This window comes from Loxodonta africana, chromosome 16 (assembly GCF_030014295.1).
Source record: "Loxodonta africana isolate mLoxAfr1 chromosome 16, mLoxAfr1.hap2, whole genome shotgun sequence".
Lineage (NCBI taxonomy): Eukaryota > Metazoa > Chordata > Mammalia > Proboscidea > Elephantidae > Loxodonta > Loxodonta africana.
In genome coordinates this window covers 39,613,595-39,757,773 of record NC_087357.1, presented here as the reverse complement: position 1 = coordinate 39,757,773, position 144,179 = coordinate 39,613,595, and the positions used below count along the sequence as shown (strand labels likewise).

Genomic DNA, 144,179 nt, shown 5'->3' with positions numbered 1-144,179 from the left:
AACGATAAGTTTCTCCAGCTCTTTAAAGAATGCCGTTGGTATCCGGATAGGTATTGCATTGTATTTGTAAATCGCTTTGGGTGGAATTGTCAGTTTCACAATGTTGTGTCTACGTATCCATGAGCTTGGTATGTTTTCCATTTATGTAGGTCTCTTTTGGTTTCTTGCATTAGTGTTTTGTAGTTTTCTTTGTATAGGTCTTTTACATTCCTGTTTAGATTTATTCCCAAGTATTGTATTTTTTTAGGGGCTATTTTTTTTTTTAAATTATAAATGGGATTGTTTTCCTGATTTTCTTTTCATCATTCTATTTATTAGTGTATAGAAATCCAACCTATTTTGTATTTTTATCTTGTATCCTGCAACTCTGCTGAATCTTTCTGTTAGTCCCAGTAGTTTTCTGGTGGAGTCTTTTGGGTATTCTATGTATAGTATCGTATCATCTGTAAATAGGGAGAGTTTAATTTCTTCATTACCAACTTGGTGTTGCCCTTTATTTCTTTTTCTTGCCTTATTCCTCTAGCTAGGACTTCCAGCACAACGTTAAGTAGGAGTGGGGTTAAAGGGCATCCTTCTGTTTTTCCTGTTCTCAAGGGGAATGTTTTCAGCCTCTCTCTATTTAGAATGATGTTGGCCATTGGTTTTGCATAGATGCCTTTTATTATGTTGAGAAATTTCCCCTCTACACCTATTTTATTGAGAGTTTTTTTCAGGAATGGTGTTGGACTTTACCAAATGCCTTGTCTGCATCAATTTGAGATGATCACACGATTCTTACCTTTTATTTATGCGGTGGATTACATTGATGATTTTCTAATGTTGAACCACCCTTACAAACCTGGTCTGACTCCTACTTGGTCCTGGTGTGTTACTCTTTTTGTATGATGCTGAATTCTATTGGCTAGAATTTTGTTGAGAATTTTTCCATCTATATTCATGAGAGATCTTGATCTGTAATTTTCTTTTATTGTGGTGTCTTTGCCTGGTTTGGGTATCAGGGTTATGCTGGCTTCATAGAATGAATTCGGAAGTATCGTGTCCTTTTCTATATTCTGCGATAGTTTGAGTACTATTTGCATAAGCTCTTCTCTGAATGTTTGGTAGAATTCTCCACTGAAGCCATCTGGGCCAGGGCTTTTACTCTTGTTGAGAGTTTTTTTCTTTTTTTTTAATTTCCTTTTCTTCTCTTGTTATGGATCTGTTCAGATTTTCAACATCATTTTGTGTTAGTTTGGGTAGGTAGTGTGTCTCTAGAAATTTATCCATTTCCTCTGGTTTTCAAATTTGTTGGAGTACAGTGTTTTACAATACTCAGTTATGATCCTTTTTATTTCAGCTGGGTCTGTTGTAATCTCCACTTTACATTTTTTATTTGGGTTATTTGCATCCTCTTCTGTTTTTCTGTCAATTTGGCCAGTTGTTTGTGGGCCTTCTTGATCCTTTCAAAGAACCAGCTTTTGGAGGCGAGGCCAAGATGGCAGAATAGACAGGCACTTCCAGCCAGGCCTCTTACAACAAACACCCAAAAAAACAAGTGAAACAAGTATATTTATGACAAGCTAGGAGCCCTGAACATCAAAGGCAAGGTTAGAAAATGAACCGAGGGGCAGGGGGAGGAAGAGACAATTCAGGGGCAGAGATGAGTTACTGGGCCTGAATCTCCAGGAGCCCTCAGGTACCATTCCCAGGAACAGCTGTGGCGGGCTGGTATCGGTGTTCAGCTGCAGTTCCCTCAGGGAGAAATAGCCAGCCACACAGCCTACTTACACCTCCAGAACCAGAGAAGAAGAGCACTATCGACAAAAACTAAGTACTTGCATATATTTTACCACACACACCCACCCCCAAGTTGGCTTCAGTGGCTGATTTCCTTGGGCCTGAGATAGGCCCTGTTGAGTGCCTAGAGCCATTCTCCTGGCCTTGCAGAAGGAATGAATTTGCAATTGGGGGAAAAGGTACTTTGCTAGCTCCACTAACTGAGGGAGTTTAGGACTGAAGCAGCTCCTGTCCAGGCATAAACTGTCAATAGACTTTGAATACCTTTCCCCTCTGCATGAACTCGTGTGGGTGTATTTCCGGAGAATAGGCCCTTGTTGGCAGAGTACAACTGTTTCAGCTGTGTGGTGGAGAGGTGGGTGTTTGATGTTTGGCATTCCTTTGCCTATTAAACAGGCTCCTCACCTACCCACATCAGGGGCCTAAGGCCTGGTGGCTCCACTTAGGTCACCCAGCTACCTGCAATAGGTGTCCAAGAATAACTGGTACCGCCCAGTCTTTACAACCAAAAATATCGGGTGCTCATGGCCCATCCGCAGAATCCACCCACCTGTATGCTTTAGGGAACAGGAACACGCTTTCCTCAGAGATATTTGTGGGACAATTTTCAGCCCCCTGCCTTGATCAGAGCATGACACCCAGCTACAACCAGATACTGGTACTTACACCAATCACCCCTGCACCTCTAAGACCGTGGGATATAGCCTGTACCACACACTTGCTGATCAGCTGCCTGGACACCTGAGCTGAATTCATGCAAGAAAAGTGAATGGACTCTGAGATTGATATACCTGATAACAGTTCTAGCCATCTGGGGAGAGGATGTGAGAGCTCCAAAGGCAAAAATAATCAGGCTAGCTCAATCGAGGAACATATTTGGGCAAATTAAAGCAAAACAAAGCAAGAAGCTACAACACAGTAAGCAAACATAAAATAAACTAGTACAATAACTTACAGATGGCTCAGAGACAACAGTCAATATCATGTCAAATAAAGAGACAGACCATGATCACCTCAACAAAACGAAGATTCGAGGAATCTTCTAGGTGAAATTGCCTACCTGGAATTACCAAAGGCAGAATATAAAAGATTAATGTACAGAACCCTTCAAGACATCAGGCAGTGCACAGAACAAGACAAGGAACACACAGATAAAGCAGTTGAAGAAATTACAAACATTATTCAGGAACATTGTGAAAAATAAAATAAGCTGGAAACATCCATGGATAGACAGCAATCACAAGTTCCAAATATTAATGACAAAATTACAGACGTAGACAACTCAATAGAAAGTCAGAGGAGCAGAATTGAGCAAGGAGAAGTCATAATTTCTGCACTTGAAGATAAAGCACTTGGCACCAATATATTTGAAGAAAAATCAGATAAAAGAATTTAAAAAATGAAGAATACTTAAGAATCATGTGGGACTCTACCAAGAGAAATAACCTATGAGTGATCTGAGTACCAGGACAGGGAGGGACAACAGAAAATACAGAGAGAATTGTTGAAGATTTGTTGGCAGAAAACTTCCCTGATATCGTGAAAGATGAGAAGATATCTATTCAAGACACTCATCAAATTCCACATAAGGTAGATGTTAAAAGTCACGAAGACACATTATAATCACACTTGCCAAAACCAGAGGTAAAGAGAGAATTTTAAGAACAGGTAGGGATAAATGAAAATTCACCTGCAAAGGAGAGCCAATAAGAAATAATCTTGAACTACTCGGCAGAAACCATGCAGACAAGAAGGCAATGGGATGACGTATACAAAACATTGAAGGAAAAAAATTGCCAGCCAAGAATCATATATCCAGCAAAACTGTCTCTCATATATGAAGGTGAAATTAGGATATTTCCAGATAAATAGATGTTTAGGGAATTTGTAAAAACCAACCAAAACTACAAGAAATACTAAAGGGATTTATTTGGTTAGAAAATCAGTAATAACAGATATCAACCCGAGACTAGAACACTGGACAGAGAAATCAGAATTCAACCCAAATTGCTAAAATAAATCAACATAAAAAATTCTCAAAAAGGGAAACAGGGTTGTTAACATGTAAAAGAAGACAACATTAAAACAATAAAGAGGGACTAAGAAATGTAGTCATAGATCTTTCATATGTAGAGGAAGACAAGGTGATACAAAGAAATAAAAGTAAGCTTTAAATTTAGAAAAAAAGGGGTAAACAATAAGGTAACCACAAAGGAGACAAACTACCCTACACATCAAAATAAAATGCAAGAAAGAAATAGAGACTCACCGGAAACAAAATCAACAACGAATATGAGGAAAGGACGATATATAAAGAGAATCTACGCACATAAAATTAAGTGGAAAAAAGAAACCTTCAACAAAACAAAAAAAGACATCAAAATAGTAGCACTAAATTCAGACCTATCCACAATTGCTCTGAATGTAAATGGACTAAATGCACCAATAAAGAGACAGAGAGTGGTAGAATGGGTTAAAAAACATGATCCGTCTATCTGCTGCCTACAAGAGATACACCTTAGACTTAGAGACACAAGCAAACTAAAACTCAAAGGACAGAACAAAAATATATCAAGGAAACAACAATCGAAAAGGAGCAGGAGTGACAATATTAATTTCTCACGAAATAGACTTTAAAGTTAAATCCATCATAAAGGATAGGGATGGACACTGTATAATGATTAAAGGGACAATATACCAAGAGGATATAACCATCTTAAATATTTATGCACCCAATGACAGAACTGCAAGGTACATAAAACAAACTCTATCAGCATTGAAAAGTGAGATAGACAGCTCCACAACAATAGCAGAAGACTCCAACATACCACTTTTGGTGAAGGACAGGACATCCAGAAAGAAGCTCAATAAAGACATGGAAGATCTAAACGCCACCATCAACCAGCTTGACCTCATAGACATATACAGAACACTCTACCCAACAGCAGCCAAGTTTACTTTCTTTTCCAACGCACATGGAACATTCTGTATAATAGGCCACATCATAAGTCTTAAGCAAGCCTTAGCAGAATCCAAAACATTGAGATATTACAAGGCATCTTCTCTGCCCATAAGTCCATAAAAGTAGAAATCAATAAAAGAAAAAGCAGGCAAACGAAAATCAAACACTTGGAAACTGAACAATACCCTGCTCAAAAAAGACTGCATACTTGAGACTAGGTGGGCATCTCCTGTCTGGAAGGGAGATTAGAAGAATGGAGGGAGGGAGCCGTTTGTCTCATTGGGGAAGAGCAATTGGGAGTATGTAGCAAGGTGTGTATGTAAGTTTTTTTGTGTGTGTGAGTGACTGCCCTGATTTGTAAACTTTTACTTAAAGCACAATAAAAATTAAAAAAAAAAAAAAAAGAACCAACTTTTGGTTTTGATGATTCTTTCTTTTGTTTTTCTATTCTCTATTTCATTAATTTCTGCTCTGATTTTTATTATTTCCTTTCTTCTGCTGGCTGTGGGCTTCTTTTGCTGTTCTCCTTCTATTTGCTCAAGTTGTGTAGCTAAAGTTTTGATTTGGTCCCTTTTTTTTGATGTGTGCATCTATTGCTATAAATTGACTTCCGTTGACTTCCTTTGCAGTGCCCCAAAGGTTTTGGTATTATGTATTTTCATTCTTGTTTGAATGTGGGAATTTTTTGGTTCCATCTCTGATTTCTTCTATTACCCAGTGGTTTTTAAGCTGAGTGTTATTCAGTTTCCATGCAACTGATTTTTTTTCCTTTGCTCTTCCTATTGTTAATTTCTACTTTGATGGTGTCGTGGTCAGAGAAGACACTTTGTATTATTTCAGTGTTTTGCATTTTGTTGAGGGTTGTTCTGTGGCCTAAGAGATGGTCTATTCTGGAGAACGTTCCGTGTGCGTCGGAAAAGAATGTGTACTTTGCAGTTCTTGGGAGAATTGTTCTACATATGCCTATCAGGTCAGATTGGCTGATTTTGCCTTTTAGCTCTTCTGTATCTTTGTTCAGTTTCTTTCTAGATGTTCTGTCTTTTACCAAGAGTGGTGTGTTCACGTCAACTATTTTTATTGTGGAACCGTCAATTTCTCTTTTCAGTGCAGTTAGAGTTTGTTTTATGTATTTTGGAGTCCTGTCATTGGGTGTGTAGTTGTTTATTATGGTTAAGTCTTCATTATGGATCATCCCTTTAATCATTATATAGTACCCTTCTTTGTCTTTTATGGTGGATTTTGATTCAAAGTCTATATTATCTGAGATTAGTATTGCCACTCCTCTTTTTTGGTAGCTGTTTGCTTGATTTTTTTTTTTTCTATCGTTTGATTTTTAACAAATTCAGGTCTTTGTTTCTAAGACGTGTCTCTTTTAGATAGCGTATTGATAGATTCTATTTTTTTACCCATTCTATCACTCTCTGTCTCTATGGTTGCATTTAGGCTATTTACATTTAGTGTAATTATTGACAGGTGTGAGTTTATTGTTGTCATTTTGTAGTGCTTTTTTTTTGTGTGTGGTGCTTATGTTTTCTTTGTTCCTCTTATGCTCCTGGGCTCAATTCCTTTCGTATGTGGATTTCTTTTTCATTTTTGTTTTTATTGAGACTTTATGTTTTTCTTCTTTATTTTGATGAATAAGCTTGTTAACTTTCTTTGTGGTTACCTTGAAATTATCTTCTGTCATGGATTGAATTGTGTCCCCCAAAATATGTATCAATTTGGTTAAGCCATGATTCCCAGTGTTGTGGTTGTCTTCATTTTTGTGATTGTAATTTTGTGATAAAGAGGATTAGGGTGGGATTATAACACCACCCTTACTCAGGCCACCTCCCTGATCCAATGTAAAGGGAGTTTCCTTGGGATGTGGCCTGCACCACATTTCATCTGTCAAGAGATTAAAGGAAAGGGAAGCAAGCAGAGAGTTAGGGACCTCATACCACCAAGAAAGCTGTGCCAGGAGCAGAGCGTGTCCTCTGGACCTGGGGTCCCTGCATCTGAGAAGCTCCTCAACCTGGGGGAGATTGAGGACAATGACCTTCCTGCAGAGCCAACAGAGAGAGAAAGCCTTCCCTTGTAGCTGACTCCCTGAATTTGGACTTCTAGCCTGTTGGACTGTGAGAGAGTATTATTCTTTTTGTTAAAGCCATCCACTTGTGGTATTTCTATTATAACACAGCCTAGATGACCAACACATCTTCCTAGTTTGAACCAGTCTGTTATTTCTTGGTATCCCCTTGCTTCCTGTCTGTAAGAAAGTTCTAGAGCTACACCATTTATTCCCTCTTTTATTGTTCTGAAGTTGTTGTCATTTACAGATTAACCTCTCTGGTTCCGCTACATTTCTTTTGGTTTTGGATAGTCCTTATGAGTTCATCTCCTAGTTGCTATCTGGCTGGTACAATCTTTCATCCTAGATTCAGGCTGTGGTCTGATGCTGTTTGTTCTCCAGCCAAAGGACTCCCTTTAATAATTCTTGTAAGTTTGGTTTGGTTTTTACTTATTCCTTTTTTTTCTGTTTATCTGGAAATGCCGTAATTTCACCATCGTACTTGAATGAGAGTTTTGAAGGATATATTATTCTTGATTGGCAATTTTTTTCTTTTAAGATTTTATATATGTTTATCCATTGCCTTCTTCCTGTGCGGTTTCTGCCAAATAATCACAGCTTAGTCTTATTGTTTCTCCTCTGTATGTGACTTTTTGTTTTTCTTGAGCTGCCTTCAAGATTTGTTCTTTGTCTTTGATTTTAGCCAATGTGATTGTGCTATGCTTTGGTGATTTACTTTTTGGGGGTCTACCCTATATGGAGTTCATTGAACTTTTTGGGTGGTCAGCTTTTCATCTTTCATGTTAGGGAAGTTTTCTGTCAGCAATTCTTCATTGATTCTCCCCAGCTCTGGAACTCTGATCACTTGCAAATTTTTGCTTTTTGATCATATCCCACATAATTCTCAGGGTTTCTTCATTTTTCTCCATTCTTTTTTCTGATTTTTCCTCGAACTGAGTCGAATCCAAGTGTTTGTCTTCAATTTCACTGATCCTGTCTTCCATCATTTCAAACCTGTTCCTCAGGCCTTCTGTGACACTGTCCATTTCTCAAATCTTGTTTATTTTTTGGATTTCTAATTCTTGCTTTTGTATGATTTCTAGTTGTGAATTTATGTTGGCATTCTGTTCCTGTATTATTTTCCCAGATTCTTCCATTTTTTGTCTTAATTTTTCACAAATTTGCCTGCCTTTTCCACAAATTTGTCTAGTTTTTCCTCATTTTTGTCCACTTTTTGCTTCAACTCTTGGAGAGCTTTGAATATTGGAGATTTGAATTCCCTGTCAGGTAGTTCTAGTGCCTTTTCTTCTATTGCATAGTCATCTGGTGTTTTATTTTCAAAGCCTACTGGTACCTTCTTGTCTTTTTTTTTTTTTTTAATGTTTTGATATTGTCTGCTGTCTTCAGGACATCAAGTAGCTATTTTCTTTGTTTATTGGTTGTAGATCTGTTTGTTTCATCCTGCTTTTTTGTTTTATTTGGTTATGTCTGAGCCAGTCAGCTATGCATTCTTAGTTATTTGCTCATCAGTGGTCACAATATTTTTTACTTCCTTGTCCAATGGGCAGGTCCGGTAGCTCAGCTATGGTGCAGCAGGGCAGGTCCAGCTGAAAGGGAGGGGCTAGGATGGGTTGTTTGTGGCATATACTAGGGCTGACAGGGTGGGTCCCCTATCAGTGCTGAGCAGTTTTTGGTAGGCTGCACCTGTGCTGCTCGGGAGTGTGATGTTCAGTGCATGGGGAAGGTAGGCAGGAAGGAAGATAGGGAGTTTTGATCTGTGGAACTAATATGGGTATGTGAAGGAGGAGAGAGCAGAGAGAGAAACAGTAGCAAAAACAAAGAAACAAAAAAGAGTGCTAAGGGAGCTAGCCATTGGAGTGGAGAGATGAGGACCCATGAAATTGAGAAAAGAAAATGAAAAAAAAAGTACAAGGGATTAAAAAGTAACTACATAAAAAATTTGAAAAGAAAGAAAAGCCTCCAGAGGTCCCACCGGTGCAGCTGCAAAGACCAGGGAGTGGTTCCCAGGCTGTCCAGTGTAGCCTGGTTAGACGGCATATAGATATCACACAGTGCCAGGTATTTACAAGACAGGAAGAGAAAGTAAGTATAGAGAGACAAGAACTGAGAAATAAAGACAGAAATGAAAAAAGAGAAAGAGAAAAAAAAGAAAAGAAGAAATGGCCCCAGGGATCCCACCAACTGAGGAAGTGACTCCCAAGGCATGCAGTGCAGCCAGGCTATAAGGGGCTCCCAAGCCAGGAAAGAAACGGAAAACAAACAAACAAATAGAACAGAACAAAGGAAAACCAAACAAAACCCAGGGATCTCATCAGCGACGTGTCTCAGGCCATAGGAGTGGCTCCCCAGTTGAGTGGTGCTTCACAGCCTTTCAAGAAGACTCAAAGGTGGCACACAAAGCCAAGTGTTCGAGAAAAAGGCAGGAGATGGTGGGAAGCAGGGAAGAAACCAAAAGAAATGGAAAAAAACAACAGCAACAAACAAGTGGCACTCAGGTAGCTGACCAGCGTGGGCGAGGTGAACCTAAGCAGCCTGGGTGGAAGCAGTTGCCTCCCAGCCAAGAGACTGTGGGCTGGTGGGAAGCAGAGGAGGCTGAGGGGTGGGGAAGAAGGGTGGGGTTAGGAAAGCATATATCACTGGTTACTGGGTGCTTTGTGTCCTGCTGGAGACCTCTTGAATCTGCTTTCCTGTAAACCCAGTCTATCAATCTCTGAACCCCAGTCTACCAATCTCTGATGTGGGTGGGGTGAATACAAGCAGTGTAGACGTTGCACTTCCTGGCTGGCAGATCCACCACTGCCAGCCAGGAAGCAAGGTAGTAGAGCAGCGGGGAGAGGATGGAAGGAGGGAAAGCATGTATCACTGGTTACCAGGTGCTCTGTATCCTGCTGGGAGCTCCATGAAGCTGCTTTCCCGTGCTTCTTGTCTGCCAATCTCCAACAGAAGTCCAAGATGGTGGATCCATGCTGCGTTACCTGATAGGGAACCTCTGCACATCTCTCTTCACTCTCTGTCTCTGACAGTTTCTTATTCCGTTCGGTGCTTGGCTTAGTTTTTTATCACTTTATTTGACACTTTGGGTTCCAGGAGCAACATAAGCCTCTGTTTTCTTAGTTTTTCAGGTCTTTGCTGTGGAGGGACCGTGCAGTGCTTCCGTTTACGGTACCATGTTGGCTGGAAGTCTCTCAGATCTGTTTTTAAGAAAGCCATATGAAGACATTTCAAGTATTCCTGACTTTTTAAGGTCAGGAGAGACTTTGATTTTAAACGATAATCTGCGTATGAAATGTATGAAAACTGAAGTGAAGAAATAGAAAAGTAGCAGTTGGGGAAAAACACCAGCATCCAAATTGGTGATAAGAAGAGAGAATTTAGAACGTTTGAAATCCAGGAATTTAGTCTTTCAAATGCTATTGGAGGCCACTTTCACAAGATCATTAACTACAAATACATCCTTGTTAATTATGTTGTCTTTCGGGCTGAAGACATCACTGTCCTCTTAATGTTGTCAGGAGTTATCCAGGTAGTGTGGTTCAATTGAAATAATTGCTCAGTGGAACATGTATGCCTTCCATGTACTCATAAAAACTCATTGCTGTCAAGTCGGTTTCAACTCAGAGCAACTGTATAGGACAGAACAGAACTGCCTCGTAAGGGTTCCATGCCTGTAAGCTTTAAGGAAGCAGACTGCTACATCTTTCTTCTGGGGAGCATCTGGTGAGTTGAAACCTCTGACTTTTGGGGTAGTAGATGAGCACTTTAACCACTGTACCACCAGCGATCCTCCCAGGCATTTATTCAGTTCTAAAACTCCATCTTCACTTTTGAAATAGGGCTATCACTGTGGTGTGGTAGCTTGATTTCATGACATTGTCTTTTAGAGCTAAGATTTGAATTTATCCTTTCCCTGTGAAGGTTACATCTATTTAGACTTAATGGGATTATTCATTACAACAAGGCTCCAATATCTACTTGTTACCAATGGTAGATATTGAAGACAGTTTGTCTTAAAGTATTACACCTTGCAGTTAATTTAGTTACTAGGGCACCACTTCTGTCTCACTTTTGGATTTTCAAGTTGTTGTTAAATCATCTGATGATTATTTGTTCGTATCCAGTAGCTTGGGTTAAGGTGTCCCTAGCATGGTTTATTAAGAATTATGCTTATTAGTGTTATTAATTATTCAAGAAATATCTATGATTTGTTTACCTAAATGTGACAAAGCTGCCATAGCATGAGTATTAAAATTCTGTTATTACTTCTGAAAACCTTTCATGTAACTGTTAGATAACTAATCTGGAATTGCGATAGTAAAGTTTTTAACAGGTCTCTTATGAGACTTCTAAAATTGTAAGGGTTTTCTTAGTTTTAAGGACTTTCTCATTGACATAACATCTAAAGTTGAAGCATAAGATTCAGCCAGATGGTCAGAGCATGTAAGTACTCATCTATTTGCCAGGAAGAACTGATTAAAAACTAAGGTATAAGATACAATAACTCATTAGTAACAGCAGTGGAGAAGAATTCTTTTGAAGTGGAAGGTGTTGGAAATTCAGTGCCAGACAGTGCACCCAGCAGAATTGTAATATTTGAAAGAAGCAGAGGAATCCATGGCATTCATTTGGGATCCTCTGCAATGAACTACACTGCTAAGACAAAAATGCTGAGAGCCGTAAATGTAAGTAATATGGTTTCAAAAAGACAGTGTAGCTTAATTTTTTTTTTTTTTTTTTTTGTTACACATAAAAAGAATCAGATAGGAATTAGACAAGTGTCCTTAATCTGTAGGAGTTTAGATTTCCCTGTAGTCACCCAGAATATCTTTCCAGTGGCTCTGGCAATAATTTCCCCTTTCCTAAATGAGGTATTGGATTTTATAATGAGTTTACCAGAAACATTATCATGTTGTTTATTATTTATGGTATTAATTATTTTAATAGCATTAGAGAGATTAATCATCATATCTATGGGGTGTTAATAGTTTCTCTATTGTTAAAAGATTTAGCTGTTGTCCATTACTGTTTAGACCATCCTGTAAGTTTCTGATTATTGGCAAGGAGTTTCAATTTCTGTTTAAATAAACCATCTTATCCGTTTAAAATTCAAGATACTGTAAGGTTATACGGTAAAGGAAAGCTTCATGAGATTTCTTTACTTTTCAGACCATTTTTTGCACTTTATGTCCAGTGAAATGTGTGCCTTTATCTGATTCTATAATGCGAGGTATGCCAAAACAAGAGATCCATATTTCTAATGCTTTTATGGTGGAGAGTTAGTTACAAGTTTTACGAGGATGAGGTAATTCTAAACTAGACCATGTGCCTACCATGTTGCATGAATAATTTCTTATTTTTAGAGGTAGGCAAAGGACCAATGTAGTCTTATTTGAATAACTTGAAAGGGTCTGTTAAGCTTTATATTGTTAGTGTATCCCTTAGGGTGTCTGCATGTATTAAACGTCTTATAAGGTATATAATATGTAAGTATATATTGTACAGTTTTCTGTGTTATGGATAGATTTTGTTGAAGTGCATAATTTTTAGTAGTATGAAATCTTTACGTTCATGTCATTCCTGAGCTCATTTATTCATATTTTCTAAAAGTATTGATAGAGATCTATCTGATTGCCAACTATCATTAAAGTTTCTTTTTGGCTTAATCTTAGATATTCTCTGACTAATTTTCCATACGTCCTGGTTCATAAAAACAAACAAACAAACCAATTGTTGTTGAGTCAATTTTGATTCAGAGTGACCCTACAGGGCAGAGTAGAACTGCTGCCATAGAGTTTCCAGAAAGTGCCCAATGGATTCGAATCCCTTGGTTAGCAGCTCTAGCACTTAACCAGTATGCCCCTAGGGTTTCCTCCTTGTTCATTAAAAAAAAAAAATAGCGTTATTTTGGTGGATGCATTGAATGTAGTTAGATTATCTACTGAATAATTGGATTGTGTTTCCTTGCTATCATCTGATTGGTTAGAAATGTGTGTAATATAAATTTTATTGTTAGTGTTTATAATGTTTTGCCAAATGTCTTTTCCCAAATGTTTTGGTTTCCAATTTTCTAGCCATTTTGATGTCGTGTTTGCTGGACCAAGTGGCCAAGGCATTAATACCTTCCCACAAATATATCTACAAATATACATAATTCTCTGTCCTTCTGTTAGTGTTTGTCTGATCACTAAGTTCAGAGCCATCATTTTGCATATTGAGCCAATTTACCTACACCTTTCTTGGTTAGATTTATGCCATGCAAGGTTCTCAAGGTCACAACCTTACAGCATACTCCGAATGAGATTATGGTGGCTCAACAATCTATAAACTATGCATTGACGAATACCAGAGGACCAGGACAGTCCCCATTGCTTAACTACTCAGACTTGGATTGGCCTACCTCTCTGAAATTTCAGCAAGCCCACTGGTGGCAATGCTGACATTCCCTTAGTTAATGCATGGGTTCAACCCTCTACCGATGTGTCTCCCTCAGACATATACCATTCCAATTGAGAACTCTGTGGTCAGTTACAAGTTTTTGCCAGGAATATGTTGGACCTACGCCAGGATGAGTCATGGTATGTGGAGCTGGATACTCCTTTTTGAGCTAGTGGCTCTGTGTGTCGTGCCACTTCATTCAAAGCTGATGTAAGCCTTCCATAGGGGAATGTCTGTGTTCTACCCAAGGAAATTGTTAGAACGAAAGTCAACGGGGTTAAATGTAGAGTCTGTAATTTTTTTTTTTAATTGTGCTTAAGTGAAAGTTTACAAATCAAGTCAGTCTCTCATACAAAAATTTATATACACCTTGCTATGCACTCCTAGTTGCTCTCCCCCTAATGAGACAGCATACTCCTTTTCTCCACCCTGTATTCCCTGTGTCCATTCAGCCAGCTTCTGTCCCCCTCTGCCTTTCCATCTCCCCTCCAGACAGGAGCTTCCCACATAGTCTCATGCATCTACTTGAGTCAAGAAGCTCACTTCTCAGCAGCATTATCTTCTGTCTTATGACCAGCCCAGACCGAGTGCCTTCGGGTTGATTCCGACTCATAGCGACCCTATAGTCCAGTGCAATCCCTGTTTGAAGCGTTGGCTTTGAGAATGGTTCCAGTCTTGGCTAACAGAAGGTCTGGGGACCATGACATCTGGGGTCCTTCTAGTCTCAGTCATACCATTATAGAGTCTGTAAGATTTTTAGTCTATAAAGACCGTGTGGCAGATCTTTGTGAATATAAACATTGTAGTTGGAGTTTTAATTCAGAATGTATGGGAGCAAGAGTCTGCTCTGTTTGCACAGCTTCTTTTAAAAGTGTTAGAGAATGTTTCTTTGTAGGCCCTCAAGTCAATGTCTTATTTTTACTAGTTGTTTCATAAATGGGTTTAGGAATTATTCCTAAGTGTAGTATATGTTGACTCCAATATTCCCATAAACCTATAAGTTTGTGCTACTTTTTTGTTGGTGGGGAGTAACATCTGTAACAATTTGCTGATTATAGAATTAGGAACTGAAAACCAAGGAAAAAGTCTCCAAGGCACCTTAGACTCAGTATATGTTGTCTAGGTCAATTTCCTAGCATAAGCAACTTTACTTTCAGTGTCATTGATATACACACAACATTGATTTCCAGCTAAGGCACAGATATACTTGAGAAACTAAAGTATGATCTAAAGCTAAATTGTTTTGTAAAATTATCTCATGTAAATTTTGCTGTTCTCAGGAGATGGTCATTATAAGAGATCCCAACTCTTGTATTGAGTCTTGTTACTCCAAATCAATTCTTTTATAAACCTTTTGGAGCCTAATAATAATTCTTTAAATGTATTACATACCAACAGCAGAAAAAAAGGAAATGGATCCAATAGTTGAGCCTCTAAATAGGGTTTTCTCTGATCAAGTCCCTTCAGCACTGAGGCCAAAGTGATAGACAAGATAATGTTCTTTTAAAGCAAAAAGGGCTTAATGCTGGGGTCTGTAGAAGGAAACTGGAAATCCTGGTGGCAGAGTGGTTAAGTGCTACAGGTGTAAACCAAAAGGTTGGCAGTTTGAATCTACCAGGCACCCCTTGGAAACCCTATGGGGGGTCGACTATGAGTCGGAATTGACTCGAAGGCAATGGGTTTAGTTTTTTGGTTTGTGGAAGGAAACTTAACTTGATACCAAAATTTAGGGTATTGCAAGTGGGGCTGTGTAACCAACTAAGTTTTTAGATACTTGGATCCACAATCAACACCTACGGAAGCTGCAGTCAAGGAATCAAATGACGTATTGCACTGGGCAAAATTACTTTGAAAGACCTCTTTAAAGTGTTAAAGAGCGAAGATGTTACTTTGACGATTAAGATGCTCCTGACCCAAATCGTGCTATCTTCAAACACCTCATATGCATGCTGGACAATGAATAAACGAGATGAAAGAAGAACTGATGCCTTTGAATTACAGCGCTGGCAAAGAATTTTTGAATATACCGTGGACTGCCAGAAGAACAAACAAATCTTTCTTAGAAGGATTACAGCTGGAATGCTCCTCAGAAGTGAGGATGGCAAAATTTTGTCTTACATACTTTGGACATATTTTCAGGAAGGACCAGTCCCTGGCGAAGGACATCTTGCTTGGTAAGGTAGAACCCAGAACCTAGTGCCCAGGTAAAGTAGAGGGTCAGTAAAAAAGAAGAAAACCCTCAAGGATATGAATTGACAAAGCGGCTACAACAATGGGTTCAAACATAACAATGGTTGTGAGGATGGCACAGGACTGGGCAGTAATTTTTTCTGGTGTATGTGAGTTCACTATGAGCCAGAGCTGCCTCTACGGCATCTGACAAGAATATAGCATCATACTTCCCTATATGAAATTCGATTCCACTTTAATTTATGACTTCACAAGATAGCTCAGTTTCCCAAATTCCTTATCTACTTTATCCTGAAATCCTGTAATCTCTTTCTGAGAGCAGAGTAGAGGCTCTTTTAACATATTAGACCTCAGACGGAGTCAGAATCTGGTATTGATCTCAGGGCTGAAAGCCAAAGATTCACACAGAGAAAGGTAGACTGTTAGGAAGAAACCACCAGCAAAGCCCTAAGGCACGTATCTAGATGTGTGAGAGCTTTGGAAAGGCCCTCTGTGGCACCTAGAAGTGTCTCTCTGTGGTGAAGAGCATGTCTTTACTACTGGGTAAGCCATTTTACCGTGCACTTTTACCCCTCATCCAGGCAGGAGCACCGCCTGGGAGAAATTGTAAATACAAGTAGGTCAGGTGTCTCCCCAAGCAAAAAACAAAACAACAAAAGTGAAAAGCAAAACAGCAAAAACAGTTTTCTTTGCGGTTCTTTTATCTGAATCAAGATATACTGGTGTACATTCAGAATTTAGAATCTGAGTCACACTACACCATGCATAGTGCCAGGCAGCTAATAACTGCTTTTCTTTTTCTGGCTTAACAGATTTGTTGAATTTCCTGCTTACTGAAGTTCTAAAGGTTACAAGTGAAAAAAAAAAAAAAAAAAAAACAGGTAAAGAAACAGTAAGAGGACTTTTGGTTGTAAATTCTTTATTACAGTTTACAGTGCTCAACTTCAATGGATCCAGCTGTAGTCCTAGTACTTTATTTCTCAGGTTGGTTTCTCTTTATACTCTGAACACAGTGGATGAAAAAAAGACGTGCCCACCTGGGCCCCCTTCCTTAATTGTTGTAATATATTTCAGGTAAATGCTAAGGATAACAGCGAATCCCTATCTATGGTAAGGCTGCTTTATTCTTGCAACGAGCTTGCAGTAGTTAAGTCAAGTTCTTTACATCTTTAATTAACTTGCGTTATTCAGGCCAAATTTTAAAGGACATAATTTTAAAATAACTTATTGGGTTTTAGAAGTTTTGCATGTCATCTGCAAATAGAGATACTTCTTCCTTACCAATCTGGATGAGCTTTATCTCTTTATCAAGCCTAATTGCTCTGGCTGGGACCTCCAGCACAATGTTAAATAAGAGTGGTGATAAAGGGCATCCTTGTCTGGTTCCCAGTCTCAAGGGGGAATGCTTTCAGACTCTCTCCATTTAGGATGATGTTGGCTGTTGGCTTTGTATAAATGCCCTTTATTCTGTGGAGGAACTTTCCTTCTATTCCTCTTTTGCTGAGAGTTTTTATCATGAATGGGTGTTGAACTTTGTCCAATGCCTTTTCTGCATCAGTTAATAAGATCATGTAGTTCTTGTCTTTTGCTTTATTTATACGATGGATTCCATTAATTGTTTTTCTGCTAATGTTGAACCATCCCTGCATACCTGGTATGAATCCCACTTGGTCGTGGTGAAATTTTTTTTTTTTTTATGTTGTTGAATTCTATTGGCTAGAATTTTGTTGAGGATTTTTGCATTTAAGTTCATGAGGGATATAGGTCTGTAGTTTTCTATTTTGTGGTGTGATTACCTGGTTTAGGTATCAGGGATATGCAGGCTTCATAGAATGAGTTTGAGAGTATTCCATCCTTTCCTATGTTCTGAAATACCGTTAGTAGTAAAAAAAAAAAACTATTATTATTAGTAGTAGTAGTGGTGTTAAATCTTCTCTGAAAGTTTGGTAGAACTCTTGGGGTTTTTTTTGAATTACCTTTTCAATCTCTTCTTTTGTTATGGGTGTATTGAGTTGTTCTACCTCTGTTTCTGATAGTTTAGGTAGGTAGTGTGTTTCCAGAAATTCATCTATTTCTTCTAGGTTTTCACATTTTTTGAAGTACAAATTTTCATAGTAATCTGATATGATTCTTTTAATTTCAGTTGAGTCTGTTGTAATATAGCCCATCTCATTTCTTATTCAGGTTATTTGCTTCCTCTCTTTTTTTTCTTTTGTCAGTTTGGCCAATTTTTTTAGTCAATTTTGTCAGTTTTTTCAAAGAACCAGCTTTTGGTCTTGTTAACTCTTCCAATTGTTTTTCTGTTCTCTATTTCGTTGAATTCTACTCTAATTTTTATTGTTTGCTTTCCTCTGGCGCCTGAGGGTTTCTTTTGTTGCTCTCTTTCTATTTGTTCAAGTTGCAGGGCTAATTCGTTCATTTTGGCCCTTTCTTCTTTTTGTATGTGTGCATTTACTGATATAAATTGACCTCTGAGCACTGCTTTAGCTGTGTCCCAAAGGTTCTGATAGGAAGTGTTTTCATTCTCATTGGATTCTGTGAATTTCTTTATTTCCTCCTTGATGTCTTCTATAACCCAGTCTTTTTTTGAGCAGGGTATTGTTCAGTTTCCAAGTGTTTGATTTCTTTTCCCTGGTTTTTTGGTTATTGATTTCTACATTTATGGCCTTATGGTCAGAGAAGATGCTTTGTAATATTTTGATGTTTTGGATTCTGCTAAGGCTTGCTTTATGACCTAATATGTGGTCTATTCTAGAGAATGTTCCATGTGCATTGGAAAAGAAGGTATCCTTGGCTGCTGTTGGGTGGAGTGTTTTGTATATGGCTATGAGGTCTAGTTGGTTGATTGTGGCATTTACATCTTCCATGTCTTTATTGAGCTTCTTTCTGTATGTTCTGTCCTTCATCAAAAGTGGTGTGTTGAAGTCACCTAGTATTATTGTGGAACTATCTAACTTTTCAATGAGTTCATTTTATGTATCTTGCAGCCCTGTCATTTGGTGCATAAATGTTTAATATGGTTATATCCTCCTGGAATATTGTAACTTTAATCAATATAAACTGTCCTTCCTTATCCTTTGTGGTGGATTTGGGTTAAAACCTATTTTGTCAGAAATTAGTATAGCCACTCTTGATCTTTTTTGTTTATTTGCTTTATATATATTTTTCCAACCTTTGGGTCTTAGTTTGCTTGTGTCTATAAGTCTAAGTTGTGTCTCTTGTAGGCAGCAGATAGACAGATCATGTTTTCTAATCCATTCTGCCACTCTCTGTCTCTTTATTGGTGCATTTAGTCCATTTGCATTCAGCGTAATTATGGATAGGTATGAATTTAGTACTGTCATTTTGATGTTTTTTTATGTGTGTTGTTGACGGTCTCTTTTTCCCACTTAATTTTTGTGCTGAGTAGTTTATCTTTACATATTGTCTTTTCCTCATATTCTTTGTTGTTGAATTCATTTTTGCTTACTCTCTCTTTTTTTCTTGTACCTTATTTTGATGTGTAGGATTGCTAATCTCTTTTGTGGTTACCTTGATATTTATCTCTATTTTTCTATGTTTAAAACTAACTTTTATTTCTTTATACTGCCTTGTCTTCCTCTCCATATGAAAGATCTATGACTGCATTTCTTAGTCCCTCTTTTTTGTTTTACTGTTGTCTTCTTTTATGTAATTACATCACTGTTTCCCTGTTTTGAGTGTTTTTTTTTTCTTGATTTATTTTTGTGATTTACCTGTCTGTGTTGACATCTGATTTCGCTGTCCAGTGTTCTAGTCTTGGGTTGATATCTAATATTACTGATTTTCTAGCCAGAGAACTCCCTTAAGTATTTCTTGTAGTTTTGGTTTGGATTTTACAAATTCCCTAAACTTCTGTTTATCTGGAAATGTCCTAATTTCACCTTCATATTCATATTTGACAGTTTTGCTGGATATATGATTCTTGGCTGGCAATTGTTTTCCTTCAATACTTTATATAAATTATCCCATTGCCTTCTTGCCTCCATGGTTTCTGCTGAGTAGTCCAAGCTTATTCTTATTGACTCTCCTTTGTAGGTGACTTTTCATTTATCCCTAGCTACTCTTAAAATTCTCTATTTTTCTTTGGTTTTGGAAGTTTGGTTATAATATATCTTGGTGACTTTCTTTTAAGATTTACCTTATGTGGAGTTTGATGAGCATCTTGCATAGATATCTTCTCATCTTTCACAATATCAGGGAAGTTTTCTGCCAACAAATCTTCAATAATTCCCTCTGTATTTTCTGTTATCCCTCCCTGTTCTTGTACTCCAATCACTTGTAGGTTATTTCTCTTGATAGAGTCCCACATGACTCTTAGGGTTGTTTCGTTTTTTTTTTAATTCTTTTATCTGATTTTTCTTCACATATACTGGTGCCAATTGCTTTATCTTCAATCTCACCGATTCTGCCTTCCACTTGCTCAGTTCTGCTCCTCTGATTTTCTATTGAGTTGTCTAATTCTGTCATTTTATTGTTAATCTTCTGAATTTCTGATTGCTGTGTCTTTATGGATTCTTGCAGCTTATTAAATTTTTCATTATGTTCTTGAAGAACCTTTTTAATTTCTTCAACTGCTTTGTCTGTGTGTTCCTTGGCTTGTTCTGCATATTGGCTGATTTCCTTCCTGATCTCATTCCTGATGTCTTAAAGAGTTCTGTATACTAATCTTTTGAATTGTGAATCCAGTAACTCCATGAAGTCACCTTCATCCAGAAGATCCTTGATTCTTTGTTTTGAGAGCTTGTTGAAGCGATCTTGACTGTTGTCTCTAAGCCATATATAAGCTATTGCATTAGTTTATTTTATGTTTGCTTATCGTATTCTAGCTTCTTTGTTTGTTTTGATATGCCCAAATACGTTGCTTGAGTGAGCTAGCTTGATTCTTTTCACCTTTGAAGCTCTAAGTTTCTGCCATCAGATAGCTAGAGCTATTAGCAGGTATATCAACATAGGAGTCCATTCACTTTTCTTGTATGGGTTCAGGTCGGGTGTTCAGGTAGTTGGTCATCAAGTGCGTGGTATAGGCTCTGTCCTACAATCTTAGAGGGGCAGGCATGATTGGTGTAGGTACTGGTATCTGGTTGCAGCAGGGGATCACTCTCTGAACAAGGCAGGGGGCTGACAACCATCCCCCAAGTGTCTGTGAGGAAAGCGTGTCCCTGTTCCCTAGAGAGCACAGGTGAGTGGGTTCTGCAGATGGACCATGGGCAACCAATAGTTTTGGTTGTAAGGACTGGGAGATACCAGTTCACCTTGGACTGCTGTCACGGGTGGTTGGGTGACCTGAGTGGCACCACCAGTCCTTAGGCCCCTGATGTGGGTAGGTGAGGACCCTGTTTAATAGGCAAAGTGGTGCCAAACATCAAACACCCACCTCTCCACTGCACAGCTGAAACAGTTGCAGTCTGCCACCAAGGGCCTATTTTCCTGAAATAGGCCCACACAGGTCCATGTGGGGGGAAAGATTTTCAAAGTCTGGGGTATGTTTATGCCTGGACAGGAACCACTTCTGCCCTGAGCTCCCTAGGTTAATGGAGCTGGCAGATTATCTTTTCCCTCTATTGTGAATTTATTTCTTCTCCAGGGCCAGGAGAATGGCTCAGGGCATGCAGCAGACCTATCTTAGGCCCAGGGAAATTGACAGCCACTGTAGTCGGCTTGGTGCCTGGGGGTGCAGTAAAATATACACAAGTGCTCGGCTTTTGCGGAGAGCGCAGTTCTTCTCTGGTTCCGGAGGTGTGAGTAGGCTGTGTGGCTGTCTGTTTCTCCCTGAGGAGACCGTGGCCAAACACTACTACCAGCCCACTGCATTCGCTCCCAAGAATGATGCCTGAGGGATCCTGGCAATTCAGGTCTGGCCACTCCTGTCCACGCCTGAACTATCTCTCCCTCCTCCTTCTGCTCAGTCCATTTTCTAACTTTGCCTTTGTTGTTCAGGGATCCTAGCTTGTCATGAATATACTTGTTTCACTTGGTTTTTTTGGTCTTTGTTGTAAGAGGGTTCACCAGAAGCACCTGACTACTCTGCCACCTTAGCCCCACCTTCCCCGAGGGCTTCTTTTGCTGGTCTCTTTCTGTTTGTTCGAGTTGCAGGGTTAACGTTTTGATTTTGGTCTTTTCTTCCTTTTGGATGTGTGCACTTATTGCTATAAACTGACTTGTGAGTACTGCTTTTGCTGTATCCCAGAGTTTCTGAAAAGATGTGTTTTCATTCTAATTTGATTCTGTGAGTTTCTTTATTCCCTCCCTAATTTCTTCTATAACCCAGTTGTTTTTGAGCAAAGTGTTCTTCAGTTTCCACATGTTTGATATTTTTTTCCTTGCTTTTTCCATTATTGATTTCTACTTTTATGGCTTTATGGTCAGAAAAAATGCTTTGTAGTATTTCCATGCTTTGGATTCTGTTAAAGTTTGCTTTATGGCCTAATACAAGGTCCATTCTGGAGAACATTCCATGTGCATTGGAAAAGACAATACACTTGACTGCTGTTGGGTGGAGTGTTCTGTATATATCTATGAGGTCAAGTTTGTTGCTTGTGGCATTTAGACCTTTCATGTCTTTACTGAGCTTCTTTCTGGATGTTCTGTCCTTTAGCGAAAGTGGTGTGTTGAAGTATCCTACTATTATTGTGGAGCTGTCTATCTCTCTTTTCAACACTGTTAAAGTTTGTTTATGTATGTATTCTGGAGCCCTGTCTTTGGGTGCATAAATATTATGGTTATGCCCTCCTGGCGTATCTACCCTTTATTCATTATATAGCGTCCTTCTTTATTCTTTGTGGTGGATTTTACTTTAAAGTCTATTTTGTCAGAAATGAACATCGCCACTCCTGTTCTTTTTTGATTGTTTTTTGCTTGGTATATATATGTTTTGTACTTTTTGAGTTTTTGTTTGTGTCTTTAAGTTTAAGGTGTGTCTCTCATGGGCAGCATATAGATGGATCATGTTGTTTTATCGATTCTGCCACTCTCTGTCTCGTTATTGTTGCACTTAGTCCATTCACATTCAGTGTAATTATTGATAGGTATGAGTTTAGTGCTGTCATTTTAATGTCTTTTCGTGTGTGTGCTGTTGACAGTTTCTTTGTTCCACTTAGTTTTCTGTGCTGAGTCATTTTTCTTTATGTGATTTCTTTTCATCGTTTTCATTGTTGTTGATCTTGTATTTGCTGAGTCTTAATGTTTTTATTTTGATGTTTAGGATTATTAGTTTCCTTTGTGGTCACCTTAATATTTGCCCCTATTTTTCTAAGTTTAAACCATTCTTTTATTTCTTTATATCACCTTGACTTCCTCTATATAAGAATACACTATTTGGTCCCTCTTTTTTGTTTTTATGTTGTCATCTTTTACATGTTGACATCTCTGTTTCCCTATTTTCAGTGTTTTAGCTTTGATTTAGTTTTGTGACTTCCCTATCTAGGGTGATATCTGATTGCTCTATCCTGTTTTCTCCTCTTGGGTTTTTATCTGATGTTATCAGTTTTCTAAGTGCAAGACTCTCTTTAGTATTTCTTGCATTTTTGGTCTGGTTTTTGCAAATTCCCTAAACTTCTGTTTATCTGGAAATGTCCTAGTTTTGCCATCATATTTGAGAGGCAGTTTTACTGGATATATAATGCTTTGCTGGCAATTTTTCCCTTCAAGTCTTTATATATATCCACTTGCCTTCTTGACTACATGGTTTCTGGTGAGTAGTCTGAGCTTAGTCTTACTGACTCTTATTTGTAAATGACTTTTCATTTATCCCTAGTTGCTCTTAAATCCTCTCTTTATCTTTGGTTTTGGCAAGTTTGATTATAATATGTCTTGGCGATTTTCTTTTGGGATCTACCTTGTGTGGGGTTCAATGAGCATCTTGGATAGATACCTTCTCATCTTTCATGATATCAGGGAAGTTTTCTAGCAACAAATCTCCCATGATTCTCTCTGTGTTTTCTGTCATCCCCCTCACTCTGGTACTCCAAACACGTGTAGGTTATTCCTCTTGATAGAGTCCCACATAATTCTTGGGGTTTCTTCATTTTTTTAAATCTTTTATCTGGTTTTTCCTGAAATAAATTGATGTCAAGTGCTTTACCTTCAATTTCACTAATTCTGACTTCCATTGCCTCAATGCTGACTTTCTACTGAGTTGTCTAATTCTGAAATTTTATTGTTAATCTTCTGGATTTCTGTTTGCTGCCTCTGTGGATTCTTGCAGTCTGTTAATTTGTCATTATGCTCTTCAAAAATTTTCTTAAATTCTTTAATGCTTTATCTGCGTGTGCCTTGGCTTGTTCTGGGTTTTGCCTGATCTCCTTCCCGATATCTTGAAGAGTTTGGTATGTTAATCTTTTGTGTCTACCTCCAGTAATTCCAGGAAGATCTCTTCATCCATAAGATTTCTTCATTTTTTGCTTTGGGAGCTTGTTGAAGACATCATGGTCTGCCTCTTTGTGTGATTCAATATTGACTGTTGCCTGTGAGCCGTCAGTAAGTTATTAAATTTATTTATTTTATGTAGCTTCTTCTTTTGTTTTGATATGCCCAAATAGGCTGTTCATGTGAGCTAGATTGATTATTGGCACTTTCGAAGCTCTAATGTCCTGTCACCAGGTGGTTAGATCTGTTACTAGGTATATAAGCCCAAGAGTCTGTTTACTTTCCTTGTATTGATTTAGCTCAGGTGTCCACATAGTCAGTCACCAAGTGTGTGGTGCAGGCTCTCACCTACTGTCTTAGACAGGCAAGGGTGATTGGCAATTAGTGTACGCAGTGTTGCTATATTGGAACCCACTCAACAACAATGGGTTTTAATCATTAACTGAGAGACACTGGAAACAAACTGAACTTCTCTGAATCTGTTTGCTTTTCTGTAGAATAGGCATAAGTAAACCTGCCCATGGTGTTTATGTGAGGATTAGTTGTAGCAACGTGTGGAAGAAGTGTCTGTCCCATGGCCTGGCACATCAGAGATCCCTTTACATGGCAGCTATAAAATCACCATCATGTCTGTGTAAAATTAAAAGTATTTGAAACTGGATATAGTATAATAAAAGCATCAAGAATACGATGACATTATCAATCTGAATAATCCACAGAATATAAATCAAATAGTGATTTTTTTTAATTGGTAATATTTTAATATTTGCACGACCTCTTGCTTTCTTCATGCATGATGTCCTTGATGTCATCCCACAACTCGTCTGGTCTTCGGTCACTAGTGTTCAATGTGTCAAATCTATTCTTCAGATGGTCTCTAAATTCAGGTGGGATATACTGAAGGTCATAGTTTGGCTCTCGTGGACTTGCTCTGATTTTCTTCAGTTTCAGCTTGAACTTGCATATGAGCAATTGATGGTCTGTTCAACAGTTGGCCTCTGGCCTTGTTCCGACTGATGATATTGAGCTTTTCCATCATCTCTATCCACAGATGTAGTCAATTTGACTTCTCTGTGTTCCATCTAGTGAGGTACATGTGTATAAAAAAAAACCCAGTCACAGTTTATGTGGGGGAAAGAAGGTATTTGCAATGAAGAAGTCGTTGGTCTTGCAAAATTCTATCATTCGATCTCCGGCATTGATTCTATCACCAAGGCCATATTTTCCAACTACCGATCCTTCTTCTTTATTTCCAACTTTCACATTCAAATCACCAGTAGTTATAAATGCACCCTGACTGCGTGTTCAATCAATCTCAAACTGCAGCAGCTGATAAAAATCTTCTATTTCTTCATCTTTGGCCCTAGTGGTTGGTGTGTAAATTTGAATAATAGTCATATTAACTGGTCTTCCTTGTAGCCATATGGATATTATCCTATCACTAACAGTGTTGTACTTCAGAATACATCTTGAAACTTTTTTTGGACGATGAATGTAACACCATTCTTCTTCATGTTGTCATTCACAGCATAGTAGACTATATGATTGTCGGATTCAAAATGGCCAATACCAGTCCATTTCAGCTCACTAATGCCTAGGATATCGATGTTTATGTGTTCCATTTCATTTTTGATGATTTCCGATTTTCCTAGATTCATGCTTCCTACATTCCAGGTTCCAATTATTAATGGATGTTTGCAGCTGTTTCTTCTCATTTTGAGTTCTGCCACATCAGCAAATGAAGGTCCCAAAAGGTTTACTGCATTGAAAAGGCAGGAAAGAAAGAAAAGACCAAGGTGGATGTCAGGGGAGACTCTGAAACTCGCTCTCAAATTTCGAGCAGCTAAAGCAAAAGGAAGAATTGATGAAGTAAAAGAACTGACTAGAAGATTTCAAAGGGTGTCTCGAGAAGACAAAGAAAAGTATTATAATGACATGTGCAAAGAGCTGGAGATGGAAAGCCAAGAGGGGATAACACACTCAGCATTTCTCAAACTGAAGGAACTGAAGAAAAAATTCAAGCCTCGAGTGGCAATAGTGAAGGATTCCATGGGGGAAAATATTAACAAAGCAGGAAGCATCAAAACAAGATGGAAGGAATACACAGAGTCACTATACCAAAAAGAATTAGTCAATGTTCAGCCATTTCAAGAGGTGGCATATGATCCAGAACTGATGTTACTGAAGGAAAAATCCAAGCTGCTCTGAAGGCATTGGTGAAAAACAAGGCTCCAGGAATTGATGGAATATCAAGTGAAATGTTTCAACAAACACATACAGCACTGAAGATGCTCAGTCCTCTATGCCAAGAAATATGGAAAACAACTTCCTGGCCAACTGACTGGAAGAGATCCGCACTTATCCCTATTCCCAAGAACGGTGCTCCAACTGAACGGGGAAATTATAGAGCAATATCATTAATATGACGTGCAAGCAAAATTTTGTTGAAGATCATTCAAAAACAGCTTCAGTAGTATATTGACAGGGAACTGCCAGAAATTCAGGTCGGTTTCAGAAGAGGACGTGGAACCAGGGATATCTATGCTGATGTCAGGTGAATCCTGGCTAAAAGCAGAGAGTACCAGAAAGATGTTTACCTGTGTTTTATTGACTATGTAAAGGCATTCGATGCTGTGGATCATAACAAATTACAAATAACAACGCAAAGAATGGGAATTCCAGAACACTTAATTGTGCTCATATGGAGCCTTTACATAGATCAAGAGGCAGTTGTTCAGACAGAACAAGGGGATACTGATTGGGTTAAAGTCGGGAAAGGTGTGCGTCAGGGCTGTATTCTTTCACCATATCTATTCAGTCTGTATGCTGAGCAATCATCCATGTTATGAGATGCGTCACAGATTCATCATTGTTCTTCATGTGTTGCATAATACACCGTTGTGTGTATGTACCTCAGTTTTTTTATCCATTCATCAGTTGATGGGCATCTAGGTTGTTCCCATCTTTTGCTATTGTGAACAGCGCTGCAGTGAACACGCGTGTGCATATGTCTATTCATGTGATGACTTTTATTTCTCTAGGATATATTCCTAGGAGTAGTATTGCTAGACCATATGGGTGGTTTGTCTAGCTTTGTAAGGAAGCGCTATATGATTTTTCAAAGTGATTGTACCATTTTGCATTGCCACCAGCACTGCATAAGATTTCTGATCTCCCTGCAGCCTCTCCAGCATTTGTTATTTTCTGTTTTATTGATTCCTGCCAGTAATGCCAGGGTGAGATGGTATCTCAGTGTGATTTTGATTTGCATTTCTCTGATGGCTAGAGATCATGAGCATTTCCTCATATGTCTGTTGGCCACTTGAATGTCTTCTTTGGTGAGGGGTCCATTCATTTCCTTTGCTCCTTTTTTAATTGGATTATTTGTCTTTTTGTTGTACAGGTGTTGGATTTTCTTGGAGATTTTAGAGATCAAACCTTTGTCGGATTTGTAATAGCCAAAATTTTTTTCCCGATCTGTAGGTTCTCTTTTTACTCTTTTGGTGAAGTCTTTCGATGAGCATAAGTGTTTAATTTTTAGAAGATCCCAGTTATCTAGCTTATCCTCTGGAGCTTGTGTGTAATTGGTTGTGGTTTGTATCCAGTTAATGCCGTCTATTAGGGCCTCTAGCATTGATCTTATTTTTTCTTCTCATAGTTTTTGACTTTATATTTAGGTCTTTGATCCATTTTTCAGTTTAGTTTTTGTATGTGGTGTGAGGTATTGGTCCTGTTTAATTTTTTTTTGCAGATAGACATCCAGTTTTGCCAGCACCATTTGTTGAAAACACTGTGTTTTCCCCATTCGATGGACTCTGGGCCCTTGTCGAAGATCACGTGACCATAGATGGATCGATTTACATTTGGGGTCTCAATTCTGTTCCCTGGTCAATGTATCTGTCTTTGTACCAGTTCCAGGCTGTCTTGACTACTGTAGCTGTATAGTAGGTTCTGAGGTCAGGTAGTGTGAGTCCTCCTACTTTATTTTTCTCCTTCAGTAGTGCTTTATTAATACAAGCTCTCTTCCCTTTCCATATAAAGTTAATGATAATTTTCTATTTCTTTAAAGAATTTTGATGGTATTTGGATCAGTATTGCGTTGTGCTTGTAAATTGCTTTGGGTAGAATTGTCATTTTCACAGTGTTGAGTCTACCTATCCATGAGCATGGTAAGTTTTCCGTTTATGTAGATCTCCTTTGGTTTCTTGCAGAAGTGTTTTGTAGGTTTCTTTATAAAGGTCTTTTACATTCGTATTTAGATTTATTCCCAAAAGTTTTTTTTTTTTTTTTTTTTTAGGGGCTATTATAAATGATATTGTTTTCCTGATTTCCTTTTCATCATTCTCTTTATTGGTGTATAGAAATCCAACTGATTATTGTATGTTGATCTTGTATCCTGCTGCTCTGCTGAATCTTTCTGTTAGTTCTACTAGTTTTTTTGTGGAGACTTTTGGGTTTACTATCATCCACAAATAGGGAAAGTTTAACTTCTTCATTACCAATTTTTATGTCCTTAATTTCTTTTTCTTGCCTTATTGCTATAGCTAGGATTCCAGCACAATGTAAAATAGGAGTGGTGATGAAGGGCATCCTTGTTCTCAAAGGGAATGTTTAAGAATGATGTTGGCTGTTGGCTTTGCGTAGATGCCCATTATTATGTTAAGAATTTTCCCTTCTGTACCTAGTTTATTGAGAGTTTTTTTCAGGAATAGGTGATGAACTTTGTCAAATGCCTTTTCTGCATCGATTGAGATGATCGTGTAATTCTTTTCTTTCCTTTTATTTATGTGGTAGATTATGTGGATTGATTTTCTAATGTTGAACCATCCATGTGTACCTGGTATGGATCCTCCTTGGTCGTGGTGTATTATTTTTTTGATGTGATGCTGAATTCTATTGGCTAGAATTTTGTTGAGAATTTTTGCATCTATATTCCTGAGAGATATTGGTGTGTAATTTTCTTTTCTTGTGGTGTCTTTGCCTGGTTTTGGTATCACGGTTATGCTGGCTTCATAGAATGAATTCAGAAATATCACTTTCTTTTCTATGTTCTGAAATAGTTTGAGTAGTACTGGTGTAAGCTCTTTTCTGAATGTTTGGTAGAATTCTCCAGTGAAGCCGTCTGGGCCACGCCTTTTTTTCCTTCAGAGGTTTTTTTTTTTTTTTTTTAACCTTTTAGTATCTTCACTTTTTATGGGTCTGCTCAGATTTTCAGCATCATTTTGTGTTAGTGTGTCTCTAGAAATTTGTCCATTTCCTCTAAAAAAACAGAACTCTGTTATGATCCTTTTTATTTTCGTTGAGTCTGTTTTAATGTCCCCCATTTCATTTCTTATTTGGGTTATTTGTGTTCTCTCCTGTTTTTCTTCTGCCAGATAGGCCAGTGGTTTGTCGTTTCTGTTGATCTTTTCAAAGAACCAACTTTTGATTTTGTTGATTTTATTATTTTTGTATTTTCTGTTTCATTTATTTCTGCTCTGATCTTTATTATTTCCTTCCTTCTGGTGGCTGCGGGCTTCTTTTGCTGTTCTCTTTCTATTTTTTCAAGTTATGCAGCTAATGTTTTGATTTTGTCCCTTTCTTCTTTTTTGATGCGTGCATCTATTGCTATAAATTGACCTCTGAGGACTTCCTTTGCTGTGTCCCAAAGTTTTGCTATGATGTGCTTTCACTCTTGTTTAATTATAGGAATTTTTTTATTCCATCTTTGATTTCTTCTATTACCCAGTGGTTTTTAAGCAGGGTGTTGTTCAGTTCCCATGTAATTGGTTGTTTTTTGTTTTTTTCCTTACTACTCTTCCTGTTGTTAATTTCTGCTTTGATGGTGTTGTGGTCAGAGAAGATACTTTGTATTATCTCAATGTTTTGGATTTTGTTGAGAATTGCTCTATGGCCTAGGATGTGGTCTATTCTGGAGAACATTCAGTATGCATTGCAAAAGAATGTGTACTTTGCAGGTCTTGGATGGAGTGTTCTATATATATCTATGAAGTCAAGTTGGCTGATTGTGCCCTTTAGCTCTTCTGTATCTTTGTTGAGTTTCTTTCTTTATATTTTGTTCTTTACTGAGAGTGGTGTGTTGATGTCTCCTACTACTATTGTGGAACTGTCAATTTCTCTTTTCAGTGCTGTTAGAGTTTATGTATTTTGGAGTCCTGTCATTGGGTGCTTAGATGTTTATTGTGGTTTAGTCTTCATGATGGATCATCCTTTTAATCATTATGTAGTACCTTACTTTTCCTTTTATGGTGGGTTTTGTTTTAAAGTCTATTTTATATGAGATTAGTGTGCCACTCTTGCTCTTTTTTGGTAGTTATTTGCTTGATATATTTTTTGCATCCTTTGATTTTTAATAAATTTACTTCTTTGTTTCTAAAGCGTGTCTCTTGTAGACAGCATATTGATGGATCCTTTTTTTTTTTTTAATCCATTCTGTCACTCTATCTCTTTATGGGTCCATTTAGGCCATTTACATTGAGTGTAATTATTGACAAGTGTGAGGTTATTGCTGTCATTTTGTAGTATTTTTTTTTTCTTTTGCGGTGCTAACATTTTCTTTGTTCCTTTTACTCTCCTGTGCTGAGTTCCTTTTGTTTGAGGATTTCTTTTTCATTTCTCTTGTTTTTGTAGATTTTGTTTATATTGAGACTTAATGTTTTTCTTCTCTATTTCGATGAGTAGGTTTGTTAACTTTCTTTGTGGTTACCTTGAAATTCACCCTTATCTTCCTAGATTTGAGCCAGTCTCTCATTACTTGGTATCCCCTTGACTTGCTCTCAATTAGAAAGTTCAAAACCTATACCGTTTATTCTGTCTTTTGTTGTCCTGACATTGTTGCCACTTACAGATTTACCTCTCTGGTTCCCTGTTGCAATTCTTTTGGTTTTGGATAGTTCTAGAGAGTTTACTTCCTAGGTTGTTATCTTAATGGTACAATCTTGCGTCCTAGATTCAGGCTGTCCTAGATTCTGATATTGTTGTTCTCAGGTCAAAGGTCTCTTCAATAATTCTTTCACATTTGGTTTGGTTTGTACATATTCCCTTAATTTCTGTTCATCTGAAAAGTCCGAATTTCACCATCATATTAGAATGAAAGTTTTGCGGGATATATTATTCTTGGTTGGCAATTTTTTCCTTTGAAGGTGTCACCCCATTGCCTTCTTGCCTGCGTGGTCTCTGCTGAATAATCAGAGCTTAGACTTATTGTTTCTCCTCTGTATGTGACTTTTGTTTTTCTCGAGCTGCTCTCAGAAAATTGTCTTCGGTTTTACTGAGTGTGATTATGATACGCTTTGCTGTTTTTCTTTTGGAGTTTCTCCTGTATTGGGTTCATCGGGCTTCCTGGATGGTCAGCTTTTTATCATTCATGATTAGGGAAGTTTTCTCTCAGCAATTCTTCAATGACTCTTACTGTGTTTTCTATATTCTCTCCCTGTGCTGGAATTCTGATCACTTGCAAATTTTTGCTTTTGATTATATCCCACATAATTCTCAGGGGTTTCCTCATTTTTCTTTGTTTTTTGTTTTGTCTTGTTTATTTGATTTTTCCTCAGAGTTGTATCCAAGTGTTTATCTTCAATTTCACTGATCCTGTATTCCATCATTTCAAACTGCTCTTCATCCCTTCTATGACACCGTGCATTTCTGAAATCCTGTTGTTTATCTTTTGGATTTCTAATTGTTGTTTTTGTATGATTTCTAGTTGTGAGTTTATTTTGGCCTTCTGGCAGGAGTATTATTTTCCTGAATTCTTCCTTTTTTTTCCTGTATTTTCCAAGAATTTTTCTTTCAGAGGTGGAGCCAAAATGGCGGAATAAACAGAAGCTTCCAGCTAGACCTCTTACAACAAAGACCTGAAAAAAACAACTGAAACAAGTATATTTATGACGACCTAGAAGCCCTGAACATCAAAGGCAAGCTTAGAAAAAGAACTGAGGGCAGGGGGAGGAAGAGACGGTTCAGAAGCAGAGAGGAGTTACCAGATCTGAATCACCGGGAACCCTCAAGCACCATTCCCAGGAGCAGTGGTGGCAAGCTGGTACTAGCATTCAGACACAGTTTCCTCAGGGAGAAGGAGCCAGCCACACAAACTACTCACACCTCCGGAACCAGAGAAGAACAGCGCTCTAGGCAGAAGCTAAGCACTTGCATATATTTTATGACACAACCCTGCCCCTTCTGCCCCCCACTTCCAAGCAGCAGTTCATTTCACTGGGCCTGAGATAGGCCCTGTTGAGTGCCTAGAGCCATCCTCCCAGCCTTCGAGAAGGAATAAATTTGCAATTGGGAGAAAAGATAGTTTTCCAGCTCCACTAACCAGGGAAGCTCAGGACAGAAGTGGCTCCTGTCCAGGTATAAACCATCCATGGACTTTGAGTACCTTTCCCCTCTGCATGGACCTGTGTGGGCCTATTTCAGGAGAATAGGCCATTGTTGGCAGACTCCAACCATTTCAGCAGAGGGTGTTTGATATTTGACATTGCTTTGGTATGATACAGGGCCCTCACACACCCACATCAGGGGCCTAAGGACTGGTGGCTGCACTCAGGCACCCAACTACCAACAACAGGAGTCCAAGGATAACTGGTACCTCCCAGTGCTTACAACAAAAACATTGGATGCCCATGGTCCATCTACAGAACCCACCCACCTGTACACTCTAGGGAACAGGGACATGCTGTCCTCAGAGACACATGGGGGATGATTCTCAGCCCCCCGCCTTGTTCAGAGTGTGACATCCTGGTGCAACAAGATACCGGTACCTACGCCAATCACCCCTGCCCTCTGAGACTGTAGGACAGAGCCTGCACCACACACTTGATGATCAGCTACTTGAACACCTGAGCTGAATTCATACAAGAAAAGTGAACAGACTCCTAGACTGATATATTGATAACAGCTCTAGCAATCTGGGGACAGGACATCAGAGCTCCAAAGGTGAACATAATCAAGCTACCTCGCTTGAGGAAGCCATTTCAGTACATCAAAACAAAACAAAGCAGGAACCTACAACACAGTAAGCAAACATAAACTAATAAAATAACTTATAGATGGCTCGGAGACAACCATTAATATCAAGTCACATGAAGAAACGCCATGATTGCCTCAACAAAATCTCAAAACAAAGATTCAAGGGACCTTCTAGATGAAAGTGCCTTCATGGAATTACCAGAGGCAGAATACAAAAGATTAACATAAAAACCCTTCAAGACATCAGGAAGAAAATGAGGCAATATGCAGAAAAATCCAAGAAACACACAGATAAAGCAATTGAAGAAATTAAAAATATTATTCAGGAACATAATGAAATATTTAATAAGGTGGAAAAATCCAGAGACAGACAGCAATCAGAAATTCAGAAGATTAACAATAAACTTACAGAAGTACACAACTCAATAGAAAGTCAGAAGAGTAGAATTGAGCAAGTGAAAGGCAGAATTTCTGAACTTGAAGATAAAGCACTTCGCACTAATATATTTGAAGAAAATCAGATAAAAGAATTTAAAAAATGAAGAAAACTTAAGAATCATGTGGGACTCTATCAAGAAATATAACCTACGAGTGACGAGTACTGAAACAGGGAGGCATAACAGAAAATACAGAGAGAATTATTGAAGATTTGTTGGCACAAAACTTCCTTCATATTATGAAAAATGAGAAGATACCTATCCAAGACGCTCATCAAATTCCATGTAAGGAAGATTTTAAAAGAAAGTCACCAAGATATGTTATAATCAAACTTGCCAGAACCAAAGATAAAGACAGAATTTTAAGAGCAGCTAGGGATAAATGAAAAGTCACCTACAAAGGACAGTCAATAAGAATAAGCTTGTACTACTGGGCAGAAACCATGCAGGCAAGAAGGCAGTGGGATGACTTATATGAAAAATTGAAGGAAAAAAATTGTCAGCAAAGAATCCCATATCCAGCAAAACTGTGTTTCAAATATGAAGGTGAAATTAGGACATTTCCAGAAAAACAGAAGTTTAGGGAATTTGTAAAAACCAAACCAAAAGTACAAGAAATACTAAAGGGAGTTCTCTGGTTAGAAAATCAATAATATCAGGTATCAACCCAAGACTAGAACACTGGGCAGAGTGATCAGAAGTGAACACAGACAGGGAAATCACAAAAATAAATCAAGATTAAAAAACAAACAAAACAGGGAAACAGCAATGTTATTACACAAAAGAACACAATATTAAAACAATACAGGGAGGCGGGGCCAAGATGGCTGACTAGGTAGATGCGACCTCGGATCCCTCTTGCAACAAAGACTCGGAAAAACGAGTGACTCGATCACATACATGACAATCTACTAACCCTGACCAACAAACACAGATTTAAAGAGTTGACCTGAGTAACAGAGACTGAGAACGAACAACCACGGGGAAGCAGCAACTGTTTTGGGAGCCTGGAGCCAGCGTCCCAGTCAGGAAACCTTGGTGCTGGGCTTTGGACTGGGTGCAGGGGAGCTGAGCATGGCATCCTGTGACGGCACAAACACGGGGAGCAGCCCTACACACCTGAACTGACCTTGGGAGGGGGCCCAGCTGGTCCGCGCGGGCGGCGCGCCGATGCGACTGACAGAAGGAGAAGTCACCAGGAGGCAGCGACTGGTTTTGGAGCAACTGAAAATATTACAGCTTGGTTTAGGCGAACCTTAGTCCTCAAAGTGACATCTTTGCTTTTCAACACTTTAAAGTGGTCTTTTGCAGCACATTTGCTGAATGTAATACATCATTTGATTACTTGTCTGTTGCTTCCATGGACATTGATTATAGATCCAAGTAAAATGAAATCCATCACAACTTTGATATTTTCTTTATTTATCATGATATTGCTTTTTGGTCAGGTTTATTTTTGTTTTCCTTATACTGAGGTTCAGACTGAAGGCTGTAGTCCTTGATCTTCATCAGTAAGTTTTCTTCACTTTCAGCAAGTATGGTTGCATCATCTGCATATCGCAGATTGTTAATGAGCCTCCCTCCAATCTCAATGCTGCATTCTTCTTCATAAAGTCTAGCTTCTCTGATCATTATGAACACAGATACATCTGCCTTATTCATGTTGTACAATATGAAAGAACCATTTCACTTTTGATGAATATACAGATAGTTTATAGTATTCCTTTATTCCAAGCAATGATGAAACTTATTTAGCTGCTCCTCCAATTGTACATGGAGTAGACATCAAGAATTTGAATTCTTCCATTATAAGATATTAAATTTTATATTATACTAGATATTGTCAAATTGTCTTCCAAATAGATGTACTATTTAGTAATTCAGCCACCAGTGTATGCAAGTACTCATCTACACATATCCTCACCAATACAACATTTTTCAGCTTTTGTCTTCATCAATTTGATAGGTGAAAATGGTATGTTACAGGTTAGAAGCTTGACAATATGAAAAACAAGTTATCAGGATTGGAAGAAGATTCATTACCAACCTGCGTTATGCAGGTGACACTACCTTGCTTGCTGAAAGTGAACAGGACTTGAAGCACTTACTGATGAAGATCAAAGACCAAAGCCTTCAGTATGGATTACATCTAAACATAGAGAAAACAAAACTAAGAACAGGACCAATAAGCAGCATCATGAAAAACAGAGAAAATATTGACGTTCTCAAGGATTTCATTTTACTTGGATCCACAGTCAACATCCATGGAAGCAGCAGCCAATAAATCAAATGACATTGGGCAAATCTGCTGCAAAAAGACCTATTTAAAGTCATGAAAAGCAAAGATGTCACCTTGAAGACTAAGGCACACCTGACCCCAAAGATTCCGTCTTGAAGACTAAGGTGCTCCTGACCCAAGCCATGGTGTATTCAATTGCCTCATATGCATGCCAAAGCTGGATGATGAACAAGACCAATGAACTATCAATGCCTTTGAATTGTGGTGTTGGCAAAGAATACTGAATATATCATGGGCTGCCAAAAGAACCACCAAATCTGTCTTGGAAGAAATACGAGCAGAACGATCTTTAGAAGCAATTATTTAGCAGTAGTTAATACTGATAACGAAAACCCTAGTGGCATAGCGGTTAAGTGCTGTGGCTGCTAACCAAATGTGGGCAGTTCGAATATGCCAGGCTCTCCTTGGAAACTCTATGGGTAGTTCTACTCTGTCCTATAGGGTCGCTATAAGTCGGAATCTACTTGACAGCAACAGGTTTGGTTTTTTGTTTTTTGGTTAGTCATACATTGCTAATAATGTTTGAATTTAAACCAACTGAAAATAAATAAAATTAAAACCTTAGTTCCTTAGTTGCATTAGTCATATTTCAGGTACTCAGGAACTGGCTACTGTATTATACAGTACAGATGTAAGACATTTCCATCATTGCAGAAAGTTTTTGGGTAAGGCTGTCTTAAACCAGTTGTCAACAAATCACAGTCCATAGGAAGCCCAAATCCCACCTACTATCTGTTTGTTTTTATTTGTTCGTTTTTAATAATTATATGCCTGAAATTCATATAAGATAAATCAACCATTTTAAAGTGAACAATTCAGTGGCATTTAGTACGTTCACAATGTTGTGCAAACACTACCTCTATCTAATTCCAAAACATTACCTTCACTCCTAAGTAAGCTTCCTACCATTAAGTTTATCCCCATTACCCCTCTCCCAACCCCATATAAATGAATAACATAACATGTGACCTTTTGTGTCTGGCTTCTTAGCAGATGTTTTAGTGGCTAATTGCTGGTTTATAGAAACACATCTGATTTTTGCAGGTTGATCTTGTACTCTTGCTAATTTGATGAATTTGTTTATTAGCTTTTGAAGCTTTTTTTTTGTGAATTATTTGGAATCTCCTGTATATAATCATGTCATCTGGGACTAGATTTAATTTTTGAAACCTTACCAAACTCACAGCCCTACCACCCCAAACAGAATTTTTAGTTCTCTTTATTTATTATAATAGCAATATGTGATGGCTTCAAGTGGGATGGAGTAGCTTGAGCAAGTAGGCACCATGTGTCAGAAGGCCTTGGAAAGCTGCTAACAAAAGATGTGCAAGCCACTGCACTGAAAACAAAGCATTATTGAGAAAAGTAAAGAACGCCCAAATAGATTGGTAGCATATACCATATTCATGAATTGAGAGATTCAACATGTCAATTCTTTCCAATTTGATCTACAAATTTAAAGTCACGCTAATTAAAATCCCAGTGAAATGTTTTGGGAAATTGACTATAACTGATACTAAAATTCATCTGGCCATGTAAACAGGAAGGAGAAACCTAAGCAATCCTAAAGAAGCAGAACAAATTTGTAAGACTTACACTGCCGGATCTCAAGGCCTGCAATAAAGCATGTAGCCCCAAACTGGATACAACACTTGTGATATTTGCACTTTTCTCAACCCGAGTTTGTCGAAGATTGAAATCATACTGTGAATATGGGAACTTTAAAAGAACTTGAAGAAACAAACCTTACCTTGGGGATGAGGCAGTTCCTGAATTTAATGTCACGGGTCACCCTGCGGGGCAGGGACATGGGGAGGAGGTCAGTGTATCTCTGGATCTCGTGCACTACGGCATCCGTGTAGGGCATGCTGCTCCTGTCCTGCATGCAGGGGCTCCGGTTTTGGCCAACCACGTGGTCAATCTCTTCCTGGACTTTAGCTGATAAGACAAAAGTAAGAACTGATGAAAAGGAGAAAACTGACACAATTGCTATAGAAATTCAGCATTACATGAAGCCTTATGAAATTGTCCCGATATCATTATAAATGTAAGTTATATGCCCAGAAGTACACCTAGACGGAGAGAATTGCATACATACTACCACCCGTCTGTCAGTTTGTTGTACTGTGGTGGCTTTTGTGTTGCTATGATGCTGGAAGCTATCCCTCCAGTATTCCAAATATCAGCAAGATTACCCATGGTCTCACCTTCTTTGGAGATGTGCAGAAGCCTGAGATAATTGATCACATCCCCTTCATTCTTGGTCTTCCCTCACATGAGCTTTATCCACCCACTCCACTGGGAACTGGTTGCTTTCTAGGCCTGGTGGCCAGTAGCCTTCCTGAAATTTTCCTGCTGCAACTCTCTTCCCATGGAATCCTGACACCGCACCAGAGCTTTATCATGTTTAGTTCTGCCCACACTGTCCTTTCCTTCTCTCAGTGCCCTTCCCTGTAATGGGTTGAATTGTGTTCCTCAAAAATGTGTGTCAACTTAATGGTCTGACTGAGACTAGAGGAATCCCGGCGGGCATGGTCCCCAAACCTTCTGTTGGCCCAGGACGGGAACCATTCCCGAAGACAACTCATCAGACATGAAAGGGACTGGTCAGTGGGTAGGAGAGAGATGCTGATGAAGAATGAGATATTTGTATCAGGTGGACACTTGAGACTGTGTTGGCATCTCCTGTCTGGAGGGGGGATGGGAGGATAGAGAGAGTTGGAAGCTGGCAAAATTGTCACGAAAGGAGAGACTGGAAGAGCTGACTCATTAGGGGGAGAGCAAGTGGGAGTACGGAGTAAGGTGTATATAAACTGATATGTGACAGTTTGACTTGATTTGTAAACGTCCACTTGAAGCTCAATAAAAGTTAATAAAAAAAGAATGTGTGTCAGCTTGGCTAGGCCATGATATGCGGTATTGTCTGGTTGTCCACCATTTTGTGATCTGATGAGATTATCCCATGTGCTATTGTTCCAAACCTCAATGATGTTAATGGAAACCCTGGTTAAGAGCTATGGCTGTTCACCAAAAGGTTGGCATTTGAATCCACCGGGCAGTTCAATTCTGTCCTACAGCGTCACTGTGAGTCTCAATCCACTCAACAATGGCAATGGGTTTAGTTTTGGTTTATGATGTTAATGAGGCAGTATTAGAGGCAGTTACATTAATGAGGCAGCAGGACTCAATCTACAGCATTAGGCTGTATTTTGAGCCAATCTCTTTTGAGATATAAAAGACAGAAACGAACAGAGAGAATAGGGACTTCATTACCACCAAGTAAGGAGAGCTAGGAGCAGAGCAGGTCCATTGAACTTGGGGCCCCCTAGACTAAGGGGAAGTTTGATAACAAGGACCTTCTTCCAGAGCTGACAGAGAGAGAAAAACTTCCCCTGGAGCTGATGCCCCGAATTCAGACTGCTAGCCTCCTAAACTGTGAGAGAATAAATTTCTGTTTTCTAAAGCCATCCACTTGTGGTATTTCTGCTAAAGCAGCACTAGATAACTAAGAAACTCCCCTATTGAGCAAAGTTCTCCCATTTTTACCTCTTCATCAAATTTAGACAAATTGCACCTGGGGGCACAGAACTTTAAATAATGAGCCTTGTCTAAAAGAAACATGATGGAATACATTAGCTGTGTCTTGCCAACTTCCTTTCTGAATTTTATCTTGCCCGCCATCTGTGGTTTCACCTGTGACCTCTGGGTGCTTTAGCAGAAGCAGAAGTCCGTATCTCAAGGTGGTGCTTGTTGTGTCTGACCCAGCTGCAAGCAGATCATGTAGTGTGTTCAACAAATTTTCAGCACTGTATTCAGAGTGTTGATTATGCTTTTCCTAGGAATGATTTGACAAAATGTTGACAAATTAGTTTGCCAGCATATTTAATGACAATGCATCCAAAACAGCTCAGGTTGTTCTAGAGCTAAGCAAACTTAGAAACTGAAAGTAGAGTTTTCTAAAATAAACTCGTGTATTTATTTATTTTTTTTTATGGCATGGCAGAGGTTGTAGATGAATTGACCTAATCTTTATTTTCTAACCCTTTATCATATACTTGAAAAATAATTTCATTTCACAGCTTCTTTAGCAGTAATATGGGTGAAACAACATATTTCTTGCCAATGAGATATGAGCAAAAGTCCCCTGATACAATTTCTTCTCTTTCCTACTTCTTATTCAAAACCCACATGTGCAGGTGCATGTTGGACAGACATTATCTTGGGACAAGAAGATTGAAGCATGAAGATAAAGGCCTATATATTGAGTTTGGTGAAGGCAAGCACAAGACACTTGACTCCTTGATGCTTCTAGGCTCTTGTACTTGCTTGGACTGCCTAACATGAGACTCCTTGTGAGGTAAATATGAGACAAACCCACTATGTGATTAAGCGTATTGTTAATTTGGTTTAATTGAAGAACAAACACAATCTTAATTGATAAAAAAAAAAAAAAATTTTTTTTCTAAACAAGTGAGGTTGATTTAGGACTAGGAGATGATGATGGGACACTGAACAGTCAATACAAAAAGGAAAGCGTGAAATATTGACTTGAAGGAGTCATCAACATACCTAAAGAAAAACTCTTTTCCTGACTACTACACTAGAGCAGCATTATTTTAATGAAAAAAAAAAAATTTTTTTTTAATGAGGCACCTTAAAATCTCCTGGTGACCTGTGGCATATCTAACATCACACAATTAACCCCATTAAGACTGATTTACTCCTATCAATGGGTGTACATGTTAGGCAAACCAAGTCAACTCCCTTGGTAACATTAATTTCATTGTTTTCTAACTCATCAACACAAAATTGCTCTAAAGCCAAAAAAGGAGCAGAGGATTTATAAACCAATATTACTACTGACATCTGTTCAAGTGAATTTAAAGATTAAGTGGTCGTGTGTGCATAGCCTATGAAAATTAAGATAGATTACACCAAACCTTGTTGAAAGAAATTAAAGAACGCTATATAAGTGGAAATACATTTCATGTTCATCGATCTTAACACTTTTTATTGCTAACATGGCATTACTCCTACACTAGAGTTACAGATTTAAGGAGATCTCCTATCAAAATCAAAATCCAAAATCCTGTCTTCTGCAGACATTGGGAAACTTATCCTAAAATTCATAGGGGAGGGTTATGGCAAAATGGAGGATGACTGCTAAAGGGCATGTGGTATCCTTCAGGTCGATGAAAATGTTCTGAAATTGATGGTAGTTATGGCTACACAACACTGAATAAACTAAAAACCATTGAATTATGTACTTTATATGAGTGAATTTTGTGCCATGGGAATTAGATCTCAATTTAAGTTTAACAAAAAAATTAATCCAGGTTCTTAATACAGGAGTAAGGCCCAGAAAAATAATACTCTTTTTAAATATCACATTGAGGTAATTGATGTTGTTAGTTACCACAGAGTCAGCTTCAACTCATGGCTCCCTTGTAATTGAAATGCCAGAGAGCTCAGAGCCTCCGTAACCTGGGATAACTGCAGATGCTTCAGATGATTAAGGATCCCCTATAAACGCAAGCAAAATACTGGATCTCGTGTAGGTGCATTGGTAAAAATCATTCAGGTGCAACTCATGTGCACACTTCTGAGAAAGTGTCCACACCTTGAATCAGATTCTCAAAATAACTGGACCACAAGAAAGGAGAAAAATCATTGCCCTAGCAGCAGCAAAGGAAACCCTGGTGGCATAGTGGTTAAGTGTTATGGCTGCTAACCAAGAGGTCAGCAGTTCAAATCCACCAGGCGCTCCTTGGAAACTCTACGGGGCAGTTCTACTTTGTCCTGTAGGGTCGCTATGAGTCGGAATCGACTCGACGACAGTGGTGGTGGTTTGGTGGTGAGCAGCAGCAAAGGCTGACAGGGGAAGTTATTTGCTTTTTCTCTCTACCAGTTTCTTTAAATTCCTCCATCTCCTTCACTGCATTTCATCTGGAACACATGATTTGAGTGGTCTGGGTCAAATTCATGGATAATTCTTTGAATATTACTTCCTTCAGTATTTCACTCCCTCCCATTTTGGGCTACTATTTTTCTGCCCAGTGCCAAAAAAAGGTGGCTGAATGGAGTAATGATGGCCTCAAGGGAAGGACTCTCTATCAGAGTTAGCTCTTTTCAGAGTGTTCTGAATTCTACCTCTCCCCATTTCAATGAGAACATTGTAGCTTAGCACGTATCTTTATGGAATCTATATTACTCTTCTTACACAGATTTTCAGCATGTCCTTATCGTTATTAAAATTCAGCAAAAAAATCATTATCTCTTTGCTAAACTTGTCAAATATGACGTCTTGTCTCATGACTACAATTTCCCACACAATCCCCTGTTATTTTTCTCCCACCCTCCCCTCTCTACTAAAACCACACTCTATAGGGTTCTTCCAGCACAAAATCTCAACTAAATTCACAGGCCTTTCCGAATACAACATCCTTCACTTCTCTATTTTATTTGATCCATTTCTTCTAAAACATTGCTTCTTCTTTGACTTCCTGGGCACTGCCTCACTGATTCTCTTCCCAGATCTCTGAGAACACGACATAATGAACAACTTTCATTTTATTTCAGACACCTCTGCATTTCCAAGGTTCACACTTTCATTGAGACCAAGTCTAAATAAATGGAAAATCTCCCAGATGGTCCTTGAGCTCCATTCTTATCATACAGAGTTTTTTTACAGGTACCAGAATGATTTCCTTAATAATTATTTGCATTTCATCCTGGCATGACTCGTAAACTAGCTACCTGATTAGATGAAATCTTTCCATGCCAGCATTTATGTTTACAGTTTCCCTGAAAGACATCAACAGCCAATTCCCTATTTGTCCAAATTCATCTTTGGGAACACTCCATGAAGGCTTTGCTCTTCCAACTCCTTTATCTCTTTGACATCACAAACCTCTCATCCTCTGAATACACCATTCAACCCATCTGTAATGCTCTTTCATGTCCTTCACTGAAAATATTGTAAGATCTGCATCAAACCTCAGGACATGCAGAAAGTTTACCTAGGTCAAGCCTTTCCTTCTCACGGTGGGCAATGATCACTTGCATCTTTGTTTTTTGCCATCGTATTTCCTATATTTTATCTTGTTTGTAATTGATTCCATTTCACTGAGGTGAGCATTCTGCTTCTCTTTAAGTAGATTATTAGTACCTAAAGAACAGGGTCTATGTGCTCTAATTATTTAACAATTTATTTCTTCTATGATGCTTAATGCAGATCTATGCATACCTAGGTACTAAAAGTGCTTGTCAAGAATTTCTTGCCTGACATTTAACCATCCCTAGTAGTTTTTTCTTTTAAGTACAGAACTATGCAATTAACCACAAAATGCAAACGCAATAAAGAACTGAATGGCCTCTGACATCTTACCTGTTCCATTTTGATCAGGAAACAATCAATAAAGTCCCGAGGATTGTTAATGTCCAAGCTTTCTTGGTGTTCTTTCACTTTCTCCAAAATATAACATTTTACATAAGCATCATTCTTAATATATTTCTTATGACTCCCTGGGAAATAATCAGTGAGCAAAGGGAATGCATTACAGACCTACAAGAGAAAAACATCATTTATTAAATATAAATCTTTTAAATAATATATAGGTATGATGTGCGGAAACCTGGTTAAAACTGGAGCTATAAAGATGAATGAAAATGTCTCCATCTGGAGCTGGAGTTTCTTACTTTACACATAATTCTCTATGCTTATAGAAAGATTCCAGGCAGAAAAGTGACCAGATGATCAATGATGATCATCATTTCTGATACTCAGATATTATTCCTATAGTATAAAAGGAATCTTTATATCAATCCTCTCATTTTTTATATCAATACTTTTCTACAAATTTCAGTTACCAATGGCATAAATTACTATGATTCACACTTTACTGATGAGGACAGAGGAGGTTAAAGAAGTCTAAGCAACCTGATTGATATAGACCACAAAGCTACTCATGACTACTATCAAGCTGAAATAGAAATAGAATTGGGGTTTCAGAACTGGGAGGAGATTGAAGATACCGTGAAACCCAACTGAACATTTTGTGGATAGATACCTGTACACCAGAGCAGCTAAGTGAGTTCTCTAAGAGCACACGAGTGTCATCTAGGCAGGGTGCAAGATATGCCAGCTAAACACAGGGTAAAATTGTGATGATTGTTCATGGTTCATACCCTGTAAGCCCCAATCATTTTGTCATCTAGGATCCCAGATGAGGCATAACCAAACTTATCTTAGTAACATCGGTTGTCCTATACATTCTCCCTCTTTGACATGCTAAGTTAGAATATTTCTGCCAAGTTTTCTGATGAATATGTCACCACAAATTGAACGAAGGACAAGCCTTACTGGTAATGGAAGCCTTTCAGCAAGGGCCTTGGATCTCCAATAACTGCTATAGGCATGCTTTTGGGGCAGTAACCATAGTACTTTATGGAAACTGGGCTTTGAGGTTTAGGAGAAAAACCACTGTGTAGGGAGCCAATGGGATTGAAAAGAGCTCTATATTCTGAGATCTCAATTTCTTCTGTGTAAAATAAAGAGGTTGGTTATATTTCCCAGATGTTTACTCCAGGTTGCTAAGCTCTGGCCAGGATTTTTGTGTTCAAACTTTTATTTCACAGCTTGGTCCACTATATAATTTTGCACTTCTCAAAGAAAGGGTATTGGCCTCACCTGAATCCATGGGGAGCACAGAATCTTGATGTTTTCATTTGATTTTTTATCAAATTAAGAAAATTCTGATCATTATAATCAAAATGATTCTGGAAAATAATGGAGCACATCACATTGTAGGGAGCACAACCCGTGATGAAAGTGGGATCGCAGGGCAAGGCTAAAGAATTGGACACGTGAAAAAAATAGCATTAAAATATACATATAAAACTGTCACTGAAGTAACTTTGGAAAGTTTGAAGCAACATGTACCTAGAAATTCCCTTGTCACTTACACAGTCATGCATGCCTACAATCTCTTCAAAGTGAATTGACCCTTCCTTACTCCCTAGTTTAATAATGATGTTCCCAAAACTGCCTTCACTTTCCTTGCATTTTATTTACACCATTCTAAATCAAGATGCCTATAATTTTGGAGGGTAAAAGAAAAAAAAATTTAAGAGACCATTTTCTAAAAAATAATAATAAACCTCTTTAGAGTTCTAAACTGCAAAGATGTCACTTTAATGACTGAGGTCGACCTGATTCAAGCCATGTCTTTTCAATCACCTCAAATGCATGCAAAAGCTGAACAATGACAAAAGAAGACACAAGAATTTATGCATTAAAATTGGGGTGCTGGCAAGCAATGTTGAATATACCGTGGATTGCGAGAAGTATGAACAAATCAGCCTTAGAAGCAATGTAAGCAGAATGCTCCTGTGAGGGAGGAGGATTTGTCTGGCTTAATTTATACATGTCATCAGAAAAGGCCAATCCCTAAATAAAGACATTATGTTTGATAAAATAGAAAACACCCATTGCTGTCAAGTCGATTCCGACTCGTATCAACCCTACAGTAGGTAAGTACAGAACCAGCAAAAATGAGGAAAACCCTCAATGAGATGTACTGACACGCTAGAGAAGGGTTCATTCTATTATACATGAGGTTGCCAACATCAACAACAATAATCTAAATTATGATGGTAGAATCACATCTGTCTGCAAAGTCTGCGAACAATTAAGCATTGATAAGGGAAAGGAGAAAATAGTTAGAGACCTCAACACTTCTTATATATACCGAGTAGTTAAAGGAACCACGTATAGAACTGGCAGAGGGACAGATTAAAGAGAGTATTTACAGGCAAATTTGGGTATTTAAAGGAACAAATGTAAAAAATAAAAAAGCCTTCCTTGCAGTATGAGTAGGTAGGTTAATACCAACAAAGAGAAGTCCTAAGAAGATAGTTTGCCTAATAAAAGTAAAAGGAGAAATTTTCATTTCATACTAAAATGATATGTAGGGCAAAAAAAATGAAGAAAGTTAATTAATAAATGGAATACTTTTCTTTCTTCCTTTCTGTTGGGGAAAAGAGGATTCTTTCCTGCTCTATAAAGTAGTATGCATCATCTCCAATCAGGAGCCTTGGTAGCACAGTGGTTAACTGCTCAGTTCCTAATAGAAAAGTCAGTGGTTTCAATCCACCAGCTGTTTTTCCTCTAGAGAAAAAAAGGTGTGGCAGTCTGCTCGCATAAAGATATAGAGCCTTGCGTTATTCACGATAGCAAAAAGATGGAAACAATCTAAGTACTCATCAACAGATAAATGAAAAAACAAATCACGATACATATACTCAATGGAATACTACCTAACATAAAGAACATGGATGAATCCACAAAACATCTCACAATATGCATGAATCTGTCACAAAAGAACACACACTGCGTGAGATCCCTTTCTAAAAGCTCAAGAAAAGGTTTATACACAGAAAAAAAGAATCTTTGATGGTTACAAGGTAGGAGAGCAATGGAGAGGGGAAATTACAAAGTAGATAGTAGACAAGTGTTAACTCTGGTGAAGGGAAACACAACATACCATACAGGGGAAGTCATCACAACTTGACCAAGTTAAAATCATAGACACTTCCAGGAAACATTCCAAGCACCTTGCGGGACCAATTTACTGGGCCTGAGCATTGGAGATCATAGTCTCAGGGGACGTGTATGTCAATTGGTATAACAGAGTTCATAAAGATAATGTTCCACATCCTACTTTGGTAAGTAGCATCTGGGATCTTAAAAGCTTGTGAGTGGCCATCTGAGATACTTACATTGGTCCCATTCCATCCAGAGCAAAGGAGAATGAAAAAATCCAAAGACACAAGGAATATATTAGTCCAAAGGACTGATGGACCACATGAACCACAGCCTCCCCAAGACTGAGCCAAAGAAGAAGTAGATGGTGCCAGGCTACCACCACAAACTGCCCTGACAGGGATCACAACAGAGGGTCCTGGACAGAGCAGGAGAAAATTATTGAACAAAATCTGAATTCCAAAAAAAGAGAGCAGAGTTACTGGTCTGAAAATGACTGGAAGAACCCTTAAGACTACAGACCCTGGACAGCCTGCTAACTCATAACTGAAGCCATTTCTCAAGTTCACGTTTCAGCCAAAGATTAGACAGGTCTATAAAACAAACAATAACACACTTGAAGAAACTGGTCCTTAGTTCTATCACGCATATGAGACAAAATGGGCAACACCTGCCCAAAAACAAAGAGGGCAGAAAGGAACAGGAAAACTGGACGAGTGGACAAGGAGAACCTGGGATGGAACGTGGAAGAGTGCTGACACATTACAGGGATTGCAACCAATGTCACAAAACAATTTGTGTATAAAATTTTAAACGAGAAACTAATCTGTGCTATAAGCTTTCACCTAAAGGACAGTAAATTTTTTTTTTTTTAAAAGAATTGCTTAAGAAACACATTTGTATATATGTTCTTATTGTTTTTTTATTGTTAGGTGCTGTCAGTTCAGTTCTGACTCATAGCGACCCTATGCACAATAGAAGAAAATATTGCCCGGTCCTGCACTATCCTCACAATTGTTGCTATGCTTGAGCCCCTTGCTGCAGCCACTGTGTCAATCCATCTCCTTGAGGGTCTTCCTCTTTTTCTCTGACCCTCTACTTTACCAAGCATGATGTCCTTCTTCAGGGACTGATCCCTTCTGACAATGTGTCCAAAGTATGTGAGACATAGTCTCACCATCCTTGCTTCTAAGGAGCATTCTGGTTGGATTTCAAGGCAGATTTCTTCGTTCTTTTGGCAGTCCATGTTCTGTTCAATATTCCTCACCAACGCCACAATTCGAAGGCCTTTATATATATATATATGTAAAAATATATTTGTATATATATAAAGAGAGAGAATCTTGGAAACTATATGTGTCTCTATGAATCTGAATCTATATCTATATATATATAAAGAAAGAGAATCTTGGAAACTGAATGTGTCTCTATGAATCTGAATCAACCCTACTCAATGACTTTTTTGGGTTCATCTCCAATCAGACTAAAACAGACAGGTAACATATATCTAAATAACCTACTTTCAAAAAAAAAAAAAATAGCCAGTGAAAACTTATTTTGGTGTGTGTATATACTGTGTGAGGACTGTTACCTGATTGGGGCCCGTGCCCCGAAGGAGTCAAGCCAATGAAATGTACTCCAAGTTAGAAACAGTGAGAATGTTTATTCAGGAGATGTAGACATGACTGGGAGCTCGGCAGCAACAGAAGCTGTCTCTATGGAGTCTCAAAGAGCAATTTTTACATCAGAGTTTATATATCATTTTGGCAAGGGTTACCTAATGTTTTTAAGCACATAGCCCACAGATGGTCCTATACATCACAAAACAACTAGAAGAAACTCTTTATTAAACTAAAGATATGCATATCAGACATCTGGACTCTAATCTGTATGCTGTAACAGGCTGAAAAAAACTTACATAAGGATCTCTCGGCTAGCAGAAATGATCTGCCCAGTCCACTCTGACTGAGATAAGGAGCAAGAAAGGAAGTTTCAGACCAAAAGTGCCAGGCAGCCATCCTAGGTGCCCTCTTGCAGGCTGAAAGCCATTTCTCAAGAGAACAAAGAACAGATGAGAGACCAAGGCCACAGGAGCTGAGAGAGCTCTGCTCCCCTTTGGAAGAGACCAATGCAACCGGTGCAATAAAAAGATGCTTAGAGATTACTCAGAGCATGGTTATGGCATTAGTTATGTCAAGCTCTCAATCACCCATTTTGAGTAGGACAAAACATATTGCAAGGCATTAGCGTCACAGGACATTCAAATTTTGAGATGCCAGTAGGTCTAATTGGAGGGAATGTCAGAACTAAAATTAAGAGCTCTATAATCAAATTAAACTTACTTAAATTACTTCTACTCTCATGATAACATTTGACTTTTGTTAAAGTTTACCATTTGAAAAACAAAGCTCAGTCATGCTAGTTATGTTAAGAGTGGAACAGGCTGCTCAGCCATATCTTGAACAGAACCTGCACATTTTCCTTTCCCTAGCCTGTCCCTGTCTCCTAGTATGATTTTGCATTAGCTCCTCTAAAAGTTAAATGTTAACCTGTGTTTCCCCTAGGACCTTGAAAAACAAGTGATATCAATCCAAGCCTGTCAAATAGGACTATGCTCATCAAGATGGCACCAGTCACCCCCTGGACTGATGAGATAATAGCAGGGAAAGATCAACCTGTTTGAGATGTGCTCACCTAAACCACGCAGAAAGAGAATGAACATTTCACAAGTTCCTAAAACCCTTGTCCCCTTTTCCCTATAAAACCCCAGCAGGGCTGCAGTTTCTCGAGACAGACAGCTTTCGGAGGAGATCATTCCCTTCTGTCTCCATATACCGGTATATACAATAAAGCTCTTGCTACCCACCTCAGCCCTGTCTCAAGAATTGGCTGTTTGCGGCAGGCGGGCGGCTCTAACTCACGAAATCTCAGTAACAAGAGTTTTCCCACAACTGGTGTTAAAAACAGGCTTCATTGAGTTGTTAAAAAACTTAGAGCCTATAGATAGACACATTATTTTAAGTACCTTAAAGAAGTTCCTCAGCAAGCACCTAGGCATTATCTCTTTTCCTCTCAGTTAAATAAAAAAATTGAACCTGTTGTCACGGAGTTGATTCCAACTCATAGCAACCCTATTGGAGAGAGTAGAACAGCCCCATAGAGTATCCAAGGATTGGCTGGTGGATTCAAACTGCCAAACTTTTGGTTAGCAGCCATGAGCTTAACCACTGCACCACCAGGGCTCCGCCTCAGCTAAGGAAGCAGAGTTCATTTGCAATTTCCGAACTAATGGTCAGCTTTGTGTTCAAAGATTCCAATTCGCTATGAGTCGGAATTCACTCAACCTCAACGGTTTGGATTTTGGGTTTTTTTTTTTTAGTTTCAGATGTAGCACTAAACTTTCTGATCACTACACTTTCATGTCAAAATTTTCTATACTTTTCATTTTAGAAATATCGCCTTAGTTAAATTGTATCAGGAGTGAGATATTTGTGTTAGACTAGAAACTAAGGTAAAGAAAGCTTTGCAGTTAAATTGCCACCCTTGAAAATCTCACCTCCTTTCCTGTCATTTGCCTTGATGTGACACTGTTATCTGTACTCACTCTACTTGATACATATCTCTTCATTTTGCCAGAAAGCAGAGCATACCATTACAGCCAAACACAAGCTCTCCCATGCTTCATTCCTTCAATAAATTATAATTGTTTTTAATATTAAATTGGAGTGTTGGTCCAGGGGCTTCACTAAGACATTTACTAGCAACACCATGAAGCAACTCAATGGATTTTACCTCTGCAGCATCCAGGGCAGCAAGAAAATCAGAGCAAAACCTCTTGGGCCTGTCTGCTTTTCATGCCATAACAAGGGTTAAGGCAGGTAAACACCTCTTGGGTCCCAGCCCTGCTCACTTTTCATACAGGCCCTCCAGCATTTATTGAAGGATTTGTTTTTCTCTCCTCTCTGTCTTTTGAACAGAACATAAGTTCCTTTGTTTCAGGTACCTCAGGGTCACTGTTTAAAGACCTCAGAACTTTAAGAGCTGCATTCCCAAACTCTGTGGCAGTCTTTTGTTAAATAAATCAGCGGGGTCTGAGAAGCTGAGAGCTCTGATCCTCTGTTTGAAGAGCTTCCAGAGCTAATGTACACACCCTCTGGAAGTATGGAGAATGCTAATGCCAAGGGCAAGATGGGGTTTTCTCTGAAAACTCCTGCTCATTATATAAATAAGCATTATGGTTCTTCCTCTTGCTTCTTTTTGTCTACTTGGCATGATTCTACTAAGTCCAGTTTGAATGAATAGCCAAATTATGGAATTTTGAACTTGCTTAACTGAATCATTTGTGCAGTAATTAGAAAAGAGGCACTCCAGAATAAAAGAAAAAAAATTGTAATGGGATGTTTTTTCTGCCTAGCAATTGGAAGCCATGAAGTTGCAGAATTCTCTATCTAAACTGACTAAACAGAATAAAGAATTGCAGAATGCGGTTTCTGAATTAACTAAAAAAAATAAAGAATTAGAAAGCCACAGCACTGCTGTATTTAGACTCCTCACAGGAGCTCCTTCTGCCAGCAACCTCTTCTCTACATCCTCCTCTGCTTATTTGTCCATCTAAAAGTACTCTACGTGCACTTCCTTTCTTTTAGAGAGATCGTACTCATGATTCTAAGACAGATGATCTTATTCGTGATGTGAAGATCCCCATAAATTTACTAGACAATTCAGGGTCCTTATTAATGCTTACCGGAAACCCTGGTGGTGTAATGGTTAAGCGCTACCACTGCTAACCAAGATGTCGCCAGTTCAAATCCGCCAGGCGCTCCTTGGAAACTCTATGGGGCAGTTCTACTCTGTCCTATAGGGTCGCTATGAGTTGGAATCGACTCGACGGCACTGGGTTCTGGGTTTATTAATGCTTACCAGCCCAGATTGGCTAATTTATATAAATTAATTCATCTGTGAATTTGTCCTAGGGAAGTAAAATTATGCTGAGAATGTGCAGAATGGAAAAAAAGAAAAAAAGAGAGTTTAGCTTCAGATATAAGTCAATGTCCTTCTCAAAGAAGTTAAAGACTAAGTCAACCAGCTGCATAAATGGAATCCTTAAGGCCTTTCTCCTCCAGAATCACCAGGACGAAAGTTCATTCCTGCACAAAACACAGAGATGAAAGTGTTCATGATTATCGATACGGATTATTTCAGAAGTTCTCAGAACATCCTGGGCTGAACCCATCAGATGAGAAAATGAAAGGAACTTTCAATACAGTGATTTCTGGCCTCAGGTCTGAAATTTCAGAATTAGTCAAGAAGCATCGTTTAGATTGGAAAGCAGCTTCCATTGAGGAATTAACTGCTTTAGTTTATGAGCTTACTTAGACTTTAGGAACAAAGCAAACTGCTCAAACTAACAAATTAAATAAATCAATAGCCCTCCAGTTACAACAGCTAAATGGGTCTACTCAGAAAAAAATGGTTTAAAACCCTCCAGTAGACCTCGAAGTAGTTTCTGAAACTATTATAAAAGCCCTGCTCACTAGAAAAGCAAATGCTTTAAGTTAAAGAATAAACAGAAGGCTTCCACCTCAGCCACACTTCCTTTACCTCATTGAGAACGAAAGGGCTCTCCGGACAGAACGGAGACTTTTTCTATGGTAGCTCTAAACTCTCAAAGACAAGCAACTACATATACTAATGGAGAACCTTGTAAATTTTTATTTCATTAGGGGACTGCTTTATCTGTGATAGATTTCACTTGCCCAAAAAGCCCATCCCAGAGTAAAAAGATTTCAGTTTTAGTGGAAGTTACAAATAAAGAAGAACGTTCTTTCATTCTCTACCTGCACCATTCTGTCTTGGTTCAACGGAAAGTTTTCATCCCCGTCTTACTAAGCCCTGAAACACTTGTTAATTTATTAGGAAGAGATGTTTTATCTAAATGGAATTGCCACTTACAATTTAATGAAAAGGGGGAAATATCGTTAATCTTGCCTGATAATCTAAACTCAGGAATGAATAACATTTGAAAGGAAGAGATTATTCGCCATATGCAAGCCCCTACAATGCCTCTTCAAAATTCTCTTCCAATACATTTTCTCCCCTCTGAACTTATTTCTCAAGTCTCTGAAACTTTGTGGGCCATAAATCACATAAAAACCAAAAAAACCAAACTTGTTGCTGTCAAGTCAATTCCGAGTCATAGCAACCCTACAGGACAGGGTAGAACTGCCCCATAGGGCTTCCATGGAGTAGCTGGTGGACTCGAACTGCTGACCTTTTGGCTAGCAGCCTTCACTCTTAACCACTATGCCACCAGGTTTTCCAATAGACGTTAGTAAAGCTTTATCTGCTAAACCTATTAAAATCCTAGTAGATGTATCTAACCCTTTATTAAGATCCCTCAATACCCACTCAAACAGAAAAAAAAAAAAAAGGAGGAATAACACCTATTATTCAAGAATTTCTTTCTAAAGGCTTATTTGTCACCTACACTAGCCCTTGCAACACCCTTATCCTCCCTGTTAAGAAACCTCACAGAAAGCGTCAGAGATTTGTTCAAGACCTACATGCAATAAACCATTTTGTTATTCCTAATTACCCCATTGTTCCAGTCCATACCTGCTACTTTCTAATGTTCCCTTAGAAGCAGTGTGCTTTACTGTTACAGACCTTTGAGCTCTGGTGACACAATGGTTAAGAGCTACAACTGCTAACCAAAAGGTCAGCAGTTCAAATCCAGCTGATCCTTGGAAACCCTATAAGGCAATTCTACTTGGTCGTATAAGGTCCCTATGAATCAGAATTGACTCAATAGTAATGGGTTTGTGATTAGTGCATTTTTTAACATTCCTCTTGACCCCAAAAGTAGATACCTGTTTCCTTTTTCCTAGGAAAACCAACTGACCTGGAATGCCATGCCCGAGGAATATAGAACCTCCCAGTTATTTTTCTCAAATTTTACACGTAGACTTGTGGCCTTTGCAACTTCCAAGTAAATCTACTCTGTTAAGACAGTATTGGATTGTTAAAACATTTAGCCCTTGGTGGACATGAAGCTTCAAAGGAAACACTGGAATTAGCTCAGCCTTCTGTCAAATACCTAGGTCATTTAATCTGTGCAGAAGGCATTTCCATGGATCCCAAAAGAGGCAATGCTGCTTTTCCCTTGCCTAAGGCAAGGAAACAATTAAGGGGATTTCTAGGTCTTTGTAGTTATTGTCAAGCTTAGATTCCTAATTATTCTTTAATGACACAAACGTTATGTACAGATCTAAAAGCCTCTAAGTCTGATCCATCCTACCTTATCCCCAGAGGTCAAGAGGTGATAACTAAAAAGAAAGCTTTGATTAAAACATCTGCTTTAACGTCTGGGGTCTCAAAAGCTTGTGAGTGGCCATCTAGATACTCCACTAGTCTCACCCCATCTAGAGCAAGGGAGAATGTAGAAAAACAAAGACACAAGGGAAAAATTAGTTCAAAGGACTGATGAACCACAACTATCGTAGCCTCCACCAGACTGAGTCCAGCACAACTAGGTGGTGCCCAGTTACCACCACTGTCTCCTCTGACAAGGATCACAAAGCGGCAGTTATGTTAACGAGGCACAACTCAACCTGCAAGATTGGATTGTGTCTTGAGACAATTTCCTTTGGGATATAAAAGAGAGAAGCCAGCAGAGAGAGAGGGAGTTCATACTACGAAGAAAGCAGTGCCGAGATTAGAGCACGTCCTTTGGACCTGGGTTTCCTGTTTGGAGAAGCTCCTAGTCCAGGGGAAGATTGATGACAAGGACATTCCTCCAAAGCTGACAGAGAAAGCCTTCCCCTGGAACTGATGCCCTGAATTTGGACTTCTAGCCTACTAGACTGTGAGAGAATAAACTTCTGTTTCTTAAAGCCATCCACCTGAGGTACTTCTGTTATAGCAGCACTAGATGACTAAGACAGCAGCAAAAAAGTACAATAATTCATCTTATATTTGGGCTTTGATGTGTTTAGCTGGCTGGTGTGTGCTAGGCCAATGTACTCTAGGAATATTAGGAGTTTCCATGAGCACCCATTCATACAGTGATAACTTACTATGGAAAAGTGATTCAGAATTTATATCCAGAAAGAAGAGACACCTTGTTCTTACAAACAATCCCATAGCTGGTTATTCAGGATAAGGGTAGTCTTTCTTATGTGCTAGTATACCATGGTTCGTAATTGTGCCATTGGAAATGTCCATTCATAATCGATCTGTCACTATGGCCCAAACTGCTGATTGTGTTGCTAATGAAATAACTACACCAAAAGAACCTTTAGAGTCCTTAGTAAAGGTGGTATTGAATTACCGAATTGCATTAGATTTTATCTTAGCTCAACAAGGAATGATTTGTGCTGTCTCTGATATAACTATATTTATAACAACTTTTTTCTACTATCCTTTCCATATTCCCTGATTACCTGGCCTCCATAAGCCCCTACTCTTACTGGTGAACCAAACTGGTATTGTAAGTACATAACCAGTGTAGAATAATCCCCCAAAGTCTTATTATTTTCTTTCCCCAAATGAACTGCACAATGTGATTGCTTATGCTTCAACTTGGCTAGCCAATAGTGTCCAATTGCTTGATCAAACACTGGTCTAGATATAATGAACTATTTGCATGTGATTAAACCCACTGACCTTAAGTATAACAGATGAGCCCCCATAATCTCTGTGGGTCTCATCCAATCAGTTGAAGACCTTGAAATCAAATATGGAGGTTTTTCAAGGGAGTATTCTGCTCCAGAGGATAAACAGACCACTTCTACTGGCTCCTCCATCAGCTGACCTACCAATTTTGAGACACAAGACTGCCATGTTTTCCAGACTCACCTACATATTTTGGACTTGCCAGCCCCACAATCACATGAGTTTATTCCCCAGATATGAATCTCAATCTATCTACACACGTATATTTATATCTGTCATGGACTGAGTTACATTCCCCAAAAGTTGTGTGTATCAGTTTGGCTGGGCCATGATTCCAGTACTGTGTGATTGTCCTCTATTTTGTGATTGTAATTTTATATTAAAGAGGATTAGGGTGGGCTTATAACACCCTTACTAAGGTCACATCACTGATCCAATGTAAATGGAGTTTCCCATGGGAGTGACCTGCATCAGCTTTTATGTTACAAGAAATAAAAGGAAAGGGAAGCAAGCAGAGAGTGGGGGACTTCATACCACCAAGAAAGTAGCACCAGGAGCAGAGCACGTCCTTTGGACCAGGGGCCCCTGTGCCTGGGAAGCTCATCAACCAGAGGAAGACTGATGAGAAGGCTGACAGAGAAAGAAAGCCTTCTCCTGGATTTGATATCCTGAATTTGGACTTTGAGCCTATGTTACTGTGAAGAAATACATTTCTCTTTGTTAAAGCCATTCACTTGTGGTATTTCTGTTAGAGCAGCACTAGACGACTAAGACAATATCTGTTGATCACCTATCTATTGTACTGGGTCTGTTTCTCTAAAAAACACTGACTTTGACACACAGCCACTCTGTTAAAAACTATAGATACTTTTGGAAAAGGCTGGGAGAAATATTAACAGTATAAATTATCAACAGTGTAGTGCAGTCCTACATCAAAATTTAGTATTTAAAAAAAAAATTTTTTTTTTTTTAGTACACCACTTATCTATTTCTCTTTTATGAAGGCTATAATCAACCATAGTTCTCCACTAGTCAGACTATTCTGATTAATGTTTCCACTCCTCTGTCTATTATGGTAACCACACACACACCTTGTCTTTGGTGATTAAGTGCACCCCTTGGGCCCTGTCACCTGGGATACAATTATCCCCATTGCACTTAAAGATTCCCAGTTCAGTGGCAGTACTTCCCTCTGTAAATTCTAACCTACACGGTAGAGCAACCATGGAGCTCTTTAAGTATGCTTGGACTCCTCTCCTATTTATTTCTCAAGCTATGAAAAATATGTCCTCTGAGCTCTTTTGGGATGGAAGGCTAGGTCTAACCCTTTGAGCTATGAAATTGAATCTAGAAGCTCTGCTTAGTAAACCCATATCAATAAATTCACAGTGATTCAACTTTATGTTCCTTCTACCATTACCCAACGTGCTTAACATCCATTCCCACACAAATTCTCTAGATTTCTGTCTGTATAAATTGGAATAATCATGCATCTTTTTGGAGTATTGCAAACTTATGGGTCATACTTTGTACCTTATCTTTTTGGGTCTCATGAAATTTAAGTCTAGTTATAATCCAGAAGACAAGATGGGTGTCTGGGTGGGTTCTGAGAAGAATCAGCAGTGTCTTGCAGAGAAAATACCTGAGGGGAGGCCATTGCAGATTCTCTTGGAAAAGTAAGGTTAATTTACCAAACCTCAGACAGGAGTGTAAGGACTACTTCTACTGGCAAAGCAGCCACATTAGTGGCTTCAGTGTCCCCAGCTTCATCAGAGTCTGCCTACATGTCTCCCTTCTGATTTTCAAAGATCCTATTCCTTTCCAGGAAACCCTGGTGGCGTAGTGGTTAAGTGCTACAGCTGCTAACCAAAGGGTCAGCAGTTCAAATCCACCAGGTGCTCCCTGGAAACTCTATGGGGCAGTTCTACTCTGTCCTGTAGGGTCGCTATGAGCCGGAATCGACTCGATGGCACTGGGTTTGGTTTTGGTTTTTGGTATTCCTTTCCAATCCATTGTCCTATAGGGTCGTGGTTCTAGGAGGTTCCAATCAATAATCTCACTTTAACAGAAGACACCCTGCAAGGTTGGGAAATCAATTTGCATTACAGTTTAGCCACTCACAGTATGAAACTCTGGGTTTTGTTTCCTGAAACCATATGCTTGTGACTATAGGAGAAAACATATTTTTTTTCAGGGAACACATAGAAACTTTTATGTCATTTATAGGGTATGGCTACTGGGAATTTGAAGCCCACAAATAATCCTTTTATTTCTCTATTTCCTTCAAAGCAGTTAAGAGCAACTACCCAATCTCATTATACCCATGAGTTTCATACAAATTTTTTAAAGTATCAAATACATGTTCATCCAGAATCTTGCCTCCTATAAATATTAGGAATATTCAGGGATAATATTTTGCATATCTTGACTGACACATCTGATCATGAAATACTAGTGCTCTTTTTACAACTTGAGGAGTCGCTAGTGATGCAGATACTAACGAAAAGGTTGGCAGTTCTAATCCACCCAGAGGAGCCTCAGAAGAAAGGCCTGGTGATCTACTTCTCAAAATCAACCATAGAAAACACCTATGGAGCACAGTTGTACTCTGACACATGGGGTCACCAGGAGTCAGAAAGAGCTTGATAGCAACAGAAAAAAAATCATTCTTTGCTCTGTTTGAGAGTGATAACAGAAAGAATTCAGTCAGGGAAAGATTAAGCCATGATGATCAATATAAGTATTACAGAAAATGGAGAACAAGAGATAAATTTATTTCATGAAACACAAAAATTCCCCTTAATAGAGTGGATATTCATTAGATCTTGAAGGAATAGGGGATATGGAGAGGAGAGTTCAAGAAAACTAAAGGGAAGGAGTTAACGACGCCCCAGTGCAGGGGATTTGCAAGTACAGGAGGGGAGCAGTATGACAGTATGGCTTTTTCAGACAGGAATGAAGCAGAGCTGATACGAGGGTGGCACAGAGACCAAGCCATTGGTCACTGGGGTGGTGTCAATATGTTTTGGATCAACCAGAGGCTTCAAGGTAAATTTCTGTAAAATGGTGGTCAGGAATAAAAACAGCTCCACGCGGGCCAAGCCTTCTCCCAGACACATTCGTTTTCCTGAAAATAACAAGCAGAGAGGTTAGATACTCCGTGGACGCTATGTTTCTTATCTGGTACTGACAGAATATGCAGTAATTATTTGATGAATAATTATATACACGGGTGGAGGAAAAGCAGGATGGATGGAAGGATAGTTGCATAGACAGATGGACAGAGGTATGAACAAACTTGCTATCTAACTAATCATACATTATGTTAACAAAAACCTTCATTCAAGGAATATTTATTTTGAGCTCTATACCAAGTACTTTTTTAAGTATCCAGAGGTGTAAGAGGAGGGGGCTCATACATCTGTGTTTCCTCTGTACCCCTGGCATAAATTTAGTCAAAGACCATGTTTCCCTCATGTACTTTCAAAAGCACATATCTAAACGTGCTTCTCCCACACTTCACATCTTCAAATGGCTCCCCGAAGCTATCTTAAGGCTTAAGGGTGAAACTGGTTGATTGGCCCTTCAGACTATGTTCCCAGTCTGACTTCCATGACCTTTCCTCCAGTCTTCAACCCCACATGCTTAGCTCTCACCATACTCATCCTTTGTCAATTTCCACCACACCATGCGGTTTCAAGATTTATTTCATGCTTTTTTCTTTCTCTAAGACATACTTCCCTCATACTTTCTTCAACAACTAGGTCAAACGTCACTTTCTCATTAAAATGTGATCCCCTTAAGCAGTAGAATCTTGCTCTCGAATGATTTCCTCAGCATCATATTTATCATAGTCTTGCTTTCATTGAAGCAAAAATCACATTGAATTGTAATTCTGTCACTATTTATTCTTCATTCCTGCTAAAACGTGAGTTGCTTAATGGGAGTGTACAGACCTTTGCCATCTGGGTATTTTCCATGACAGATCCAATGCGGGCATCAAAAGCCAAATAATTAGAGAAGTTTATTTCATGACCAGAAACTCAACTGACACACAGGAGGTGTTGAAATCTCAATATCCAAGAAGGAACCTCACGACTAGAAGAAGATCAGGGTGCTCTGGAATCATTGTAAGGTATGCAGACACATTCTCATGGTTTCCCTGACCCCTCAGTTAATTGGCTGGCAGTTCTAACATATTTGATATAGAGAGAATGTCCTATTCTGTCCTTTTGGTTAATTACATAGGTGAAAATAGCCTGCCCCTCAATTGTACACCAAGAAATTAGATAACCTACATGTAATGCACAAAGTCCTAGAAATACATAAACTTCCTATACTGACTCAACAAGAAATGGAAGACCTCAACAAAACCATAACAAGTGACGAGACTGAATCAGTAATCAAAATCTCCCTAAAAAGAAAACACCCAGACTAGATGGCTTGACTGAGGAATATAGGAAACATTTCTAAGAATTAACTCCACTGCTTCTTAAACTTATCTCAAAAATAGAAGAGGAGGGAACATTTCCGAACTCAGTCTATGAGACTAGGTACTACTTTGATATCAAGCCAGGCAAAGACAACACAAGAAAAGAAATCTATACTGCAAAATTCCTTATGACTATAGATGAAATATCTTAAACAAAATACTAGCAAACTTAATCCAAACACGTATTAAAAGGATTATGCACCACATTCAAGTAAATTTTATCTTAGGAATGCAAGGGTAGCTCTACATTAGAAAATCTATCAATACCTTATAGCACCTTAATAGAACAAAAGATCATCTCAGTTGATGAAGAGAAGGTATTTGATGAAAATCCTACATGCTCTCATGATTAAAAAAACATTCAACAAGGTAGGAATATGAGGGCTATTCCTCAAGTAATAAAGAACATTTAGGAAAAGTCCACATATAACCTCATACGAAATGGACAAAGTCTGAAAACATTCCCTTTAAGATCAGGGACAAAACAAGGATGCCCACTCTCACAGCTCATGTTCAACTTTATACTGGAAGCCCTATCTGGAGCAATTAGGCAAAATAAAGAAAATAAGAGGTAACCAGATCAAGAAATTAGAAGTAAAACTATACCTTTTTGCTGGTGCCATGATCTTATATACAGAAAATCCAAAAGAATCCACAAAAAAGCTACAAAAACTAACAAATTCAGCAATGTGACCGGATAAAAGGTAAACACACAAAAATCAATCAGGCTTCTATATATCATCAATGAATATTCAGAAAAGGAAATTAAGGAAACAAGTCCATTTGCAATACCATCTAAAATAATAAAATATCTTGGAATGAACATAGCCAAAGATGTAAAAGACTTGTACACTGAAAACTATAAATCATTACTGAAAGAAATCAAAGATGACCTAAATAAATATAGGGGCATTCCATTTTCATAGACTGGAAATCTTACTATTGTTAAGATGTCAATATTACTCAAAGCAATACATAAATGCAATGCAATACCCAACAAATGCCAACATTCTTCTTTGCAGAAATGGAAAGCCATTCCTCAAATTTATGTGTAACTATGCAGGGCCCCTGCTAGCCAACACACTCTTAAAAACACAACAAAGTAGGAAGACTCACATTTTCTTATATCAAAGCATATCATAGAGCTAGAGTGGTCAAAAGAGTTGGGTACTGATATAATGATAGATATATTCACTGATGGAATAGAATTAAAAGTTTAGAAAGAAACCCACACATCTGTGATCAAATGAGTTTTTATGACGATGTTAAGTCCATTCCATGCGGAAAAGAAGAGTCCCTCTAATAAACAGTGCAGAGACAACTCTATCCTCCAAATTAAAAAGAAAAAAAAGTGAACTCAAAATATATCAAGAACCAAAATGCAAAAACTAAAACTATAAAACTCTTAACAAGAAAACATATCAGTAATGCTCTGAAATTTAATGTTTAACAATGGGTTCTTAGATATGGCAACAAAAACATGAACAACAAAAGACAACATAAATAAATGGGACTTTATCAAAATTTAAATGTTTATTCATCAAAGAGCTTTATCAACATAGTGAAAGACAACCTACAGACTGGGAAAACATTTTGGGGGACTCTATATCTGGTATGGTTTAATATCCAAAATATATAAAGACCTCCTGAAACAAAAAGACTAACAATGCAAAAAAAAAAAAAAAAAAAAAGACAAATGGACTAACGGCATAAACAGACATTTCATCAAAATGAAATACAAATGGTCAGGAAGCACCTGAAAAGATTCTCATGTCATTTATCATAAGGAAACTACAAATCAAAACCTCAATAAGATATCACTTCACCCCCACTAAGATTACAATAATAAAAAGAAAAAGAAAAGAACAGGTGCTGGCAAGGATGCGGAAAAATTGTGAGTGTAAAATGGTACAGCAACTGTGAAAAATAGTTTGAGGTTCCTAAAAACATTACCACATGTTCTTCTAAAGTAAGAAAGCTAGAGAAGGGGTTGATTGCCTTCTGCTTCCAGATACTTCACTGAGCTACACTCAGTACCACTCCTAGGCATACACCTAAAAGAATTGAAAGCAGAAACATAAACAGATAAATGTACACCAATGTTCACTGCAGCACTGATCATGACAGCCAAAAGGTAGAAACAAACTAAATGACCATTAACAGATGAACAGACAACAAAATGTGCATACAGACAATGGAATATTACTTTGCCATAAAGAGAAATGAAGTCCTCATCCATGCTCCAGCATGGAAGAAACTTGACAACTTTATGCTCACTGAAATTAACCAGTTACAAAAGGGTGGATATTGCATGATTCCACTTACATGAAATATCTAGAATAAGCAAATGTAAAAGAACCAAAGTTTATTAGTAGTTACCAGAGATGGGACTGTTAGTTTGTCATACTGTGGGGGCTTGCTTGTTGCTGTGATGCTGGAAGCTATGCCGCCAGTATTCAGATACCAACAGGGTCACCCATGGAGGACAGGTTTAAGCTGAGCTTCCAGACTAAGACAGACTAAGAAGAAGGATCGGCAGTCTACTTCTGAAAAGAATTAGCCTGTTAAAACCTTATGAATAGCAGCGGAACATTGTCTGATACAGTGTTGGAAGATGAGCCCCCCAGCTTGGAAGGCACTCAAAAGACAGCTGGGGAACACCTGTCTCCTCAAAGTAGAGTCGACCATGATGACATAGATGGAGTAAATCTTTTGAGACCTTCATTTGCTGATGTGGCACGACTCAAATTGAGAAGAAACAGCTGCAAACATCCATTAATAATCAGAAACTGGAATGTACAAAGTGTGAATCTAGGAAATTTGAAAATCATCAAAAATGAAATGGAACACATAAGTGTTAGGCATTGGTGAGCTGAATGGACTGGTATTGGCCATTTTGAACTGGACAATCATATAGTCTACTATGCCAAGAACGACAACTTGAAGAGGAATAGTGTTGCGTTCATCATCAAAGAGAACATTTCAAGATCTATCTGGAAGTACAGCACTGTCAGTGATAGGATAATATCCATATGCCTAGAAGAAGACCAGTTAATATGACTATTTTTCAAGTTTACGCACCAACCACTAGAGCCAAAGATGAAGAAATTGAAGACTTTTATCAGCTTCTGCAGTCTGAAATTGATCGAACGTGCAATCAGGATCCATTGATAATTACTGGTGATTGGAACAGGAGAGTTGGAAACAAAGAAAAAGGATTGGTAGTTGGGAAATATGGCCTTGGTGATAGAAATAATGCTGGAGATTGAATGACAGAATTTTGCAAGACCAATGACTTTTTCATTGCAAATACCCATTTTCACCAACATAAATGGTGACCATACACATGTACCTTGCCAGATGCAACACACAGGAGTCAAATCAACTACATGTGTGGAAAGAGACAAAGGAGAAGCTCAAATCATCAGTCAGAACAAGGCCAGGGGCCGACTGTGGAACAGGCCATCAATTGCTCATATGCAAGTTCAAGATGAAACTGGAGAAAATCAGAGCAAGTCCATGAGAGCCAAAATACAACCTTCAGTATATCCCAGCTGAACTTAGAGACCATCTCGAGAATAGATTTGACACCTTGAACACTAATGAGCAAAGACCAGAGGAGTTGTAGAATGACATCGAGGACACCATACATGAAGAAAGCAAGGGGTCATTGAAAAGACAGGAAAGAAAGAAAAGGCCAGGATGGATGTCAGAAGAGACTCTGAAACTTCCCCTTGAAGGTGGAGCAGCTGAAGCAAAAGGAAGAAAGGAAAAGTAAAAGAACTGAACAGAAGATTTCAAACGGTGAATCAAGAAGACAAAGTAAAGTCTTATAATGACATGTGCAAAAAGCTGGAGATAGAAAATCAAAAGGGAAGAACACACTCGGCATTTCCCAAGCTGAAAGAAGTGAAGAAAAAATTCAAGCCTCAAGTTGCAATAGTAAGGGTTCCATGGGGAAAGCACTAAAGGACGCAGGAAGCATCAAAAGAAGATGGAGGGAATACAGAGTTCTTTACCAAAAAGAATTAGTCGACTTTCAACCATTTCAAGAGGTGGCACATAATCAGGAGTCAATGCTACTGAAGGAAGAAGTCCAAGCTGCTCTGAAAGCATTGGCAAAAAACAAGACTCCAGAAATTGATGGAATATCAATTGAGATGTTTCAACAAACGGATGCAGCACTTGAAGTGCTCACTTGTCTATGCCAAGAAATATGGAAGACAGTTTCCTGGCCAAACGACTGGAAGAGATCCATACTTATGCCTATTACCAAGAAAGTTGATCCAACTGAATGTGGAAATGATAGAACAATATCATTAATATCACACGCAAGCAAAATTTTGCTGAAGATCATTCAAAAATGGCTGCAGCAGTATATTGACAGGGAACTGCTAGAAATTCAGGCTGGGTTCAGACGAGGACATGGAATCAGGGATATCATTGCTGATGTCAGGTGGATCTTGGCTGAAAGCAGAGAATACCAGAAGAATGTTTACTTGTGTTTTATTGACTATACGAATGCATTCGACTGTGTGGATCACAACAAATTACAAATAACAGTGCAAAGAATGGGAATTCCAGAACACTTAATAGTACTCATGAGGAACCTGTACATAGATCAAGAGGCAATTGTCCAGACAGAACAGGGGGGTATTAAGTGGTTTAAAGTCAGGAAAGGCGTGTGTCAGGGTTGTATCCTTTCACCATACCTACTGAATGTGAATGGTGAGCAAACAATCCGAGAAGCTAGACTATATGAAGAACAACGGGGCAACAAGAGTGGAGGAAGATTCATTAACAACCTGCTTTATGCAGGTGATACAACCTTGCTTGCTGAAAGTGAAGAGGACTTGAATCACTTACTGATGAAGATCAAAGATCACACACAGCCTTCAGTATGGATGACATCGCAACATAAAGAAAACAAAAATCCTCACAACTAGACCAATAAGCAACATCATGATAAATGGAGAAAAGATTGAAGTTGTTAAGGATTTCATTTTACTTGGATCCACAATCAACACCCATGGAAGCAGCAGTCAAGAAATCAAAAGACACATTGCATTGGGCAAATCTGCTGCAAAGGACTTCTTTGAAGTGTTGAAAAGATGTCACATTGAAGACTAAGGTGTGCCTGACCCAAGCCATGGTATTTTCAAATGTAGCATGTGCATGTGAAAGTTGGACAATGAATAAGGAAGACAAGAAGAAACTGACGCCTTTGAACTGTGGTGTTGGTGAAGAAGTGGAGAAGGACATCATGCTTGGTAAAGTACAGGGGCAGTGGAAAAGAGGAAAAGCCCCTATGAGGTGGATTGACACAGTGGCTGCAAAAATGGGCTTGAGCATAACAATGATTGTAAGGATGGTGCAGGACTTGGCAGTATTTTGTTCTGTTGTGCATAGGGTCGCTATGAGTCGGAACCGACTCGACGGCACCTAACAACAACAACTAAGGAGCAAAGGAGAAAGAGGCGTTGCTCAGGGTTACTGAGCTTCTGTTAAGGGTGAGAGAACAATTTGGAAATGGATGTCGGGTGACTGTTGTATGCCGTGATAAATGTAATAATGTCACTGGTTGTACATCTAAAAATGTTGAAAAGGGGAAATGTTTTGTCATATGTATACAAATATACATATAAACACTACTACAATTTTTTCAAAAATGCCTTGCCCTCTCTTCTTTCTTTGTTCCCTGCCCCTGTAATGCAGCTCACATTTCATTGCTATTACTAGAATGCTGCTTATTCCATTTTATGCCTTATTGTGAGGTATGTGAGAGCAGGAAGTTGGTGGCTTTCCCAGTTTGTCCCCTGAGCAGCCTGTGGTTCCCTCTCTCACAGCTCTAGTCATATTGGATTATAATGGTTTGTTTACTCATTTGCTTTCTTATCTAGGGAGTAGATGAGGCCCTTGAGTGCACATTCTGTGTTTATGGATATTTGTGTCCCTAGAGGTCAGCTTTGGGGCAGGGGGGAGATGGTGTGAGGGGCTCACAAAGATGCTAGCAATCTAAATGAGTTTCACCCTGTAGGAGATGCTATTGGGTAGCTCAGTGATGTATCTGGAGACAGAATTCAATCAACTCATTCCCTAACTTTCTCACTATGGGAGAACTGGGTCACATCCCCCAAAACTCACTAAAAAAATCTGGCCCAATATTAAGAATTTTTCATGAATAGGAAAGCATATGGCATTGGGAATGGTGCTTGAGATCACATACAAGCAGCAATTCTACTAGCCCCAAATAGGCACCATGCAAGCCTCAACTGATCGTTTACAGGTACCCTGTTCCCTAAATTACAGGTGGATAACCCATCAACCCATTGCCGTTGAGTCGAGTGTCTGGTGGACACAAATTACAGGTGGATACAAATTTCTATTACCTGCTGAGAAAGGCATGAAGTAATCACTCTTCTTAAAGTTGCCACTCTCATCCAGAAAGTGCCCAGGGTCAAACATCTCTGGGTTAGGGAATTCTTTGTTGTCATGGAGCACAGAAGACAGTGCAGTTAATATGGTTGTGCCCTAGAATGAATAGGTATCATTGGACTTAGTTATACAGAAATCATGGAGTTGGTAAAATACTGGACATCACTTAGCCTAATGTCTTTGATCTATAGATGAGGAAACACACATCCAAAGAAACACAGTTACATTTCCACCCAGATAGATAAAGTAGTAAACAAGGATGGTTTTGTTTATATCTCGGGGGGTTTATATCTGTAATAATAATATTACAAAAGTAGCCTCCAACTATAATGGAAGTAATGAATATCTAGGTGACAGACCTTCTGAATGTCTTAGATATTGTATATAAAATTTGTCCATGATTCACTGACTCCTATATATTCCTATCCTCAGAATATTATTGATCAGTTTATAAGGAAGTTGTCATGTATTTCACCTATAATGAATTTTATTCTACATTCTGAAAAAAAAAATGAAACAGAGATAAAGAGTTATGACTGATTATAAATTATTCCATTTATGTCACATTTCATTATATAACATTCTTGAAAAGGCAAAACTGCAGGGACAGACAGACAAAACTGGAGGCGGTGGAGTGGACTGGTTGCAATAACAGCAGGAGGGAAGTTTTTTGGGGAATGGTGATTGAAATGTCTTATATCTCAATTGTGGTGGTGGTTACATAACTGTGAAAACTCAATGAACAGTTTACTTAAAAGGGTGAGTTTTATTAAAAAATAGAATACATCAAGACACAAGAGCACTTGTAGTCAAAACTATGACTTCATTGCATTTAACAAAAGAACCCCATTTAGACTTTCTAGAAACAGCAATTCCCACCAATTAGTTATATGTCCTTCCAGAAATATGCCCTTCCAAAAATATTTTATGCACATCAGGCAGATGAACCTATACGCATTCATGTCACTTCTCAATTTCCTCTTTCCTTTACCCGAATGTCAAGCACTCTTGATTTTTATATTTATTGAATGATTTGAATATTGTCCCATACAAACACATACATTCTATTTGTTGTTAGGTGCTGTCAAGTTGGTTCTGACTCACAGCGAACCTATGTACAATAGAATGAAACACTGCCCCTTCCTGTGACATCCTCACAGTCCTTCCTATGTTTGAGCCCATTGTTGCTGCCATAGTGTCAATCCATCACATGGAGGGTCTTCCTCTTTTTCGCTGACCCGCTACCTTACTGAGTATCGTATCCTTCTCCCGGGACTGATCCCTCCTGATAACATGTTCAAAGTACATGAGATGAAGTGTTGCCATCCTTGCTTCCAAGGAGCAGCACTCTGGCAGTTCATCTTCCAAGACAGATTTGTTCGTTCTTTTGGCAGTCCATGGTATAGTTCAATATTCTTAGCCAACAGCATAATTCAAAGGCGTTGATTCTTCTTCAGTCTTCCTAATTCATTGCCCAACTTTTCCATGCATATGAAGCAGCTGAAAATATCATGGATTGGGTTCCCCAAAAACCTGGCACACCATAGTCCTCAAAGTGACATCTTTGCTTTTCAATACTTTAAAGAGGTCTTTTGCAGCACATTTGCCCAATGTAAAACATCATTTGATTACTTGACTGTTGCTTCCGTGGGCATTGATTGAAGATCCAAGTAAAATGAAATCCATCACAACTTTGACATTTTATTTTTTAATTTATCATGATATTGCTTATTGGTTAAGTTGAATTTTTGCTTTTTTTGTACTGAGGTTCAGGCTGAAGGCTATAGTCTTTGATCTTCACCAGTAAGTGCATCACGATTTCTTTACTTTCAGCAAGTATGATTGTGTCATCTGCATATCACAGGTTGTTAATCAGTCTTCCTCCAATCTCAATGCTGCATTCTTCTTCATAAAGTCTAGCTTCTCTGATCATTATGAACACAGATACATCTGCCTTATTCATGTTGTACAATATGAAAGAACCATTTCACTTTTGATGAATATACAGATAGTTTATAGTATTCCTTTATTCCAAGCAATGATGAAACTTATTTAGCTGCTCCTCCAATTGTACATGGAGTAGACATCAAGAATTTGAATTCTTCCATTATAAGATATTAAATTTTATATTATACTAGATATTGTCAAATTGTCTTCCAAATAGATGTACTATTTAGTAATTCAGCCACCAGTGTATGCAAGTACTCATCTACACATATCCTCACCAATACAACATTTTTCAGCTTTTGTCTTCATCAATTTGATAGGTGAAAATGGTATGTTACAGGTTAGAAGCTTGACAATATGAAAAACAAGTTATCAGGATTGGAAGAAGATTCAGTAACAACCTGCGTTATGCAGGTGACACTACCTTGCTTGCTGAAAGTGAACAGGACTTGAAGCACTTACTGATGAAGATCAAAGACTAAAGCCTTCAGTATGGATTACATCAAACATAAAGAAAACAGAACTCCTAAGAACAGGACCAATAAGCAACATCATGAAAAACAGAGAAAATATTGACGTTCTCAAGGATTTCATTTTACTTGGATCCACAGTCAACTTCCATGGAAACAGCAGCCAATAAATCAAATGACATTGGGCAAATCTGCTGCAAAAAGACCTATTTAAAGTCATGAAAAGCAAAGATGTCACCTTGAAGACTAAGGCACACCTGACCCCAAAGATTTCATCTTGAAGACTAAGGTGCTCCTGACCCAAGCCATGGTGTATTTGATTGCCTCATATGCATGCCAAAGATGGATGATGAATAAGAAGACCAATGAGGTATCAGTGCCTTTGAATTGTGGTGTTGGCAAAGCATACTGAATATATCATGGACTGCCAAAAGAACCAACAAATCTGTCTTGGAAGAAATACAAGCCGAACGATCTTTAGAAGTAATTATTTAGCAGTAGTTAATACTGATAACGAAAACCCTAGTGGCATAGTGGTTAAGTGCTGTGGCTGCTAACCAAATGTGGGCAGTTCGAATATGCCAGGTTCTCCTTGGAAACACTATGGGTAGTTGTACTCTGTCCTATAGGGTCGCTATAAGTCAGAATCTACTTGACAGCAACAGGTTTGGTTTTTTGTTTTTTTGTTAGTCATACATTGCTAATAATATTTGAATTTAAACCAATTAAAAATAAATAAAATTATTTCAGGTACTCAGGAACTGGCTACTGTATTATACAGTACAGATGTAAGACATTTCCATCATCGCAGAAAGCTTTTTGGGTATGGCTGTCTTAAATCAGTTGTCAACAAATCACAGTCCATAGGAAGCCCAAATCCCACCTACTATCTGTCTGTTTTTATTTGTTTATTTGTTTGTTTTTAATAATTATATGCCTGAAATTCATATAAGATAAATCAACCATTTTAAAGTGAACAATTCAGTGGCATTTAGTACGTTCACAATGTTGTGCAAACACTACCTCTAATTCCAAAACTTTACCTTCACTCCTAAGTAAGCCTCCTACCATTAAGTTTATCCCCATTACCCCTCTCCCAACCCCATATAAATGAATAACATAACATGTGACCTTTTGTGTCTGGCTTCTTAGCAGATGTTTTAGTGGCTAATTGCTGGTTTATAGAAACACAACTGATTTTTGCAAGTTGATCTTGTACTCTTGCTAATTTGATGAATTTGTTTATTAGCTTTTGAAGCTTTTTTTTGTGAATTATTTGCAATCTCCTATATATAGTCACGTCATCTGGGACTAGATTTAATTTTTGAAACCTTACCAAACTCACAGCCCTACCATCCCAAACAGAATTTTTAGTTCTCTTTATTTATTATAATAGCAATATGTGATGGCTTCAAGTGGGATGGAGTAGCTTGAGCAAGTAGGCACCATGTGTCAGAAGGCCTTGGAAAGCTGCTAACAAAAGATGTGCAAGCCACTGCACTGAAAACAAAGCATTATTGAGAAAAGTAAAGAACGCCCAAATAGATTGGTAGCATATACCATATTCATGAATTGAGAGATTCAACATGTCAATTCTTTCCAATTTGATCTACAAATTTAAAGTCACGCTAATTAAAATCCCAGTGAAATGTTTTGGGAAATTGACTATAACTGATACTAAAATTCATCTGGCCATGTAAACAGGAAGGAGAAACCTAAGCAATCCTAAAGAAGCAGAACAAATTTGTAAGACTTACACTGCCGGATCTCAAGGCCTGCAATAAAGCATGTAGCCCCAAACTGGATACAACACTTGTGATATTTGCACTTTTCTCAACCCGAGTTTGTCGAAGATTGAAATCATACTGTGAATATGGGAACTTTAAGAGAACTTGAAGAAACAAACCTTACCTTGGGGATGAGGCAGTTCCTGAATTTAATGTCACGGGTCACCCTGCGGGGCAGGGACATGGGGAGGAGGTCAGTGTATCTCTGGATCTCGTGCACTACGGCATCCGTGTAGGGCATGCTGCTCCTGTCCTGCATGCAGGGGCTCCGGTTTTGGCCAACCACGTGGTCAATCTCTTCCTGGACTTTAGCTGATAAGACAAAAGTAAGAACTAATGAAAAGGAGAAAACTGGCATAATTGCTATAGAAATTCAGCATTACATGAAGCCTTATGAAATTGTCCCGATATCATTATAAATGTAAGTTATATGCCCAGAAGTACACCTAGACGGAGAGAATTGCATACATACTACCACCCGTCTGTCAGTTTGTTGTACTGTGGTGGCTTTTGTGTTGCTATGATGCTGGAAGCTATCCCTCCAGTATTCCAAATATCAGCAAGGTTACCCATGGTCTCACCTTCTTTGGAGATGTGCAGAAGCCTGAGATAATTGATCACATCCCCTTCATTCTTGGTCTTCCCTCACATGAGCTTTATCCACCCACTCCACTGGGAACTGGTTGCTTTCTAGGCCTGGTGGCCAGTAGCCTTCCTGAAATTTTCCTGCTGCAACTCTCTTCCCATGGAATCCTGACACCGCACCAGAGCTTTATCATGTTTAGTTCTGCCCACACTGTCCTTTCCTTCTCTCAGTGCCCTTCCCTGTAATGGGTTGAATTGTGTTCCTCAAAAATGTGTGTCAACTTAATGGTCTGACTGAGACTAGAGGAATCCCGGCGGGCATGGTCCCCAAACCTTCTGTTGGCCCAGGACGGGAACCATTCCCGAAGACAACTCATCAGACATGAAAGGGACTGGTCAGTGGGTAGGAGAGAGATGCTGATGAAGAGTGAGATATTTGTATCAGGTGGACACTTGAGACTGTGTTGGCATCTCCTGTCTGGAGGGGGGATGGGAGGATAGAGAGAGTTGGAAGCTGGCAAAATTGTCACGAAAGGAGAGACTGGAAGAGCTGACTCATTAGGGGGAGAGCAAGTGGGAGTACGGAGTAAGGTGTATATAAACTGATATGTGACAGTTTGACTTGATTTGTAAACGTCCACTTGAAGCTCAATAAAAGTTAATAAAAAAAGAATGTGTGTCAGCTTGGCTAGGCCATGATATGCAGTATTGTCTGGTTGTCCACCATTTTGTGATCTGATGAGATTATCCCATGTGTTATTGTTCCAAACCTCAATGATGTTAATGGAAACCCTGGTTAAGAGCTATGGCTGTTCACCAAAAGGTTGGCATTTGAATCCACCGGGCAGTTCAATTCTGTCCTACAGCGTCACTGTGAGTCTCAATCCACTCAACAATGGCAATGGGTTTAGTTTTGGTTTATGATGTTAATGAGGCAGTATTAGAGGCAGTTACATTAATGAGGCAGCAGGACTCAATCTACAGCATTAGGCTGTATTTTGAGCCAATCTCTTTTGAGATATAAAAGACAGAAACGAACAGACAGAATAGGGACTTCATTACCACCAAGTAAGGAGAGCTAGGAGCAGAGCAGGTCCATTGAACTTGGGGCCCCCTAGACTAAGGGGAAGTTTGATAACAAGGACCTTCTTCCAGAGCTGACAGAGAGAGAAAAACTTCCCCTGGAGCTGATGCCCCGAATTCAGACTGCTAGCCTCCTAAACTGTGAGAGAATAAATTTCTGTTTTCTAAAGCCATCCACTTGTGGTATTTCTGCTAAAGCAGCACTAGATAACTAAGAAACTCCCCTATTGAGCAAAGTTCTCCCATTTTTACCTCTTCATCAAATTTAGACAAATTGCACCTGGGGGCACAGAACTTTAAATAATGAGCCTTGTCTAAGAGAAACATGATGGAATACATTAGCTGTGTCTTGCCAACTTCCTTTCTGAATTTTATCTTGCCCACCTTCTGTGGTTTTACCTGTGACCTCTGGGTGCTTTAGCAGAAGCAGAAGTCCGTATCTCAAGGTGGTGCTTGTTGTCTGTGACGCTGCTCCAAGCAGATCATGTACTGTGTTCAACAAATTTTCAACACTGTATTCAGACTGCTGAGTATGCTTTTCCTAGGAATGATTTGACAAAATGTTGACAAATTAGTTTGCCAGCATATTTAATGACAATGCATCCAAAACAACTCAGGTTGTCCTAAAGCTAAGCAAACTTAGAAACTGAAAGTAGAGTTTTCTAAAATAAACTAATGTATGGCAGGGCAGAGGTTGTAGAGGAATTGACCTAATCTTTATTTTCTAACCCTTTATCATATACTTGAAAAATAATTTCATTTCACAGCTTCTTTAGCAGTAATATGGGTGAAACAACATATTTCTTGCCAATGAGATATGAGCAAAAGTCCCCTGATACAACTTCTTCTCTTTCCTACTTCTTATTCAAAACCCACATGTGCAAGTGCATGTTGGACAGACATTATCTCGGGACAAGAAGATTGAAGCATGAAGATAAAGGCCTATATATTGAGTTTGGTGAAGGCAAGCACAAGACACTTGACTCCTTGATGCTTCTAGGCTCTTGTACTTGCTTGGACTGCCTAACATGAGACTCCTTGTGAGGTAAATATGAGACAAACCCACTATGTGATTAAGCGTATTGTTAATTTGGTTTAATTGAAGAACAAACACAATCTTAATTGATAAAAAAAAAAAATTTTTTTTTCTAAACAAGTGAGGTTGATTTAGGACTAGGGGATGATGATGGGACACTGAACAGTCAATACAAAAAGGAAAGCGTGAAATATTGACTTGAAGGAGTCATCAACATACCTAAAGAAAAACTCTTTTCCTAACTAGTACACTAGAGCAGCATTATTTTAATGAGGCTCCTTAAAATCTCCTGGTGACCTGTGGCATATCTAACATCACACAATTAACCCCATTAAGACTGATTTACTCCTATCAATGGGTGTACATGTTAGGCAAACCAAGTCAACTCCCTTGGTAACATTAATTTCATTGTTTTCTAACTCATCAACACAAAATTGCTCTAAAGCCAAAAAAGGAGCAGAGGATTTATAAACCAATATTACTACTGTCATCTGCTCAAGTGAATTTAAAGATTAAGTGGCCATGTGTGCATAGCCTATCAAAATTAAGATAGATTACACCAAACCTTGTTGAAAGAAATTAAAGAACGTTATATAAGTGGAAATACATTTCATGTTTATCAGTCTTAACATTTTTTATTGCTAACATGGCATTACTCCCACACCTAGTTACAGATTTAAGGAAATCTCCTATCAAAATCAAAATCCAAAATCCTGTCTTCTGCAGACATTGGGAAACTTATCCTAAAATTCATGGGGGAGGGTTATGGCAAAATGGAGGATGACTGCTAAAGGGCATGTGTATCATTATCTCTTTGCTAAACTTCTCAAATATGACGTCTTATCTCATGACTACAGTTTCCCACACAATCCCCTGTTATTTTTCTCCCACCCTCCCCTCTCTACTAAAACCACACTCTATAGGGTTCTTCCAGCACAAAATCTCAATTAAATTCACAGGCCTTTCCGAATACAACATCCTTCACTTCCCTATTTTATTTGATCCATTTCTTCTAAGACATTGCTTCTTCTTTGACTTCCTGGGCACTGCCTCACGGATTCTCTTCCTAGATCTCTGAGAACATGACATAATGAACGACTTTCATTTTATTTCAGACACCTCTGCATTTCCAAGGTTCACACTCTTATTGAGACCAAGTCTAAATAAATGGAAAATCTCCCAGATGGTCCTTGAGCTCCATTCTTATCATACAGAGTTTTTTTTACAGGTACCAGAATGATTTCCTTAATAATTATTTGCATTTCATCCTGGCATGACTCGTAGACTAGCTACCTGATTAGATGAAATCTTTCCATGCCAGCATTTATGTTTACAGTTTCCCTGAAAGACATCAACAGCCAATTCCCTATTTGTCCAAATTCATCTTCGGGAACACTCCGTGAAGGCTTTGCTCTTCCAACTCCTTTATCTCTTTGACATCACAAACCTCTCATCCTCTGAATACACCATTCAACCCATCTGTAATGCTCTTTCATGTCCTTCACTGAAAATATTGTAAGATCTGCATCAAACCTCAGGACATGTAGAAAGTTTACCTAGGTCAAGCCTTTCCTTCTCACGGTGGGCAATGATCACTTGCATCTCTGTTTTTTGCCATCGTATTTCCTATATTTTATCTTGTTTGTAATTGATTCCATTTCACTGAGGTGTGCATTCTGCTTCTCTTTAAGTAGATTATTAGTACCTAAAGAACAGGGTCTATATGCTCTAATTATTTAGCAATTTATTTCTTCTATGATGCTTTTTTTTTTTTATGATGCTTAACGCAGATCTATGCATACCTAGGTACTAAAAGTGCTTGTCAAGAATTTCTTGCCTGACATTTAACCATCCCTAGTAAGTACAGAACTATGCAATTAACCACAAAATGGAAAGGCAATAAAGAACTGAATGGCCTCTGACATCTTACCTGTTCCATTTTGATCAGGAAACAATCAATAAAGTCCCGAGGATTGTTAATGTCCAAGCTTTCTTGGTGTTCTTTCACTTTCTCCAAAATATAACTTTTTACATTAGCATCATTCTTAATATATTTCTTATGACTCCCTGGGAAATAATCAATGAGCAAAGGGAATGCATTACAGACCTACAAGAGAAAAACATCATTTATTAAATATAAATCTTTTAAATAATATATATGTATGATGTGCGGAAACCTGGTTAAAACTGGAGCTATAAAGATGAATGAAAATGTCTCCATCTGGAGCTGGAGTTTCTTACTTTACACATAATTCTCTATGCTTATAGAAAGATTCCAGGCAGAAAAGTGACCAGATGATCAATGATGATCATCATTTCTGATACTCAGATATTATTCCTATAGTATAAAAGGAATCTTTATATCAATCCTCTCATTTTTTATATCAATACTTTTCTACAAATTTCAGTTACCAATGGCATAAATTACTACGATTCACACTTTACTGATGAGGACAGAGGAGGTTAAAGAAGTCTAAGCAACGTGATTGATATAGACCACAAAGCTACTCATGACTACTATCAAGCTGAAATAGAAATAGAATTGGGGTTTCAGAACTGGGAGGAGATTGAAGATACCATGAAACCCAACTGAACATTTTGTGGATAGATACCTGTACACCAGAGCAGCTAAGTGAGTTCTCTAAGAGCACACGAGTGTCATCTAGGCAGGGTGCAGGATATGCCAGCTAAACATGGTAAAATTGTGATGATTGTTTATGGTTTATACCCTGTAAGCCCCAATCATTTTGTCATCTAGGATCCCAGATGAGGCATAACCAAACTTATCTTAGTAGCATCGGTTGTCCTATACATTCTCCCTCTTTGACATGCTAAGTTAGAATATTTCTGCCAAGTTTTCTGATGAATATGTCACCACAAATTGAACGAAGGACAAGCCTTACTGGTAATGGAAGCCTTTCAGCAAGGGCCTTGGATCTCCAATGACTGCTCTAGGCATGCTTTTGGGGCAGTAACCATAGTACTTTATGGAAACTGGGCTTTGAGGTTTAGGAGAAAAACCACTGTGTAGGGAGCCAATGGGATTGAAAAGAGCTCTATATTCTGAGATCTCAATTTCTTCTGTGTAAAATAAAGAGGTTGGTTATATTTCCCAGATGTTTACTCCAGGTTGCTAAGCTCTGGCCAGGATTTTTGTGTTCAAACTTTCATTTCACAGCTTGGTCCATTACATAATTTTGCACTTCTCAAAGAAAGGGTATTGGCCTCACCTGAATCCAAGGGGAGCTCAGAATCTTGACGTTTTCAGTTGATTTTTTAACCAAATTAAGAAAATTCTGATCATTATAATCAAAACGATTCTGGAAAATAACGGAGCACATCACATTGCAGGGAGCATAAACCGTGATGAAAGTGGGATCACAGGGCAAGGCTAAAGAATTGGAAACATAAAAAAAATAGCATTAAAATATACATATAAAACTGTCACTGAAATAACTTTAGAAAGTTTGAAGCAACATGTACCTAGAAATTCCCTTGTCACTTACACATTCATGCATGCCTATAGTCTCTTCAAAGTGAATTGACTTTTCCTTACTTCCTAGCTTAATAATGATGTTCCCAAAACTGCCTTCACTTCCCTTGCATTTTAATTACACCATTCTAAATCAAGATGCCTATAATTTTGGAGGGTAAAAGAAAAAAACAATTAAGAGACAATTTTCTAAAAAATAATAAAAAACCTCTTCAGAGTTCTAAACTGCAAAGATGTCACTTTAATGACTGAGGTCGACCTGATCCAAGCCATGTCTTTTCAATCACCTCAAATGCATGCAAAAGCTGAACAATGACAAAAGAAGACAGAAGAATTTATGCATTAAAATTGGGGTGCTGGCAAGCAATGTTGAATATACCGTGGATTGCGAGAAGTATGAACAAATCAGCCTTAGAAGCAATGTAAGCAGAATGCTCCTGTGAGGGAGGAGGATTTGTCTGGCTTAATTTATACATGTCATCAGAAAAGGCCAATCCCTAAATAAAGACATTATGTTTGATAAAATAGAAAACACCCATTGCTGTCAAGTCGATTCTAACTCATATCAACCCTATAGTAGGTAAAGTGGAGGACCAGCAAAAATGAGGAAAACCCTCAATGAGATGCACTGACACACTAGGAAAGCGTTCATTCTATTATACATAAGGTTGCCAACATCAACAACAATAATCTAAGTTATGATGATAGAACCATATATGTCTGTAAAGCTTGCCAACAATTAAGCATTGATAAGGGAAAGGAGAAAATAGGGACCTAAACACTTCTTATATATACTGAATAGTTAAGGAATCAGGTACAGAACCAGCAGAAGGAAAGAGTAAAGAGAGTGTTTACAAGTCAATTTGGGTATTTAATGGAACAAAAGTAAAAAAAAAACCTTCCTCACAGTATGAGTAGGTAGGTTAATACAAACAAAGGGACATTCTGAGTAGATAGTTTCCCTAATAAAAATAAAATGAGAAATTTTCATTTCATAATTAAATGATATGTAGGGCAAAAAAAAAATGAAAAAAGTAAATTGATAAATGGAGTCTTTTTCTTTTTTACTTTCTTACTTTCTGTTGGGGAAAAGAGGGTTCTTTCCTGCTCTAGAAAGTAGTATCCATCATCTCCAATCAAGAGCCCTGGTGGCACAGTGGTTAAGTGCTCAGCTCCTAACAGAAAGTCAGTGGTTTGAATCTACCAGCTGTTCCTCTAGAGAAAGATGGGGCAGCCTGCTCACATAAAGATATAGAGCCTTGCATTACTCACGATAGCAAAAAGATGGAAACAACCTAAATACTCATCTACAGATAAATGAATAGACAAATCATAATAGATATACTCAATGGAATACTACCTAACATAAAGAACACGGATGAATCCACAAAACATCTCACAATACGCATGAATCTGTCACAAAAGAAGAAATATTGAATGAGATCACTTTCTAAAAGCTCAAGAAAAGGTTTATACACAGAAGAAAAGAATCTTTGATGGTTACGAGGGAGGAGAGCAATGGGGAGGGGAAATCACAAAGTAGATAATAGTCAAGTGATAACTTTGGTGAAGGGAAACACAACATACAATACAGGGAAAGTCATCACAACTTGACCAAGGTAAAATCATAGACACTTCCTAGAAACACCTCTAGGGACCAATTTACTGGGCCTGAGGTTTGGGGATCACAGTCTCAGGGGACATGTACGTCGATTGGCACAATGGAGTTCATAAAGATAATGTTCTACATGCTACTTTGGTGAGAAGCATCTGGGGTCTTAAAAGCTTGTGAGTGGCCATCTAAGATACATATATTGGTCGCATTCCACCCAGAGCAATGGAGAATGAAAAAATCCAAAGACACAAGGGATATATTAGTCCAAAGGACTAATGGACCACATGAACCACAGCCTCCCTCAGCCTCAGCCAAAAAAGAACTAGGTGGTGCCAGGCTACCTCCACAAACTGCCCTGACAGGGATCATAATAGAGGGTCCTGGACAGAGCAGGAGAAAAATATCAAACAAAATTTGAATTCCAAAAAAACAAAAGAGGAGACTTACTGTTCTGAAAGTGCCTGGAAGAACCCCTAAGACTATAGATCTTGGAAACCCTGCTAAGTTAGAACTGAAGACATTCCTCAAGTCCACCTTTCAGCCAAAGATTAGACAGACTATAAAACAATAACACACTTGAGGAAGCTGCTCCTTAGTTCAATCACGTACATAAGACCAAATGGGCAACACCTGCCAAAATCAAAAACAGGAGAGCTGAAAGGAATAGGAAAACTGGATGAGTGGACAAGGAGAACCCAGGTTGGAAAGGGGAAGAGTGCTGACACATTACAGGGATTGCAACCAATGTTACAGAACAATTTGTGCATAAAATTTAGAACGAAAAGCTAATTTGTGCTGTAAACTTTCACCTAAAGGACAGTAAAACTAAAAAAAAAAAAAAAAAAAAATGCTTAGAAAGGAGCAGCCCAGATGGTGGAACAGACGTTTCCAGAGAGCTCTATTTACAACAAAGACCTGGAAAAACAAGTGAAATGAGTATATTTATGACAAGCTAGGAGACCTGAACATCAAAGGGAAGCTTAGAAATCAAACTGAGGGGCAGGGGGAGAAAGAGATGGTTCAGAAACAGAGAGGAGTTACCAGATCTGAATCACGGGGAGCCCTCAGGTACCATTCCCAGGAGCTGCGGCAGCGGGCTGCTACTAGCATTCTGCTGCAGTTTCCTCAGGGAGAAGCAGCAAGCCACACAGCCTACTCACACCTCCAGAATCAGAGAAGAACGGTGCTCTCGCCAAAAGCTAAGTACTTGAGTATATTTTACCGTGCCCCTCCTACCCCTCCACCCCCCCCCCGCTCCAAAAGCCAACTTCAGCGTCTAACTTCTCTGGGCCAGAGATAGGCCCTGTCAAACGCCTAAAGCCATCCTCCCAGCCTTGGAGAACGAATAAAATTGCGATTGGGGGAAAAGATAATTTGCCAGCTCCACTAACGGGGAGCTCAGGACTGAAGCGGCTCCTGTCCAGTCATAAACAGTCCGTGGACTTGGAGTAAGTTTCCCCACTGCATGAACATGTGTGGGCCTATTTCAGGAGAATAGGCCCTTGTTTGCAGACTACAACCATTTCAGCTGTGCAGTGGAGAGGAGGGTGTTTGATGTTTGACATTGTTTTGCCTATTAAACGGGGTTTTTTTTTTTTTTCAGTACCCACATCAGGGACCTATGGACTGGTGGCTCCACTCAGGTCATGCAGCCACCAGCAACAGGAGTCCAAGGATAACTGGTACCTCCCAGTCCTTACAACCCCCAAAAATTAGGTGCCCATGGTCTATCTGCAGAACCAACCCACCTGTACACTCTACGGAACAGGGACATGTTTTCCTCAGAGACACTTGGGGGATGATTCTCAGCCCCCTGCTGCAACGAGATACTGCTACCTACACCATTCACTCCTGCCCCACTAAGTCTGTAGGACAGAGCCTGTACCACACACTTGATGATCAGCGACCTGGACACCTGAGCTGAATTCATACAAGAAAAGTCAATGGACTCATAGACTGATATACCTGATAACAGCTCTAGCCATCTGGGGACAGGAAGTCAGAGCTCCAAAGGTGAAAATAATCAAGCTAGCTCACTCAAGCAACCCCTTTGGGCATATCAAAACAAAAGAAAGCAGCAAGCTACCACACAGTAAGCAAGCATAAACTAAGACAATAACTTATAGGTGGCTCGGAGACAACAGTCAGTATCAAGTCACATAAAGAAACAGACCATGGTCTCCTCAACAAGCTATCAAAACAAAGATTCAAAGGATCTTCTAGATGAAAGTGCCTTCCTGGAATTACCAGAGGCAGGCTATAAAAGATTAATATACAGAACCCTTCAAGACATCAGGCAATATGCAGAACAAACCAAGGAACACACAGAAAAAGCAACAGAAGATATTAAAAAGGTTATTCAGGAACATAATGAAAAATTTCATAAGCTGGATAAATCTCTAGACAGAAAACAATCAGAAATTCAGAAGATGAATAATAAAATTACCAGACTAAACAAATCAATAGCAAGTCAGAGAAGCAGACTTGAGCAAGCAGAAGGCAAAACTTTTGAACTTGAAGATAAAGCACTTGGCGCTAATACATTTGAAGAAAAATCAGATGAAAGAATTTAAAAAAAGGAGAAACCTTAAGAATCATGTGGGACTCTCTCAAGAGAAATAACCTACGAGTGATTGGAGTACCAGAACAGGGAGGGATAACAGAAAATTCATGGAGAATTCTTGAAGGTTTGTTGGCAGAAAACTTCCCTAATATCGTGAAAGATGAGAAGATATCTATCCAAGCTGCTCATTGAACTCCACGTAAGGTAGATGTTAAAAGAAAGTCACCAAGACATATTACAATCACACTTGACAAAATGAAAGATAAAGAGAGAATTTTTAAGAGCAGCTAGGGATAAACAAAAAGTCATCTAAAAAGGAGAGCCAATAAGTTCAGAGTACTCAGCAGAAACCATGCAGGCAAGAAGGCAATGGGATGATTTATATTAAAAATTGAAGGAAAAAAATTGTCACCCAAGAATCAAGTATGCAGCAAAACTGTGTTTCAGATATGAAGGTGAAATTAGGACATTTCCAGATAAACAGAAGTTTAGGGAATTTGTAAAAACCAAACCAAAACCACAAGGAATACTAAAGGGAGTTCTTTGGTTAGAAAATCAATAATATCAGGTATCTACCCAACACTCTACAACACTGGGTAGAGCAATCAGAAGTCAACCTTGACAGGGAAATAATAAAAAAAAAAAAAAAATCAAGATAAAAAAATGCTCAAAACAGGGTAACAGTGATGTTATTATGTAAAAGAGGACAGCATTAAAATAATAAAGAGGGACTGAGAAATTCAGTTATAGATCTTCCAAACGGAGAGGAAGATAAGGCTATACAAAGAAATAAAAGTTAGGTTTAAATTTAGAAAAAAGAGGTAAACAATAAAGCTAACCACAAAGGAGACAAACTATCCTGCTCACCAAAATAAAATACCAGAAAAAAATAGAGACTCAGGACAAACAAAATCAACACCAATGAACAGGAAGAAAGGAAAATATATAAAGATAATTTACTTAGCACATACAATTAAAAAGGAAAAAGAAACTGTCAACAACACACAAAAAAAGACATCAAAGTGATAGCACTAAATTCATACCTATCCATAATTATGGTGAATGTAAATGGCCTAAATGCACCAATAAAGGGACAGAGAGTGGCAGAATGGATTAAAAAACACGGTCCATGTATATGCTGCCTACAAGAGACACACCTTAAAATTAGAGACAAAAACAAACTAAAACTCAAAGGATGGAAAAAAATATATCAAGCAAAAAAGAGCAGGAGCAGCAATATAAATTTCTGACAAAATAGACTTTAAAGTTAAATCCATCATAAAGGATAAGGAAGAACACTGTGTAAAGATTAAAGGGACAATACACCAAGAAGATATAGCCATATTAAATATTTACGCACCCAAATACAGGGCTGCAAGACATATGAGACAAACTCTAACAGCATTGAAAAGGGAGATAGACCGCTCCACAATAATAGTAGGAGACTTCAACACACCATTTTCAGTGAAGGACAGGACATCCAGAAAGAAGCTCAATAAAGACATGGAAGATATAAATGCCACAATAAACCAATATGACCTCATAGACATACACAGAACACTCCACCCAATAGCAACCAACTGTACTTTCTTTTCTAGTGCACATGGAACACTCTCTAGAATAGACCACATATTAGGTCATAAAGGAGCCTTAGCAGAATCCCAAACATTGAAATATTACAAAGCATCTTCTCAGACCATAAGGCCATGAAAGTAGAAATCAATAACAGAAAAAGCAGGGAAAGGAAATTAAAACCTTGGAAACTGAGCAACACTGTGCTCAAAAAGACTGAATCATAGAAGACATTAAGGATGGAATAAAGAAATTCATTGAATCCAATGGGAATGAGAACACTTCCTATCAGAACCTTTGGGACACAGTGGAAGCAGTGCTCAGAGGACAGTTTATAACAATAAATGCACATATACAAAAGGAAGAAAGGGCCGAAATCAAAGAATTATCCCTATAACTTGAACAAATAGAAAGCAACAAAAGAAACCCTCAGGCAAAAGAAGAAAAACAATAAAAATGAGAGCAGAACTAAATGAAACAGAAAAATAATTGGAAGTATTAACAAGACCAAAAGTTGGTTCTTTGAAAAAATCCACAGAATTGAAAAACCACTGGCCAAGCTGACAAAAGAAAAACAGGATAGGAAGAAAATAAATCCAATAAGAAATGAGGTGGGCGATATTACAACAGACCCAACTGAAATTAAAAGAATCATATCAGATTACTCTGAGAAATTATATTCTAACAAATTTGAAAACCTAGAAGAAATGGATGAATTTCTAGAACCACACTACCTACCTAAACTAACACAAACAGAGGTAGAACAACTAAATGGACCCATAAAAAAAGAAGAGATTGAAAAGGTAATCAAAAAACTCCCAGCCAAAAACAAAAGCCCTGCACTGGATGGCTTCACTGCAGAGTTCTACCAAACTTTCAGAGAAGAATTGACACCACTATTCCTACAGGTATTTCAGAGCATACAAAAGGTTGGAATACTCCCAAACTCATTCAATGAAGCCACCATATCCCTGGTGCCAAAACCAAGTAAAGACACCAGAAAAAAAGAAAATTACACACCTATATCCCTCATGAACTGAGATGCAAAAATCCTCAATAAAATTCTAGCCAATAGAATTCAACATATCAAAAAAATAATTCACCATGATCATGTGAGATTTATACCAGGTATGCAAGAATAGCTCAACACTAGAAAAACAATTACTGTAATCTAATCCATCATAGACATAAAACAAAAGGTAAGAATCACATGATTTTATCAATTGATGCAGAAAAGGCATTGGACAAAGTTCAACACCCAATCATGATTAAAATTCTCAGCAAAATAGGAATAGAATGAAAGTTCCTCAACATAATAAAGGGCATTTATACAAAGCCAACAGTCAACATCATCCTAAATGGAGAGAGCCTGAAAGCATTCTCCTTGAGATCGGGAACCAGACAAGGATGCCCTTTATCACCACTCTTATTCAACATTGTGCTGGAGGTCCTAGCCAGAGCAATTAGGCTAGACAAAGCAATGAAGGGAATCCAGATTGGCAAGGAAGAAGTAAAATTATCTCTATTTACAGATGACATGATCTTATACACAGAAAACTCTAAGGAATCCTCCAGAAAACTACTGAAACTAATAGAAGAGTTCAGCAGAGCAGCAGGATACAAGATAAACATACAAAAATCGGTTGGATTCCTCTACACCAACACAAAGAACATCGAAGAGGGAAACAACAAATCAATACCATTCACAGTAGCCCCCAAGAAGATAAAATACTTCGGAATAAATCTTACCAGAGATGTAAATGACTTATACAAAGAAAACTACAAAACGCTTCTGCAAGAAACCCAAAGAGGCCTACATAAGTGGAAAAACATACCTTACTCATGGATAGGAAGACTTAACATTATAAAAATGACTATCCTACCAAAAGCGATCTATACATTAAATGAAATACCAATCCAAACTCCAACGATGTTTTTCAATGAGATGGAGAAACAAATCACCAACCTCATATGGAAGGAAAAGAGACCCCAGATAAGTGAAGTGGAAAACAGGAATAAAGTGGGAGGCCTTTTGCTCTACCTGATTTTAGAACCTATTATACCACCACAGTACTCAAAACAGCCTGGTATTGCTATGAAAACAGATACATAGACCATTGGAACAGAATTGAGAATCCAGACATAAATCCATCCCCATAAGAGCAGTTGATATTTGACAAAGGCCCCAAAACATTTAAATGGGGAAAGGACAGTCTTTTTAACAAATGGTGCTGGCATAACTGGATATCCACCTATAAAAAAATGAAACAAGACCCATACCTCACTCCATGCGCTAAAACTAACTCAAAATGGATCAAAGACCTAAAGATAAAATCTGAAACGATAAAGACCATGGAAGAAAAAATAGGGACAACTTTAGGAATGGCATAAACAATATAGAAAACATTACTAACAACGCAGAAGAAAAACTAGATAACTGGGAGCTCCTAAAAATCCAACACTTGTGCTCATTCAAAGACTTCACCAATAGACTACCTACAGACTGGGAAAAAGTTTTTAGCTATGACATTTCCGGTCAGCACCTGATCTCTAAAATCTACATGATACTGCAGAAACTCAACTACAAACAGACAAATAACGTGATGAAAAAATGGGCAAAAGATATGAACAGACACTTCACTAAAGAAGACATTCAGGTAACTAGCAGATATATGAGGAAATGCTCACGATCATTAGCCATTAGAGAAATGCAAACCAAAACGACAATGAGATTCCATCTCACTCCAACAAGGCTGGCATTAACCCAAAAAACACAAAATAATAGATGTTTGAGAGGCTGTGGAGACATTGAAACACTTATACACTGCTGGTGGGAATGTACAATGGTACAACCAGTTTGGAAATCCATTTGGCACTTCCTTGAAAAGCTAGAAATAGAACTACCATATAATTCAGAAATCCCACTCCTTGGAATATATCCTAGAGAAATAAGAGCCCTTTACATGAACAAATATATGCACACCCATGTTTATTGCAGCACTGTTTACAATAGCAAAAAATGGAAGCAACCAAGGTGCCCATTGACAGATGAATGGATAAATAAATTATGGTATATTCACACAATGGAATACTGTGCATCGATAAAGAACAGTGATGAATCTGTGAAACATTTCATAACATGGAGGAATCTGGAAGGCATTATGCTGAGTGAAATTAGTCAGTTGCAAAAGGACAAATATTGTATAAGACCACTATTATAAGAACTCGAGAAATAGTTTAAAGAGAGAAGAAAATATTCTTTGATGGCTATGAGAGTGGGGAGGGAGGGAGGCTGGCGGAGGCGTATTCACTAATTAGATAGTAGATAAGAACTACTTTAGGTGAAGGGAAAGACAACACACAGTATGTGCAAGGTCAGCACAACTGGACTAAATTAAAAGCAAAGAAGTTTCCTGAATAAACTGAAGGATTCAAAGGCCAGGGTTTGGGGACCATGGTTTCAGGGGACATCTAAGTCAATTGGCATAATAAAATCTATTAAGAAAACATTCTGCATCCCACTTTAGAGAGTGGCTTCTGGGGTCTTCAATGCTAGCAAGCGGCCATCTAAGGTGCATCAATTGGTCTCAACCCACCTGGACCAAAGGAGAATGAAGAACACCAAGGACACAAGGTAATTACGAGCCCAAGAGACAGAAAGGGCCACATAAAACAGAGACTACATCAGCCTGAGACCAGAAGAACTAGATGGTGCCCAGCTAGAAGAACCAATGACTGCCCTGACAGAGAACACAACAGAGAACCCCTGAGGGAGCAGGACTGCAGTGGGATGCAGACCCCAAATTCTCGTAAAAAGACCAGACTCAATGGTCTGACTGAGTGAGACTGGAAGGACCCTGGTGGTCATGGCCCCCAGTCCTTCCTTTGGCCCAGGACAGGATCCATTCCCAAAGCCAACTCTTCAGTCAGGGATTGGACTGGACAACGTCATGGAGAGGGATGCTGGTGAGGAGTGAGCTTTTTGGATCAGGTGGACACTTGGGACTATGTTGGCATCTCCTGCCTGGAGGGGAGAAGAGACGGTAGAGGGGGTTAGAAGCTGGTGGAATGGACACGAAAATAGAGAGTGGAAGGAGGGAGTGGGCTGTCTCATTAGGGGGAGAGCAATTAGTAGTATGTAGAAAGGTGTATATAAGTTTTTGTGTGAGACTGACTTGATTTGTAAACTTTCATTTAAAGCACAATAAAAATTTTTTTTTAAAAAGGAATTGCTTGAGAAACATGTTAAATATATATGTTGTTGTTAGTTGCCGTCCATTTCGTTCTGACTATAGCGACCCGATGCACCACAGAACGAAAGATTGCCTGGTCCTGCACCATCTTCACAATTGTTGCTATACACGAGCCCATTGCTGCAGCCACTGTGTTGATCCATTTCCTTGAGGGTCTTCCTCTTTTTCTCTGACCCTCAACTTTGCCAAGGATGATCTCTGTCTCTAGGGACAGATCCCTCCTGATAGTATGTGAGACATAGTCTCGTCATCCTTGCTTCCAAGGAGCATTCTGGTTGTATTTCTTCCAAGACAGATTTGTTCGTTCTTTTGACAGCCCATGTTCCAGTCAATATTCTTCACCAACATCACAATTCAAAGGCATTTATATACATATAAAGAGAGAGAAAGAGAATCTTGGAAACCTATGTGTCTCTGTCAATCTAAATTTACTCAATGAGTTTTTTCGGTTCATCTCCAATCACCTTCATAACTGAATTTTTTGCCAGGCTCACCCTCTTGTGGACTTGTGGGATATTGCTCTACATAACCATCTACAGAATAACTGTTACAGTCCATTTTAAAATTTGACCATCATTTAGGTCAATTCCATCATTTTACAGAAAAAGAATTTCAAGCAAAGGAAATTTTTTTTTAGTTTTTGGTTGAAGATTTTTAAATGAAGCGATTCTAATCAAATGAACGGTAAATTTTGTACGTAAAAAGTCCCCAGACTCCTATCTGTAGATGTAATTAAGCGTAAATTGAACCAAAAGTGTTGTGAAGGGAAAATAAAACATCAGATAACAGGAAGCCTGTGCGACTAGCTTCTACTGTACCATCTGAAACCCAAAGCTTTGCAGGGATCTAAGCTTTCAGAAAAGTTGTATTTTCACTTGGTGCTGGGGATATTTGGGAATTGTGTGTGGGGTTCAAAGCTAAAATACAATTTTCAGTCTTTCCTTTTTGTTCTTTTGAAAGAAGGTATTAAAATCCAGGGTAATTTGGAATCAAAGCTGAAAACCACTCTTATAGTGATATGTATTTTATAGGTCAGAAGAGCTGGCAGTGGGAGCTAAATAATAACTTTCTTACCAAAATCCAGTTATGGAGTAGAAAGACATAAGTAAAGACAAACAGAACCAACTCATCATTAGAGAAGTTAGAGCAAAGTTATTAATAGCAGTTGACATCTACTCAGTAAGTAATTTTACAAACTGGTATTTCTATATTTTACAGAAATGTGCCATACCATACATTTTCTTAAAATATGAATATCAATACAGTTAGTAGAGAGTAACATTAAATAATTCATGCTGATAGTTTTAAAATAGTCCTGTGTTTACAGGAACCACAGTTGATGAGAGTTGCACTAAGAGACGCCTAGGAAATCAAAGGAGCCCTGGTGGCGCAGTGGGAAAGAGCTGGGCTGCTGACCAAAGGCAGGCAGTTTAAGACTACCCGCTGATCCTGGGAAACCCAATGGGTCAGCTCTGCTCTGTCCTGTGGGGTTGTTGTGAGTCAGAATCTACTCCACGGCTGCTGATTTGGTTCTTATTTATTTATTTATTTATTTTACACGATGAAAACCACAGACCAGCACCACACCTGGTCACAACTGTAGCCGTGACCTTGACAGAAACCTTCATGCATGTCAGTGAGGGTGACCATAACATAAACTCCAATGAAATGAAAGCAAAAAACCCTTGCCTCATGATCCATAAGAGTGTGATGAGGTCACAGCCACAGTGTCCACTTGACAAGTATTCCCCTGTGAAATGATCTGCCATAGGTAACCCACAATCCCGGCAGCATAAAATACTGCTTTTTAACTTTAAAAAAAATGAGACTTAAAACCTTCTGTCTTGATAACTTTCTCACATAAAGACAAGAAGGGAACAAAAAGATTCAAAGCCTTTTATACGCACTCTGTGTGCACAATCATGCACACACACAGCATGTACAAATGCCCCCTTGTTCTCTGCTTCAAACCCTCCCTCCTCCGCTTATGGGCTGGTAGTGCCTATCCACAAGGAAAGATTCGGCCTCCCCTGAAATGTTTCCAAAGACCCCATAAAGAAGAGAGCCTTCTGTTAAGGTCAGTGTTAGAGCGAAAAAAATCACCCACCCTTCGTTTTTCTCAACTCCTCCACTAGGCAGCTGGCTTCCTCCTGAACTCGGTCCTCAAGGCGCCTCTTCCCCATCCCCAAATTCCGCAGGGTCATGAGTGAGAAGCGCCTGGTCTCCTTCCACATCTTTCCATTGCTGAAAGCGACCCCTACAGGGGGGAGAACGGAAATTAGTTTGGAGATCCTTGGCAAGAAGCACGATGCTGACCTAGGCAGCCACGCCGATGGGCCAAGTTCTGCCTGAGCGCCTCTTCAATCTCTGTTTTCCAGTCTTCCACACTCGCCATTACCTCTGCCCAACAAACAGACACAAAGACCTACCAAATCCTTTCTTAGATCTTTCAGACAGTGGAAAATGACCTCTTCCCGAAAACTCTTCTCCCATATCAATCAGGGCTTCCTTAATTGCTTCATACCCATGCAACACCACTGCGGGCTTCATGCCAATATACAGAGTGAACACTGGGCCATAGGCTTCTGAGAGCTGGGAAATGGAAAGTGGAAACAAATATTAGCAAAGAAGTCACTACTTGATCTATAAGCTGTGCATCATTCAGGCTGATATTGTCATCATGTTCTTGACATTTTATTGAATCACATCCATTTCAAATATTTTTAATTTTGTACAGACATGATGGTGAATTTATAGCTGCCTTTTGAGGAATCTCTCATGTGCCAGGCGAGGGGACAAACACTTGTTCCACACATTGTTATAGCTACCCTCACATGAATACCATGAGCAGGTTTACTTACCCCTATTTTACAGAAAAGAAAAGTGAGATTCAGAGAAGTTCGATTTTGTTTCTAGTGTCTCCCAGCTAATAATTAAAACCGGGTATAGTCAAGTAGATTCTGACTCATAGTGACACTGTAGGACAGAGCAGAACTTTCCCTTAAGGTTCCCAAGGCTGTAATTTTTTTACAAAGCAGACTGCCACGTCTTTCTCCTAAGGAGGGGCTGGTGGGTTCCATCTACTGACCTTTGCTTAGCACAGGAATGCTTAACAACTTCGCTACCAGGGCTACTTCAGCTCGTAACTTGTTGTTGTGGTTAGGTGCCACTGAGTCAGTTCCAACTCATAGCTACCCTGTGTACAACAGAACGAAACACTGTCCCGTCCCCTGCCATCCGCAGATGCTTGTTACGCTTGAGCCCATTGTTGCAGCCACTGTGTCAGCCCAACTCCTTGACAATTTTTCTTTTTTTTCCACCCTCTGCTTCACCAGCATAATGTCCTTTTCCGGGGGCTGATCCCTCCTCATAACATGTTCTAAGTGTGCAAGACATAGCCTCTCCATCCTTGCTTCTAAGAAGCATTCTGGTTGCACTTCTTCCAGGACAGGTTTGCTCATTCTTTTGGCATTTCATGGTATATTCGATATTCTTCACCAACACCACGATTCAAAGGTGTCAATTCTTCTATTTCCTTATTCATTGTCCAGCTTTAGCATGCATATAGGGTGACTGAAAACAGCATGGCTTGGATCAGGCACACCAGAGTCTTCAAGGTGATATCTTTGCTTTTTAACATTTTGAAGAGGTTTTTTGCAGCAGATTTGCCCAATGCAATGCAACTTTTGATTTCTTCACTGCTGCTTCAATGGGTGTTGATTGTGAATCCAAGTGGAATGAAATTCTTCACAACTTCAATCTTTTCTCCACTTATCATGATGTTGCTTAATGGTCCACTTGTCAGGATTTTCATCTTCTTTTTGTTGATGTGTAATGCATACCGAAGGCTGTGGTCTTTGATCTTCATCGGTAAGTACTTTAAGTCCTCTTCACTTTCAGCAAGCAAGGTTGTGTCATCTGCATAACACAGGTTGTTAATGAGCCTTACTCCAATCCTGATGTCCCACTCTTCTTCATACAGTCCAGCTTCTCAAAATATTTGCTCAGCATACAGATTGACTAAGTATAGTGAAGAAATATAACCCTGACGCACACCTTTCTTAATTTTAAACCACGTCTTATTCCCTTGTTCTGTTCACATGACAGCCTGTTTATCTAGGTACGGGTTCCTCATGAGCATGAATTGTTCTGGAATTTCCATTCTTCACAATGTTATCCGTAATTTGTTATGATCCACAGAGTCGAATGCCTACGCATGGTCAATAAAACACAAGTAAACATCTTTCTGGCATTGTCCACTTTCAGCCAGTTGGAAGACCCAAATTTGAAATGTTGCTGGTTGATTTCTGGTCCATGGAAACACTTTATCCATAATGCCTAACTTGGGCCCATTACCCAGCTGACTGATTTACACACCTCTTCCCATGGGGATTCTATTCAGTTGCACTGTGATGAATACTAGAAATGTATATTTTTGAAAACCAGTCCATGTGATTCCAAGGCCAACCCAGTCTGACACCTGTGGGTATTGTTCACACAGAAAGAGAATGGGCACCACAGAGGTAGTGCCAGTACAGGCTGCATCTCCTGGAAGAATCATTTCTTCCATCCTGTGGCGTTTCCAGGTCACAGACAGCAACTCCGTGCAGAGTCCAAAAGGATGCTGTCACTACCAGGGCCTCCCTGATCACTGCTTTCTTTCATTCACCCAGGCTGCTCCTTAGCCCATCCCTGTTCCCTTGACACCAGGCATAATCACCTTCCTAGGAGAAGTTTAATTTTCACGGCTAATCTGAACAAAACACACAGCTTATACGGTAGATGACTCCTGAACGGACATTCGAATCACAAAGCACTTCCAACACCATTTACCTTCAGCCAAAAAATCACAGCAGTCAACTGTGAAACAATGAAGGGCAGCATTGCTGCTTTTTTTTTGTCAGTTCTCCCCTTCATTATTTTGATTCTGTGCTACCAGGACTGAATCAAGTTTTTCTCTTCTCCTGTAATGCATTACTTCATTCCTTTATTTCTGAGGATGACAGACAAAAAAAAAAAAAAAAAAGAGCAACAAAAACAAGAAAATCCACAGGGGGCTCTTTTGCTTTAAGATGATCTACTTTAATACTTTGCTTCTAAAAAAGAAAAAAAAAAAAAAACACAACCATTGCCATTGAGTGGATTCTGACACATAGCAACCCTAGAATACGTTATATTTTAAAGTAGATGTTAATTTCTTTACCCCCTGCGAGCCACTGAAGAGCATAAAACATACTTACATTTTGCATGGATTTCTTGATGTTCCTCATATCTAACTGTAGCATATTTCCAATAATCGGGAGAGGAGTGGGGCCAGGCGGGAGCTTCCTTTTCCCATAGCTCTGTTTCCAGAGTGAAAAGAGAAGCAAACTGGACAGACAGAGCACCAGAATCACAAACGGATCCATTGGAGCCTTCTCTTCTTACTCAGGCAACTATGGGCTTCCCACCCAAAGATTTTATATGCTCCCTATTGCATAACTTGTGATTCTTATAAATAAAGTGACCAATCAGATAGATTTGCTGTAATTCTTTCTGAGTAGACTTTGGCTCACTGATAGAGATAAAAATAAATTGTCATTTAGCGTTGCTGTCTTTCTTTCCAAAGACAAGGCCCCACCCTGGAGGTTTGGATTCAACAGGCATAGGGTCAAGCCCAGGTACTGGTTAAAAAAAAAAAATTAACAAAACACCACTTGTGATTCCAATCTAAAGCCAGGATTGAAAAATATTGAAGTAAATGATTTGATAAAAAGTATTCCAGGCACTCTGGATTCTCAGACTGATGGCAAGTTGGAAATTTAAGTACTGAGGGAGTCAGTGTATTCTAAGCCTTGAGTATAAAAATGTCCTGCAATGATTTTTTTGAAATATTAGAAGACTTTGACCTTGAAAATGGAAGACTTTTGAACTTTTTAATGTATCATAGTAATAATTCCCCTATCTGAACATAAAATACAGTACCTAGCATAACTCACACACCTTGTAATTTATCTGTTTCAGTACATACCTTTTCCCATTAAAGCCCACCCTCCACCCAAACCAGTGCAAGGTAGAAATTCATTTTTTCATTTTTCAAACGAAAAGGAAGACACTGAGAGAACGGCCTTCGAGTATCACACGGCTCATGTGTGGCGGAACTGGGATTTGAGTGAGAACCTCTGATGCCCATGTGGGGCACTCTCTCTTACGTCGCAGCTAACTCAAGAATAAACCGAGTACAACAAGAGAAAACCCCCAAACATTTGTTACTCTGAATATACTCCCCACTAACTCTGTTTACAAAACTACATGCTTCACACGAAATAAACAAAATACAAGCAGTTGCGCTAGAGTCAATTATAACTCATGGCGACCACTTATGTGTCAGATTAGAACTGGGCTCCACAGACTTTTCAACACCTGAGTTTTTTGTAAGTAGATCACTAGGACTTTCTTCCTAGGCGCGTTTATGTGGACTCATACTTCCAACCTTTCAGTTAGCAGGCGAGCCTTTTGCACCACCCGAGGACTCCCCACACTGAATAGAAGCCCATATCTGACTCCATAGATAACAGGGCCTTCAGTGGTCAAGATACAGTATCTTCCCTCTCATCACTGCAGAGATGAAGTGTGCTCAGCATGACAGAGGGAAGAGCCAGTCTCAGAGGAATTTAATGGGAAGGGCCTGAGAGTCTATGGCTTCCCCACTTCCCAGTTACCTCCACACACAGATGCGTCTGTTGCTTTTTTGGTCTGTCCTTGTCAGAAAAAACAGAATGAACCTATTGCAGAGCAAGGAAGGGAGATTATAGGAGGAACAGCAGCTGTGTGTTTTGGTGTAAAATGGGAGCAGGGACTTCATTAAACAGACACATAGCACGGAATGAACACAATGTCCACATACAACAGAACCAAATGGGCGACGACGCTTAGTGGTCATGAAAACCTAAATATAACTGGATTGATATACATTACTACGTCACTAGTTGCAATGCTTGCACAAAGATGTGAAGATATATCACATTTGCTTGATAGTTATTAGTGTAGTTGTTTTTAAGGTCTTCTATTATAATTTTAATATATTGGGGAAAATTACTTTGTCAATTCAGAATCTCTTACCTCTCAGGTTTACAATGCAGACTGGCAATTTAGAGAGGATTTTCACACCCATAATATCTCTTTTGATTTCCTCAATTACTTAGGCCTATGCTAAAATGATTCCCCTTTAGAGATGTGGAAGTTGGGCCTAGGAGGTTCTGTGCCTTGTCCAAGGACACACAGTCTGAGCACTGAACACTGAACATTCAGTTCCAGCACGTCACCCACATTTACTGAGTGTGAACTATGATGCAATATTTCATGATTCATCCTAAGCAGTGACTTCTGAAATAAGCAATAATCAAGTTAATAATTGCAGCAGCTCTAGCTGATTAAAATCAGAGGTAGAAATGTTTGACTTTGTAACCTTTAGAACTGGTATGAGCCCTGGTCTCCTGGGGTCCTTTATCCAGGACAAAGGGAAGCAGGGATTTAGCTGCTTGACTCACAGAGCTCCAGAGTGTAAAACAATCACATTACCTTACTTGGGTAAAACGAACTCCATTGGTCTCTTTAGAGCAACCATTTTATTTCTGAGAGATAGATGTCTCTACTCTGCTCCTCCTTCCTTCTGCTGAGGTTCATGCCTGGCTCTTCTCATTTTAAAGAATGAGGGAACTGTAGATATTTTAGAGACAGAAGGGATCTCAGATCCAACAGTCCGATCTTTGTTTATTTTTAAGAATAAGCAATTGATGATTCAGTGAGATGGAGTGTCACCAAAGATCAGTACAAGGCCTTGTCTCAGTTTCCAGATTCCCCACTCCCAGTTCAGTGACTTTCCACATTGAAGAAATTTCCCATCACTGTCCAAATGGATGGCATAAAGGCATCAGCACGAAGCCTCCACAGTCACAGGGTAACGCAAACTTCAGCTTAGCCAGAGTGGTGAATTTAAACCATTTCTTTTTCAATGCCCTTTTGCATTGAATCATAATATGCATAAAGTTGCACATGTCCTAAGAGTATAGCTCGATGAATTATCAAAAAGTGAACATTCTATATAACCAACACAAAAGTCAAGCAAAAGAATTTTGCCAAGACTCCAAAAGCCCCCTTATGCCCCCGCACTTATTTGTATCCCCTCCCCAATTGTATCCACTATCATGCCAGAGTGTGTCTTGCTTGTTTGTGAACTTTATATAAATGGAATTACACATTGTTGTCCTTCTTAGGTGCCGTCAAGGCGGTTCCAACTCATAGCAACCTTATGCAGAGCAGAATGAAACACTGCCCGGTCCTGAGCCGTCCTTATAATTGTTGGTATGCTTGAGCTCATTGTTGCAGCCACTGTGTCAATCCACCTCGTTGAGGGTCTTCCTCTTTTCCAATGACCCTTTATTTTGCCAAGCATGATGTCTTTCACCAAGGTCTGATCCCTTCTGACAACATGTCCAAAGCATGTAAGACGCAGTCTCGCCATCCTTCCTTCTAAGGAGCATTCTGGATGTACTTCCTCTAAGACAGATTTGTTCGTTCTTTTGGCAGTCCATGGTGTATTCAATATTCTTTGCCAACAGCACAATTCAAAGGCATACATTCTTCTTCGGTCCAGCTTTCACATGCATATGATGCGATTGAAAATACCATAGCTTGGGTCAGGCTCACCTTAGTCTTCAAGGTGACATCTTTGCTCTTCAACACTTTAAAGAGGTCCTTTAGAATAGATTTACCCAATGCAATGCATCTTTTGATTTCTTGACTGCTCCTTGCATAGCTGTTGATTGTGGATCCAAATAAAATGAAATCCTTGACAACTTCAATCTTTTCTCCTTTTATCGTGCTGTTGCTCATTGGTCCAGTTGTGAGGATTTTTTTTTTTTTTCGCTATGTTGATGTGCAATCCATACTGAAGGCTGTGATCTTTGATCTTCATTAGTAAGTGCTTCAAGTCCTCTTCACTTTCAGCAAGCAAGGTTGTGTCATCTTCATAACACAGGTTGTTAATGAGCCTTCTTCCAATCCGGATGCTCCATTCTTCTTCCTATAGTCCACCTTCTCAGATTATTTTCTCAGCATACAGATTGAATAGATGTGGCGAAAGAATACAACTCTGACACACACCTTTCTTGACTTTAAGCCAATCGGTACTCCCTTGTTCTGTCCAAACAACTGCCTCTTTATCTATGTAAAATTTATCATGAGTGCAGTTAAGTGTTCTGGAATTCCCATTCTTTGCAATGTTATCCATAATTCGTTATGATCCACACAGTTGAATGCCTTTGCACAGTCAATAAAACACAGGTAAACATCCTTCTGGTATTCTCTGCTTTCAGCCAGGATCCATCTGACATCAGCATTGATATCCCTGATTCCACGTCCTCTGCTGAAACCGGCCTGAATTTCTGGCAGTTCCCTGTCAATATACTGCTATAGCTGTTTTTGAATGATCTTCAGCAAAATTTTGCTTTTGTGTGATATTAATGATATTGTTCTATAATTTCCACATTTGGTTGGATCGCCTTTCTTGGGCATAGGCATAAATATGGATCTCTTCCAGTCAGTTGGCCAGGAAGCTGTCTTCCGTATTTCTTGGCATAGAGGAGTGAGCGCCTCCAGTGCTGCATCTGTTTGTTGAAATATCTCAATTGATATTCCATCAATTTCTGGAGCCTTGTTTTTCGCCAATGCCTTCAGAGCAGCTTGGACTTCTTCCTTCAGTACTATCGGTTCCAGATCATATGCTACCTCTTGAAATGGTTGAACATCAATTAATTTTTTTGGTATAATGACTCCGTGTATTTCTTCCATCTTCTTTTGATGCTTCATGTGTCGTTTGATATTTTCCCCATAGAATCCTTAACTATTACAACTCGAGGCTTGAATTTTTTCTTCAGTTCTTTCAGCTTGAGAAACTCTAAGCATGTTCTTCCCTTTTGGTTTTCCATCTCCAGCTCTTTGCACATGTCATTATGATACTTTACTTTGTCTTCTCGAACCACCCTTTGGTATCTTCTGTTCAGTTCTTTTACTTCATCAATTCTTCCCTTTCCTTTAGTTGCTCTAGGTTCGAGAGCTGGGTCCAGAGTCTCCTCTGACATCCATCTTGGTCTTTTCTTTCTTTCCTGTCTTTTCAATGACCTCTTGCTTTCTTCATGTATGATGTCCTTGATGTCATCCCACAACTTGTCTGGTCTTCGGTCACTAGTGTTCAATGTGTCAAATCTATTCTTCAGATAGTCTCTAAATTCAGGTGGGATATACTGAAGGTCGTGGACTTGCTCTGATTTTCTTCAGTTTCAGCTTGAACCCCCAAAACCCATGCATAGAAAGAATCGATGGTCTGTTCCACAGTCAGGCCCCTGGCCTTGTTCTGACTGATGTTATTGAGCTTTTCCATCATCTCTTTCCACAGATGTAGTCAATTTGGTTTCTGTGTGTTCCATCTGGCAAGGTCCTTGTGTATAGTCACATTTATACTGGTGAAAGAAGGTATTTGCAATGAAGTCACTGGACTTGCAAAATTCTATCATTCAATCGCCAGCATTGTTTCTATCACCAAAGCCACATTTACAACTACTGATCCTTCCCCTTTGTTTCCAACTTTCACATTCCAATCATGAGTAATTATCAATGAATCTTGATTGCCTGTTCGATCAATTTCAGGCTGCAGCAGCTGAGAAAAATCTATTTCTTCATCTTTGATCTTAGTGGTTGGTGTGTAAATTTGAATAATAGTTGGATTAACTGGTCTTCCTTGTAGGCATATGTATATTATCCTATCACTGACAGCGTTGTTCTTCAGGATAGATCTTGAAATGTTCTTTTTTGACGATGAATGCAACACCATTCCTCTTCAAGTTGTCATTCCCAGCATAGTAGACTAAATGACTGTCCAATTCAAAACGGCCAGTACCAGTCCATTTCAGCTCACTAATGCCTAGGATATTGATTTTTATGCTTTCCATTTCAGTTTTGATAATTTCCAATTCTCCAGATTCATACTTCGTACCTTCCAGGTTCTGATTACTAATGGATGTTTGTAGCTATTTCTTCTCATTTTGAGTCGTGCCACATCACCAAATGAAGGTCCTGAAAGCTTTACTCCACCCACATCATTAAGATCGACTCTATTTTGAAGTGGCAGCTCTTCCCCAGTTATCTTTTGAGTGCTTTCCAACCAGGGGGGCTCATCTTCCAGCACTATAGCAGACAATGTTCCACTGCTATTCATAAGGTTTTCACTGGCTAGCGTTTTTCGGAATAGACTGCCAGGTCCTTCTTCCTAGTCTGTTTTAGCCTGGAAGCTCAACTGAAACCTGTCCTCCGTGCGTGACCCGACTGGTGTCTGAATACCAGTGGCATAGCTTCCAGCATCACAGCAACACGCAAGCCCCCACAGTACGACAAACTGACAGACACGTGGGGTATGTAGTTTTTAGTGTCTAGCTTTTTTCACTTACTAGTGTGTTTACGAGATTCATGCATGTTGTAAATGGCAGTATTAGGTTATACTTTCAGTGTAGAGTTGCATTTTGTAATTATTCCACAATTTATTTTTTCCATTATATTGTTATGGGTGTTTGGGTTGCTTCTAGTTTGAGGGTATTAAGAATAATGTTATGAACATTTCTATACATGTCTTTTTGATTTCCCAGTGTATTCCATTTCTGTTTCCTCCTGCGTGGGTTGTCCTTATTATCAGTTCTCAGAGCAATATATTCTTTTCTGTAATTCCTTGTTATCATTGTTTATTTCCATGCTGAAATAATCAATACCACTTTTCCTGGTAGATACTGTCAGTTCCCTGTATCATGGGTCATATCTGTTTATGCTCATCACTGTATCCCTAGTACCCAGTATAGTGCCTGGCAGAAAAGAGCTATTCAGTAAGTATTTTTAGAATGAATGATATACACAGGTAATAAATCTGAGAGGTAAGGCGTATTTTCTTCACATTAATGATATGGAGTACCTCGGTGGTCCAAAAGGTTAAATGCTTGGGTACTAATCAAAAGGTTCATGGTTCGAGTCCACCCAGAAGCACTTCAGAAGAAAGGCCTAATGGTCCACTTCCAAAAGATTACAGTCACTGAAAACCCTATGGAGCACAGTTCTATTCTGAAACACATGGTACTGCCATGAATTGGAACTGACTCTACAGCACCTGGATTTTAATGATGCAATAACTAACTTATGAAGCTAGTAAGAAATCTGCACAAGTGTCATGGAGTAGATATGTGTCAGAGCTAAGATTTCTACACTGGTCTGTCTAACATCAAGGCCAAGAAGGAATTTCAAGGTGCAGTGACTGGGCAACCAATCAACACTGGTGATCAAGAGGATCATCTGGGTTGAGACACCAGATTTTCTGAGTTCAGTGATGAAAGAAAATTAAACTCATTGGAGCCCTGCTGGCACAGTGGTTAAGAGCTCAGTGCTAACCAAAATGTTAGCAATTCAAATCCACCAGTTGCCCCTTGGGAACATTATGGGGCAGTTCTACTCTGTCGTATAGGGTCACTATGTGTAGGCATCGACTATACAGCAATGGCTACTCCCTCACTTCTTCATCAAATACAGGAAAACTTGTTAAAGCTGGAACCTGTATAAGGCAGAAACCTATCAGAGAAGGAAGGCACAGATATTTTGCACTAAAAAAAGCAATAGAAAAGTGGTAAGTCCGCACCCTGTCAAAAGCGCAAAACTTGCAAAACCTGAAGAAACAAGGCAGTCCCATTGAGTTCCAGCTCTCACACCTTTCACTGTACTCTGGAAGACCCAAGGTTTAACTTAACCACATGTGGCTACCTAGGAACGCTTCTCTGCTTGGACCACACACATAAACATTGTCTCCGAATATCAGTGTAACTGTATCACAGCACAATCTTAGAAAAAGGAACTGAAGTTCTAATAGAAATAACTAATCACTACTTTTTTCACTTTCAGTTGATTTTAAAACTACAAAAAATATGACTCATGTATGTATACTGTACTTTATATCTGAAAGAATTTCTTTGCTTCTTCTGTAATTTGCACTGATAAAAACGAATGTGTTATTTTAAAATTTTATCCTTTAGAATTTGGCCTGGAGATGAAAATTAATTAAAAATATAAAAGGCCTTACTTAATCACTGCAAACTAGATGCAAGAATAAAGCAGACTTAACATATATAGGAATTTGCTGTTATCCTTAGCATTTATCTGAAATATATTCCAAGAATTAAGGAAGGAGGCCCAGGTGAGCACTTCTTTTTTTTCATCCACTGTGTCCAGAGTAAAAGGAGAAACACACTTGAGAAATAAAGTACTAGGGCCACAACTGGATCCACTGAAGTTGAGCATTGCAAAATGTAATGCAGAATTTAGAATCGAAAGTCTTCTTACCGTTTCTTTACTTTTTTTTTCTTTTTCTTTGTAACCTTTAGAACTTCAGTATATAGAAAATTCAATGAATCTGTTAAGCCTGAAAAAGAAAAACAGCTATTACCTACCTGGCACTATGTGTGGTTGAGTGTGACTCAAATTCTAAATTCTCAATGTACAGCATTTATCTGAATGATAAAATGGCTTGGCCAGTAGTAAAGACGTATACATCACCACAGAACGACACTTCTACACGTCACAGAGGGCCCATCCAAAGCTCTCACACATTTAGACATATGCCTTAGGGATTTGCTGGTGGTAAATTCATAAAAGATTCCCTTTCTCTAGGTGAATCTTTGGCTTTCAGCCCTGAAATGGAAACCAGATTCTGACTCCTCTTGAGGTCCCATACGTCAAAAAAGCATCTCCTCTGCTCTCAGAAAGAGATTACAGGATTTCACGATAAAGTAGATAAGGAATTTGGGAAGCTGAGCTAACTTCTGACATCATCAATTAAAGTGGAATCTAATTTCACATAGGGAAGCATGATGCTATGTTTTTATCAGGTGCTGTGGAGGCAGTTCCAAATCACAGTGAACTTATATACATCAGAAAAAAATGCTCTCCAGTCCTGTGCCAGCCTCACAACCATTGCTATGTTTGAGCCCATTGTTTCAGCCACTTTGTCAATCCATATCACTGAGGGTTTTCTTCTTTTTTACTGACCCTGTACTTTACCAAGCAAGACGTCCTTCTCCAGGGACTCCTCCCTCCTGAAAACATGTCCAAAGTATGTAAGACAAAGTCTCACCATCCTCCCTTCTAAGGAGCATTCTAGCTGTAATTCTTCTAAGAAATATTTGTTTGTTCTTCTGGCAGTCCATGGTATATTCAAAAATTCCTTGCCAACACTGTAATGCAAAGGCATCAGTTCTTCTTTGGTCTTCCTTATTCATTGTCCAACATGCATACGAGGCGATTGAAAATACCATGATTTGGGTCAGGAACATCTTTGTCGTCAAAGTAACAACTTTATTCTTTAACACTTTAAAGAGGCCTTTTGAAGTATTTTTGCCCAATGCAATAAGTCATTTGATTTCTTGATGGCAGCTTCCATAGGCTTGATTATGAATCCAACTATCTAAAAACTTAGTTGGTTGCACAGCCCTACTTGCAATATACCCTGAGCTGTGGTATCAAGCTAAGTTTCCTTCTACAGACTCTAGCATTAAGCCTTTCTTTGCTTTAAAGGAACATTATCTTGTCTATCACTTTGGCCCTCAGTGCTTAAGAGACCTTATCAGAGCAAACCCTATTTAAATGCTCAACTATTGGATCCATTTCCTTTTTTTCCCTGGTACTGGTAGGTTATGCATTTAAAGAATTATTATTAGGCTCCAAACAGTTTATGAAAGAATTGGTTTAGGATAACAGGACTCAATACAAGAGCTGGGATCTCTTATAATGACCATTTTCTGAGAACTGCAAAATTTACATTAAATAATTTTACAAAACAATTTAGCTTTAGACTATATTCTCATCTTTCAAGGGGGATCTGTGCCTTAGTTGGAAATCAGTGTTGTGTGTATATCAATGACACTGAAAGTCAAGTTGCTCAAAGTTGCCAATGCCAAGTCTCACGCTAGGAAAGCGACCTAGGCAACTCATACTGAGTCTAAGGTGCCTTGGAATCTTTCCACTTGGTTTTCAATTCCTAATCCTGTAATCAACAAGTTGTTACAGACTTTACTCCCCACCAACAAAAAAGTTGCACGAGCACTTATAGGTTTATGGGGGTATTGTAGAGAACATATAGCACTCTTAGGATTAATTCTTAAACCCATTTATGAAACAGCTAGTAAGAATAAGACATTCACTTGGGGACCTACAAAGGAACATTCTCTAACACTTTTAAAAGAAGCTGTGCAAACAGACCACAGTCTTGCTCGCACACATTCTGAATCAAAGCTCAGATTACAATGTTTATATTCACAAAGATTTGCCACGTGGTCTTTATGGATTAAAAATCTTACAGACTCTAAATTTAACCCAATTGGCTTTTGTTCCAAAAATTTCCTTGGGTAGACGACAAATATTCCCCCATGGGAAGTCTTACATGGGCATCGAAGGAAGTGCTACAACACACAACCACTAACTGAAAAAAGGAGTATTCATCTCCACATACCTGGGCCAACCCTGGCATGGGTCCAACATATTCCTGGCAAAAATTCTAATATCTGACCACAGTATATTAGTGAGGAAGACATATGGCTGGAGGGTTGAACGCACGCATTAACTAAGGAAATGTCAGCATTGCCAACAGTGGGCTTGCTGGAATTTCCAAGAGTTAGGCCAATGCATGTCCAAGCAGTTAAGCAATAGCGACTGTCCCTGTCATTCATCAGTGCATGGTTTACAGATTGTTGAGCCACCACGACCCCATTCCGAGTATGCTGTAAGGCTATGGCCTTGAGAACTTCATGTGGCAGGACCCTAACCAAGAAAGATGTAGGTAAATTGGCTCAATATCCAAAATCGATAGCTCTGAACTTAGCCATCAGACAAACTCTAATGGAAGGACAGAAAATTATGTATATTTGTAGATAAATTTATACTGATTCCTGGTCCACCCGTTTAGCCCTGGTACATGACACAAAGAACCCATCCTAGCCCCTCCCCTTCAGCTGGAACTTCCCTTCTGAACCATACCTGAGCAACTGGACCTGCCCTTTGGACAAGGACATGACAAGTATCATGACCACCGATGAGCAAATAACAAAGAACGCACAGCCTGCCTGCTCAGACATAACCAAATAAAACAAAAAAGCAGGACAGAACAAACAGATCTACAACCAATAAATGAAGAAAATAACTACTGAATGTCCCAAAGACAGCAGACAATATCAAAAGACAGTAAAAAAAAAAAAAAAAAAAAGGACAGGATGGTACCAGTAGGCATCCAAAAGAAAACAACAGATGACTTTCCAGTAGAAAAAAAGGCACTGCCTGACAGTGAATTCAAATCTCTAATATTCAAAGCTATCCAAGAGTTGAAGCAAAGAGCAGACAAAAATGAGGAAAAAATAGACAAATTCATGGAAAAGGCAGACAAAATCGTGAAAAATACGGATAAAAAATGAAGAATTCAGGAAAATAATACAGGAACAAGATTCCAAAATAAATTCACAACCAGAAATCATATAAAAACAACAATTAGAAATTCAAAAGATAAACCAGAAGATTTCAGAAATGGAGAGTGTCAGAGAAGTGCTGAGGAGCAGGTTTGAAATGATGGAAGACAGGATCAGTGAAATTGAAGACAAATACTTGGGTGCAACTGTGTTTGAGGAAAAATCAGAAAAAAGAATGAAGAAAAAAGAAAAAAACCTGAGAATTATGTTGGATATAATCAAAAGCAAAAAATTTGCAAGGGATCAGAGTTCCAGAACCAGGCACAATCATTGAAGAATTGCTGAAAAAAACTTCTCTAATACCATGAAAGATGAAAAGCTGAGCATCCGAGAAGCTCAAAGAACCCAATATAGGATTGACCCCAAAAGAAATCATCAAAGTATATCATAATTCCACTCACTAAAACCAAGGACAAAGAAAAAACCCTGAGAGCAGCTCAAGAAAACCAAAAAGTCACATACAGAGGAGAAACAATAACACTAAACTCTGATTATTTGGCAGAAACCATGTAGACAAGAAGGCAATGGGATGACATATATAATACCTTGAAAGAGAAGAATTGCCAACCAAGAATAATACATCCTATAAAACTCTCATTCGAGTATGATGGTAAATTAGGACATTTCCATAAAACAGAAATTAAGGAATATGGAAAGACCAAACCAAACTTACAAGAACTACTAAAGGGTGTCCTTTGGTCTGAGAACAAGCAACTTCAGGCCACAGCCTGAATCTAGGACATAAGATTGTACCAGCCAGATACCAACCTAGGAGATGAATTCTCAAGGACTATCCAAAACCAAAAGAAATACAACAGGAAACCAGAGAAGTTAATCTATCAATGACATCAGAACATTAGAAGAGGGAATAAACAGTGTGTATAAAGAATTTTCTAATGGGAGGAAGGCAAGGCTATACGAAGTAATAATAGACTGGTTTTGGGGGAACTCTTCTGTACAGGTACATTTCAGTGAAAAATGAAAAGGAATGGTAAAATTAGAAAAATCATTGTATGATAATTCAGGCAAGGATCATCACTTAATGCTAAAACTGTGAATTGTTTGGCAAACAAGATATTCAAAGGCTTAAAGTACCATGCCATAGATTTTTCCATTCATTTCATATGGAAAACAGTACCTCTACAATGAAGACATCACATAGACACTTTTTACCAAGTGAGGAACTTAGCATAAGCAATAATGGAATAAACTGTCATTATTTCCCACCCCCATCCATTCATACCCCCGCACAATGTGTTGCAATGGGACATACACAGCATCACCTATGCAATTTTATTTCCAACAACACATAACTGGAAACTCATTACAAAAAACAGTCCCCCCAAATCAGGCTGGTGAACATGTTATATAGCTAGACCCTTTAAAAATATCAATATGCTGAAAGGAAACAAAACAAAACAACAAAAAAGAACTCATCTTTTTAAAAATATTTTATCTAACTTGTTGTTGGTGGAAATATACACAGCAAAACATGCACCAATTCAATAATTTCTACATGTGCACTTGTGTGACTTTGCTTCTATTTTGTCAGTGGTGCAACAATTCTCACCTTCCTTTTCTCCTTTTCCTTTCTTTCTTCCTATTTTTCCTTCCCCAATAAAGTAAACTCGCTGCCTCCAACATTTCCTATCTAATCTTTCAAGTTTCTGTTGTCAGTTTGATCCCACATAGAGAGTTTTTAAAAGAGGTAGGCATTCATTCCCAACTAACTATTGTTTGATTTAAAGAAGGGTTCAGGGAATACTTCTGGTTTAAAAATAAAGAGTGTTGTACTTTTACACACACACAAAATATGCACCTTCTATGTTTGTTTGCCAACCGCTCCCTCCCCGTTGTTACAGTCTGGGACCCACAGACCCCAAAAAGTGAGTCCTTCTCTTATCCACGAGAAAAGAATTACTCCCGGAGACTTGGCTGACTTTTGAGAGGAAAGCATTTATTAGAAAATGAAAGCACTGTGCAGTGGGGCAGCAGCCGAGTGTATAGCACTCTAGCAGGCTACTCCTGCACACAAGTCTTTGTCTTGAGCTTTTATTATTCGATGAGAAAAGGAAATGGGGTAATAGCAAATCAGCATCTAGGATTTCATATAGTTCTTTATTTGGTAGAAGCAGTTCGACATGGCTCTTTAGTTCCTTATCTGAGTGCGCACTCTGCCCGTAAGTTGGAGTCCATGACAAAGGCTTCTGAGAAGGCTGGCAGCACTTATTATGGAGTATCGTGCCTGCGCAGTCACCTGTTCCCCAAGGTCAATTCCCAACTGCAGCCACAGCTCTTTACTGCCTCTGCTGGAAAGTCATATAGCGGTCATGGATGGATGTTCTGCACATGTCCCTAGGACTGCTGAAAAACAACGTTAGGGAAATGTATCTTAGGTAATCTGAAACTCTAACAGCATTTTATGGAGCTGTTTTTCCCAGGAAATGGTTTGGACATAGTCAGATGCTACAGGGCTTCTTGTTCTAGCCTGCCTGTTTCAATTCCCCCCTGAGAGAATGTTACTCATGTTACTTATGGAAGACGGATGATGGTCTCTTCTTCTGTATCTACTTCCTGCTGGTTAGGGGTGCTGTCCTGCCTAGCTGAGTAAAATTCTCTCTCTCTTTCTAGATCTAGCTTTTGACAATCCCGGGGAACCAGGTGAAAACCCTGCAGCATCATGACCTTCATCTGGAACTGTTTTAGCCTGGAAGTAACCAATTTAACTAGTCAAACTCTGACAGAGAAGGGTTATAGGATAAGGAAAGGTTCATTGAATTGAACTATGAAGTATGATTGGGGGTGTTGTTCTCTACCAAAAGGGTAGGCACTTGTGCGTATGGCGAGCTGGTGGAAACGCATGCAGCAAAGACGTTGGGGAAATTTGTAACTGGGAAAATTTCAAAACAGAGGTGGGTGGTTGAGGCAGTGTCGTTTGCAGGAGCACATCCAACAGTTAGATAGATTTGACCCCAAACTGTATGCCTGAACCAACCTAGCCAATGAGTTAGCCTCCCATTGCCCTGCTGCTTCGTATGAAAAGAGAAGGAAGAAGTAGGGAGATTTTCCAAAGCATTAGTGCTCTTATACTAGCACAGGGGAATCACCTGATGATTGATGGGCAGAGCTCCCACCCTGGGGGTTTCACAGCACCAGGGGACCTGATTTGTCCCAAACAGAGGAAGTACTTTGGGGCTGACTGGGACTACGAGGGGTATTAGTGCTACAACAAAGCCCACGCCTAAAATGCTAGTTAGGGTATGGGGATGGCTACTCATCTGGAGGAGGGGTCTCTTCACCTTAAGAGGAATTTGAGGTCTTCGATGGGCTCACAGGGACATTTCTGCTCCTTTTCTTGTATTTCGTGTAAGACATAAGGCTTTACTCTAGACACGTGAATCCAAGAGGAAATTCCTTGGACTTTGATGGCTGACGATGTGGCTGTAATGATGTGGTGCCGTCCCTTCCATTTCTCCTGAAGTTGGTGTTCAGGCCCTCCCTCTCGCCAGGATTTTATAAGCACCTGATCTACGGGTTGTATTTTTGTTTCTCCTATTTGCGTTGGAGGCCTAGGGAGGGCCTTCCCTCCATAGTCTCTTAAGGCCTGTTGGAACTTTCCTAATTCTGTTATGTATTTGACAAAGCCTTGAGTTACGAAGGGCTTGCCATGAGTTATTTCAAAAGGGCTTCATTTTATTTTCCCTCTAGGGGCTGCTCGGACCTGCATTAAACCAATTGACAGCATGACAGGCCATTTAGACTGAGTCTCTTGACATAATTTAGCAATGGTTCTCTTTAAGATTTGCTTCATTCTCTCTACTTTTCCAGAAGCCTGAGGATGCCATGAGGAATGTAACCTGTTTTTAATGCCCAGTGCCTCTGATAATTTTGGGATGACTGCTGCCATAAGTGCTTTGGAGGGATTTTGGTAGAGCCAAACCTGGGGATAATCTCTTTTAATAAGGCTTTGCAGACTTCCATGGCCCTTTTGGTCCAAGCTGGAAAGGATTCAACCCACCCAGTGAAGGTGTCTACAAACACCAGTAGGTATTTATAACACTGTGATTGGGGCATAAGTGTGAAATCTACTTGCCAGTCCTCACCCAGGTATGTTCCTTGGTGCTGGACAGGATTAAGCATGGGGGTGGAGTAGGGTGATTTTTTAAACTGTTATGAAGGCATACTTCACAGCCCTTTACTACCTGCTTAACTGTTTTCTCTAGATCTGGGTGAAACACGATGGACTTTAGAAGCCTTGAAAGGCTATCTGGTCCATAATGGGTGTCCTGATGGATTGACTTCACTATTTTCCATTCTTATTCCTGAGGCAGCAGGATCTGACCTCCCACTGTGACATATCACCCAGAAGTCTCTTTTTCTAATCCCCTTTTCTGACAGTATTGGATATCTTCTGGCCCATATTCGGGCCAGTGATGCTTTGGGAAAGAGGGGGTATTCTTGACAAACCCCCTCCCTTCTTGCTGCCGACTTTGCCTCTGTGTCTGCCCTAGAATTTCCTTTGAAGACTTTGTCTTCTCTCTTTTGGCGACCCCTACAATGAACCACTACCAGTTGTTCTGGCAAGGTTACAGCCTGTAGCAACCTTAAAATGAGGTCTTTATGTTTTATAGCGGAATTTCTTGCTGTTAACATTCCCCTTTCTTTCCATATTGCTGCACAAACATGAAGAATCAAAAAGGCATATTTGGAGTCTAGATACAAATTAAGCCTTTTCCTTTTTCCCAGTTCTAGAACTCTGATCAGGGCAAATGGCTCAGCCTTTTGGGCTGAGGTTCCTTTTGGCAGGGGGCCGGACTCAACGACCTGGCTTTGGCTCACTACTGCATCACCTGACCTCCTAGTTCCGTGTTCTACATAACTGCTTCCATCAGTGAACCATTCCTAATCTAGATTTTCTAACGGCTGGTCCATCAGGTCTGGTCTTGAGGAGAATACTTCGTTTATTATGTGGGTGCAGCCGTGGAGTGCGGAAGCCTGGTTTGAGATGGGGATTACGGTGGCTGGGTTTAAGGTATTACAGACCTTCAGGGTGACTTCAGGGGTATACAGCAATAGGGCTTAATGCTGACTAATATGTCCCCTGGTTATCCATTTATCTTTTGTTTCCACAACTGCCTGGACCGGGTGTGGAGTGAGTACCTCTGTGGGCTGGCCCAAAGAAAGTCTGGATGCTTCCTTAACCGTTAGAGCAGTAGCCGCCACAGCTCATAAACACCCGGGCCACCCTTTGGCCACTTCATCTAGCTGTTTTGACAAGTAAGCCACTGGTTGGAACACTGGGCCTAACATCTGCCTGAGGACTCCCACAGCTACTTCATGCTTTTAAGATACATATAACTTAAAGAGTTTCTTAAGGTTGGGAAGTCCCAGAGCTGGTGTGGCAGTCACCTCTTCTTTGAGCATCTGAAAAGCCTTTTTACATTCCGGGCTTCAGGTCAAGGGTTGGGCTTCTTCTCCCTTCAAGGCCTCATGCAAGGCTTTAGCTATTACTCCATAATTTGGGATCCATATCTGGCAAAACCCACTCATACCTAAGAATCCCCAGAGATGTTCCCTGGTAGTGGGCTCAGGGATATCGAGGATAAGCTTCTTTTGCCCAGGATCTAGCATTCTTTTTCCCTCAGTAATGATAAACCCCTGATATTTAACTTAGGGTTGGGATAGCTGAGCCTTTTTAGGGGAAACGTGATATCTCCGTTCATCCAGGAATCTTAACGTCCTTACAGCGTCCTCCCTGGAATCTTGTCAGGTCGGGCTTGCAATCAGTAGGTCGTCCACATATTGGACCACCGTGCTGTTCTCAATTCTCCTCCCAAAGCGTTTCCAAACAGGTGAGGGCTGTCCCCAAATCCTGTGGGAGGCGAGTGCAGCAGAGTTGAGCGGTCTCAGCTGTATGAGGGTCTCGCCATTCAAAAGCAAATAGGAACTGGGAATCAACATGCAGGGGGATATAGAAGAAGACTTCTTCCAAATCTAACACAGTGAATACTTTTGGTCCCCCAGAATTTGGGAGATTAGAGTGTAGGGGTTGGGGACCATAGGATGAATAGGAATCACAGCCTCATTGACCACCCACAGGCCCTGCACAAACCTGTATATTTCATCTGATTTCTTTACAAGTAAGATGGGAGTGTTACAGGGGGACTCACAAGGAACCAAAATTTTATGTGCCTGGAAGTGGTTTACTAAAGGTTTCAACCCTATTAAAGGCTCCAATTTTATAGGATACTGTGTTTTCCAAGGGCAAGGAAATCCTGGCTTTAATTGGATTTTTACAGGGGGTATATTACCTGCTAAACCCACGCTGCTAATATCCCATACTGGTTGGCCCACCTCATCGCTGAGAGGCAAAGTTTGTTTTAGTTCCTGATCACCAGCCGTACCTGCCACCATCAGCAGTGGGTGGATATCTTCTGCAGGGCCCCAAAACACCTGAGTCTCCAGTTGGCAAATAAGGTCTTGCCCCAGTAAAGGGTCTGGGCATTCAGGGATAAAAAGGAGAGAGTGGGCTCCTTGCCACTCTCCCACCTGGCATTTTAGAGGCCGTGTAAAATATTGGGGTTTCGGCTTTCCATCAACCCCAACCACTGAGCTACTTTTAGGGAGAGGTACCATTCCAAATGAGAGAACAGAAAAGGCTGACCCCTTATCCAATAAAAAAAAGGATATCCTTACCTTCCACCTCAAGAGACACCCAAGGAAAGCTTGGAGAGATGATAATCTCACCTGAAGGGGGGACCCACAGGGCGCCGTCAGTAGTCCTGCTGCTAAAGAGCCAGCAAGGGGGATGGTGGTTTGGGGTTCTCGCATCTCCTTCCTTTAGGGAGACGCAGGCACTCACCTTTCCAAAGACGCTCTTCGCTGCAACAGGCACACTGGTTTTGCCCGAGGCTGAGGCTTGTTTTCCCTCTAGCAGTGTGGGGCCCTCCAGTGGAGGTACCGGTGACCACAGCCAAGGGTTTGGCCTGTTGACTTCCTAGGACACGGGTTTGCTTCTCTATTTTCCTATCTTTCCCGGCCTCTCTCTCCTCCTTTTCGCCTCTTCCTCCTGGTCTCGGTTATCGAAGACCTTGGTAGCCTCTTCCTCCAGTCTAAAGACTGGGGTCTTGGGTCCCGCTTCAGGTTTTGTAACTTTCTCCTAATATCTGGTGCAGCCTGGGTGATAAATGCATGTGCCAAAACTACCTTCCCTTCGGAACTCTCCCAATCTGTACGGGTGAATTTCTTAAAACCCTCTGTCAGTCTTCCTAAGAAAACTGCAGGATTCTCCTCGCTGCCTTGAGTGATTTCTTTAATTTTATCATAATTTACAGCCTTTTTGATTCTTCTTGCCATCCCTTGTAGAATGCACGCTAACGTGTTTTAGATTTTCTTGACTGGCCCTAGTATTTGGATCCCACCTTGGCTCCCCTGGAGGAATAGCTTCGTCCACTAGGGGAAGTTGCGGATTAGACCGTTGCATTTCATCTGCCACCTCGCAGGCTCGGGCTAAAATCCTGAATTTCTCTTCATCATTACAGCATCGGGTTAAAATGACCATGACATCTCTCCAGGTTAGGGAGAAATTTAAGCTCAGCTTTTCAAACTCTTTTCTGAACCTCTGGGGGTTCTCTGATCAGGATCCCAGTTGTTCCGTACATTGGCTTATATCCTGCATAGAGAAGGGAACATGGACTTTAATAGCGGTTCCTATTCCATTGGGGACTTCTCTCAAGGGGCACAGTATAGGGGCTGCTGGTTTAAGGACCTCCTCCAAAGGAGGGTATAATTTATGGCCTGATGTAAGTCCCATTGGAAATGAGGCATAAGTGGGTGGGGCCTGAGCGTCTGAGGGCACTGTGACCGGCCTTGTCTCTGGCTCCACAGTGGTCAGGCCTGGTTGCGGGGGGCGGGGGGGGGGTTGGAATGAAAAGGATATCCAGGAGATCTTCTTCCTGGCCAGTGGATTTATTTAGGAGCACCGTAGGAGGACACCTGTTGGGATATCCTAAATTACACTTTTTTCTAAGTTTCTTGTCTTGTACAAGCCCGTGAAGGCTTGTACATAGGGAATTTCAATGGTCTTCTCTTCCCTTTGGCAAAAAAAAAAAGAATACTCAATTGAAGGATGGTGTTAAACGACAGAGAGCCAGAGGCCAGCCACTTTTCTTGGTACCCCAGTTCATTCTAGGGACAATCCTGAGTGCAATATTTAATAAGTTTTTTCTTCCTTAACCCATCTAACTGATAGGGCCCCCACTTCCTTGAAAGACAGCCCAAGGGGGTGTCCTGGGGAATGCTGGGATTATTTCCCATGGTGATAAAGTTTATGCCCTACTAGCAATTGATATGAGGGCAAAGGGGGAAGTCCACGGGATCGGGCATCCTGTTGGATATAGGAGCATTCTCAATCCCAGTGTCCCCAGTGACAAAGCAACCCTAACAATTTTGTAGCAGCCAAATCTTTTTTTTTTTTTTTAATTTTTATTGTACTTTAAGTGAAAGTTTACAAATCAAGTAAGTTTCTCACACGAAAACTTATATACAGCTTGCTACACACTCCCAATTACACTCCCATTAATGAGACAGGCTGCTCCCTCTCTCCACTCTCTCTTTTCGTGTCCATTTCACCAGATTCTAACCTCCTCTACCCTCTCATGTCCGTTCCAGACAGGAGATGCCAACATAGTCTCAAGTGTCCACCTGATCCAAGAAGATAACTCCTCACCAGCATCCGTCTCCAAACCATTGTCCAGTCCAATCCCTGTCTGAAGAGTTGGCTTTGGGAATGGTTCCTTTCCTGGGCCAACAGAAGGTGTGGGGACCATGACCACAGGAGTCCTTCTAGTCTCAGTCAGACCATTAAGTCTGATATTTTTATGAGAATTTGGGGTCTGCATCCCACTGCTCTCCTGTTCCTTCAGTGGTTCTCTGTTGAATTCCCTGTCAGGGCGTCATCAGTTGCAGCCAGGCACCATCTACTTCTGTTGGTCTCAGGCTGATGTAGTCTCTGGTTTATGTGGCCCTTTCTGTCTCTTGGGCTTGTGATTACCTTGTGTCCTTGGTGTTCTCCATTCTCCTTTGGTCCAGGTGGGTTGAGACCAATTGATGCATCTTAGATAGCCACTTGCTAGCGTTTGAGATCCCAGATGCCAATCTCCAAAGTGGGTTGCAGAATATTTTCTTAATAGATTTTATTATGCTGATTGACTTAGATGTCCCCTGAAACCATGGTCCCCAAACCCCCACCCCTGCTATGCTGGCCTTCAAAGCATTCAGTTTATTCAGGAGACTTCTTTGCATTTGGTTGAGTCCCGTTGTGCTGACCTTGCATGTACTGTGTGTTGTCTTTCCCGTCACCTAAAGTAGTTCTTATCTACTATCTAATTAGTGAATATCCCTATCTCACCCTCCCTCCCTTCGCCCTCAAGTAACCAACAAAGAATACTTTCTTCTCTGATTAAACTATTTGTAGAGTTCTTATAACAGTGGTGTAACATGATATTTGTCCTTTTGCAACTGACTAGTTTCACTCAGCATAGTGCCTTCCAGACTCCTCCATATTGTGAAATGTTTCACAGATTCATCACTGTTCTTTACCAAGGCGAGTATTCCATTGTGTGAATATACCATAATTTATTTATCCATTCATCTGTTGACGGGCACCTTGGTTGCTTCCATCTTTTTGCTATTGCAAACAGTGCTGCAATAAACATGGGTGTGCATGTATCTGTTCTTGTAAAGGGCTCTTATTTCTCAAGGATATGTTCCAAGGAGTGGGATTTCTGGATCATATGGTAGTTCTATTTCTAGCTTTTCAAGGAAGTGCCAAATGGATTTCCAACTGGTTGCACCATTGTACATTCCCACCAGCAGTGTATAAGTGTTCCAATGTCTCCACAGCCTCTCAAACATTTACTATTTTGTGCTTTTGGATTAATGTTAACCTTGTTGGAGTGAGATGAAATCTCATTGTAGTCTTGATTTGCATTTCTCTAATGGTAATGATCGTGAGCATTTCCTCATATATCTGTTAGCTACCTGAACGTCTTCTGTAGTAAAGTGTCTGTTCATATCTTTTGCCCATTTTTTCATCATGTGATTTGTCTTCTTGTAGTTGAGTTTCTGCAGTATCATGTAGATTTTAGAGATCAGGCGCTGATCGGAAATGTCATAGCTAAAAACCTTTTCCCAGTCTGTAGGTAATCTTTTTACATTTTTGGTGAAGTCTTTGAATGAGCATAGGTGTTTGATTTTTAGGAGCTCCCAGTTATTTAGTTTTTCCTCTGCATTGTTAGTAATGTTTTGTGTACTTTTTATGCCATGTATTAGGGCTCCTAACGTTGTCCTTATTCTTGATTCCTTGATCTTTATCATTTTAGATTTTATTTTTAGGTCTTTGATCCATTTTGAGCTCATTTTGTGCATGGAGTGAGGTATGGGTCTTGTTTCATTTTTTTGCAGATGGATATCCAGTTATGCCAGCACCATTTGTTAAGAAGACTGTCCTTTCCCCCATTTAACTGTTTTGGTGCCTTTGTCAAATATCAATTGCTCATATGTGGATGGATTTATGTCTGGATTCTCAATTCTGTTGCATTGGTCTATGTATCTATTGTTGTACCACTACCAGGCTGTTTTGACTACTATGACAGTGTAATAGGTTCCAAAATCAGGTAAAGTAAGGCCTCCCACTTTGTTCTTCTTTTTCAGTAATGCTTTACTTCTCTGGGGCCTCTTTCCCTTCCACATGAAGTTGGTCATCTGTTTCTCCAACTCATTAAAAAATATCTTTGGAATTTGGATCAGAATTGCATTAAATCTGTAGATCTCTCTTATTAGAATAGACATTTTTATAATATGAAGTCTTCCTATCCATGAGCAAGGTATGCTTTTCCATTTATGTAGGTCTCTTTTGGTTTCTTGCGGAAGTGTTTTGTAGTTCTTTTGTATAAGTCTTTTACATCTCTGGTAAGATTTATTCCGAAGTATTTTCTCTTCTTGGGGGCTACTGTAAATGACATTGACTTGGTGATTTCCTCTTCGATGTTCTTTTTGTTGGTGTAGAGGAATCCAACTGATTTTTGTATGTTTATCTTGTATCCTGCTGCTCTGCTGAACTCTTCTATGAGTTTGAGTGGTTTTCTTGAGGATTCTTTAGGGTTTTCTGTGTATAAGATCATGTCACCTACAAACAGAGATATTTTTACTTCTTTCTTGTCAGTCTGGACACCCTTTATCTCTTTATTTTGCCTAATTGCTCTGGCTGGGACCTCCAGCACAATGTTGAATAAGAGTGGTGATAAAGGGCATCCTTGTCTGGTTCCTGATCTCAAGCAGAATACTTTCGGGCTCTCTCCATTTAGGATGATGTTGACTATTGCCTTTGTATAAATGCCCTTTATTATGTTGAGGAATTTTCCTTCTGTTCCTATTTTGCTAAGAGTTTTTATCATGAATGGGTGTTGAACTTTGTCCAATGCCTTTTCTGCATCAATTGATAAAATCATGTGATTCTTGTCTTTTGTTTATTTACATGATAGATTACATTTCTAATGTTGAATCATTAGATGCATGGTGTGAGTCCCACTTGGTCATGGTGAACTTTTTTTTTTGGTATGTTGTTGAATTCTATTGGCTAGAATTTTGTCGAGGATTTTTACATCTGTGTTCATGAGGGATATATGTCTGGAATTTTCTCCTTTTGTGATGTCTTTACTTGGTTTTGGTATCAGGGATAAGGTGGCTTCATAGAATGAGTTTGGGAGTATTTCATCCTCTTCTATGCTTTGAAATACCTTTAGTAGTAGTGGTGTTAACTCTTCTCTGAAAGTTTGATAGAAATCTGCAGTGAAGCCATCTGGGTCAGGGCTTTTTTTTTTGTTGGGAGTTTTTTGATTAACTTTTCAAATTCTTCTTTTCTTAAGGGTCTATTTAGTTGTTCTACCTCTGTTTGTGTTAGTGTAGGTAGGTAGTGTGTTTCTAGGAATTCATGCATTTCTTCTAGGTTTTCGAATTTGTTAGAATACAATTTTTCATAGTAATTTGATACGATTCTTTTAATATCAGTTGGGTCTGTTGTAATATTGCCCATCTCATTTTTATTCGGGTTATTTGCCTCCTCTCTTCATTTTCTTTTGTCACTTTAGCCTTTGGTTTATCAATTTAGTTGATTTTCTCAAAGGACCAGCTTTTGGTCTTGTTAATTCTTGCATTTGTTTTTCTGTTTCCTATTTCATTTAGTTATGCTCTCATTTTTATTATTTATTTTCTTCTAGTGCCTGACGGTTTCTTTTGTTGCTCTCTTTCTATTCGTTCAAGTTGCAGGGATAATTCTTTGATTTTGGCCCTTTCTTCTTTTTGTATGTGTACATTTATTGATATAAATTGACCTCTGAGCACTGCTTTAGCTGTGCCAAAAAGGTTCTGATAGGAAGTGGTTTCATTCTCATTGGATTCTATGAATTTCTTTATTCCATCCTTAATGTCTTTTATAATCCAGTCTCTTTTGAGCAGGGTATTGTTCCGTTTCCAAGTGTTTGATTTCTTTTCCCTGCTTTTTCTGTTATTGTTTTCCACTTTTATGGCCTTATGGTCAGAGAAGATGCTTTGTAATATTTCAACGTTTTGGATTCTGCTAAGGCTTGCTTTATGATCTAATACGTAATCTATTGTAGAGAATGTTCCATGTGCACTAGAAAAGAAATTATACTTGGTTGCTGTTGGGTGGAGTGTTCTGTAGATGTCTATGAGGTCACATTGGTTTATTGTGGCATTTAGATCTTCCATGTCTTTATTGAGCTTCTTTCTTGATATCCTGTCCTTCACCAAAAGTGGTGTGTTGAAGTCTCCTACTATTATTGTGGAGCGGTCTATCTCACTTTTTAATGCTGATAGATTTGTTTTATTATCTTGCAGCCCTGTCATTGGGTGCATCAATATTTAATATGGTTATATCTTCTTGGTATATTGTCCCTTTAATCATTATATAGTGTCCTTCCTTATCTTTTATGATGGATTTAACTTTAAAGTCTATTTTGTCAGAAATTAATATTGTAACTCCTGCTCTTTTTTGATTGATGCTTGCTTGATATATTTTTTCCATCCTTTGAGTTTTAGTTTGTTTGCGTCTCTAAGTCTAAGGCATGTCTGTTGTAGGCAACAGATGGATGGATCTTTTCTTAATCCATTCTGCCACTCTCTGTCTCTTTATTGGTGCATTTAGTCCATTTACATTCAGTGTAATTATGGATAGGTGTGGATTTAGTGCTAACATTTTGATGTCTTTTTGTGCGTGTGTTCTTGACAGTTTCTTCTTCCCATTAATTTTATGTGCTGAGTAGATTATATATTCTCCATTCCTCATATTCATTGTCGTTTATTTTTTTTCTGCTGAGTCTGTATTTTTTTCTTGTATTTTATGTTGATGTGTAGGATAGTTTGTCTCCTTTGTGGTTACCTTATTATTTACCCCTAATTTCCTAAATTTAAACCTAACTTTTATTTCATCGTATCACCTTAACTTCCTCTCCTTATGGAGGATCTATGCCTAGATTTCTTAGTCCCTCTTTATTGTTTTAATGTTGTCTTCTTTTACATAATAACGTCACTTTTACCCTGTTTTGAACTTTTTGTTTGTTCGTTTTTACCTTGATTTATTTTTTGATTTCCATGTCTGTGTTGACTTCTGATTGCTCTGCCTAGTGTTTTAGTCTTGGTTTGATACCTGATATTATTGATTTTCTAACCAAAGTACTCCCTTTACTGTTTCTTGTAGTTTTGGTTTGGTTTATATGAATTCTCTAAACTTTTATTTACCTGGAAATGTCCTAATTTCGCCTTGACACTTGAGAGATAGTTTTGCTGTATATATGATTCTTGGCTGGCAATTTTTTTCCTTCAGTTTTTTATATAAGTCATCCCATTGTCATCTTGCCTGCATGGTTTCTACAATACTCCAAATATTTTAATTGAAACAGGCCAGTGATTGTGAGAATAGTGCCTTGACATGGCCTATGGAGGGTCAGACAATTTTCTATTTAATCCAGGACCAAGTCTGACCACACTTGGCTCCGGCACGAGTCACTGAACAGTGGCAATCGACAAGATGCCTGATCAAACAGGCGAAGGTTAAATAGAAGGTCCCTGGCTGGATCCAAGAGGTGTTGAGGAGACACACAGAAACAGCACCCCAGGTCTTCACACTGTGATTGGGAGACCCTCTTAAGGAAAGACACAAGGGGAGTCGATAAAAGAAGAGGACAGAGTTGAGAGAAATAAGAGTGATTCAAGAAGGCCAAACACCAACAAATTCTGCCCTTCAGGATGAGGTCAGTCCAACACCTAGGAGTTAGAGGACTTTTCCCTAGGACTTAACAGAAAGTAGGTGTCTATGCCTGGCTCCAAACTGACAGATAAACCATCTGGGACTAACTAAAACCCAAAATCCAAAGTATGAAGAGGGAGAGAAGAAGGAAAAGGAAACCAAAAAAAAAAAAAAAAAAAGGAAAGACAAAGGCGTTCCATAGACCCCAACCCACTCGGAAGCCAGAGTTGTCACTCACCTCAGGAGAGGGCTAGGAGTCAAAATGTTCCTGCGGCCACTTGCCTGGTCCCGATGGTGAGATGGCCTGTCCATTGTCCGCCTGGGCTGGGGCCTCAGTCAGCCATTGTTGCAGTGTCCCATCTGGGATGCCAAGGATGTTACAGTGTGGGACCCATAGACCCCAAAAAGTGAATCATGTCTTGTCCACAAGAAAAGAATTCCTCCGGGAGACTTGGCTGACTTTTGAAAGGAAAGCCTTTATTAGAAAATGAAAGCACCGTGCAGTGGGGCAGCAGCCCAGTGTATAGCACTCTAGCAGGCTACTCCCACACACAAGTCTTTGTCTCGAGCTTTTATTATTTGCTAAGAAAAGGAAGTAGGGTAATAGCAAATCAGCAGCTAAGATTTCAGATAATTCCTTTTTTGGTATAAGCAGTTCCACGTGGCTCTTTCGTTCCTTATCTGCCCACCCGAACTCTGCCAGTAAGTTGGAGTCCATGACAAAGGCTTCTGGGAAGGTTGGCAGCACTTATTATGGGGTGTTGTACCTGCGCAGTTGCTCACTCCCCTGAGTTTGATTCCCAGCTGTGCTGCAGCTCCTTATTACCTCTGCCGGAAGGTCATATAGTGGTTACAGGTGGATGCTCTGCACATGTTCCTAGGACTGGTTCCATCCACCTGCTTTAGGGAAGTGCATCTTAGGTAATTTGAAATTCTAACAGCCTTTTATGGAGCTGTTTTTCCCAATTGTTCCAGGAAACAATTTGGACACAGTCAGATGCTACGGAGTTACTTGTTCTAGCCTACCTGTTTCACTCTGGGAGGTATTTTTGTAACAGTCCTAATTTTTTTTTACAACACATGTTTTAAAAATTAGCATAGCAGCACTTATGAAAATACCTCAGGGTGTAGGGAGGGAAGGACGGGGGCCCTTGGCAAACAAACAAAAAATGCTTATGTGGTTTGCATAAAAATATGGTACCTCAGAGCAATAGTTTCCTGGCTTCATCAATTTTGGTGGCTCTGAAGAAAGGGAACTGTTTACTATTATTATTATTATCTGCTGTCTTGTCAACTCTGACTCAACAGCAGCCTCACAATGGAATAAAATCTTGCCTTGTCCTGCATCATCCTCTTGATCCTGAACATAAGCTCCTTACTTCTAAGGAGCTTTCTGACTGTATTTCTTCCAAGACAGATTGTTACCAGAATAAGGTTCTTGCCTCTGGCCTGTCAAGAATGAACAGGTAAGGCACACAGAATTTTCCATATGAGCAAAGCTTTATTGAAGAGGCTTGCAAGCAGAGATGAGGAGGGCCTGAAGGAATGCTCACCTCCCTTTCACGGAACAAAAAACTCACCTGGGTTTTTAAAAGTCCTTGGGCAGGAAAAGATTCATGTTTATTCACAGGCATAGGCAGGGTTTTCCGGCAAGTAGCCCATTTTGGGTGGGGATAGGTTAACTAAGGTGTGTGAGCAGCAGCTTTCTAAGATGGCTTCTGTCCCTGAGGCCTCTGGGATTCATAACGGGACTTATTATGGGGTGTCACGCCTGCACAGTCTCTCACTCCTCAAGTCCAATCCCCAGCTGCTGCTGCTGCCCCTTACTGCCCCTGGTGGAAGGTCACACAGTGGTCACAGGTGATGTTCTGCACATATCCCTGGGGCTGGTTTTATCCAGCTGCTTCTGTCAGACAACTTTAAAGAAGTTTGCAGGCTGTTTTCTGATACCTTGCCAGATTGTTCTGGGGAATGGCTTTGTTTCTGTGCCCTGGCCCATTTCCTGTTACCTTGTTTGCAGATTTGGGGGGCCCTCTTTTCCCTGTCTTAAGATTGGTTCATTCTTCTGGCAGCCCATGATACATTCAATATTCTTCGCCAACACCATAATTCAAAGTGTCAACTCTTCTTCGGTCTTCTATGTTCATTGTCCAGCTGTTACTTAAAGCAGGTTCTGCTCAGTGTGACTTCTCGTCAATAAAGACACACTGAGCTGAGGAGGCAGGAAGATCGTTTATTGCAAGCATTCAGGCACGGAGCAAGGAGGTGTATCCCTCAAATCAAGCTTCCTGAACAAAGGCAGGCAGAACTTTTTCTACCATCTCTCACAAGAAAGTACATACAAACTTTATAGACTACATATGTTATCATGGCACATAGGTGCAGTAAGACAAATTGCATTTTTTTCTTTGGCATGCATGCTAGCAAAATGAGTTTCACTGGCTTGAGCCACACCCAGAGCTTTGAAGACAATGGATGGGAGGGGCATGTTTCCCTTTGGTCTGAACAGCTCCCAGCTGAGCCACACCCTGCGGAATCACTTCAGGGTTTTGTCTGATAGTGGCTTCATTGGCTGTCACAGTTTTTGCAAGAATAGGAGGCAACTGAAAATATCATGGCTTGGCTCAGGTGCACTTTTGTCCCCACAGTAACATCTTTATTTTTTAACACTTTTAAGAGGTCTTCTGCAGCAAATTTGCCCAATGCAATATGTATAGCCAGTATGCTTCTTAGAAGGGAGGATGGTAGACTTTCTTTGTCGTACATACTTTGGAAATGCTATCCAGAGAGATCAGACCCTAGAGAACATCATATTAGGTAAAGTAGAGGATTAGTGAAAAAGATGAAGACCCTCAACAAAATGGATTGATACTGTGGCTGCAACAATGGGCTCAGACATAGCAACAACAGTGAGATGGCACAGGACTGGTCAGAGTTTCATTCTGTTGCACATGGGGTTGCTATGAGTCAGAACCAACTCGACAGCACCTAATAACAACAACATGTTTATACTTTTTCCATCTTCTTGATTGATTGTCCCTTTTGTTAATATATAATGTCCTGCCTTGTTTCTTCTAACAGTTTTTGATTAAATTCTTTTTCCTGTGATAATCCCCCACATGTCTGTCAGTTTATCATACTGTGGGGGTTGTGTGTTGCTGTGATGCTGAAAGCTATGCCACCGGTATTCAGATACCAGCAGGGTCACCCATGGAGGACAGATTTCAACTGAGCTTCCAGACTAAGACAGACTAGGAAGAAGGACCCAGCAGTCTACTTCTGAAAAGCTTTAGGCAATGAAAACCTTACGAATAGCAGAGGAAGAGTGTCTGATATAGCGCTGGAAGATGAGCTCCCCAGGATGGCAAGCATAACAACGATTGTAAGGATGGCTCAGGACCAGGCAGTGTTTCGTTCTGTTGTACTTAGCATCACCATGAGTCGGTACCGACTCGACGGCATGTAACAACAACAACGTGTGATAATAATATAGCCACACCCACCTCTGTTTTGGTTATAATCTGCTTGGAATATCTTTTTTCCATCTTTTCACTTTTAAACTATTTGAGTCTTTGGATCCAAAGTAAGTCCTTTGTAGACAGCATGTAGATGGATCATGGTTTTTTTAAATCTATTCATCCAATCTTTGCCTTTTAAATAGAGTGTTTAGACCTTTTTACATTTTAACCAATGACTGATAAGGAGGGACTTATTTTGGACATTTTGCAATTCGTTTTCTATCTGTCTTTTATCTTTTATGTTCCAGTTCCTTCTTTTCTGCATAGCCTTACTTAGTACTTAATTGATTTTTTGAGATGTACCATTTTGATTCCCTTCACAATTCCTTTTCTGTGCGTTTTTTTGATATTTTCTTAGTGGCTAACTGGTGGATTACAATTACCATGTTAAACTTATAATAACCTACTTTTAAGCAATACCAGCTTAGATTCAATAGTTTACAAAAGTTCTCAGATACATCTCTGTCCCTCCCTATGTGTATTGTTATTGTCACTATTACATCTTTCTGCATTGTGCCCAGTAAGATAGATTTATAATTCTTGTTTATCCATTTTTCTTTTAAGTTATGTAGGGAAAAAAAAAAGTTACAAATGAGACATAAAATAATAATAATGCTGGCTTTTACACTAACCTGTGTAGTTGCCTTCACCAGTATTCTTTATTTCTTTTTACTACTTCAAGTTACTGCCTAGTGCTCTTTTCATTTCAGTCAGAATGGCCCTCAGCTGTTGCTTATGTGTGATTGTCTTAATTTCTTCTTCGTTCTGGAAGGATAGTTTCACCAGAAACAGAATTGTTAGTTGACAGTTGTTCTTTCAGGGCATTTATGTCATGCCACTGCCTTCTGGCCTCCATCGTATCTGAGGAAAAATCAGATATTAATCTTATTGAGTTTCTTTTGCACATTATGAGCTATTTCACTCTTACGGCTTGCAAAATGCTCTTTATTGTTGAGTTTCTACTTCTCGAATATATCTTGCATGATCTTCGAATTTATCTCACTTTGATTTTCTTGGGCTTCTTGGATGTATAGATCATGTCTACACGTGTAGATGTCTTGTCTAGGAAGTTTTTGAGTTAATATCTTCAAATATTCCCTCTGCCCTTTTCTCTTTCTCCTCTTCTTCTGGGATTCCTATTATCCAATTGTTGATATAATCGATGGTGTCCCACAAGTCTCTTGGGCTCAGTTTGCATTTCTTCATTCATTATCCTTTTGGGTACCCAACAAGATAATTTCACTTGACCTATCTCCCAGTTTGTTACTTCTTTTTTCTGTCTTCTCAAATGTGTTGAACAATTTTGATGAGTTTTTCAGTTCAGTTATTGCACTTTTTAGCTCCAAAGTTTCTACTCGGTTTTCTTTTTAATTTCTAGTCAGAATCAACTCGACGGCACTGGGGTTGGTTTAATGATATTCTCTATTTTGCAAAACATCGTTTTCCTGACTTCCTCTAGTTCACAATTCATAGTTTCCTTTGCTCTTTGAGTATACTTAAGGCAGTTGATTGATTGAAATTATTTTTGTAGTAAGTCCAATGCCTGTGCTTCTTCAGGGAAGATTTCTGCTAATTTTTTTTTTTTCTTCTGAATGGGCCATACTTCTTGTTTCTTTCTTTCTTTTTTTAAATTTTTGTTGGGAATTTGATCTTTTGAATAATATGATGAAGAAAAAGGAAGGAAACAAGAAGAAAAAAACAAAATACCCCCCAGATATTTACAGATTCACTCTGATTTGGAGTGCATCTTCAACATTAGCCAAGCCTTTACAGCTCTGCCATAGCCTTAACTTCCTCTAGAGACTAAACTCAGAAGAAGATTTACGGTCTTCCCAGGCTTTTTCTGAGCATGCTCCCTGCACTGAGCCTTCACATACCTTTCAAAGTTTCTGGTATATGCAATAGCTTTTCTAAGGTCTCATTACCCATGATAATCTCAATTCCCTGATTTTTATTGCAGGCTTTTAGTGTGTCTATTGTCACCCCAAACTTAATTTTTGCCCTAGGCAGCAACAGCTTTTTCATTTGTTTTCACTGTTTTCTAGGACTGCACAATTGCAGAGGTTTCATTCTCTGTTGTTCTAATCCTGACTAAATATCAGATAGACACTATGTTCACGTCTTAGAGCTGGGAACTCTCAGAGGTTCTGCCTCACCCTTAGTTGTTGGTCTGTGCCAGGACACATCCCTGCCCCTCACCCAAGGGTCGAAAAAGTATTCCATTCCTTTCTCAATGTGACCTGGGTTCTCACCAGTGACCTAAGGGCAACACATATTGTTACCCTTATTTCATCAGTTTGAGTTTTTGTTCCATGGTGGTGGCAGTTCTCTCCCACCATCCAGACCTACACCATGAGGGACTATTTATTAGAAATCTCACCCTCTCCCTACTCTTTCTGTGAGTATACACTCAGGTCCTTGAAGAAGAATATGAGAGTAATTGTGAAATCTATTTGTGTCTGCGACCTCCATGAGTTCTAGCCCACATTTCACCTTTAGCAGTTAAATAATTTAGCTAAATTCTTCCTATCAGTGTGCAGTTGTAATGTTCCATTAAGCAAGTGTCCATGTTCATTCTCCCTTTGGAAAGCCCTATCTTTGCTTAGATTCTTGGCTGCTCTGAGAACAGAGTTCTTTATTAAATTTAAGAAAACTTACGGATTTGTGGATCGTTAATGCTCTTTCAGCTTTCTTCGTCCTAAGCGGAAGCTGTAATTTGACAATAAATGATGAACTTTTAAGAGTATAATGTTGGGACAAATTGATAGTCATTTAGAAAAACATGAAATTGCATCAATATCTCACACCATACACAAGATCAAACACCAAATGTATTAGAAATCTAAATGTGAAAAACAAAACAGAGTACAAGAAGAGAACTTGAGATGATTCCTCTTTAACCACACTATGGGAAAACATCTTTTAACTATGACTCAAAAAAAGACTCAAATGCAGAGGCAATAAAGAAAATATTGATAAATTTAACCTTATAAAAAACAGTTTGTTCTGAATTTTGAAAAATCCATCAGCAATGTCAAACTACAACTAAAAAAACTAAGAGAATATATTTCTAATATACATTACTGACAATGGGTTAATATATCAATTATGTAAATAATGTTTTAAAAATTTAGGAACAGGTGACTAATAACATGATGGAAAATGTGAAAAGAACATGAACACAAAAGTTAAAAAATAGTTTGAATATTTTTCTTAAACATACAAAAATATTCCAACTAAGTGTAATTACAACACAAATATTTTCTGTGTAAAATTAAACTTTTAAATATATAATAGAAAAATGTTAAACTTGTCAGATCGAAGTAAATTAACATATATGACAACACATCCCTTTGGTGAAGGTGTGGGGAGCAAGTTATTCCTAAACTTTGCTGATAGGAATGCAAAATGGTACTCTTAGGGAAAGAAAGCTGGCAATATCTAACAAAACTGCATATGCCTTCTGTATTCCTGTTTTTTAGGAATCTGTCCTGAAGATACACCTTGGACAACATGAAAACACATACACAAAGTTATTTCTTATAGCATTCTTTATTATTTTACTGTGTTTATAAACGTGCTTCTTCACCACCATGTTTTTTGTTTGTTTTGGTTCTTCTTTCTCTCTTCCTTCCTTTTCTTTCTTCTGCCCACCTAACACAGTGTGCCTTCCCCAGGCCTCTTTGAAGGGCGTGCCACACTGCTGTGCTAAGAGCCACTAGCACACAATCTCCTCAAGTCCACATTACCCCATTGTCCAGCTCTTTCACTGCTATATTTTTGTTTTGTTTTTGTTGTGTCTTTTCTCTCTTCCTCTTCCTTCCTACCCTTTCTCCCACCCACCTAACACCATGCATTGCCCCTGCCTCATCTCAACAGGCCATGTTGCACTGCTTGGCTAGTGAGCTACTGGAGCATGACCCCACCAGGTCTGCACCACCATCACCAACTGGCACCCATAGCGCCATTTTCTTTTTGTATGTTCTTTTTTTCTCTTTCTTTTGGTTGTTCTTTCTGCTCTCTCTCTTCTTTCCTTTTCTTTCTCCCATCCACCAAACCCCATGTGAAATACCCCCCTTCTTCTGCAGGCAGTGCTGCACCACTCAGCTAGAAAGTCTCGGGTGCGTGGGTCTGCGACGCCCCCACAGGCTAGCTCCCTTAGTGCCATATTTTTTATTTTTCTTTTCTTTCCCCTTCTCCCTTTCCATCTCCCTCCTGTCTAGGCCCCGCATTTCCCTCTCCCTTTCCTGAGCGGCTGTGCCACACCACATGATGAGAGAGACACCAGCTCACCACCACCCTGATTCTGCCCCACCTCCAATGGCTGGCTCCCTCAGCCATATATATAGCTTTTGTCTGTTTCTGTTTCTTCTCTCTCTTTCCCTTCTTTCATTTCCTTTCTTTCAGTCACCTAGCCTGTTACACCACCCAAGCCCATTCTCTACAGGCCAAGGTGTGCTGCTCAGTTAGAAAGCTATCAGCACATGGCCTCCCTGGTTATACCCTACCTCCACCCACCAAATCCCACCATGCAGCCATTTTATTATATTTATTTTCTTCATATTTTTTGCTTCTGATTCTCTGTCTTATTTTTCTTCTTTCTCTTACCCACTTAGCTACACACATTGCATCCTCTACTTTTCCTCCTGCCTATCTGTACCACATGCTAAGTGTCATGGCCCAAAATGGCACCAGCACAGACACTGAGACCCATCCCCACACTATCCACTGGCCCTGCCCTCTAGGCCCCAGTTTGTGCCACAGATGATGCATCGCCACTGCTCATGTCACCACTGGACCTGTCTTGCTGCTCCATAGCTGAATGACTGGCCTCGCCCACCTGGACAACGTGGTGAGAGCTATCATGCCCACAGACAAACATCAAAACACTCCCAGCCCACCTTCCCAGACATAAGCAAATTAAACAAAAAAAGCAGCATGAAACAAACAAATCTACAATAAATAAGGAAAAATTTCTGAATCTCCCAGAGACAACAGACAATATCAAAACAAGACAAGATGGCTCCAGAAAGCCACCAAAATAAAGCACCAGATGACCTTCTGGTAGAAGTAAAGGCACTGAAACTACCTGATAGGGAATTCAAAAGTCTAGTATCAGGGGCTTTCCAGAAGATTAGGAAAGAGATAAAGGAAAATGCAGACAAATATAAGGAAAAAATAGACAGAATCATGGGAAATACACAAAATCAGGAAAACCAGACAAAGCAAGAGAAGAATTCAGGAAATCAATACAGGAAAAAAAAATTTTAATAAATAAACAACTAGAGATCACACAAAAAAGATAAAAAAATGGACAGTGCATCAGAAGGTTTCAGGAGAAAATCTGAAACAATTGAAGAAGACAGGATCATCGAAATTGAAGACAAATCCTTAGCTAACACTTCATTTAAAGAAAAATCAGAGAAAGGTTGAAGAAAAATGAAGAAAACCTGAGAATAGTGTGGGATATATTCAAGAACAAAAATTTGTATGTGATAGGAGTTCCAGAATAGGGGAGAAAAACGAAAACACACATAGGGTCATAGAAGATTTGCAGACAGATAACTTCCCAATATCATGAGAGATGAAAAACTGACCATCCAAGCAACTCAATGAATGCATATAGAATAGACTCCAAAAGAAAGTCACCAAGACATATCAATAATCACACTCACTAAAAACAAAGAAAGAATACTGAGAGCACTTAGAGAAAAACAAAAAGCCACATTATAAAGCAGAAACAATGAGACTAAGCTCTGATTACTCAGCAGAAACCATTCAGAAAATAAGACAGTGTGATGGTATATATAAAACGTTAAAAGAAAAAAATTGCCAACTAAAAATAATATATCCTAAAACATTCTCACTTAAATATGATGGTGACAGAACATTTTCAGATAAAGAGAAATTAAGGAAACATGTAAAAAGCAAACAAAACTTGGAAAAGTTATTAAGGGAGTCCTTCACTTCCAGAACAAACAATATCACACAACCAGAATCTAGGACACAGGATAGCATCATACAGATACTAACTTAAATAATAAACTTCAGGGATGAAACAAAACTAAGAGATTTAAAACAGGGAACCAGAGAAGTCAACCTGCAAATGATAACAACATCAGAACAATAAAATGATAGCTAAAGAACTTTCAAATGGAGAGGAAGTCAAAGCAATATCAAGTAATAAAAGATGCATTTAAGCTTAGGAAGATCGTGGTAAATTTCAAGGAAACCACAAAGAATGTTAACAAACTTATTCATCAAAAAACAGAGAAAAAAATCAAATTTCAGTAAACACAAATCTACAAAAACAAAAGAAGTGAAAAAAATCTACAAAGAAAAGGAATTCAGCTCAGAAGAGTAAGAGGAACAAAGGTCCATCAGAACCACAAAAGAAAACACTACCAAATAACAGCAATAAGCTCACATCTATCAATTATTACACTGAATGGAAATGGCTTAAATGAACCCATAACAAGAAAGAGAATTACAGAATGGATTAAAAAAAGGACCAATCGGTATGATTTCTACAAGAGACACACCTTAGAAACAAAGACATAAATATAGCAAAAATCAAAGGATGCAAGAAAAAAAAAGTCAAGCAAACAGCATCAAAAAAAGAGTAGGAGCAGTAATACTAGTCTCAGATAAAATAGACTTTAAAACCAAATCCACCATAGAAGACAAGGAATGACATAATGACTTAAGGGTCAATCCAACATGAGGATATAACCGTCATAAATATCTATCCACCCAATGGCAGGGATCCAAAACACATAAAACAAACTCTAACAGCACTGAAAAGAGAAATTGACAGCTCCACAATAATAGTAGGAGACTAAAACATACCATTCAGTAAAGTACAGAACATCTAGAAGGAAACACTACAAAGATTTAGAAGATTTAAAGGCCACAGTCGAACAACTTGATCGCATAGGCCTATAGAGAGCACTTCACCCAACAGCAGCAAAGTATACATTCTTATCCAATGCACACAAATGTCTTCCAGAATAGGCCACACTTAGACCACAAACCAACCCTCAACAAATCCAAATCATTGAGATAATCCAAAGCATCTTCTCTGATCACATTGTCATAAAAGAAATTAACAACAGGAAGAGCAAGGAAAAAAAAAAAAAAAAAAAAGGCATGGAAACTGAAAAATACCTTGCTTAATACTGGGTAACAGAAATCAAAGACAGAATAAAAAAAATTCCTAGAATCAAACAAGAATGAAAACACGTCATGCCAAAACCTTTGGAACGCAGCAAAGGCAGTGCTCAGAGGACAATTCATAGCAATAGATGCACACATCATAAAAGAAGAAAGGCACAAAACCAAAACTTTAGCTATATGACTTGAACAAATAGAAAGGGAACAGCAAAAGAAGCCTGCAGCCATCAGAAAAAGGAAATAATAAAGATCAGAGCAGAAATAAATGAAATAGAGAATAGAAAAACAATAGAAAGATTCAATGAAACAAAAAGTTGACCTTAGAAAAGCTATTGCATATACCAGAAACCTGGAAAGCCATGCACATGCTCAGTGCAGGAAGCATGCTCAGAAAAAAACTGAGATGACTATAAGTTTTCTCCTGAGTTTAGTCTCTAGGCTCAGTGCAAGAGGAAGTTAAGGCTATGGCAGAAATGTAAAGCCTTGGCTAATGTTGAAGATGTACTCCAAATCAGAGTCAATTTGTGAATATCTGGAGGGTATTTTGTTTTTTCTTTTTCTTCCTTTCCTCTTTTTTTTTATCATATCATTCAAAATTTCCACATCTCAACAAAAAAAGTTTTTTTTAAAAAAAATGCAAAGAAACAAGAAGTATGGCCAATCCATAAGAAAAAAGGAAATTAATAGAAATCTTCCCTGAAGAAGCACAGACATTGGAATTCTTACAGAAATAATTTCAATCAACAATCTTAAGTATACTTAAAGAACAAAAGAAACCATGAACTACGAACTAGAGGAAATCAGGAAAATAATATTTTACAAACTAGAGTATCAATAAAGAGAAATTAAAAGGAAAACCTAAAGAAATTTTAGAGCTCAGAAGTGCAATAACTGAGATGCAATATACATCAGAAGTGTTCGACACATTTGAGAAGACAAAAGAAAGCAGCAGCAAACTTGGAGATGGGTCAAAAGAAATGATCCAGTTAAGTACCCAAAAGGAAAATGAATGAAGAAATGTAAACTGAGCCCAAGACTAGTGAGACACCATCGATTGAACCAACAAATGCATAATGCGAGTCCCAGAAGAAGAAGAGAGAGATAAAAGGGCAGAGGGAATATTTGAAGATATTAGCTCAAAAACTTCATGGAAATGAAATCAAAATGTGTAGACATGATCTATACATGAAAGAAGCCCAAGAAAATCAAAGTGAGATAAATTTCAAAGATCAAACAAGACATATTATAATCAAGCAGTAGAAACACAACAATAAAGGGAATTTTGCAAGCAATAAGAGTGAAATAGCTCATAATGTACAAAAGAAACTCAATAAGATTAATATCTGGGTTTTCCTCAGATACCATGGAGACCAGAAGGCAGTGGGATGACAAAAATATGCTGAAAGAAAACCTGTCAACTAACAATTCTATATCTGGCAAAACTCTCATTGAGAATGAAGAATAAATTAAGACAATTGCAGATCAGCAACAGCTGGGATCATTCATGACTACTAGACTTACCTACAGTAAATGCTGAAAGAAGTCATTCAGGCTGAAATGAAAGAATACTAGGCAGAAACTTCAAGTAATACAAAGAAATAAAGAACACTGGTGAAGGCAACTACACAGGTAAATGTAAAAGCCAGAATTATTTTATGTCTGGTTTGTAATTCCTTTTTTTTTTTCCACATAACTGAAAAGACAAATGGATAAAACAAGAATTATAAATCTATCTTACTGGGCACACACACATAAAGATGTAATTGTGACAATAACAATATAAAGAGGGAGGGACAGAGATGTAGTTGAGAAGAGCTTTTGTACACTATTGCATCTAAGCTAGTAGTGACTGACAGTAGGTTACTATAAATTTAATAATTGTAATCTACCAGTTATCCACCAAGAAAATATCTTTAAAAATACACAGAAAAGGAATTGAGAAGGGAATCAAAATGGTACATCTCAAAGAATAAATTAAAAGCAAAATAAAGACGGAATTGAGGAACAAAAATGATAAAAGACATATAGAAAACAAATAGCAAAATATCTAAAATAAGTCCCTCCTTATGAGTCATGGGTTAAGATGTAAAAAGGTCTGAACACTCTATTTAAAAGGCGAAGATTGCATGAATAGATTTAAAAAAGCATGATCCATCTACATGCTGTCTACAAGGAACTTACTTTGGATACAAAGACTCAAATAGTTTGAAAGTGGAAGGATGGAAAAAGATATTCCAAGCAGATTGTAACCAAAACAGAGTTGGGGTAGCTATACAATTATCGCATGAAAAACAGTTTAATCAAAAATTGTTAGAAGAGACAAGGAAGGACATTATGTATTATCAAGATGGAACAATTATAAAAGTGTTGTTATTATTAGGTGCTGTCAAGTTGGTTCTGACTCATAGTGACCCTATGTGCAACAGAAGGCAACACTGTCCTGTCCTGCGCCATCTCAGTATTGTTGCTATGTTTCGGCCCATTGTTGCAGCACAGTGTCAAACTATTTTATTGACGATCTTCCTCTTTTTCACTGATCTGAGGTCAGGTAGTGCAAGTCCTCCTACTTTATTCTTCTTCTTCAATAGTGCTTTACATATCCGGAGCTTCTTCCCTTTCCATATAAAATTAACGATAAGTTTCTCCAGCTCTTTAAAGAATGCCGTTGGTATCCGGATAGGTATTGCATTGTATTTGTAAATCGCTTTGGGTGGAATTGTCAGTTTCACAATGTTGTGTCTACGTATCCATGAGCTTGGTATGTTTTCCATTTATGTAGGTCTCTTTTGGTTTCTTGCATTAGTGTTTTGTAGTTTTCTTTGTATAGGTCTTTTACATTCCTGTTTAGATTTATTCCCAAGTATTGTATTTTTTTATTGTATTTTTTTAGGGGCTATTTTTTTTTTTAAATTATAAATGGGATTGTTTTCCTGATTTTCTTTTCATCATTCTATTTATTAGTGTGTAGAAATCCAACCTATTTTGTATTTTTATCTTGTATCCTGCAACTCTGCTGAATCTTTCTGTTAGTCCCGGTAGTTTTCTGGTGGAGTCTTTTGGGTATTCTATGTATAGTATCGTATCATCTGTAAATAGGGAGAGTTTAATTTCTTCATTACCAACTTGGTGTTGCCCTTTATTTCTTTTTCTTGCCTTATTCCTCTAGCTAGGACTTCCAGCACAACGTTAAGTAGGAGTGGGGTTAAAGGGCATCCTTCTGTTTTTCCTGTTCTCAAGGGGAATGTTTTCAGCCTCTCTCTATTTAGAATGATGTTGGCCATTGGTTTTGCATAGATGCCTTTTATTATGTTGAGAAATTTCCCCTCTACACCTATTTTATTGAGAGTATTTTTCAGGAATGGTGTTGGACTTTACCAAATGCCTTGTCTGCATCAATTTGAGATGATCACACGATTCTTACCTTTTATTTATGCGGTGGATCACATTGATGATTTTCTAATGTTGAACCACCCTTACAAACCTGGTCTGACTCCTACTTGGTCCTGGTGTGTTATTCTTTTTGTATGATGCTGAATTCTATTGGCTAGAATTTTGTTGAGAATTTTTGCATCTATATTCATGAGAGATCTTGATCTGTAATTTTCTTTTATTGTGGTGTCTTTGCCTGGTTTGGGTATCAGGGTTATGCTGGCTTCATAGAATGAATTCGGAAGTATCGTGTCCTTTTCTATATTCTGCGATAGTTTGAGTACTATTTGCATAAGCTCTTCTCTGAATGTTTGGTAGAATTCTCCACTGAAGCCATCTGGGCCAGGGCTTTTACTCTTGTTGAGAGTTTTTTCTTTTTTTTTAATTTCCTTTTCTTCTCTTGTTATGGATCTGTTCAGATTTTCAACATCATTTTGTGTTAGTTTGGGTAGGTAGTGTGTCTCTAGAAATTTATCCATTTCCTCTGGTTTTCAAATTTGTTGGAGTACAGTGTTTTACAATACTCAGTTATGATCCTTTTTATTCCAGCTGGGTCTGTTGTAATCTCCACTTTACATTTTTTATTTGGGTTATTTGCATCCTCTTCTGTTTTTCTGTCAATTTGGCCAGTTGTTTGTGGGCCTTCTTGATCCTTTCAAAGAACCAGCTTTTGGAGGCGAGGCCAAGATGGCAGAATAGACAGGCACTTCCAGCCAGGCCTCTTACAACAAACACCCAAAAAAACAAGTGAAACAAGTATATTTATGACAAGCTAGGAGCCCTGAACATCAAAGGCAAGGTTAGAAAATGAACCGAGGGGCAGGGGGAGGAAGAGACAATTCAGGGGCAGAGATGAGTTACTGGGCCTGAATCTCCAGGAGCCCTCAGGTACCATTCCCAGGAACAGCTGTGGCGGGCTGGTATCGGTGTTCAGCTGCAGTTCCCTCAGGGAGAAATAGCCAGCCACACAGCCTACTTTCACCTCCAGAACCAGAGAAGAAGAGCACTATCGACAAAAACTAAGTACTTGCATATATTTTACCACACACACCCACCCCCAAGTTGGCTTCAGTGGCTGATTTCCTTGGGCCTGAGATAGGCCCTGTTGAGTGCCTAGAGCCATTCTCCTGGCCTTGCAGAAGGAATGAATTTGCAATTGGGGGAAAAGGTACTTTGCTGGCTCCACTAACTGAGGGAGTTTAGGACTGAAGCAGCTCCTGTCCAGGCATAAACTGTCGATAGACTTTGAATACCTTTCCCCTCTGCATGAACTCGTGTGGGTGTATTTCAGGAGACTAGGCCCTTGTTGGCAGAGTACAACTGTTTCAGCTGTGTGGTGGAGAGGTGGGTGTTTGATGTTTGGCATTCCTTTGCCTATTAAACAGGCTCCTCACCTACCCACATCAGGGGCCTAAGGCCTGGTGGCTCCACTTAGGTCACCCAGCTACCTGCAATAGGTGTCCAAGAATAACTGGTACCGCCCAGTCTTTACAACCAAAAATGTCAGGTGCTCATGGCCCATCCACAGAATCCACCCACCTGTATGCTCTAGGGAACAGGAACACGCTCTCCTCAGAGATATTTGTGGGACAATTTTCAGCCCCCTGCCTTGATCAGAGCATGACACCCAGCTACAACCAGATACTGGTACTTACACCAATCACCCCTGCACCTCTAAGACCGTGGGATATAGCCTGTACCACACACTCGTTGATCAGCTGCCTGGACACCTGAGCTGAATTCATACAAGAAAAGTGAGTGGACTCTGAGATTGATATACCTGATAACAGTTCTAGCCATCTGGGGAGAGGATGTGAGAGCTCCAAAGGCAAAAATAATCAGGCTAGCTCGATCAAGGAACATATTTGGGCAAATCAAAGCAAAACAAAGCAAGAAGCTACAACACAGTAAGCAAACATAAAATAAACTAGTACAATAACTTACAGATGGCTCAGAGACAACAGTCAATATCATGTCAAATAAAGAGACAGACCATGATCACCTCAACAAAACGAAGATTCAAGGCATCTTCGAGGTGAAATTGCCTGCCTGGAATTACCAAAGGCAGAATATAAAAGATTAATGTACAGAACCCTTCAAGACATCAGGCAGTGCACAGAACAAGACAAGGAACACACAGATAAAGCAGTTGAAGAAATTACAAGCATTATTCAGGAACATTGTGAAAAATAAAATAAGCTGGAAACATCCATGGATAGACAGCAATCACAAGTTCCAAATATTAATGACAAAATTACAGACGTAGACAACTCAATAGAAAGTCAGAGGAGCAGAATTGAGCAAGGAGAAGTCATAATTTCTGCACTTGAAGATAAAGCACTTGGCACCAATATATTTGAAGAAAAATCAGATAAAAGAATTTAAAAAATGAAGAATACTTAAGAATCATGTGGGACTCTACCAAGAGAAATAACCTATGAGTGATCTGAGTACCAGGACAGGGAGGGACAACAGAAAATACAGAGAGAATTGTTGAAGATTTGTTGGCAGAAAACTTCCCTGATATCGTGAAAGATGAGAAGATATCTATTCAAGACACTCATCAAATTCCACATAAGGTAGATGTTAAAAGTCATGAAGACACATTATAATCACACTTGCCAAAACCAGAGGTAAAGAGAGAATTTTAAGAACAGGTAGGGATAAATGAAAATTCACCTGCAAAGGAGAGCCAATAAGAAATAATCTTGAACTACTCGGCAGAAACCATGCAGACAAGAAGGCAATGGGATGACGTATACAAAACATTGAAGGAAAAAAATTGCCAGCCAAGAATCATATATCCAGCAAAACTGTCTCTCATATATGAAGGTGAAATTAGGATATTTCCAGATAAATAGATGTTTAGGGAATTTGTAAAAACCAACCAAAACTACAAGAAATACTAAAGGGATTTATTTGGTTAGAAAATCAGTAATAACAGATATCAACCCGAGACTAGAACACTGGACAGAGAAATCAGAATTCAACCCAAATTGCTAAAATAAATCAACATAAAAAATTCTCAAAAAGGGAAACAGGGTTGTTAACATGTAAAAGAAGACAACATTAAAACAATAAAGAGGGACTAAGAAATGTAGTCATAGATCTTTCATATGTAGAGGAAGACAAGGTGATACAAAGAAATAAAAGTAAGCTTTAAATTTAGAAAAAAAGGGGTAAACAATAAGGTAACCACAAAGGAGACAAACTACCCTACACATCAAAATAAAATGCAAGAAAGAAATAGAGACTCACCGGAAACAAAATCAACAACGAATATGAGGAAAGGACGATATATAAAGAGAATCTACGCACATAAAATTAAGTGGAAAAAAGAAACCTTCAACAAAACAAAAAAAGACATCAAAATAATAGCACTAAATTCATACCTATCCACAATTGCTCTGAATGTAAATGGAATAAATGCACCAATAAAGAGACAGAGAGTGGTAGAATGGGTTAAAAAACATGATCCGTCTATCTGCTGCCTATAAGAGATGCACCTTAGACTTAGAGACACAAGCAAACTAAAACTCAAAGGACAGAACAAAAATATATCAAGGAAACAACAATCGAAAAGGAGCAGGAGTGACAATATTAATTTCTCACGAAATAGACTTTAAAGTTAAATCCATCATAAAGGATAGGGATGGACACTGTATAATGATTAAAGGGACAATATACCAAGAGGATATAACCATCTTAAATATTTATGCACCCAATGACAGAACTGCAAGGTACATAAAACAAACTCTATCAGCATTGAAAAGTGAGATAGACAGCTCCACAACAGTAGTAGAAGACTCCAACATACCACTTTTGGTGAAGGACAGGCCATCCAGAAAGAAGCTCAATAAAGACATGGAAGATCTAAACGCCACCATCAACCAACTTGACCTCATAGACATATACAGAACACTCTACCCAACAGCAGCCAAGTTTACTTTCTTTTCCAACGCACATGGAACATTCTGTATAATAGGCCACATCATAAGTCTTAAGCAAGCCTTAGCAGAATCCAAAACATTGAGATATTACAAGGCATCTTCTCTGCCCATAAGTCCATAAAAGTAGAAATCAATAAAAGAAAAAGCAGGCAAAAGAAAATCAAACACTTGGAAACTGAACAATACCCTGCTCAAAAAAGACTGCATACTTGAGACTATGTGGGCATCTCCTGTCTGGAAGGGAGATTAGAAGAATGGAGGGAGGGAGCCATTTGCCTCATTGGGGAAGAGCAATTGGGAGTATGTAGCAAGGTGTGTATGTAAGTTTTTTTGTGTGTGTGAGTGACTGCCCTGATTTGTAAACTTTTACTTAAAGCACAATAAAAATTAAAAAAAAAAAAGAACCAACTTTTGTTTTTGATGATTCTTTCTTTTGTTTTTCTATTCTCTATTTCATTAATTTCTGCTCTGATTTTTTATTATTTCCTTTCTTCTGCTGGCTGTGGGCTTCTTTTGCTGTTCTCCTTCTATTTGCTCAAGTTGTGTAGCTAAAGTTTTGATTTGGTCCCTTTTTTTTGATGTGTGCATCTATTGCTATAAATTGACTTCCGTTGACTTCCTTTGCAGTGCCCCAAAGGTTTTGGTATTATGTATTTTCATTCTTGTTTGAATGTGGGAATTTTTTGGTTCCATCTCTGATTTCTTCTATTACCCAGTGGTTTTTAAGCTGAGTGTTATTCAGTTTCCATGCAACTGATTTTTTTTCCTTTGCTCTTCCTATTGTTAATTTCTACTTTGATGGTGTCGTGGTCAGAGAAGACACTTTGTATTATTTCAGTGTTTTGCATTTTGTTGAGGGTTGTTCTGTGGCCTAAGAGATGGTCTATTCTGGAGAACGTTCCGTGTGCGTCGGAAAAGAATGTGTACTTTGCAGTTCTTGGGAGAATTGTTCTACATATGCCTATCAGGTCAGATTGGCTGATTTTGCCTTTTAGCTCTTCTGTATCTTTGTTCAGTTTCTTTCTAGATGTTCTGTCTTTTACCAAGAGTGGTGTGTTCACGTCAACTATTTTTATTGTGGAACCGTCAATTTCTCTTTTCAGTGCAGTTAGAGTTTGTTTTATGTATTTTGGAGTCCTGTCATTGGGTGTGTAGTTGTTTATTATGGTTAAGTCTTCATTATGGATCATCCCTTTAATCATTATATAGTACCCTTCTTTGTCTTTTATGGTGGATTTTGATTCAAAGTCTATATTATCTGAGATTAGTATTGCCACTCCTCTTTTTTGGTAGCTGTTTGCTTGATTTTTTTTTTTCTATCGTTTGATTTTTAACAAATTCAGGTCTTTGTTTCTAAGACGTGTCTCTTTTAGATAGCGTATTGATAGATTCTATTTTTTTACCCATTCTATCACTCTCTGTCTCTATGGTTGCATTTAGGCTATTTACATTTAGTGTAATTATTGACAGGTGTGAGTTTATTGTTGTCATTTTGTAGTGCTTTTTTTTTGTGTGTGGTGCTTATGTTTTCTTTGTTCCTCTTATGCTCCTGGGCTCAATTCCTTTCGTATGTGGATTTCTTTTTCATTTTTGTTTTTATTGAGACTTTATGTTTTTCTTCTTTATTTTGATGAATAAGCTTGTTAACTTTCTTTGTGGTTACCTTGAAATTATCTTCTGTCATGGATTGAATTGTGTCCCCCAAAATATGTATCAATTTGGTTAAGCCATGATTCCCAGTGTTGTGGTTGTCTTCATTTTTGTGATTGTAATTTTGTGATAAAGAGGATTAGGGTGGGATTATAACACCACCCTTACTCAGGCCACCTCCCTGATCCAATGTAAAGGGAGTTTCCTTGGGATGTGGCCTGCACCACATTTCATCTGTCAAGAGATTAAAGGAAAGGGAAGCAAGCAGAGAGTTAGGGACCTCATACCACCAAGAAAGCTGTGCCAGGAGCAGAGCGTGTCCTCTGGACCTGGGGTCCCTGCATCTGAGAAGCTCCTCAACCTGGGGGAGATTGAGGACAATGACCTTCCTGCAGAGCCAACAGAGAGAGAAAGCCTTCCCTTGTAGCTGACTCCCTGAATTTGGACTTCTAGCCTGTTGGACTGTGAGAGAGTATTATTCTTTTTGTTAAAGCCATCCACTTGTGGTATTTCTATTATAACACAGCCTAGATGACCAACACATCTTCCTAGTTTGAACCAGTCTGTTATTTCTTGGTATCCCCTTGCTTCCTGTCTGTAAGAAAGTTCTAGAGCTACACCATTTATTCCCTCTTTTATTGTTCTGAAGTTGTTGTCATTTACAGATTAACCTCTCTGGTTCCGCTACATTTCTTTTGGTTTTGGATAGTCCTTATGAGTTCATCTCCTAGTTGCTATCTGGCTGGTACAATCTTTCATCCTAGATTCAGGCTGTGGTCTGATGCTGTTTGTTCTCCAGCCAAAGGACTCCCTTTAATAATTCTTGTAAGTTTGGTTTGGTTTTTACTTATTCCTTTTTTTTCTGTTTATCTGGAAATGCCGTAATTTCACCATCGTACTTGAATGAGAGTTTTGAAGGATATATTATTCTTGATTGGCAATTTTTTTCTTTTAAGATTTTATATATGTTTATCCATTGCCTTCTTCCTGTGCGGTTTCTGCCAAATAATCACAGCTTAGTCTTATTGTTTCTCCTCTGTATGTGACTTTTTGTTTTTCTTGAGCTGCCTTCAAGATTTGTTTTTTGTCTTTGATTTTAGCCAATGTGATTGTGCTATGCTTTGGTGATTTACTTTTTGGGGGTCTACCCTATATGGAGTTCATTGAACTTTTTGGGTGGTCAGCTTTTCATCTTTCATGTTAGGGAAGTTTTCTGTCAGCAATTCTTCATTGATTCTCCCCAGCTCTGGAACTCTGATCACTTGCAAATTTTTGCTTTTTGATTGTATCCCACATAATTCTCAGGGTTTCTTCATTTTTCTCCATTCTGTTTTCTGATTTTTCCTCGAACTGAGTCGAATCCAAGTGTTTGTCTTCAATTTCACTGATCCTGTCTTCCATCATTTCAAACCTGTTCCTCAGGCCTTCTGTGACACTGTCCATTTCTCAAATCTTGTTTATTTTTTGGATTTCTAATTCTTGCTTTTGTATGATTTCTAGTTGTGAATTTATGTTGGCATTTTGTTCCTGTATTATTTTCCCAGATTCTTCCTTTTTTTGTCTTAATTTTTCACAAATTTGCCTGCCTTTTCCACAAATTTGTCTAGTTTTTCCTCATTTTTGTCCACTTTTTGCTTCAACTCTTGGAGAGCTTTGAATATTGGAGATTTGAATTCCCTGTCAGGTAGTTCTAGTGCCTTTTCTTCTATTGCATAGTCATCTGGTGTTTTATTTTCAAAGCCTACTGGTACCTTCTTGTCTTTTTTTTTTTTTTTTAATGTTTTGATATTGTCTGCTGTCTTCAGGACATCAAGTAGCTATTTTCTTTGCTTATTGGTTGTAGATCTGTTTGTTTCATCCTGCTTTTTTGTTTTATTTGGTTATGTCTGAGCCAGTCAGCTATGCATTCTTAGTTATTTGCTCATCAGTGGTCACAATATTTTTTACTTCCTTGTCCAATGGGCAGGTCCGGTAGCTCAGCTATGGTGCAGCAGGGCAGGTCCAGCTGAAAGGGAGGGGCTAGGATGGGTTGTTTGTGGCATATACTAGGGCTGACAGGGTGGGTCCCCTATCAGTGCTGAGCAGTTTTTGGTAGGCTGCACCTGTGCTGCTCGGGAGTGTGATGTTCAGTGCATGGGGAAGGTAGGCAGGAAGGAAGATAGGGAGTTTTGATCTGTGGAACTAATATGGGTATGGGAAGGAGGAGAGAGCAGAGAGAGAAACAGTAGCAAAAACAAAGAAACAAAAAAGAGTGCTAAGGGAGCTAGCCATTGGAGTGGAGAGATGAGGACCCATGAAATTGAGAAAAGAAAATGAAAAAAAAAGTACAAGGGATTAAAAAGTAACTACATAAAAAATTTGAAAAGAAAGAAAAGCCTCCAGAGGTCCCACCGGTGCAGCTGCAAAGACCAGGGAGTGGTTCCCAGGCTGTCCAGTGTAGCCTGGTTAGACGGCATATAGATATCACACAGTGCCAGGTATTTACAAGACAGGAAGAGAAAGTAAGTATAGAGAGACAAGAACTGAGAAATAAAGACAGAAACGAAAAAAGAGAAAGAGAAAAAAAAGAAAAGAAGAAATGGCCCCAGGGATCCCACCAACTGAGGAAGTGACTCCCAAGGCATGCAGTGCAGCCAGGCTATAAGGGGCTCCCAAGCCAGGAAAGAAACGGAAAACAAACAAACAAATAGAACAGAACAAAGGAAAACCAAACAAAACCCAGGGATCTCATCAGCGACGTGTCTCAGGCCATAGGAGTGGCTCCCCAGTTGAGTGGTGCTTCACAGCCTTTCAAGAAGACTCAAAGGTGGCACACAAAGCCAAGTGTTCGAGAAAAAGGCAGGAGATGGTGGGAAGCAGGGAAGAAACCAAAAGAAATGGAAAAAAACAACAGCAACAAACAAGTGGCACTCAGGTAGCTGACCAGCGTGGGCGAGGTGAACCTAAGCAGCCTGGGTGGAAGCAGTTGCCTCCCAGCCAAGAGACTGTGGGCTGGTGGGAAGCAGAGGAGGCTGAGGGGTGGGGAAGAAGGGTGGGGTTAGGAAAGCAAATATCACTGGTTACTGGGTGCTTTGTGTCCTGCTGGAGACCTCTTGAATCTGCTTTCCTGTAAACCCAGTCTATCAATCTCTGAACCCCAGTCTACCAATCTCTGATGTGGGTGGGGTGAATACAAGCAGTGTAGACGTTGCACTTCCTGGCTGGCAGATCCACCACTGCCAGCCAGGAAGCAAGGTAGTAGAGCAGCGGGGAGAGGATGGAAGGAGGGAAAGCATGTATCACTGGTTACCAGGTGCTCTGTATCCTGCTGGGAGCTCCATGAAGCTGCTTTCCCGTGCTTCTTGTCTGCCAATCTCCAACAGAAGTCCAAGATAGTGGATCCATGCTGCGTTACCTGATAGGGAACCTCTGCACATCTCTCTTCACTCTCTGTCTCTGACAGTTTCTTATTCCGTTCGGTGCTTGGCTTAGTTTTTTATCACTTTATTTGACACTTTGGGTTCCAGGAGCAACGTAAGCCTCTGTTTTCTTAGTTTTTCAGGTCTTTGCTGTGGAGGGACCGTGCAGTGCTTCCGTTTACGGTACCATGTTGGCTGGAAGTCTCTCAGATCTGTTTTTAAGAAAGCCATATGAAGACATTTCAAGTATTCCTGACTTTTTAAGGTCAGGAGAGACTTTGATTTTAAACGATAATCTGCGTATGAAATGTATGAAAACTGAAGTGAAGAAATAGAAAAGTAGCAGTTGGGGAAAAACACCAGCATCCAAATTGGTGATAAGAAGAGAGAATTTAGAACGTTTGAAATCCAGGAATTTAGTCTTTCAAATGCTATTGGAGGCCACTTTCACAAGATCATTAACTACAAATACATCCTTGTTAATTACGTTGTCTTTCTGGCTGAAGACATCACTGTCCTCTTAATGTTGTCAGGAGTTATCCAGGTAGTGTGGTTCAATTGAAATAATTGCTCAGTGGAACATGTATGCCTTCCATGTACTCATAGAAACTCATTGCTGTCAAGTCGGTTTCAACTCAGAGCAACTGTATAGGACAGAACAGAACTGCCTCGTAAGGGTTCCATGCCTGTAAGCTTTAAGGAAGCAGACTGCTACATCTTTCTTCTGGGGAGCATCTGGTGAGTTGAAACCTCTGACTTTTGGGGTAGTAGATGAGCACTTTAAGCACTGTACCACCAGCGATCCTCCCAGGCATTTATTCAGTTCTAAAACTCCATCTTCACTTTTGAAATAGGGCTATCACTGTGGTGTGGTAGCTTGATTTCATGACATTGTCTTTTAGAGCTAAGATTTGAATTTATCCTTTCCCTGTGAAGGTTACATCTATTTAGACTTAATGGGATTATTCATTACAACAGGGCTCCAATATCTACTTGTTACCATTGGTAGATATTGAAGACAGTTTGTCTTAAAGTATTACACCTTGCAGTTAATTTAGTTACTAGGACACCACATTCTGTCTCACTTTTAGATTTTCAAGTTGTTGTTAAATCATCTGATGATTATTTGTTCGTATCCAGTAGCTTGGGTTAAGGTGTCCCTAGCATGGTTTATTAAGAATTATGCTTATTAGTGTTATTAATTATTCAAGAAATATCTATGATTTGTTTACCTAAATGTGACAAAGCTGCCATAGCATGAGTATTAAAATTCTGTTATTACTTCTGAAAACCTTTCATGTAACTGTTAGATAACTAATCTGGAATTGTGATAGTAAAGTTTTTAACAGGTCTCTTATGAGACTTCTAAAATTGTAAGGGCTTTCTTAGTTTTAAGGACTTTCTCATTGACATAACATCTAAAGTTGAAGCATAAGATTCAGCCAGATGGTCAGAGCATGTAAGTACTCGTCTATTTGCCAGGAAGAACTGATTAAAAACTAAGGTATAAGATACAATAGTAGGGCTAAATATACAGAATAGCCTAGAATTAAACATGAGTTCCCATATGCCTGGGTCAGTAACAAAAGGTCAGTTAGAGTAACAGCAGTGGAGAAGAATTCTTTTGAAGTGGAAGGTGTTGGAAATTCAGTGCCAGACAGTGCACCCAGCAGAATTGTAATATTTGAAAGAAGCAGAGGAATCCATGGCATTCATTTGGGATCCTCTGCAACGAACTACACTGCTAAGACAAAAATGCTGAGAGCCGTAAATGTAAGTAATATGGTTTCAAAAAGACAGTGTAGCTTAATTTTTTTTTTTTTTTTTTGTTACACATAAAAAGAATCAGATAGGAATTAGACAAGTGTCCTTAATCTGTAGGAGTTTAGATTTCCCTGTAGTCACCCAGAATATCTTTCCAGTGGCTGTGGCAATAATTTCCCCTTTCCTAAATGAGGTATTGGATTTTATAATGAGTTTACCAGAAACATTATCATGTTGTTTATTATTTATGGTATTAATTATTTTAATAGCATTAGAGAGATTAATCATCATATCTATGGGGTGTTAATACTTTCTCTATTGTTAAAAGATTTAGCTGTTGTCCATTACTGTTTAGACCATCCTGTAAGTTTCTGATTATTGGCAAGGAGTTTCAATTTCTGTTTAAATAAACCATCTTATCCGTTAAAAATTCAAGATACTGTAAGGTTATACGGTAAAGGAAAGCTTCATGAGATTTCTTTACTTTTCAGACCATTTTTTGCACTTTATGTCCAGTGAAATGTGTGCCTTTATCTGATTCTATAATGCGAGGTATGCCAAAACAAGAGATCCATATTTCTAATGCTTTTATGGTGGAGAGTTGGTTACAAGTTTTACGAGGATGAGGTAATTCTAAACTAGACCATGTGCCTACCATGTTGCATGAATAATTTCTTATTTTTAGAGGTAGGCAAAGGACCAATGTAGTCTTATTTGAATAACTTGAAAGGGTCTGTTAAGCTTTATATTGTTAGTGTATCCCTTAGGGTGTCTGCATGTATTAAACGTCTTATAAGGTATATAATATGTAAGTATATATTGTACAGTTTTCTGTGTTATGGATAGATTTTGTTCAAGTGCATAATTTTTAGTAGTATGAAATCTTTACGTTCATGTCATTCCTGAGCTCATTTATACATGTTTTCTAAAAGTATTGATAGAGATCTATCTGATTGCCAACTATCATTAAAGTTTCTTTTTGGCTTAATCTTAGATATTCTCTGACTAATTTTCCATACGTCCTGGTTCATAAAAACAAACAAACAAACCAATTGTTGTTGAGTCAATTTTGATTCAGAGTGACCCTACAGGGCAGAGTAGAACTGCTGCCATAGAGTTTCCAGAAAGTGCCCAATGGATTCGAATCCCTTGGTTAGCAGCTGTAGCACTTAACCAGTATGCCCCTAGGGTTTCCTCCTTGTTCATTAAAAAAAAAAAATAGCGTTATTTTGGTGGATGCATTGAATGTAGTTAGATTATCTACTGAATAATTGGATTGTGTTTCCTTGCTATCATCTGATTGGTTAGAAATGTGTGTAATATAAATTTTATTGTTAGTGTTTATAATGTTTTGCCAAATGTCTTTCCCCAAATGTTTTGGTTTCCAATTTTCTAGCCATTTTGATGTCATGTTTGCTGGACCAAGTGGCCAAGGCATTAATACCTTCCCACAAATATATCTACAAATATACATAATTTTCTGTCCTTCTGTTAGTGTTTGTCTGATCACTAAGTTCAGAGCCATCATTTTGCATATTGAGCCAATTTACCTACACCTTTCTTGGTTAGATTTATGCCATGCAAGGTTCTCAAGGTCACAACCTTACAGCATACTCCGAATGAGATTATGGTGGCTCAACAATCTATAAACTATGCATTGACGAATACCAGAGGACCAGGACAGTCCCCATTGCTTAACTACTCAGACTTGGATTGGCCTACCTCTCTGAAATTTCAGCAAGCCCACTGGTGGCAATGCTGACATTCCCTTAGTTAATGCATGGGTTCAACCCTCTACCGATGTGTCTCCCTCAGACATATACCATTCCAATTGAGAACTCTGTGGTCAGTTACAAGTTTTTGCCAGGAATATGTTGGACCTACGCCAGGATGAGTCATGGTATGTGGAGCTGGATACTCCTTTTTGAGCTAGTGGCTCTGTGTGTTGTGCCACTTCATTCAAAGCTGATGTAAGCCTTCCATAGGGGAATGTCTGTGTTCTACCCAAGGAAATTGTTAGAACGAAAGTCAACGGGGTTAAATGTAGAGTCTGTAATTTTTTTTTTAATTGTGCTTAAGTGAAAGTTTACAAATCAAGTCAGTCTCTCATACAAAAATTTATATACACCTTGCTATGCACTCCTAGTTGCTCTCCCCCTAATGAGACAGCATACTCCTTTTCTCCACCCTGTATTCCCTGTGTCCATTCAGCCAGCTTCTGTCCCCCTCTGCCTTTCCATCTCCCCTCCAGACAGGAGCTTCCCACATAATCTCATGCATCTACTTGAGTCAAGAAGCTCACTTCTCAGCAGCATTATCTTCTGT

The 144,179-nt window shown here is 39.0% G+C and overlaps 1 protein-coding gene and 1 pseudogene across 1 annotated transcript; both read right to left on the bottom strand.

Moving 5' to 3' along the window:
• Window positions 1-36,761: 36,761 nt before the first annotated feature.
• LOC135227862 (cytochrome P450 2C42-like) lies at window positions 36,762-66,991 on the bottom strand (annotated as a pseudogene).
• Window positions 66,992-69,482: 2,491 nt separating this feature from the next.
• Window positions 69,483-92,567, bottom strand: LOC135227911 (cytochrome P450 2C19-like). Its single transcript, XM_064269560.1, has 7 exons — window positions 91,310-92,567; window positions 88,499-88,661; window positions 88,177-88,326; window positions 75,804-75,964; window positions 74,504-74,680; window positions 71,937-72,078; window positions 69,483-70,181 (listed from the first exon to the last, which is right to left on the bottom strand). The coding sequence occupies exons 1-7, from the start codon at window positions 91,475-91,477 to the stop codon at window positions 69,943-69,945; spliced, it is 1,200 nt and encodes a 399-aa protein (XP_064125630.1). The 5' UTR covers window positions 91,478-92,567; the 3' UTR covers window positions 69,483-69,942.
• Window positions 92,568-144,179: the final 51,612 nt, after the last annotated feature.

Bases quoted from the DNA above. Each gene is read 5' to 3' on its own strand.
- LOC135227911 (XM_064269560.1), bottom strand. From the start codon at position 91,477: ATGGATCCGTTTGTGATTCTGGTGCTCTGTCTGTCCAGTTTGCTTCTC. The intron at 88,327-88,498 runs GTAGGTCTTTGT...TCCCCCCTGTAG, and splicing joins AAGATCTAAGAAAGGATTTG to GGGTCGCTTTCAGCAATGGA. The intron at 72,079-74,503 runs GTAAGATGTCAG...AATCATTCCTAG, and splicing joins TCCTGATCAAAATGGAACAG to GAAAAGCATACTCAGCAGTC.